The following is a 144,179-nucleotide window of genomic DNA, read 5'->3' on the forward strand; positions in this document are numbered from 1 at the left end:
ACTGAGGCAGCTAGTATTTTCCTCCTCAAAATTCTTTTCATAGCACCTGATAATTTTTAGTATCTTTCAATAAGAATAATTTGCCTAAAATTGAAGAATGGGTTAAATAGCCTTATCTAATGAAAAGAGAGACCAAGAGACAGACATACAACACAGAGGAAACTCTAGACTACAGAATGACGGAAATGGAGCTTACCTGTCATTTACCTGGTTGAAACAGTTCTTTTTTTAAACATTTACCTCCTACATAAACCTGCTGTTTTGCTTCTTGTTTTACTGTAATCTAATTTATATCAGAAGTCTTGTCTCTTAAAGATGGCTATTTTTAAAGCATGTAGGTAGCACATAAAATTTTTCCTAATTTTGAATGGCATATCAAAAGTATATATTTCAAACTGGGGACAAGGAGAGCAGGAAAAGAAAACAATATGAAATTATCAAATAAAGATAAATGCCATAATTGGTAATTCTTCTAAGTATATATTTAAGAAACACACATTTATGAACAGGACAGTGATGCCAGAAAGCTAAAAAATAAGCTTACAAATGAGAAATTCAGGGCAGCCATATCCCTGGTACCATTAGTATTTTCTTAGCGTAATTCTGAATAATTAGACCCAACTGGTTTACTCCTCAGGGCCTGCCTATAACCTCAGCCTATTTGGATTTTATAAATGTATTTTCTGAGGAAAACAAAAATTTCAGTGCCAAGGCAATTCCAATAAAAATCCCAAATAACACTTTTAGTAGAAATTGATAGGCAGATTCCAAAATTTATATGAAAAAAAAAGAAGCTAGAATAGCCAAAATTATTTTGAAAAAAAAAAAAAAAGTACAAAATAATTTACCTTGGTATTTATTACCATACTTCACCCCACTGTGTTGTGTTAACGATGGGCTACTAACTTGCATATTCAAGCACTGTTTTCTTTTGGAGTGATAATGAATTATAAAAGTCTACTTTATTTTCTTATTTTAGTAAGTTGTAGCCTTATGTATTTTTGTCAGGTTAATGAAGCATAATTTCCATTCATTAAAATTCACCCTTTTTGAGTATATAGTTTGATTAATTGTGCAACCAATCTTCTCCCACCAGATCTTAGTAACCAATGATCTGATTTCAGTTTCCCTAGTTCTATCTTTTCTAGAATATCATGTAAATGGAATCATACAATATGTAGCCTTTTGTGATGAGTTTCCTCACTTAGCATAATTCTTTTAAGACTCATCTATGTTATAGCATAGATCAGTAGTCTGTTCCTGTGCCAACTTGGGTAGGCTGTTTGTTTGTTTGTTTTTAAGGTTTTATTTGAGAGAGAGAATGAGAGAGAGAGAGAGAGCACATGAGAGGGGGGAGGGTCAGAGGGAGAAGCAGACTCCCCGCCGAGCAGGGAGCCCGATGCGGGACTCGATCCCGGGACTCCAGGATCATGACCCAAGCCGAAGGCAGTCGCTTAACCAACTGAGCCACCCAGGCACCCTGGGTAGGTTGTTTTATGTTTCCCAGAATTTTCTTCCTTATATACTTTCAGATAGGGTGAGCCACAAGACCCATTTTCGTGTGAAATTTGGAGGGCAGAACTGAAGCAGCGGCTTCATCTTCTATTTCAGGCAGGCACTTTTGTAGTTCCCACATGGTATGACTTACCCGCTGGCTCACATTTCGGGGTGGGGCAGCAGTCTGGCCTACATTGTTCTACCTTTCCTTGCATCCTCCTTCAGCGTCTTTGACTCCTGGGTCACGTGTATGTTTAGCAACCTGGCAAAAGGCAACTTTTCACATAGGATACTCCCATTATCAAAGTTGGAGACAGTGAGGAGTGACACGGGTCTCAGCCAGTCCTCACGGGTTCCAGCTTTGTCCTTGTTTCTTCCACTTTCCATCTCCTGTCCCTTTCTAACTGCCTCCCCCGTGAAGTCTAAGCTCTTAGGTGCAGGAACAACAGCCTCATAGAGACTGCTTAACCAACCCCAACTGTGTAACAGCAAATCCCTGTAAACAAATCACTATAAAAAACATACAGGTATGCCTGCAAATATCCTAGCAGTTCTGCTTCTCTGACTGAAGTCGGATACAATTTTGCATCACTGAGTAAATAAATATCCACTGTATGGATGTACAGTTTGTTTATCCATTCACCAGTTGATGGACATTTGGTTGTTCTCAGTGATCCAGTTGGGGATCATGAATAAAGCTGCTATAAATGTTCACATACAGGTCTTTGTGTGAATATATTATTTCAAAACATGGTATTTATAAATATAAGAAATAGCTAGAAGAGTTCAATGTGACTGCCACTGGAGGTGGAAAGGAGCACAAAGGGGGCTGATGTTGATGTTTTACATTTGAGACATTTCTTACCATGATTTTAAAAAAACAAAAACACTGAATTGTACACTTTAAAAGAGTGAATTTTATGCTAGGTGAATTATATTTCAGTAAAAATGTATAAAAGTATATGATAATACAATAAACAGACTACCAACTTATAATCTAATATCAAGTTTTATTTACCTTTTTTCTTACAATATGCTGTCATTCAAAATATACCTCATAAGTAACTCATGCATACAGTAGGCACTCTATAAATATTTTGATTTAATAATTAGTATTTTTTAGAATGACTAAAAATCCTGATGTAAAATCCCAATAGGGAAGTGCATAATCCCATTGTAGACAAAATATATAACTTTACAATAAACATTTTCGTAAGAATTTTCCCCAAAGAGGGAACACTTACAACTTGGAAATTAAAAAATAAAAAGTAAAAAGCAAGATGAAACACAATACTAGTATATTTAGCCAATGATCCCTGGATCGGTGGTGCTTAGAGACCAAGGGTTACCTGTACCCTATGGCCTTAAGACCATCTGAAATTCAGTTAAGAAGATAATCATCTACCTAATAACCTCTTAACTGGAAATGCTGCAAGAAAATATAAGCAATAGCCTGTGAAACTTTTTAAACTACATCCCTTATATGAACCCAGGAAAAAAATTTAAATACATATTTTATTCTCCAATTTAAAAAAAATCAAGGCTTTTCATCTTAAGCAGCAAGAATGATCCACAAATAAGCAAGAAGTCACTTTTATAGAAGCTATGTTAAATTCTGTGGAAAATACTGTGGGAGATTAGTTCAAGAACCTTAGTCCAAATATAAAATAAATCCTTGCATTAAAGGGTCTTCCAGTGTTTACAAAAACAAAACAGGCTGTGACCACATAAGATAAAGTATCTTCTAGCTCCTTATTTTGGTTTGGCTTTATAACTATGAACAGTCTCTCCAACCTGAAAAAAATTATAGCACTATTACGCTAAAGAAAAATTAAAAGCCACCAAATGCCTAACCTTAGTGAAGTACCTGTGCAAACCTTAGTGAAGTACCTGTGCAAATACTTAATTGCTATAAAATGAAAAGTCTACTAACTATATTTTTCAAAAACTATATATAATTTTATAAAAATTTAAATATGTGGACTATATCAATACATGGAAATGTATATATAAAATACTATTGAGAAAAACAAAATAAAAAATATAAAGTGATTACAACCATGTAAAAGTAAATATATTACAATAACAAAAACTGAAGTGAATTTAAATTTATAGAGACATAAATAGATTCAAACATCCATTAGGGCTTTTCTTTGTTACATAAGATTATAATAAAATTAAAAAAATAGACTATTATTTTATTTTATTTATTTATTTTTTTTAAAGATTTTATTTATTTATTTGAGAGAGAGAATGAGAGAGCATGAGAGGGGGAGGGTCAGAGGGAGAAGCAGACTCCCTGCCGAGCAGGGAGCCCGATGCGGGACTCGATCCCGGGACTCCAGGATCATGACCTGAGCCGAAGGCAGTTGCTTAACCAACTGAGCCACCCAGGCGCCCTAGACTATTATTTTAGATAAAACTATACTCCTGAACAATAAATACTGAACTACATGTGAACTCCTAAAACAGATTTTAAAAACCATGACTTACTACATTTCAGGTGTGTCCTATGGATGGAGATCAGCCCACAGCTGCTGATCTTCATTTTACAAAACCTTCTGGCAATGTGTACAATTATAACTGCCCTTCTTAAACATAAAAAAAAATTTAAAGCACTGTTCAAGTAAGAAAACCAAGCAGCATGCTAACAAAACCTATCTACTTAATCTGTTTTGCTCCTGCAAAAAGCTACTAACAGAGGATTTAAAAAAATTAATTCTATATACATATTTTACATAATGTATTTACGCTACAAATATTTTAAAGAATGGCTTTTACATAATTTTCCATTTTAATTTCAATAGATATCTTATTTAGTCACAAATTATGCAAATGCAGTCTTCTAGAATTATTATTGAAAATTATTCACCCATGGTTTAGAAAATGGTTAATTTCTTGGATAAAACATAGCATATTTAGAAGTCCGAAAGCCAAGTAAATCCCTTATTTCGTTTCGGAATTTTGACAGATCTTGGCGTAGTTCATTTAGGTTTTCCACGGTTGCCTGATCTGTACTTTGCATCTTCTGCCTCATGGACGTCAGGTAACGATGCACCAAGCAGCACATCACTTTTTGGTAGTTCTCATCCCTCTTTTGTTTCAGATTTCTCCATTCCTTCAAAACAAACAATTGCATGGTATTAACAATGGACATAAACCATATTTAAATGAGGTGGGTTTTTTTTTTTTAAGATTTATTTATTTATCTGTCAGAGAGAGAGAGAGCACAAGCAGGGGGAGGGGCAGGCAGAGGGAAAAGCAGGCTCCCCGCTGAGCAGGGAGCCCGACGGGGGACTTGATCCCAGGACTCCGGGATCATGACCTGAGCGGAAGGCAGACGCTTAACCAACTGAGCCACCCAGGCGTCCCTAAATGAGGTGGGTTTTTTTTTTTTTAAAGATTTTATTTATTTATTTGAGAGAGAGAGTATGAGAGAGAGCAAGCACATGAGAGGGGGGAGGGTCAGAGGGAGAAGCAGACTCCCCGCCGAGCAGGGAGCCCGATGCGGGACTCGATCCAGGGACTCCAGGATCATGACCTGAGCCGAAGGCAGTCGCTTAACCAAGTGAGCCACCCAGGCGCCCATGAGGTGGGTTTTTAAAAAATATTCACAGACACAGACACAGACACATGTTTTATTAGACTGTATTTTTGGCATTATGTGTTACAAAGTAATATCCAACACTTACTTAAAACAAATACAGCCTGCACATTTTGTTATTCATTCACCTGGATGCTTTTCTTGATTTAACAATAGTCTTAGGAATCTTCAGTTTATAGGAAAGATTAGCAAACCACAACCCACAGGCCAAACATGGCCCACTTACTATTTTTTTATGGCCTGTGTAAGCTAAGAATGGTTTTTACAGATGAATATTTGTAATTAATTTGATGATAGGGAACACTAATTTTGAACCCCAATTAAACAAAATGTTATTTCCCTCCCCGAAATGGAATTCCATTCTTTACATTAGATCTGTATTACAAAAAAATTATTACTCAATTAATATTATACTTTTGATTTCACCAATAAAAATTTTATGGATATTTGTATTCTTTCTTCTAATATTACTTGTTATATTCATATAACATCTTTGATTTTGTCTCAGTCTGCAAAGTCCAAAATATTTATTATCTGGCCCCTTACTGGAAAAGTCTGCCAAACTCTGGTTTATGGCAACATGTATTGAATTATTTATGTACTGAATAACTTTCAAGAAGAACTGAAAAATATGAGATGGCTCTAGTAGTCAATCTTTATCTATGCTGACAGAATAGGTATTCTAAATATTTTCCATGTTTTAAAGCTGTGAGATAAGAGTTCATGAAAAAAAATTACAGCTCTCTCCTCTCACATATCAAATCCTTACTTTATGTTAGATAATATGCCATTCATTAGGGATATACGAGTGAAAAAAAGTAGATAGTCCTAGGTCTTAAAGAGGCCTAGGACATATTTACACTTTAGTAAACATCTGATATTAGGAACTGTTAAAACTTCCAAGTTACAATTTTAATTTCTTTTTTTTTTTTTAAGATTTTATTTATTTATTTGACAGAGAGACACAGCGAGAGAGGGAACACAAGCAGGGGGAGTGGGAGAGGGAGAAGCAGGCTTCTCGCTGAGCAGGGAGCCCGATGAGGGGCTCGATCCCAGGACCCTGAGATCATGACCTGAGCAGAAGGCAGACGCTTAATGACTGAGCCACCCAGGCGCCCTACAATTTTAATTTCTTACCTTTAAACTGTTTTGCCGTTTAACCTTGCCTTTTGATGTATGAGAGCAAATCCACTTACTGAGGCTACTAATCATATAGCAAATAGTCTTTGGTGAAGGAATGATGTTGAAAGGTGGGGGTAATGTACATTTGTCATCAAAGTAGCTAAGCCATAACTTTGCTCGAGCGAACTTCCATTCTTTGTCTTCATGATTCTGTAAGAGGCAAATGAAAAAGCAATATAGAATATGAACACACACACACACACACACGGGGGAGGGGAGGGCAGAAGGAGCAAGGGAGAAAGGTGGGGGGGGAGGAGAGAAAGAGAGATATCATTTTAAGCTGTCCAAATGTTTGTTCACCTTGTACATAAAAGTTTGGTTCAAGATTTGAAGTTAATATACATTACTTACATTTTAAAAATCTATATTTAATTTAAAAATAATACTAATTCTTAATTCTTATAATCTTTGGTTGCCTTATCTACTGCATACATTTGGTATGATCTGAAAGAATATAAAGTTTTAAAAGAATGAACACTTACTGCTATCAACTGGAAGCTTTTATGAAGCATTGCCACCAGCAGCTTGGTAAGCACGATCACAACCACAACATTGTATGTCCCAACAATAACAGCTCCAACAAAGGACTGCAATTCTTCTCCGTAACTAAATCTTGTGACAAAGATTGCCACATGTGCTAAGGAGAAAATATACCAGAACAAAGCAAAGCAAGTGCCAATGAACCTGTAAAGACAATTACATTTCTGTTTAAAAGGAAATTAAAGAGATTAATTAGCAAAAATGAAGAATTCATTTATATCAACATTCCATAAAATATTGATAATCTAAGAATAATACTTTATAAAATGAATGAAGTTGAACCCAATGGTACAGATATGCCTTCCTTAAACAAAGAAACAGACTCAAAAGGAGGATAAACTATTTTTGTTTAACCTCTTACTGCTTTTCTGTCTATTCTCAACAAAGCAGCCGCTAAGACACTGTTAATGCCTAATTCAAGTTGCCACTTCTCTGCTCAAAAACTTCAAATGGCTCTCAATCTCAAGAGCCCAAAGTACTTACAGGTATCAACAAGGTTCTACATCTCCTACAACTTTCCCTCAGCTTCATATCTTTACTTGAATATCATCTCTGTGGGGCTTTCCCCAGTCTCCTATCTAAAACTGCACCCTCTCACACATAAATCCTCCCTGGCCCAAGCTTTGTCTCTTTAGCCCCTTTTATTGCATAATATACTATATATTTTATTTCTCTTTTTATTGCCTATATCATCTCACTCTAATAGAATATAAGCTCCATGAGGTAGTTTTGTTCACTAGTACTTCATTCACTCAGCACTTCGAACAGTGTCTGTTATGCAGAAGGTGTTAAATGAATACTTATTATTAACTTAATCTTATTCCTTAAATAAGATGACATGCGAGTACCTAAAGAATAGTTGGTACATAACAGCAACACAACAAATGAGTAATTCCACACCCCTTCTCCATTATGTTATTTTAAAATGAGGGGAGGTATTTTCTCTCCCTCACAACTGATTATTCAATTTCTTATGATACAGCAAATCAGAGAAAAAATTGTTGATGAAGCTCTAATGATTCTCAATTCTAGTGACCTCCTACTAAGTGTTGAAAATACAAGAGATTGTTTTGGCTGTAACAATGATGGACAGTTGCTACTGACATTTACTATGTGAAGGGCAGAGATGTTGAATGTCTTGCAATATACAGGACAGAAAACTGTCCTGCCCAAAATGCTAACAATGTGCAAAATGCCACGAGTTCCTCTGTTAAAACAGACTGCAGTGGGGGAAATAATGTACGATTTCATGCCTACTAATTACTTAAGATTCTACTTATAAAGATAACTATCAAATGATTCATGAAAAATAAGTATTTCTTATTAAAAAAGAATGTCTTAGAGAAAATTTGAAGTTCTATTTCTCTAGGTACTAATTCATATACAACACAATAGAAAGAGAGAAATATATTTACTAAAAATTTTAAAAGACACTCACGAATGGAAGGTATCATTGCTTTGCTGTTCACAGAAGATGCCGACACAGTCCTTCTGTTCTTTTGGGGTATAGCCTTTATCATACAGTTGTGTCAGTCCAATTGTGAAAGAAAACAAAACAAGAAGGAACATCCCAAGAAACTTTCCAAAATCTTGTAACATCTGTCCCATTGAAATCTGTGGAATATATTATATAGGTGTTGGTTAAAATTATCAGGAACAAAATAGTACATATTAAATGACTAGGCAATAAAAGTAAAACAAACATATGATCCACAGTCTACTCCTTTTATTCCATCTGGTTAAGATAGTTTCATACTTTTAAAACATCAAAAGTCTCTTTTCCAAGGTGATTCAGTAGAAAGCTATGATTGACTAAGAGGGAAATGTATTTCTTCTTAGCGTATTTCTTATCTATTGGCTAAATTCCAAGGGATAGAATTGCTGGGTCAAAAAGGTAATGTCAAATTATTCTTCAAATTTGTATGCTAACTTAAATACCAGGAATTTATGAAAAATGCTTATTTCCCAGATTTTTAAGGAGTATTGGAGGACAATGAAATTAGGCTTGAATAAAGCTTCCAGACGCACTTCACAAGTCTACATTACAATAGGTACCCATGTACTAAACCTACTCATCTGGCTTGTACACATAATATTTTCTTATAATTTATCTAAAATGAAAGAAAATTGACCACCTTGGCAAAAGAAATTAGGGCAATCCTGGAGGAGGAAATGCCATCTTATGGGACTCGGTCACAAAAATCAAATACTTTATGTCATATGATTTTATATTTGTAAATTTTAAGTTGGCATTTTTACTCAAGAAATAGGAAAATTAAGAAATGAAAAGAAAAAGGTAATTAAAATATCAATACTGAAGTTTACATAGAGTTAATACTGGTACACACAGAGAAAAATATATATACATCTTTCCCAGTAATCAGAAAAACGGAAATGAAGCAAACTACTAAGATAGTGTAACTTGGCACCAAATGCTATTCAATGTGGTGAAACAGTCTGCTTTTATACTGCTTGTGAGACCAAAAATTAACACATCCTTTTGTAGAAAAACAGAAATACTGAGGCACTATAAGGATCATATCTTCTGATATGTTAATGCTACTGGAGATTTAGCCTTAGGAAGTAATTTAAAAGAGGCAAAGTCCTCTACACAGAGTACTGTGTAGAACAGCAAAAACATGCCAAATGCCTGAGAGGGCAAAGACTGGTATCATTAGGGTTCACAGCAAGTGTTAAATTATAAAACTTGCTAATGAAGCAATAATAATGACGTCTAGGGCGCCTGGGTGGCTCAGTTGGTTAAGCGACTGCCTTCGGCTCAGGTCATGATCCTGGAGTCCCTGGATCGAGTCCCGCATCGGGCTCCCTGCTCAGCAGGGAGTCTGCTTCTCCCTCTGACCCTCCTCCCTCTCATGCTCTCTGTATCTCATTCTCTCTGTCTCAAATAAATAAATAAAATCTTTAAAAAAAAAAATAATGACGTCTAGTCATTCTCCTTCCAAATCTTTCTCCAGAAAAAGCCATAGTTACCTGTCTAAAAGCTCTTTAAAAAAAAAAAAAGATTTTTATTTATTTATTTATGAGAGAGAGAAAGAGAGAGCACCCACACGAGTGGGAAAGAGGAGCAGAGGGAGAGAGAATCCCAAGCTGATTCCTTGCTGAGCACCAGCCGGGCGTGAGAGGCTCGATCTCACGACCCTGAGATCACGACCTGAGCCAAGATCAAGAGTCGGACACTTAACCGACTGAGCCACCCAGGCACCCTACCTGTCTAAAAGTTCTATCTAATCAAGCATTCATGCTCAAAACCTCTTTTGCATGTATGATAATATTCAAATTCCTGGCACAGAGAACTTCAGAGTCCAGCCCAGTCTATTTTTTCAGCCTCATCTCCCCAGTGGCCACCCACTGTCTAAGTACAAAAGACATCCTGTCTTGTCTGAGCATGCCATGCTTTTAGGACTCCATGTTTTCACACATGTAACTCCCTGGTCTTTGCCAGGCAAGCTTCTCATCCCTTCAAGGCCCAGATCAAATGTCACCCTAAGAAGCTTTCCTGACTCTCTCCAAGCACTGCCTCATTTTCCTCCAAAGTGCTCTGTCCATAATCTCTAAAATACTATTTTTCACTTTATACCAATATGTATGTTTGTATCTTCTAGTAGTCTTTAAGAGCAGGCACAATGTCAGTAAGCTCCAGAGCCCAGCATATTAGTTAAAATGTTGAATACATAACTACTTTTTATATGCCTTTTTATACAACTCTACCATTTTCCAAGAGGTATCATGTACTCTTATTTACCTTGCAGTATGGGAAAGGCTAGTATTATCTCTATTTTACCAAGTGACAAACTGAAGCTCGGGGAGATTTAGTGAATTGCTCAGGGTAACAGAACTAATAGATGGCAGAGGTAGAATTCAATTCTCACTTCTTGCAAGAGATTTTGTGAAACATCACTTTGTGGTTTTTATCATAGCTCTCCCATTAAAAATTGGGGGCTGTGTACAATTTAGAAGGATTTCGTTCTCATGTAACAGTTCCCCCCCCACAGCAGGCTTATTGACTTAATGCATGAATAAATATCGGAAAAAAACCGTAATTGTTAATTAACATTTTGCACCAAGTCTTTTTTTCTAACACTATGAGCTGGGCCTTAGTTTCCTGAGCTATAAAATAAGGGATGGTCATGTGCTACATCAGACTCACTTACCTACATGCTATTAAAAATTTGCCAGACTTTACCCCAATCTATTTAATCAGTATCTCTGAGGCTAGGACTTAGAAATGAAGGTTGCATATGCTCCCCTGGTGATTCTGACTGAGCCTCACCAATTTGGTAATTCCTAGACTACAGGACCTCTAAGTTTCCCTCTAACTGTAACATTTATGCTTCTTAAAAGAAAAATATCTATCCCCAGTATACCCTAAAATGCAAGGTACCTGAAATCGCTCTTTACTCATTGCAAAGGACAACAGTATGCCATTTCTGTGTTACAGACCAGTAAATCAAATCTAATAATTATCCAGTAAAGCCAAATAATTCCCTAGGAATAAAGTATGTGCTCATGTGTCAGACACGACATTTACTTTCCAAGTTTCCTTGTACTATGTTTCAGGTCTGCCACAGTTAACTCTACTAACTATAAAGGGAATGGAGGAACGGATCTAATCATTCATGTAAAACTCATCATGTGTCAGGGACTCTGCTATGAGATGCATCTTCTACATACTGATCCATTTAATCCTCATGACAATGATACGGAACCTGAGACTCACAGAGATGAAGTAGCAGTAAGTTACTGAACAAGATTTTGAACCCAGCTGGTTGGTCCTGTCTTGTCCTTTCTGTCTTATGACCCAACTACAAGGGCTAAAGGTTGTTTAATTTATTTGAAACACATGGAAAAACCAGGAAGAATTTTTGAAATCTGTAAATTATTAAAGGCTACCCAAAGAAGTGTTGTACAATAAAAGTTAATGAGAGAATCATATTACTCTGTAGCATTGAAAGCAGAAGGGCAACTTAGCAGAGTGGGGAAGATCATTAGCTCTGGAGCTAAACCACCTGGGTTGGAATCCCAATTCAGCTACTTACCAGCTGTGTGACTTTGTGCAAGTTACTTAATGTCTCTATGCCTCAGTTTCTTCCTCTGTAAAATGGAAATAAAAGAGTCTGCCTCTTAGAACGGTTGTGAGGATTTAATGAGGTAATAAGTGTAAATAAAGATCTTAGAATAGTACCCACAGTAAGGGCTCAAATGTTAACTGTTATTATTACAATTGCCACCTTTATTTTTAGATTCTGTCTTCATGTCTTTTTTTGTTAAAATGTAAACATTACTGATTTAGGCCCAACCATGACTCATATCTGCTGAAGTGTATTAGCTGACATCCTTCATAAAAGCAGAAGAGCTAACTTCAAAGAGCAGGTTGGTCTGTGGATTCAGAGAGACTCAGGTTCAACTCTTGACTCTACCTCTGTCTAGTTCTGTGAACTACTGAAACTTTCTAAGCCTTAGATCCCTCATTTGTAAAATGGAAATAAAAAACAGCAAGGGTTGTGATGAGGATTAAGTAAGTGGAAAACAGCACAGTGCCTGGTCCACATGAAATGTCCAACAAATGTGGTTGCTGAACATATTTTGAACAAGCAGCTCCCGGGACAGCTAGGATATTGTCCTATTTCTCCATCAGCTTTTTTCTTTTCACATACCCATCAGCACTTGTCTCTACTGAAGCCCATTCTAACCAGTTTTTCAATTCAGTTTACAAACAGTAAGTAACTACTATGGCAAGGCAGTGAGTAAAGTGCAGATGAAAAAATAAAGATGTAGGGCGCCTGGGTGGCTCAGTTGGTTGGGCGACTGCCTTCGGCTCAGGTCATGATCCTGGAGTCCTGGAGTCCCGCATCGGGCTCCCTGCTCTCCAGGGAGCCTGCTCCTCCCTCTGATCCTCCCCCTCTCATGTGCTCTCTGTCTCTCTCATTCTCTCTGTCTCAAATAAATAAATAAAATCTTTAAAAAAAAAATTTAAAAAAATTAAAAAAAAATAAAAAAAAAAAATAAAGATGTATTCCCCATCCTCAAGGATTTTTTAATTTAGTAGAAATAACATCATCTAGAATCTAAGACAAGCTAAATTCTAATTGTCTCACATTTAAGACAAGCTTTACGAAATGCTCATTAGAGGTTCAAGGTATCAAGTTCACTGGATGGAGTTATTCATTAGCAGGAAGCAGGAGTGAAGGAATGGATTTTCCAGTGGCAAGAGCCCTGAAGCTAGCACATGTTACTTCTCCCTGGGACACCCTAACCCACCTCCTTTCAACTCATCTTTCAAGACTGACTTCCAGTGTCATCTCTTCTGGGAAGTGCCTTAAACTGAAGTGAGTGCCCCTTTTCTGAGCTATGACAACAATTACCACTGTAAATGTCATGCTTGCTGGTCACCCTCAATGCACTGTGAGCTCCTTAAGGAGATATTGGAGCTTACTCATTTTAGTGTTCTCAGTGTCCAGGACCTACCAGGCACTCAATAAATGTTTGTTGAATAAATAAATAAAATTTCAACAAGCAGAGGGATGGCTGGGACATTCTAAACAGGGTAATAACATAAACAATGACATGGAAGTGGAAGAGCATGGGACATGTGTAAGATTAGTGACTGGTCTTGGCCGAGATGGAGAAGAATTTCAGGAAGAGAAAGAGATGAGTACAGTGAGAGATGGCTACAAAGTAAGTAGGGCCAGACGTAGACGGTCACCTTCCAAAGTCTACCTATAACATAAGTTACAAATTTAATGAACATAATCATTTTAAAAATGTCAAGTACTAGAATAGAGAATTCAATCACTGCTGAATATAGAACCATTTTATACTCTACTATATGACATTCCTGTGACCTTCATTTGCCTAGGATAGTCCCAGTTTCCACTTGTTTTCCCAAGTTAGTATTCCCCAAAGTGTCTCTATTCAGATGATAAAATACGGTCATTCTAACCAAGGAAGAGATCTGTACCCCCAACACATGTTATATATCCAGTTAAAATAAAATTCTGTCAACTTCCAAATCTGCAGAAATTTGGAAGTAAAAAATGTTAGTACATGGAGATAAATCTAACAACCAACTGCAGTAATCACATAAAAACATTATCTGACATAGCAGGTTATATACATAAAGGAAAAAATGTTACACTTTTGCTAAAGTAATTAACTTACTGTCAATTTTCTTTTTGCATTTCTTTTAGTTTTACATTCATAACTGAATCATTCCATTTTAATTGAGTTCCTTATGATGAACAAAATGGAAAAATGTATTATAAATCTTCTAGTTTTTTCTAGAATATTTTGGCAGAATTATGCAATACAAATCTGTCATGTTAGTAAGACTACACTGGAAAACAAATGTCTTTATTTGAAAATTTCTTTAAGTAAAAGCCTGAAAATATGAATCTACAGATTCCTATTCAATATCTATTTTTTGCCCTCTTCCTAACTAACCAGACCTTGATTTCTTGGGGGCCAATATGCTCAATTAAAAGTACTCATCTCATCAGACTTCCTTGTAGCTACAAACAACCATGTGACCAAATTCTGGCCAATGAGTTATAAGTGGAAACATTTGGTAGGGCTCCAGGAAAAATTATTGCTCTCTTGATAAAAAGAGAAAGACAGCTGGCCCATGCTTTCTGCCTTTTGCCCTCTGCCTTTCCCCCTTCTTCCTGCAGGATATAGACTTGATATAAGACTTGGAGCTTCCTTTGTAATACCATACTAATTCTATTTGTATTTCCAAATCCTTCAGTTCTGAGACTAGCCTACCCCAGCAATGGCTGCCTGAGGAGAGGGCAAAGGGAGTACTAAATGAAAAAGGTACCAAGAAACTTTTTGGGGTGATGCACATGTTCTCTATCTTGATTATAGTGGTGATGAAACAAATTTACACATTTGCAAAACTCATCAAGTTAAGATGGGTGTGTTTTACTGTATGCAAAACTCATCAAGATGGGTGTGTTTTACTGTATGCAAAGTGTACCTTAATAAAGATAGTTTTTAAAAAATCACTTGCTGAACTAAATCATAATATTTAAGCATATATTATGATTAACCTGCAGACTTTCTTAAAAAATAGGAACACAATAAATATTTGTTGGCTTCACTTAAATTATGTGTAGTTCTATGGCTATTAGGATAGTATAAATTATCATGCTGGAGGAGAAAAACACACACAACATCTGAAATGACAAATACCCACTTACGCAGTATTTGTATACACAACTATAGTTCTTTTGGGAAGAGACTAAGTCAGAAGACCCGACTCAACATTTCTAAGAGAAACAAAGCGATAATTCACTAAGAATAGCATACTTTTTCTTTTTAACTCTCTGTAGAAATCTATAAAAAAATTTTTCCATATAGAAACTTGGTGATACCAACAGTTTTCAGCTAAAAAAAAAAAAATCAACATGCATGTAAAAAATACTGTTGAATCTTGACTAAAACATTCATAGAAGATATTAGTAGCAAAATTAAATCAAAATAACAAATAGTCTAAACCAGTGTTTCACATACTACTGCTTTGGAAAAAAACAGAGACTTGAGCATATCTAATGAAAATTGAGTATGACATTAAATGAGTTTATGTAATGATCCTTTGAACAAGGTTAAACAAGTTTCTTTACTTCTTTCTCATAAGCTTTAATGTGATAATGTGCACTGTGAATTCCCAAAAGAGTTATATGGAATGCAGTGTGTCTGACTTATTTCAGTCAGAGCACCTCATAGGACTTGGTTAAGGAAATCACACTTCAGGAAACACTGTTGCAGGATGATAGCACAAGCCAAATCAAATCAAGTTTTTCCTACATATTTTATTTTCATATCTCTATTTGGAGAAGGTAATTATGCCCTCTGTTTAAAACATCTCCTTTAAAAATGTTTTTAGGGCACCTGGGTGGCTCAGTTGGTTAAGCGACTGCCTTCGGCTCAGGTCATGATCCCAGGGTCCTGGGATGGAGTCCCGCATCGGGCTCCCTGCTCTGCGGGGAGCCTGCTTCTCCCTCTCCCACTCCCCCTGCTTGTGTTCCCTCTCTCGCTGTGTCTCTCTCTATCAAATAAATAAATAATAATAAAAAAAATCTTTAAAAAAAAAAATGTTTTTAAAAATCTACATTCTTGGGATGCCTGGGTGGCTCAGTCAGTTAAGTGTCTGCCTTCGGCTCAGGGCATGATCCCAGCATCCTGCAATAGAGCCCCACATGGGGCTCCCTGCTCGGTGGGAAGCCTGCTTCTTCCTCTCCTCCTTGCTTGTGCTCTTTGTCGCTCTGTCTCAATATCTCAAATAAATTAAAAAAAAAAATCTTAAAAATCTACATTCTTAGTAAATTTTAACTTATTGAGAAAAAATTAATATTTAGAGCTAGTCATGTAGCAAAGTTGATCCCCACCTCCTAAAAACAATCATTATTACAATCTATGGGGTAAATTCAACCAATTATGAGTCTTTTCTTTAATGTAAAGAGACCTAGAATTTAGTCCTGGACTCTCATGATAATAATCATACTACTCTGAACAAATCACATACCATCTCAAAAGCTCAATTTCTTGAGCTATAAACTACTATAAAGTATAAAGCTGGGCCATATGAACTCTATGAAACTTGTTAGTTCTAAATATGCTATTTTCCAACTTATTACATTTAATATTTACTAAACAAAGTGAAAGAGTATTTTAAAAATATAGCTTATTTATTTTCAAAATCATCATTAAATATGAATTCTTTTTGCACAACACCTTCCTCATATTTATCACGTAAAATTTTAAATATGAGATTCATTTTGGTAAAAGCAGATTTTCATGTTCCTCTATTGTCTGAAGTAAAACTATATTTTAAACAAATCTACGTCTGTTGGCTGCAGGACAATGGGCCAGAGCTTAATAAAGTTTGAATACTTGAAAGCAAAAGATTATCATTCAGCCAGAAGCAAAGCAGATGAAAATGCAGTGTCCTCTCAACTGTTAATTATTATCAAAAGCAAAGTTTAACATCATGAGAGAACAATGTTCCAGTGGACCAAGAGCAAAATATAATAATAATGACATTTAACAAATATTCTTTAATAAGAATTAATTATTTACCTGTAATGGACCCAATATGGAGCTTGTTGTATACATAAAAAAGAGACGAAGATAACTCAGAACATTTGCAAATGCAAAAAGCCCTTCTGCCACCAGAGTAGGATGGAATGCGTCCCAGTCCTTCCGGTCAGCAAAATCATGAAACTAAAGTTAGGAAGAAAAAGCCAAAGGTAAATAGCTCCTTCAGTTTAGGAAAATAAAAATAAATATTCTGACTATTGAAAGAAAACTAATTATTTATACCTCTTTCAGGGGTTCTCCTTTTATGTTTTGTAAAGTCCTCTTCTTTTAATACAAATAACATTATTTTAACTAAATAAAAGATCTTTACATATGTGAGGCAATATCACTTACTCTATATAAAGAGGTTTTCTCAGAAACTCTTAGGTTTTAAAAAATTAAGCAATTTTTTAAAAATGTTATTAAACTTTCTATGAATGAAATGTTTACTGGTTTTCCTTAACTTCTACAACACAAACTTTAAGTATTAAGTAAAATTTAAGTATGTTTGCTCTCAGTTAATTAGCTATCATATTAAATTAACCTAGCCCTTTAACTCAGGTTTCTAGAATGAACCCTAGAAGTTCTTCTCCCTTCTAAATACTAAGAAAGAGAGTTCATTATTATACCCAGACATAGAGTGGCCACATGTTCCAATTGCCTGGATAGTCTCAAATTGTATACCAGTTTTCCTTGCATAATCATTAATGCCCCATTTCACTCTCAAAGTGTCCTGGTTTGGATAAAAAATTATATGAGCACCCCACTTCTAGAACTAAAGAGACTGGTGTCAGACACCAATGACCCTCAACCATTTATCTATGTATGACCAATTTTTATTTTCTTAGTAATTGCACAACTCTGGTCACTGAAAATGCCTTACAAACATGTTCCAAACTACTGATCATTTAAAGGAACAGATTTTTTTAAAATAAAGTAAAATGACATAAGATAACCAGTTTTTTTTTTCTATAGTCTATAAATTAGTTAAAAACAAACAAACAAACAGAAAATATATCTCTCAGTTCTTTGACTGTGACGCCTTAGAAGAATTCTAAACTCAGGGCTTAAACAAAGATAGTTAACATAAAATCTGTTACCTTTTCTGGGCTTAGAAGAGCTTACATCTTCATAAAATTATAAGATGTGTATAAAACTAAATTTTTGTCAAATTCCAAATTTTAAAAATAGAGACATCAAAAAATTATCACACTTATGTCACTTTTTAAGCTATGGAAGACAATAATCATGATTTGGAATGTGGTAAAACACTATAGAATGAATTCTTAAAGATCAACTTTTTTCTAGCATGCATAAAGATAACTAACACTAATCAATTTCAGTAACTTTGTGTTCTCATTTTAAGTATATATACACATTAATGAGGTAAATGAACCTAGCTCAGATATAAGGAATCGGCATTTGGTAGAAAGAAAATGCCTAGACAGACCTGGATTTAAATCCAGTCTTGGTTTCTTACTGTGTGGTCTTGGATAAGTTATTTAATATCTCTGAGCTTCGTTTTCCTTATTTGCAAAATGGGGATAAGGACATCTGTCTCATAGAGTCCCTGTGAGGATAAAATGAGATAAAGTATAGCAAGTATCAGCCATGGTGCCTGGCACATAATAGGTAACCAACATTAAAAGGTAATTAACATCCTTCAAACTATCAGAAGGCAGGAAACAATGCACATTATTCCCCTACACTGGAATAGATTTAAAATGAAAACACATCAGATACAGATTTGGGCCAATGTAACTCTGAGTTATACAGATACCATATCTCAGGTTTTTCCTAACAAACCTTCATTTATATCTCTAGTTAACATAGCTAATAGTCACCTTGTTGTGAGCAACCACTTTGAGAGCAAAAGTTGCCAAATAAAGTGAATTCATGACAAAACTGAGTTGATTACGGGATTCTTCCAAAAAGTCTTCCAACCCTTCATACCAGAGTCTTTTAATGTCTGACCAAATCATCCCTAAAAAAAAGGAAGGAAAAAAAATCAAATAATGCTCTTAACTCAATAATAAACTAAAGACTACTTTAAAACTCAAGATATTAAATAAATAACACTCGTATCAGCTATAGCTTCATTCAGAAGAAAAAATAACTTTTTAGTAAAAAGTTCTCAAAATTTGAAAGAAAATAACTATAAGTTTTATATGACAATATCTTTCTCATAAAAGAATTTTAATAAATGTGAAACCAGCATAAGAAAACAAATAAAGTGATGCTAAACACCCACACACACCCACACACACCCACAAAGGCTCAGTTCCTGATTCTTTTCTTTTCTCTATTATGCTCACTCCTACAGTGACCTCATCCAGTCTAATCTAATGGCTTTAAATACCATCTATGGGCAGATTTTCAAATTTATCTCTCTAAACTCAATCTGTATTTATAGAATTAATATCTCTAACCCTCTCTCCTAAACTCAACTTGTATACGAACTTGACTACTCTACATCCCCAATGGGATGTCCTAACATACCAAACTGAACTCTTAATCTCTACCCCCAAATTCACTGTACCTTGAAGTCTTCCCCTCTCAGTTGATAGAAACTTCATCATTCTAGTGGCTCAATCCAAATTTCCTTGAATCATCCTTGACTCTTATTTCTTTTAATCCACACATTCAATGCAACAGCAAATCCTGTTGGCTCTACTTTCAAAATATATTTAGAATCTAACCCTTGTCACTAATCTCTTCAACTTCAAGCAACCATCCTGTCTAGCCTGGATTACTGAAATAGCCTACCTGGTCTCCCTGCTTTTATCCTGGTCTCCTTAAAATCTATTCTCAACTCAGCAACCAGAGTAGTCCTTGTAAAAAATGCAAGCGTTGAGGCTGAGGTTGAAGAGGTTGCTGCCTGTGTTCTCCTCTAGGATTTTCATGGATTCCTGTCTCACATTTAGGTCTTTCACCAGTTTTAACTATTGGGACTTAATCAAGATAAAAAGCTTTTGCACAGCAAGGGAAACACTCGACAAAACCAAAAGACAACCAACAGAATGGGAGAAGATATTTGCAAATGTCTTATCAGATAAAGGGCTAGTATCCAAAATCTATAAAGAACTAATCAAACTCAACACCCAAAGAACAAGTAATCTAATCAAGAAATGGGCAGAAGACATGAGCAGACATTTTTCCAAAGAAGACATCCAAATGGCCAACAAACACGAAAAAGTGCTCAATATCGCTCGGCATCAGCGAAATCCAAATCAAAACCTCAATGAGATACCACGTCACATCAGTCAGAATGGCTAAAATTAACAAGTCAGGAAATGACAGATATTGGCGAGGATGCGGAGAAAGGGGAACCCTCCTACACTGTTGGTGGGTATACAAGGTGGTGTGGCCACTCTGGAAACCAGTATGGAGGTTCCTCAGAAAGTTGAAAATAGAGCTACCCTATCACCCAGCAATTGCACTACTAGGTACGTATCCAAAGATACAAATGTAGTGATCTGAAGAGGAACCTGTACCCCAATGTTTGTAACAGCAATATCCACAATGGCCAAACTATGGGGAGAGCCCAGATATCCATCGATAGATGACTGGATAAAAAAGATGTGGTAGGGACGCCTGGGTGGCTCAGATGGTTAAGCATTTGCCTTCGGCTCAGGTCATGATCTCAGTGTCCTGGGATAGAGTCCCGCATCAGGCTCCCTGCTCAGTGGGGAGCCTGCTTCTCCCTCTCCCTCTGCCTGCGGCTCCCTCTGCTTGTGCTCTCTCTCTATATATCTCTGACAAATAAATAAAATCTTAAAAAAAAAACATGTGGTGTAAATATACAATGGAATATTACAGCCATCAAAAAATGAAATCTTGCCATTTGCAATGGCATGGATGGAACTAGAGGGTATTATGCTAAGTGAAATAAGTCAATCAGAGAAAGACAATTATCATATGATCTCACTGATATGTGGAATTTAAGAAACAAAACAGAAGATCATAGGGGAAGAGAGGAAAAAATAAAACAAGATGAAACCAGAGAGGGAGACAAACCATAAGAGATTCTTAATCATAGGAAATAAACTGAGGGTTGCTGGAGGGGAGGTGGAAGGATGGGGTAACTGGGTGATGGACATTAAGGAGGGCATGTGATGTAATAAGCACTGGGTATTATAAAGACTGATGAATCACAAACCTGTACCTCTGAAACCAATAATACATTCTATGTTAATCAAAAAAAATTATAGAGAACTGAAATATCTAAAAAAATAAATAAATAAAATTAACAATAAATAAAGTTCACTTAATAGCTCTCATCAAAACATCAAACAGTGGCGTCTGGGTGGCTCAGTAGGTTAAACGTCTGCCTTCAGCTCAGGTCATGATCCCAGGGTTCTGGAATTGAGCCCTGCATCGGGCTCCCCGCTGAGCTTCTCCCTCTCTCTGCCTGCCACTCCCCCTGCTTGTGCGCTCATGCTCTCTATCAAATAAATAAATAAAATCTTAAAAAAAAATCAAATAAAGATAACACCTCATAATGGTGCTTAACTGCCCCGCCCCCCCAAAAAAAGAAACATAGGATTCAGTTGTGTGGTCCTTCCACTCCATCCTAAGTGTAAACTTACCCCAGATCTCTTTTCCCTTGCTACTGGGTATATGTTTTATAGTGATCCAATAAACCATGTGATTTGAGCATCAAAAAAAATTGCAAGTGTTACTTCCCTTCTCAAAACTCTGAAGTAACTCCCAGAGGAGATAGGATTAACTACAGGTCTGAACTCAACCTATGTTACTGTCTACTAAAGGATTTCCTTGGAAACATACTACATTAAGAAAAATATGGAAGGTCAGCTGTGTTCAACATTGTTATAAAACAACATTGATTGTGGAATTGCATCTGGACTGGGAGGACTCTAAGTGGCCTCACAAACCCTGAAGGTATACACAGCCAAGCCTATATAAAAAGACATGTTGAAACTGATGAATCACTGAACTCTACCTCTGAAACTAATAATACACTATATGTTAATTAATTGAATTTAAAGAAATTTTAAAAAATAATTCATAACTGAAGTATATAATAATATAATATCATATATATAAAATCTAGTTTCTCTATGGGCTGCTTGACTACTTATTTGTCCATTCCCCAACAGTATTTTTTGTTACATTAGTGTTATGATTAATATGAGTGTTCCAATTTTGCTATTAAAAAAAAATCATTGTCTATATGATTTCCTGGAGTACTTTGAATATGGTAGCTTCTAATATACCTAGTAAGTTTACAGGATGGTGAATCTTTACAATGTCAACTCATCAGTCAACAGTGTGTGTTTCTTTATTGACTTTAACTCTATTTGTGACATTTAAAAATTTTTTATCTATAATCTGCTTAACAAATTTAAAAAAAAAAAGACATGTTGAGAAACACAGGTCTCGGCTTCTCTGTGTGATGTCTCTCTTCACTCAAGAATGTGCTTGCAGTGGGAGGAGCTACACTCTTGGGCTTTATGAGGTAGAGCTGCTGCTAGATTTGAGGCTTCTGTAGTTGGGGTAGCCCACGTCCATCCCGTACAACTGAATATGCCCACAATGGGGCTGGAAAACAGCCCCAGACTTTTGTAAGAACTGCCAATAAAGGGCGCCTGGGTGGCTCAGTTGGTTAAGCGACTGCCTTCGGCTCAGGTCATGATCCTGGAGTCCCGGGATCGAGTCCCGCATCGGGCTCCCTGCTCGGCGGGGGGTCTGCTTCTCCCTCTGACCCTCCCCCCTCTCATGTACTTGCTCTCTCTCATTCTCTCTCTCTCTCAAATAAATAAATAAAAAAATCTTTAAAAAAAAAAAAAAAGAACTGCCAATAAAGATATATTTGAAGCTGTAATGTTGACATGTTGTACTTTCCTGTCTTGTACCCTTCTACAAAGCTAATAAGTAAACCAGGGCCAGGTTCCCACCTATTGTGTACTGCAAGTGTGAATGTCAACGAGGACCCAAGATCACTGCTATTGATTGTGCAGAGTGGGTGCCACACCTTCCCTTTTATCTCATGTCACTCAGAGTCAAAAGTAATTTCTTTACCATGACCGGCAAGGCCCTATATCACTTCTCCCCTCTGGCATTCTCTCCTATCCATCTTTCCTTTCACTACTTGTCACACTGGCCTCTTTGCTTCCTTTTTTTTTTTTTTTTTTTAAAGATTTTATTTATTTATTTGAGACAGAGAGAATGAGAGAGAGAGAGCACATGAGAGGGGGGAGGGTCAGAGGCAGAAGCAGGCTCCCTGCCGAGCAGGGAGCCCGATGCGGGACTCGATCCCGGGACTCCAGGATCATGACCTGAGCCGAAGGCAGTCACTTAACCAACTGAGCCACCCAGGCGCCCGCCTCTTTGCTTCCTTGCCATCCTCTGAACACACAAGGCTTCTGCATTAGGGTGTTTACATCAGCTCTTCCCTCTGACTGGAAGCTCCTCACCCAGATATCCATTTGATTAACTCCTTTACTTCACGTCTTTGCTTACCACCTACTCTGATCATCCTATTAATAAATTGCAAACCCCATGTCCTCCACTCCCAACTCCCTAACTCTGCTTCTATCTTTCTTTTCCCTTAGTACTTAACACTTTTAAACATTGGGTATAGTGTACTTATTATGTCTATTATTAACTGACTTTATTCACTCCACTTAGAGGAAATTCTTCAAGAGTAAGAATTTTTGTTTTTATTAACCAATGTCCTAAATGTCCTGGATGGCTCCTAATACATAGTGGGCGCTCAAAAAATGTGCTAAATGAATAAATATACACAAATAAAACCCAAACAAACAAACAAAAATCCCTTCCCCTTTTTTGACCAGAAATTCTTCCATAATTAATATATTCCTAGGAGTACCAGAGAACAATATTATATTCTAGGATAGTTTTATGATAAATTCTTTCATAAGATCTTTTTAAGGAGAATATACAGTAATAAAAAAATAGAGTGCTGCAACATAACATATGGGCGGAGATCAAGTTAAGCCAGTCAGAATCATCCTCTGGCTTACCAGTAGGCAGAATAATTCCCCTAGGAAGCACATGAAGCATTCTTGAAAAACTGTTTATAACATCTTAATTACACAGTACCCGTATTTTATGCAGAAAACCATTTTTAAATATTTGCAGATCTGACAGGGAAAATACTTTTAAAAATTCCACTTAGATGAGCTTCTATTTAAAATGAATACATAAAAACTATCTGAAAATGTTAAACCATTCTTTTTTTTAACTCAAATACTGTACCACTGAAACATTAAACCAAAACAGATGCTTACAGAAATAAGTGTTTTATTTCTGTAAAATGCAATATTATAACTAAAAGGAACTCTTGACAACAATTACAAAAGGAATTGGACAAGATTTTTGATTAAAAAAAAAAAAAGGCAGGGGGGCCTGGGTGGCTCAGTCGTTAAGCATCTGCCTTCAGCTCAGGTCATGGTCCCAGGGTCCTGGGATCGAGCCCCACATGGGGCTCCCTGCTCTGCGGGAAGCCTGCTTCTCCCTCTCCCACTCCCTCTGCTTGTGTTCCCTCTCTCGCTGTGTCTCTCTCTGTCAAATAAATAAATAAAATCTTGAAAAAAACAAAAAAAGGCAGACATGTGAAAGAACAGTGAGTACCACTGTCAGGTGGTTTCCCATCTTCTGCACAACACCTCACAACAAAATGAAGCTAATACACTTGACATATTTGATATTTCTGAATTGAATTAAGAGAACAAAATAATTTTAGACTATTATAATCAGTACATTCACTAGCCAATGTACTATATTTTAGGGTCTTTTTTGTTTTGATTTTTTTTAGAATTAGTAACCAACACTATAAGCTGTAATCCCATCATTTTGGGATTCCTCAAGGCCTGCTCCTACATCCTCTATTCTCATTTTATACTTTCTCAAGTGTCTCATTCATGCCCATAATTTCATATACAACCTATATGCAGATTATTCACACATTGCTAACTCAAGCTTAGACTTCCTCTTGAGTTCCAGACGATGATGTCTAATTGTCTTTTAGATATCTTGAAGTCTTTTTAATTTCAACGTAACCAAAGCCACAGTCAGGATCTACTCTCTCACAAATCCCAAAACCAAGTACTCTTCCAAAATACCTACACTGCTTAATAAACTCACTTTTCCTCACCTCCTATATACTGTGTATTTCCATGTCCTATTGACTTTACTTTGTAAGTATCTCTCACATCTGTTCCCTACTCTCTTTTTCTATCATAACCACTGTAAGTCCAAGGTACCATCAGCTTTCATCTGCAACAGCCTCCTTCTGGTCTCCCTCCACCCACTCTTGCCACAGCCCTATCCTCCTAACCATTCTCTACTATAGCCAGAATAATCTTTTCAAAAGCAAATCTGAAATACAGAAACAAAAAAACAAAAGGCAAATCTGATCATGTCACTCAAATACTTAAAAATTTCAATGGTTTTCCATTGTTCTTAGCATTAAAGTCAAAATTACTTAACATGGCCCACAAGCCTGTCTATGGTCTGAAGTACCATCCCTTTCTACAGTTTCATCTCGGATTTTGCTTCTCTTGTTCTCTCTGCTCCAGCCTTTACTCAGTACCTTCTTTGTGCCACACTCCTTCTTGCCATAGTGCCTCTGAACGTAACTTTTATATCAGCCTAGAATACTCTTCTCTCCTAATTGTCTTAGTTGACTCTTTTATTTTTTAGATCTAGCTCATTTATCAGTTCCTCAAGAAAGCCTTTTTCTAACTTTTCTGACTCAGTAGGATGCCCTTATAATATGCTTGCTCTCCTAGCTCTATGACCTTTACTTAGCAGCACTTAACTCATTTGTGCTTTTTCATTTATCTGTGCAATTTTCAAGTTATTGGGGTTTTGCCTTAATTAGACCATAAGCTCCACGAGTGTTATACCATATCTCAATTTTGCCTGTGCTTGGACAAAGTAGATATACAAAATTTTTAAAAATACTTTAGGGGCACCTGGGTGGCTCAGTCAGTTAAGCATCTGCCTTCGGCTTAGGTCATGATCCCAGGGTCCTGGGATCGAGTCCCACAACTGGCCTCCCTGCTCAGCAGGAAGCCTGCTTCTCCCTCTCCCTCTGCCTGCTTTTCTCCCTGCTTGTGCTCTCTCTCTCTGTCAAATAAATAAATAAATAAAATCTTTAAATATATATATATTTTATACTAGCTGTTCTATTATAGTCTAACAGTAAAAAATTAAGTAAAAGGATACCACTAATATTCTGTGCATTCATCAACACGTTATTTCCATTTACCTATGTGTTTTTTATAATTTAACCCTACTTTTCCTGGAAAGCTAAGGAAAAGAACAAGAAACAAATGTACAAAAGTCAGCCATCGTGAGTCAAAAGTCACTGCGTTCACTGCGTGAAATAATACATTGAATGAGGAAGTGCCTTTAGATAAGCAGGCCAATGATTCCTACATGTTTCCTTAGAGCAAGTTCAGATCTACATATCTAAGGAAACCCAGAGTGATCTAATTACATAACAGGCTTAGAAGATGTCCTTGGCAAGGTTTATTCAGATCTATTGGTTTCAAAGCAGAAGCTGTGCTGAGAAAAGTAAAACACTTCCAGGAATTTTACTAGCTTAATGCACATTACACTCTTCTACTGAAGCAGAATATGGTTAAAAATTAATCATATTGTATGTGCATGATTATTCAATAATGTCATTGAAAATAGGGCCATCATGATTAAAAAGAAGTAGCAATAGTTTTACCATTATTATGAAATTCCATTACAGCAGCAATATTTACACTATCCAAACAATGGTATAACTCTGATTTCAATGAGTTTTTACTCACTGCTAAGAAATATAAATTTTAACTTGATCCTTACACAGACTTAGGAAACCTGAATCTTACTTACAAAACAAAGTAAAGGTTCTTTCTTTCTCATGACTATTTAAACAATAGTTTACAGATAAATGATATAAAATTTCCTTTCTTTATTACTAAGATATATATAACAATCTTTCAGAAGTAGTTTAAATGAATAGAGGGAAAAAGTGCTTCTTAGAGATTCCATTCAGTATAATATATTTTAACCCATTCAAAAAACAATATAAACAAGTTTCACACTAGAAAGCTCTATAATGATGCAATTTGGAATTACATATGATAAAATATAAATTACTTCCTAAATTAAAATATTAAATTTTAGATAAAATAGCAGAAATACAGGAGAGAAAAATATTAAAAAGAAGAAATTATTTAATTCCCTTTAACCTAGAATTCAGATGTGTTATTTTTACTTTATCTACCTAATTTTAAATTAATGCACAATGGATTGAATACTGCTAAAAGTAAAACTCTGATTTAAATCAAGTTGCTTGAAATGAACTAACTTCCAAATAAAAATAAAAATTCCAAAACATGCAAATTATTTTTATAGCTGAAGGAGAACTAAAAGTGAAAATGATACATTAATTTTCTCAAATTATTTAATGGTTAAATCAATAAAGAACATATTGATCAATCAGTGTTTTATACCATAGAAAATACTAAATTTTAATATCCCTTTATTCTATAGCAAAGAGGAAAAAGACAGGTGAGAAATACTGAGTTGAAAAATAAGGCTAAAAAAGGAAACAATCAACAAAACTAAAAGGCAACCTAAGGAATGGGAGAAGATATTCACAAATGACATATCAGACAGATAAAGGGCTAGTATCCAAAATCTATAAAGAATTTATCAAACTCAACAGCCCCCCAAAAAAATCCAGTCAAGAAATGGGCAGGGGGCGCCTGGGTGGCTCAGATGGTTAAGCGTCTGCCTTCGGCTCAGGTCACGATCCTGGAGTCCTGGGATTGAGTCCCGCATCAGGCTCCCTGCTCCGCGGGGAGTCTGCTTCTCCTCCCTCTGACCCTCCTCCCTCTCCTGCTCTCTGTCTCTCGTTCTCTCTCTCTCAAATAAATAAATAAAATCTTAAAAAAAAAAAAAAAAGAAATGGGCAGAAGACATGAACAGACATTTCTCCAAAGAAGACATACAAATGGCTAACAGACACATGAAAAAATGGTCAACATCATTCAACATCAGGGAAATACAAATCAAAACCACAATGAGATACAACCTCACACTGGTCAGAATAGCTAAAATTAACAGCATGGAGGTTCCTTAAAAAGTTAAAAATAGAACTACCCTACAACCCAGCAACTGCACTACTAGGTATTTATCTAAAGGATACAAACATAGTGATTGGAAGGGGCACATGCACCCCAATGTTTATAGCAGCAATGTCCACAATAGCCAAAATATGGAAAGAGCCCAGATACCCATCAACAGATGAATGGATAAAGAAGATGTGATATATAGATATAGATATAGATAGATAATGAAATATTACTCAGCCATCAAAAATAATGAAACTTTGCCATTTGCAATGACATGAATGGAACTAGAGGGTATTATGCTAAATGAAATAAGTCAGTTAGAGAAAGACAAATGCCATATGATTTCAGTCATATGTAAAATATTTTTAAAGATTTATTTATTTATTTGAGAGAGAGCATGCAAGCAAGTGTGGGGAGGGGCAGAGGGAGAGGGAGAGAGAAACCTTAGCATACTTCTTGATGAGCTCAGAGCCCCATGTGGGGCTCGATCTCATGACCCTGAGAACATGACCTGAGCTGAAACCAAGAGTCAGTCGTTTAAACGACTGCGCCATCCAGGGTCCCCTCACTCATATGTGGAATGTAAGAAACAAAACAGATGAACATAGGGGAAGGGAAGGAAAAATAAAATAAGATAAAAACAGAGAAAGAGGCAAACCATAAGAGACTCTTAACTATAGGAAACAAACAGGGTTGCTGGAGGGGTGGTGGGTGGGGGGATGGGGAAATTGGGTGATGGGTATTAAGGAGGGCACTTGATATAATGAGCACTGGGTGTTATATGCAACTGATGAATCACTAAATTCTACCCCTGAAACTAATAATACATTATGTGTTAACTAAATTGAATTTAAAAGAAATAAGACTGAAGATACAGAGGGAAATAAAGGAGATGTCATTAAAAGACCATAAATAGACAAATGTGATTGTATCTCAACCCTCCTCCATCCCCCACAAAAAAGGGCAAGAGCTGTAAAAACTGCAGAAGGTCATTTAAAATATTTATCATACAGCATAATACTTATAAAAAACAATTTTCAGAAAATAAAGTATCTTATATTTAAAAACCCTGTCATGGGCGCCTGGGTGGCTCAGTCATTAAGCGTCTGTCTTCGGCTCGGGTCATGATCTCAGGGTCCTGGGATCGAGCCCCACATCAGGCTCCCTGCTCGGTGGGAGGCCTGCTTCTCCCTCTCCCACTCCCCCTGCTTGTGTTCCCTCTCTCCCTGTGTCTCTGTCAAATAAATAAAATCTTAAAAAAAAAAAAACAACCTTGTCATATCTAAAGAGATCGGGGTATCATTACAAAGAACTGATTCATATTGAATGAGTCACCAGGGAATCCTTTAAATCTAAATTTAAATAATGTTTCTATAATAAAGATAAAGATGTAACCTCGTAAGTTCATAAGTTCTTAAAAGGAAAACTAATGGTATAATAAAACAAAATAGTTAACTCTTCAAATGCGAGAAAGTATAATATATATCACATTTCAAAGTACCTAAGAAAAGATTCATACTCTTATACCAAAAAAGCATTCACCAGAACAATTTTCCTGTTTTAATGATAACAAAAAATTTTAGAGACTGAGAATAAAGAATTTCTCACTTCCATGTAATTAAGTAATATTAAATAAGAGATCTGCTGCCTTATCAAGTTCAGGATCATTTATCGTTACAAAAATGTTAGTTAAGTCTTCCATGATCATGAAAGTGTTCAAATTCTTGCTGTGTAAACAGTTTAAAATTATAAACTGAACACAGATGTTTGTAATACCACCAAGCAAGGGAGAATTAATGGGCTATATAAAAGCAGAATCTTTTGAATAAACTTGACACTTACCAATAATCCACAGTATAAGTAGATAGTCTATTCTTTCAAGGGCTGGCCCCATTGTGTTTTTCTTATCCTCATTGTAGACAAGAGAGTAGAGGTTTAATAACAGCAGGAATGTGAAATATGATGCTCCATGAATAATAAATTTCATAAAAGGAGTGTGAATGATTCTGCCAAACTGAGATTTGGGAGCTATCAAATAACAAAGTGACAACACTGGCCAAAAGATGCCAACTGTCAAAACAGTCATTATCTTCTTACAGGTGGGCTTACGTCGGTAACCTGACATCTGCCCAAACCAAACAGTGTTCAGGAACTGCTGGCAGTTAGACTGTGAGACAAACTGGAAAGAACACACACATCCACAAAAATAAATAAATAATAATAATTATTAATGAATAATTATTCTGTTAATAATTATTAATAAATACTTAATACCTATAAACATAATTTGATAATACCATTATTTAACTGATATTCAAAGTGTTACTATTTCAAAATCAATTCTATACAGTCCACACAATTTTTTGTTTTTTGTTTTTCTTACATGTAATAAAAGAGTGTAGAGGTTGAGAGCATAGACTCTGGAGCCAGATTACCTGGATTCAAATCCAGGCTCTGCCACTTAATAATTGACCTTGAGCAAGTCTTTAAACCTCTTTAAACCTCAAATTTCCCATCTATAAAATGGGGATAATAATAGTCTCTACTCATAAACTTGTGACGAGGATTAAATGTAAAACTCTTAGAACAGTGCCTGATTCATAGCATGTAGTATATAAGTATTAATATTAATAGCCTACTTAGCCATTTTGCAAAATAAAGACTCTCATAACGTTTGTGAAATTTCAAAGTTAACAACCACAAACCAAAGAAAAAAACTTTTGTCTAGAAGAACTACTGATTTCAGTTATAAGAAACCAAGATACTAAGATAGCAAATCAATCCAAGTCTAAACATCAGATATATTTATGCTCCATGAAAACATTGAGAATTTCTTAAAATGTATTATACTCTTAAATCTGCTTAAAACTAAATTCTGTGTAAGAAAAAAAAGGAAATATATTACCAAATAAGAGGGAAATTCTAGTTCAAGTATAGGAATCAATTTATCAAAGTTTACAAAGCTTCTTTGTTTACTGATTTCAGAAGCAGTATTTTCCCAATATAATGCTCATGTTGTGAAGCATAACTTAAGGATTCTGGTAACTGTGGATATAATAATGTGATCAGGTTTGAAATTACCATAGCACAAGTGATCATAATGTCATTCAGATATTAAATACTAATTGGTCAATCTTCTGTTTTTAAAATGATTTATCCTGGGCACTAGGTGGCTCAATCCAGTAGGCGTCTGACTCATGATCTCAGGGTCCTGGGATCGAGCCCCGCGTTGGGCTCCCTGCTCAGCTTGGAGTCTGCTTCTCTCCCTTTCCCTCTGCCCTTTCCCACCGCTCATGCTCTCTCTCTCTCTCTCTCTCAAATAAATAAATAAAATCTTAAAAAAAAAAAAAAGAAAGAAAGAAATTTCCTAATATACTATACTTGTTTTTGGCAGTTAAGTCTTAACTTCATTCTTCATTCTTCTGCTCAGATTCCAGTGCTCTTAGGGGATCTTAATTTGTCTCTCAAGATGAAATACTGGGAAGAGAAATAGCTTTTCCTCCTACCAACTACCCAGTTTAGTGGCATCCCAAACTTAGTGGTTTCTCCCTTCCCGCCAATATCAAAGGACTGACTGCTGTCCTTGCCATCCCTCTATATAATGATGATTTAATTAACAGTAATGTTAAATATGTAATTTGAAGAACAAAATTTCAACTAGAAATGTTTTAAGTCTGTGGTGGTTTTAAAACATTGATACAAATTCTTTGCTTCTCTTCTCATCAAGAGGTGGCTTATCAATGTTTCATACCCTTCAATTCAACAAAGCTGTGATTGCTTTAATCAGTAAATTCTGGAAGAAGTGATACTATGTGACTTCTGAGGGTAGGTTTTAAAAGGCCATGCAGCTTCTACCTTGTTTGAGGAACACTTGCTCTTGGTGCCACTAACTGCCATATAAAGCATCTTACTACCCGAAGTTACCATGCTGTGAGGAAGCCCAGGCTACATGTAGGCACTCTGGGCAGCCCTCAGAGGCTTCTTAGACTATCTCCTCATAGTCAACCCACCATGATGACCATGCCCCTCCGTGATTCCAGTAGTATGTGCTCAGGAGGCCCACCCTCTATGGATCCAGCCGGCCCACTCAAGAGCTCCCTGTTGGAGTTCTCAGCGGCTGCTCAGGCACCAGACATTTGAGTGAAAAAGCCTCCAGATGATTGTAGCCCCCAGTCATCTGAGCTATCTCCAGCTGAGACTCTAGACATAGTGAAGCAAGGACAAATTATCCATCCTTGCTGTGCCCTTTCCTAATTCCTGGCCTACACAATCCAAGAGCATAATAAAATGATTATAAAATTATTATAAATGATTATGAAATACTGTTTTATGCCACTAAGTATCAGGAGTTTGCTATTCAGGACAGATTACCTAAACAAAGTCTACCGACTATTTGGGAAGATATTATCCTCCCCTTTGATCATATCTAGAAATCTAGTTTAAAAAACTATATTTTCATTCATCCTTAAAATTACAGAGTATTTTCCTTTCAAATAAAAATATTATTACTACTTCTTGTTTCCTTGCATCTTCTTTAGAATGGAACATTTGGTTACATCTGTGAGTCCTCAGGTGATATATATATATATATATATATCTCAATCATTAGGAAACTGGCTCTTAGTTTTTCCTTCCCTAACCAGGATAATCTCAGGTCTTTCCACCTTTCTTTGAGGTTCTTTTTCCAATCCCTTAAGTTGATTTTATATCTTGTTATCTCTTTATTCTATCATTTTCTAGTATTTCATGTCTATTTTAGGTTGTGGAACACAGAAGTAAATAAATTAACCTAAGATCTAGTCAAAATGTATATTAGAGGATGATTACATCAGGGGTTCTATATTGTTTCTATTTATACAGATTAGTGTCGTATTTCCTTTTTAAGTACACAGGTATGTTGTTGATTTATAATCTTACAGTTACACTGGTCCAAAATCTTGTGTTTAATTTTTTCCTATAAATGTTTTATCTTAATCAAGAACCTTAGAGTACTAGAAAAAGCATAGGATTTGAAATCAGAAATCTGGATAAGTGACATACTATGTAGGTAATGTTAAACACCTTAAAATTCCTGTACCAATTTCCTGAGTCACAAAACCATTATGAGGCTCAAATTTTCAACCAAAATAATACAAAATTCTGCTCCAGCACCAAGGGTCCTATATCTTGCCTTCCACAATTATCTGTCTCAAGTCCCATTTTTATATTAATACAAATCTGATAAGCAAGTTTTATTCCAACATCTATATTAATAATAAAAATAATGTGCCTTAAGGGTGTCTGGGTGGCTCAGTTGGCTGAATGTCCAATGAGTTTGGCTCAGGTCATGATCTCAGGGTCGGGAGACTGAGCCCTGTGATGGTTCTGCACTAAGTGCAGAGTCTGTTTGTCCCTCTCCCTCTGCCCTTTCCCCTGCTTGTGCTCTCACTCTCTCATGCTCTCTCTCTCAAATAAATAAATCAAATCTTTAAAAAAAAAAATAATGGGTCTTAGAAAAAATATCTTAAAAGTATCATTTACCAATACCTCATACTATCAACTGGATATCATTACCTACATAGAAACACCCATATTTAGTAAATTATCTCAAAAAATGAAATTTAAAATGCATACCTTCCTTCTTCAAGTTCCTGAATCGTGTATCGTGTGTGTGTGTGTGTGTATGTGTGTGGGGGGGGGGTGAGGGGATTAGAAACAGGTATTTCCCTTAATAAGAAGAGATGATGCCAGGAGAGCCAGATTCAACTTAGTTATCATATCATGTGCTTCTCCACCTTTGGGTTTCAATGAATTAACAAATAAGAACCAGGAAACACACTATCTGATACTTTACTTTTAAATAGAAAGGAACTATTACTATAGAAAGCACTATTTATAACCAAATCAACAAAACAAACCTATGACTGACAAAACACAAGATGGAAACATCATTGTGAAAGTACTTACTATACAAAATCTTACCTCAATAGCTACTACTTGGCAAAAATATTAAATTAATATCCATATTATTATTATAATTAATATTGTTAAAAGCAACTTGTGTCAACAATACTTCAATTTTTTTAAAAAAAGGAAAGTAGTAAAACTGTCCTTGAACCAAAAAATAATAATAGCAACTGCCATTTATTGAGTATTTGCTTAATGCCATACTCATTGTACTAAACTTTTAAAGTACATATCCTTGGGGTGCCTGGGTGGCTCAGTCGGGTAAGCATCTGCCTTTGGCTCAGGTCATGATCCCAGGGTTCTGGAACTGAGCCCCACATTGGGCTCCCCACTCAGCAGGGGGTCTGCTTCTCCCTCTCCCTCTGACCCTCATCCCAGTTCATGCTCTCACTCCCTCTCTTAAATAAATAAATAAAAATCTTTTTAAAAAAGTGATAGTAGAGTACATATCTTTAATTCTTAATTAATTGCTCTGAACCACTGGGGAGGAAATAATTCTTTTTTAAGAGATTTATTTATTTATTTTATATATAGAGAGAGGCCTAGCAGGAGGGGCAGAGGGAGAGAGAACCCCAAGTACACTCCACACTGAGCGAGGAGGCTGGCTCTATCTCACGACCCTGAGATCATGACCTGAGCAGAAACCAAGAGTCAGACACTTAACTGACTGTGCCACCCAGGCACCCTGAAAATAATGTATATATATCACAGAAAACCTCATACCTCCTTTTGGTTATATTTGATAGCAAGTTTTAGACGACTTAAATTCATTCTTTCTTCTAGTAATCCCCGTTTGTCAAGAGGCTCATCACTAGATGTATGGTTTAGGATAACTTCCAATTCTCGTGAATTCCGGGCTTGTGCAAGCAAATCTTTAGCAAACATTTTACATTGTCGGGCTAGCTCCTCATAATCATTCCTGCAAAATACAACAGTTTATTATTAGAAATGTCACTTCCGACTTCTAATTATTTACTCAGTAACATTTTAATTCTGATAGGGCTATACAAAATCTGAAGTCATTTTGTGCTGATGGTCAAAAGAACCTATTGATACATAAATTCTCTACAGCTTTGGGGAAAACTCTAACACAATTATGTACTCTGTGTTTCACACTGATAATTTTAGATGAGTACAGTATTTCCTTATATATACTGATATTCCTAGAAATTCTGATTATAGTTGTCAACCAGTTATTAACTCATTTGCCCTTATTCTCTGTAAGCTTGATATAAAACTTCCTTTTATATGACTTATCTAAACAATAGATAATAATAATGCTATCCAATAAATATTACTATGTAACTTTTAATGAGAGGTGTTTTCAATAATAGTCTACAACATGTTGTATGCTACTTCTGATATTAAAATAATATTCTGATTCACTTTAAAGTGTTCATTTGAGCAAAAGTCAAGTTGGACAGAAAAGACAATGAAATACTCCTAGTAAAGAATTTCCTTTCATAATCACTACTCCTTGAAACTTAGGATTTTAACTGCTGGTTAAAGATAGGCCTAAATTAACCAACTTGTGAGAAATTAAGAAGTTTTAACAGATAATCCTCTTTAAGAACATCAATTATGTTAAAATTACATCTGAGTATAATAACTTGAAAATAAAGTTAGGAATAAATATGAGTCAACTGGGGTCATATTTCAGAAAATAATTTTTATTCAGTTTTTTTCTCCTTACTGGGAAAGGAAGGGAAAACAGAAAAATTTCCCAATGATTAATCATCTATACAATGGGATTTTCCATAAACAGAAAATTATCACTCAAAGAGTTAAAAACTCTTCCTTAGAGGCTAACATTTTTCTCATCTACTCTTTGCATTTACTATATAACCAAAACTACCTAAGAAAAAGTAACTGGATTTCTTTAACAAATGAAGTATTACTGCTTCTTAGTCTAGGAATCTAATTACAGATGAGAATATTCATCAAAAGTGTGTATTATTACAAAGAGGTCTCATCTTTAGGTAAACACTGACAGACCACTAAATTCAGTAAAATTAATATATTCTATTAATCTAATTTTCTTAATCTTTAACAAATTATTAGAAGACTAATAAGTGGCTATATAGTTTAGATGGAAATATAGTAGACTAGAAGCCAGGAGTCCCATGTTCCAGTTATAACTTTTGCTAACTCTGTTCCTAATTAGATGCTGCTATCAGTAAGATATCTAACCTATATAGATCACCTTCCTTGTCTACAAAAACAAGGGGATTGAAGTAAATGGATTCTATGATCTATGTTCAAAATCTAACTTTATTATCCTATGATTACAGAATAATCATAGCAGTTGCTTCAAATCCTTTTTGGAAGGAGCTGAATGAATTCTATTTTATAAGGTAACTCAGAACTCCAATTATAAGATTATAATAGGAAGTTCTTCAGATTTAAAAGGAATAATTTATTAACAGCCTCATATGCTAATAAGTTAAAAGTAGCAACAAGTTACGTTTTAACCATGTCTTATGTGTTTCTCAAAGTATATACTTTATGTCATACCAAGTTTAAATAAATTTTAACTTCTCCAAATTGAAATACAGGAGCTCCATACTTGAAAACTTATAAACAGGTGTATTTAAAAAGTTTCTAGACCTCAGCTATCAAGAACACACTATAAACTGCTGTTAAGGCATAAGAAAACTTCAAGCTTCTTATCGGCCTTCCAGGAAGAAGTCTGAATCTTTCCATCTTGTCAAGTCACGAGAGGAGTGTAATGCAAAGACATGAGGCTCCCACAGCAGCTAGACTTAAAAGGGAAGGTAGAGATAGGTATTATCTGCCCCCCAGAAACCTCACAGCAGGAACTGGCAAGAAATGATCAATTTCTCCTCCTTCGGGGGCCACCAGGGATACTTTAACATAAGGGAAAATCTCAAAGCTTTTCCTCAAGTCTACGAAATGTAGTTTTCTAAGGACTTTTATTTTTTTAATGTTTAAATTAGTAGTTTAATAGGCTGCTTTTTCCAGAGCCTTTTTTTTTTGTCCCCCCAACTTAACTCTCCAAGGGAAATTGATAACAATGATTCTTTGTGTCAAAATTACATTTAACTCTTCATTTCAGAAGAAAACTCAGAATGGGATTCATCCCTCTTAACCAGTAGTATTTTATTTTTTATGTCTACATGTTATGTGTCTCCTAATAGAAAATCTGACCAAACAGTGAAAAGGGACTATGTCTGTGTGTGTGAAAGGTCCCTGACACACAGAAAGCATTTTATATGCTTCTGAAAGTTATGAAGGATCAGGCTCTCAGGATGATTATAGTATCTAGGAATGAGGGGAGGTAGAATAGAGAGCAGTTACAAATTTCCTCTTGCGTAAGGCTGCCACACCCCCTACTCTTCACTCTCAGAACTCCTTTGGCAACATTAAACAAAGGGGGAATTTAAGGATGGTGCAAGAATGGCAAAGGGCAGGTGGGGAAAGAGTGACCTAAGTAACATCAAAGTCTATTCCATTGAGCCTGAAGGAAAATCCCAAGTAGGTGGCAGCAAGGTCTGGTCATCTTGGATCAAAAGAAAATAAATATAAACATGAATTTGGTTCATGAAAAAAAAACTCGGGTTGAAGGGATTCTGGAAAAAAAGGATATAATTTACAATTTCCACTCATTCCCACCTGAATTCCACCTCCACAAGGCTTAATTCTTTTAAATCAGCACTAAGTTCAAATGCTCTCAGAATTGGATCCTCCTCTGTTAACATTATTAGAGCTGGACTGGCCAAACAGCGATATATATCAAGACGAAACCTGTGATAAAATTTGATTCCATAATGTAAAATAAATGGATTGTACACATATAATTAGTATTTTCAACCTACAATTTTCATAAATTTAAAATTAAAATACTATAAAATTAAAAGAAAATAAAACAACTATAATATACTTAGGATAACTACATAAAAAGACTTAAAAAATAAGTCTTTGCATTTTTCAATCCAATTTAATTAAAAAATTTCTATTCCTGAACCCAATAGTATTTTAAATGAAATAGGCTAGTAACTAATACATTTTGAATATGATGTGAATGGTTATTAAATTTTTCCTTCCTCAGTGATAAGACTACATTAATATGCTAGATATGTATAACACATGACTCACTCAACCAGGTTGTTTTTTAAAGATGTTTCAAATCTTAAGAATGAAATCATTCATTTATGCATAATCTCTAGCTAACAGAAAAGCACATTCCTTTACCTTCTGTAAACTAGTTAAGGTTCACATTCAATACCTAAATAGGAAGCAAACCAGGAAATTTTTGCTATAATTCTTTCATTTATAAATATATAATTCTTAATTTATAAATTTGATAGATATTATATATTTTCTCCCAAACATAAATACATGCTTGTTATTAAAAAAAGCAAGCAGTTTAGGGGCGCCTGGGTGCTCAGTCGGTTAAGCATCTGCCTTCAGCTTAGATCATGATCCTGGGGTCTGGGATAGAGGCCCACATCAGGCTCCCTGCTCAGTGGGAAGCCTGCTTCTCCCTCTCCCTCTGCCTGCTGTTCCCCCTTCTTGTGTTCTTACTCTCTCTCTGTTAAATAATTAAGTAAATAAACAAATAAATAAAGCAAGCAATTTAGAAACTTGATGGTCCCCAGTTCTCCTCCTTCCACCAACTCTACTCCTCAAAGAATGGTCACTTACAGAGAATTGTGAATATCCTTGACATTTTTGATTCACACACAAACACAATCAGACATACTATATAAAGGAACAACTCCTTCTGTATCACTACATATAGAGTCATGTCATTTTTTCCCAAAACTGGATGGTTTCCCATTTGATGGCATCTCATCAGATCTCCAAAAATGGAAATTTCAGTTGCTTCTAATTTTTTACTTCTATAAATAACACAGCAATGAATATTCTTTAATTCATATATTCTTTGCACACTTAGAATTGCTGGATAAAATGGCATGTGTATTTTAAATTCTAATAGCTGCTTCCAAAGCACTAACAATAAGGAGAGCTCATTTTCCCCTACATCATCATTAGTATTTTGCCACTCTAACAGATGAAAAATGGAATTTTATCCGAATTTCTTTAGAAGCTTAAGTGTCCTTCCCTGTTTACTATTCATTTATACTATTTCTGTAAACTCCTGTTCATTTTCATTAGCCTATTTTTCTGATAGTTATTTTTTAAAATCAATTTGTAAGATCTACATATCAAAGAAATTAGCCCTTTGTCTAGTCAAAGTATTTTAAATACTTTTTTCCCAATTTATTGTTTGTCTGTATTCCCCAACTAACCCAGAGATTCATCAGGAAACAGTAGAACTCTTAAAGGCTCAGAGTGTATTAGCATAAACTTTACCCAAATCAGTGGCTCACCTATACAGACCCTGAAATGACCCTTAGGAATCAAGGCTAAAGAATAAAAATAATCAGGGGCACCTGGGTGGCTCAGTAGGTTAAGCATCCAACTCTTGGTTTCAGCTCAGGTCATGATCTCATGGGTTGTGGGATTGAGCCCTGCACCCAGCTCTGTGCTCAACAGGGAGTCTGCTTGAAGATTCTCTCCCTCTGCCCCACCCCCCCATCACATGTGCACTCTCTCTCTAAAATAAATAAATTTTTAAAAAAATAAGAATCAAAAACTAAATTAGGCACAGAGATCTACAATTGTACATTACAGGAAGACAGATTTTGCAGGCCAGAAAAATAATAATAAAAAAACAATCTTAGAAAAGTAAAACAGTATTCATAGTTGCTATAATATATACTAGACTGTCCAGATTTCAAACAAAGAAATACTAGATGTGCAAGAAAAAGTCAAGCTGTGCCTCACTGAGGAGCAACATCAGAGGGAGAAAACAGACTTCACAAAAATAATCCAGCCAGGGGCGCCTGGGTGGCTCAGTTGGTTGAGCGACTGCCTTCGGCTCAGGTCATGATCCTGGAGTCCCCAGATCGAGTCCCGCATCGGGCTCCCTGCTCGGCGGGGAGTCTGCTTCTCCCTCTCCCGCTCCCCCCCTCTTGTGCTCTCTCTCTCTCACTCTCTCTCTCAAATAAATAAATAAAATCTTTAAAAAAAAAAAAAATAATCCAGCCAGATGCTAAAAAAAAAAAAAAAAGTAAATAACAATAACAAGGCCCAGAAAATGGATGGAACCAGCACACAGAGTTGCTACAATATATTATCTAAAATGTCCAGTTTCCAGTGAAAAATTAGGAGGCATGCAAAGAAATAAGAAAACATGTTTCATACCCAAGCAGGAGAAAAAAAAAACCAAACAGGTAACAGAAACTGCCTCTGAGAGTGACCAGAAGTCAGATTTAACAGAAAAAGATTTCAAAGTAGCCATTATAAATATATACACAAAACTAAAGAAAGTATGATTAAAGAAGTAAAAGAGGGCATGATGACAATCATGCAGATTCTCAAGCAGAGACTATCAATACAGAAACATAAATTATGAAAAAGAACAAAATGGAAATTATGAAATTGAAAAGTACCACAACTAAAATTTACGATTCACTAGAGGGGCTTGTAATAGGTTGGGCTGCGTCCCCCTAGAGTTCACATGTTGAAGTCTTATCCACTAGTACCTCAAAATGTGAACTTATTTGAAGACAGGGTCTTTAAAGAAGTAATCAAGTAACAATGAGGACATTAAGGTGGAACTAAATCCAGTATGATTAGTGTCCTTATAAAAAATTCGGGGTATTGTGAAGACAGGAATACATACAGAGAGAATACCATCTGAACATGAAGATGGCCATCTACAAGCCGATGACAAGAGGCCTGGAACAGAATCTTCCTTCACAGCCCTCAGAATAAACCAACCCTGCCAACACCTTGATTGTGGATTCCTAGGCCCCAGAATTGTAAGACAATAAATTTCTGTTGTTTAAGTCACCCAGTGTGGTATCTTATTATGTTAGCCTTAGCAAAATAATGCAGGGCTCAACAGTAGATCTGAACTTGCAGAAGAAAGAACTACCAATCTTAAAGATATATCGATAGAGATTATGGAAGCCAAAGAATAAAGAGAAGAAAAAGAATGAGGAAAAATGAACAGAAATTCACAGAGATATGTAATACTATTAAATACAACGACATACTCATAATGGGTATATACCAGGAGAGAAGAGAAGAAGAAAAAATATTTGCAAAAATAATGGCTAACAACTTACCATATTTATTGAAAAACAATAACCTGCACATCCAAGAAACTCAACAAATTCCAAGTAGGATGAATGCAAATAGACTCAAAAACCAAATCATGGTAAATATGCTGAAAATCAAAGGCAGGGAAAAAATCTTGAAAGCATCAAGAGGAAAGTGATGAGTCACTTACAAGGGAACCCCAATAAGACTAACAGCAGACTTCTCAGTAGAAACAATAGAGGGATAAAATATTCAAAGCACTCAAAGAAAAAAAAAAACTATCAAAAATCCTATAACCAGCAAACCTATTATTCAAAAGTAAAAAATAAGAACTTTACCTGATAAACAAAGACTAATTGAATACATTCCTAGCAGATCTGCCTTACAAGAAATACTAAAGGAAGTTCTTCAAGCTGAGAGCAAGTGATCCAAGATGGTAATTCAAATCCACATGAACGAAGAGCACAGGTAAAAGTAGTTATGTAATTATAAAAGACACTATAAATGTACATTTCTCTCTGCCTCTTAACTGATTTAAAAAGCAATTATATAGGGGTGTCTGGGTGGCTCAGTCAGTTAAGCATCAGACTCTTGATTTTAGCTCTGGTCATGATCTCAGAGTCATAAGATCCAGCCCCACATCAGGCTCCATGCTCATCAGGCTCCATGCTGTGGAATCTGCTTGAGATTCTCTCTCTCCCTCTCCCTTAAATAAATAAATAATTATGGGGTGCCTGGGTGGCTCAGTCAGTTGAGTGTCTGTATTTGGTTCAGGTCAGATCCCAGGGTTCTGGGATCAAGCCCCGCGTTGGACTCCCTGCTCTGCTCCCTCTCCCTCTGCCTACCACTCTGCCTACTTGTGCTCTCTCTCTTTCTCTCTCTGTGTCAAGTAAATAAATAAAATCTTTTTTAAAATAATAATAAAAATAAATAAATAATCTTTAAAAAGCAATTATATAAAATAATATGTGTACAATGTATCATTTGGACTATAATAACACAGAGAAATGTAATACATATATAATGTATTCACCAATAACAGCACAAAATAAGTGGACAGGACTACAGCTGTAATAGACTAAAGAAATGATGACAGTAAAATAATAATTACAACAATATGTTGTTGGGTTTGTAATATTAATAGATGAAATATGTATAACAATTACCATTAAAAGAATGGAAAAGAGAATAGAGCTATATAGAAGTAACATTCTACATATTATTAGAATTAAGCTAGTATTAATCTGAAGCTGAAAATTTTTAAAAAACCCTGAAAACATATAAGTAATTCATTAATGATATTAAAATGCTAATTAGAAAATATACACTCAATGCAAAAGAAAGCACTAATGAAGGAACAGAGAACAAGAAAGAAAGACATAAAGGAAACAAAAGAAGAGACGTACAGAAACCAGAAAGCAAAATGACATATGTGAATACAACTATGTTAATAACATTAAATGTGAATGGTTTAAACAATCCAATTAAAAGGCAGAAGTTGTCAGACTAGATTTTAAAAAAGCATAATCTAACTATATGTTGTCTACAGGAGATACAATTTAGATTCAAAGATACAAATAGATTGAAAGTAAAAGTCTGGAAAAAGATATATCATGCAAACAGCAACCACAGGAAAGCTGTAGTAGCTATACTAATATCAGACTTTAAAACAAACAAACAAAAAAATGTTACTAGCAATAAAGAGGGACATTTTATAATGATAAAAGGTCAAAGAAGATATAACATTTATAAACATATTTGTAAATAACAACAGAGCACCAAAATCATGAAGAAAAAATTAATAGAAATGGAAAAATAGACAACTGAACAATAACAGAGACTTTAATACCCCACTTTCAATAATGGATAGAACAACCAGACAAAAGTCAACAAGGGAAGAAAAGAATTAAGCAACACCATTAACCAACTAGACACTGACAGAACACTCCATCTGCCAAGGATAAGTTATATATTCTGAAACATTCTGAGATCTAATATTTCTCTCCCAGAAATTGGTAAAATAGATGGAGAGAAAACCAGGAGGGATAAGGAAGACTCAAATACTATGAAAGAATATATGATTGAACTGAAATTTACTGAATGCTCACCCCAAGAGTACATAGAATATTCAAGAGTATTATTTCAAGAGTACAAAGAATATTCTCCATGTCAAACTACATGGTAGGTCATAGAACTAGTCTTAATATACATCTTTTTAAAGAATGAAATCATAAAAAGTACTTTCTCCAAATTAAGCAATGGTTTCTTAGCTGTAATACCAAAAAGAGGTCAACTGGACACCACCAAAATTTAAAACTTCTATGCTTCAAAGTACATCATCAAAAAAAGTGAAAAGATAACTGACAGAATGTGAAAAAAGATTTGCAAATCATATCTGATGAGGGACTTGTATCCAGAATTAAAAAAACAAAACAAAACAAAACTCTTACAATTCAGCAATAAAAAAGCAGATAACCAATTAAAACACTGGGAAGCGGATTTGAATAGAAATCTCCAAAAAAGATAAGCAAATGACCGATAAGAACTTGAAAGATGTGATTTATATGAAATATCCAGAAAAGGCAAACCCATAAGAACAGAAAGTAAATTTAGTGGTTTCTAGCAGCTGGGAGAGTGACTGTTAATGAGTATAGTGTTTCTTCTGGATGTGATAAAATGTTCTGGAATTAGATAATGATGGTCAATGTATAACTACATGAATATTGTAAAAGGGTGAATTTTAAAATATATGAATTATATCTCAATAAAGTTATTTTTTAAAGATTTTATTTATTTATTTGAGAGGGAGAGAGAGAGAAAGAGCACAAGAGCAGAGGAAGGGAGAATCAGACTCCCCACTGAACAGGGAGCCTGACACGGGGCTCCATCCCAGGACGCTGGGATCATGACCTGAGCCAGAAGGCAGACGCTCAACTGACTGAGCCACCCAGGTGCTCCTCAATAAAGTTATTTTAAAAATACAGTATATTCTCCAATCAATTAATTTAGAAATTAAATTAGAAATCACCAGTAGAAAGAAATCTGGGAAATCCCAAAATATGTGAAAGTACAACAGCACATTTTTAAATAAACCATGAATTAAGAGAATGAAAAGACAAGCCACAGCCTGGGAAAAAATATTTGCAAAAAACATATCTGATAAAGGACCCTGTATATAAAGTATACAAAGAACCCTTAAAACTCAACAATAAGAAAACAAACAATCCAATTAAAAAGTAGGCAAGAGATCTGAACAGACATCTCACAAAAGAAGATATACAGATGGCAAATAAGCATATAGAGATGTACAACATGATACATCACTAGGGGATGGCAATTAAAGCAACAGTGAGATACTATACCATTACACACCCATTAGAAAGGCCAAAATCCAAACCCTGACAATATCAAATGCTGGTCAGGATGTGGAGCAACATGAACTTCATTCATTGTTGGTAGGAATGCTGAATGGTGCAGGCAATTTGCAAGATAGTTTGGCAGTTTCTTAAAAAAGTACACATATTCTTGGGGCGCCTGGGTGGCTCAGTCATTAAGCGTCTGCCTTCGGCTCGGGTCGTGATCCCAGGGTCCTGGGATCGAGTCCCGCATCGGGCTCCCTGCTTGGCGGGAGGCCTGCTTCTCCCTTTCCCACTCCCCCTGCTTGTGTTCCCTCTTTCTGTGTGTCTCTCTCTGTCAATAAATGAATAAAATCTTTAAAAAAAAAAAGTATATTCTTACCATATGATCCAGCAATCACACTTCTTGGTATTTATCTAATGAGTTGAAAACCTATGTCCACACAAAAACCTTTACATTAATGTTTATAACAGCTTTATTTATAACTTCCAAAACTTGGAAGCAATCAAGATGTCTTTCAGTAAATGAATGGATAAACTGTAGTACCTTCATACAATGGAATATTATTCAGTGTTAAAAAGAATCATACTGTCAAGCCATGAAAAACATGAAGGAAACTTAAATGCATATTACTAAGTGAAAGAAGCCAATATGAAAAGGCTACATACTATATGATTCCAATTATATGACATTACAGAGAAAAGTTAAAACCATGGAGACAGTAAAAAAAAAAAAAAAAAAATCAATGGTTGCCAGGGGTTTGGGGTGAGGGAGGGCTAAATAAGTGTAATGTAGGGGATCTTTAGGGCAGTAAAACTATTTCCTATGATACTATAAATAGAAAATCCCAAATAGAAAATTCAGAACCAAGAATCCAAGGCAAGGATATTCACTCTTACTAACTTACATTCAACATCACACTGGAGGTTCTAGCCAGTGCAATAAGGCAAGAAAAATGAAGTCCTAAAGATTGGAAAAGAAGTAAAACTGTCTCTATTTACAGATGATATAATCTTATATATAAAAATCTTTAGGAATCTAAAAAGCAAACAAACAAAAAGCTCTATTAGAATAAATGCGTTTAGCAAGATCACAAGATACAAAATCAGTTTTATTTCTATATACTAGCAATGAACCATCTATGAATGAAATTAAGAAAGCAATTCATGTGCAATATTATCAAAACAAATAAAATACTTAGGAATAAATTGTAAAATAAATTGTAAAAATGAAGCACAAGACCTATACACTGAAGACTAGAAAACATTGCTGAAAGTAATTAGGAAGATCTAATAAAATGGAGAGATATACCATGTTCACAGATTGAAAGATTTAATATTATTAAAATGGCAATCCTCTCCAAATTGGTTTAATGCAACTCCTCTTAAAAATCCAAGCAGGTATTTTCGTAAAAATTGATAACTCATTCTAAACTTTATTTGCAAATGCAAAGAACACAGCCTAGCCAAAAATTTTAAAAAAAGGATGAAAGATGAAAGACTTACATTTTGTTTCAAGTTTTGCTTTATTTCAAGTTTTTATTTAAATTCCAGTTAGTTAACATATGGTGTAATATTAGTTTCAGAAGTAGAATTTAGTGATTCATTGTTTACATATAACACCCAGTGCTCTGGGCGCCTGGGTGGTTCAGTTGGTTGGGTGTCTGCCTTTGGCTCGGGTCATGATCCCAGGGTCCTGGGATTGAGTCCCACATCGGGTTCCCTGCTCAACGGGGAGTCTACTTCTCCCTCTGCCCTTCCCCCCACTTCTCTCTCTCGAAAAAAAGTAAATAAAAATCTTAAAAAAAATAACACCCAGTGCTCATCACAAGTGCCTCCTTAATACCCATCACCCATTTAACCCATTCCCCTGCCCACCTCCTCTTCAGCAACCCTCAGTTTGTTCTCTATAGTTAAGGGTCTGTTTTATGGTTTGTCTCTCTCTTTTTTTTTCCTTACGGTCATCTGTTTCTGAAATTCCACATATGAGTGAAATCATATACATTATCTGATTTAAAAGTTGACTATAAAATTACAGTAATCAGGACACAGTGATATTGGTGTAAGGACAGACTTATAGATTAATGGAACAAATTAGAGTCTAGAAATAAAATCATACATATATGCTCAAATGATTTCTGAGGTGTAAAGATAATTTACTGGGGAAAACAATACTCTTCAACAAATGGTAGTAGAACAAATGATTGGATATTGCAAAAAAATTTAAAAAAAGAACTTAGATCTTTATCTCACACACATACAAAAGTTTACTCAAAATAGATTATAGACTTAAATGTAAATCATACAACTATAAAACTTCTAGAAGAAAACAGATTTTCTAGGAGAAAATCTTTGTGACCTTGGGTTAAGTAAATATTTCATATATATGACACAAGAAATAATCTACAAAAGATAAAAGTGATAAAATGGGCCTCATCAAAATTAAAAGTTTTGCTCTTCAAAAGACACCAAGAAGAAAATGAAAAGACAAGTCACAGACTGGGAGAATTCATTTGCAAAACATATATCTGATAAAGGACTTGTGTCCAGAACATACAAAGAACTTTTACAACTTAATAAGACAAACAACCCAATTTTTAAAAATGGGAAAAAATCTGAATAGATACTTCATCAAAGAAGATATATTAATGACATATAAACACATGATAAGATGGTTGATATTATAAGGCGTAAGGGAAATGCAAATTAAAACCACAATGAGATACTACTACACTTCTGCTAAAATGGCTAAGATCAAAAAAACTGACAATATAAAGTGTTGGTGACCATGTGGAGGAATTGAAACCATCATATATCACTGATGAGAATGTAAAATGATACAATCACTTTGGAAAACAGTTCGGCAGTTACTTAAAAAGTTAAACATACACTTACCATACAACCCAGTAATTCCACTCCTAGGTATCTACCCAACAGAAATAAAAAAAATATTTCTACACAAAAACTTATATGTGAATGTTCACTGCCAAAAACTAGAAACATCTCAAATGTCCATCATCTAGTGAATGTATAAACAAAAGATTCATCCTTCATCCTTAAAATGATATACTACTCAACAATAAAAAGGAATAAACTACTGATACATGCAATATGAATGAACCTCAAAATATTATGCTAAGTAAGAGAAGCTAGAGACATAAGTCAATATATTGTATGATTCTATTTATATGAAATTTCTAGAAAAGAAAAAAACTATAGGTTATAGACAGAAAAAAGATCTGTGGTTGCTTGGAGCTAGGAATGGGAGCAGGGACTGACTAAAAAGGGGCATGACAGAACTTCTTCCAGTGATGGAAATGACAGAATATTGGATTCTGGTGATAGTATACACCTGTATACATTTACTGCACCTGTATACATTTACTGCATATCATCAATCTCCATATTTAAAAAAAACTTTTTGGGGGTGCCTGGGTGGCTCAGTTGGTTAAGTAGCCGACTCTGGCTTTCGGCTCAGATCATCATCCCAGTGTCCTGGCTCGGCTCCACGATCAGCGGGGAGTCTGCTTGAAGATTCTCTCTTCCTCTTTCTCTGCCTCTCCACCCCCTCAACCCCACTCATGTGCACATGCTCTCTCTCTCTAAAATAAACAAACAAATAAATCTTTAAAAAAAAACAAACACGAACTTTTTTGAGGCCTGTAGAGTTATGAGATTATATTCTACATAACTTTCTGGTGTTCATCCACGCCAAGAAGAATATGGGAATATGAAATGCTACATTGTCCAAAATACTTTTAAGACAGTGAGTAATTTCATATGGTTCAACCTAAATATTTGGACAACAATAAGAATGGAGTAGATGAGACAAGATTAATATCAGATAGGCAAAATTAATGAAATAGGAGAGGAAATTTTAATGGAATCTGCATAGACAGAAATCAGGAGAGGAAATTTCTAACTTCAACATGTAACAGATGGTCATTGATGGAGACTAGCTTCCAATCTAACACCACAGTTAAGAGTCAAATTTCTAACCAGTTAGAATTCTAGTCATTGAGCAGAATATAGAACCTCAAGCTGATCATACTAGTTAGATCCAGAGACAGGAGGAGAATTGAGATTGGTCAAAGGACATCTGCTCAAAATTAAAGTTAGAATTTTTACACAGATTTGAGGATTTGTTCACATATTACTTCTGTAGTTAAAATAAATAGTTTTCAAACTAGTATTACTAGAGCCTCATAGTTCACTGATTTTCTCAATGCCAAATCCTACTCTTTTAGCCAAGTTGTACAAATTCAATTGCTTTCAAGGGTGAAGTGGGTAATAAAAGGAGTAAAGTTGAACATACTTTAGGCTTATAGGCATTCAAACTCAAAACTATAAAAATCACTGTGCAGTTTAAACAAAGCATTTCTCAACTTTTAAAAAACTTTGCCTTTCCTTGATAGATAATAAAGATTGCAAACATTTCTTTAAAGTTATTTGAAATTTCACAACGCATCAAATAATTGAGACTAAAACCAAATCACAGCAATTACATTACTGAAAATGTTTTTCTAAACTGCAATGGTCCATTACCCTTCCCTACCCCATTTAAAATTATCCCCCCCTAAGGGATGCCTGGGTGGCTCAGTCAAACATCTGCCTTTGATGTTTGGGATCAAGTCCCACATTGGGCCCCTGCTCAGCAAAGAGTCTGCTTCTCCCTCTTCCTCTCTCCCCCCTCTACCTGCTGCTTGTGCTCTCTCTCTCAAATAAATAAAATCTTTAAAAATAAATAAAAAATAATGATAATAAAATAAAATTATTGCCCCTAGACCTTATCATCACCTGGAACTTCAGCATCTCTAAAATTTAAAAACCAGTAACTTTGTAAATACAGATTGCCTCATTTTCTTATTGCCAGTATATTGGCCCTTCAACTTCACCAAAACCTTTACCCGTATCTCTTTTTACTCATTTTGTTAGCCTCCTTTTCTTCAGCAACTCTACTTAGCAATTCCTAGAAATGACTTGTAGTCAGGGCATTTTGACACTCGCTATAACTGTTTTCCCAAATATCAATAACAAACTCTCTCAAACTTTTCTGTAAATACACCACATCATTCGGAGTTCCCTAAATAAACCACAATCACATACTATACTTTCTGCATAAAACGTTTTTATTTTTTTTAAAGATTTTATTTATTAATTTATTTGAGGAGGAGTGGGGGAGAGGGGGAGGAAAAGAGAGAATTTCAAACAGACTCCCCACTGAGCACAGAGCCAACAAGGGGCTCAATCTCATGACCCTGAAATCATGACCTGCACCAAAATCAAGAGTCAGAGCTTAACCAACTGAGCCACCCAGGGCCCCTCTTTTTATTGTTATTCATACCTAAAGACCAAGCTCAAGCCACAGCTCTTCTAAAAGCTTTCAGAACAAAGCTTTTTCCCCCACCTGAAACCAAGCCAGGCTTAGTGTTCTCTCCAGCCCCAATTCCTACAACCTCAGCTGTTTCAACTACACACATATTTAATAAGCATACAATTTGGAAATATTTATATTTAATATTAATAAAGGATTTTAAAACTAGAAGAAGCCTTAAAGATCATTTCTGCTAGTCATTATATGATATAGTCATAGCTATCAACCAAATCTTATTAAAAAAAAAATAGATCTCACTGTAAATAAACCTGAAAATAGAAAAACTTTCCAGTTCAACCTCTACAAATAAACATTAAACTGATTCCCAGGAGACTTTCTCAATTTATGGATCTGTGACTATCTGTCAATCCACCAAAGATCTGTCCTTAAGAAAAGGAAGGAGTGAGGGTGACTAGCTTGCAGCTGTAAGGCTAATTTCACATACTATAAAAACAATTTGTCAATGGGCTGCTTAGGACTTCCAGACCATATTTCCCATAGTAAATGTTATATTGATATAATCTCAACTGTATTTGATTACTACATAGATAATATATATATATATAAAGACTTATGCTGAAAATTAGATTCTCAAGTGTAGCCCAGAACCTTATACAACATGCCCATATGTGTGCTCTTGCTCAACCCATCCAAGATGGGATACTTTCTCATTCATTTTCTCCTCAGTTGTTGTTAATATTTGGACTGGGGAGAAAGGGAAGAGAAAAAGATTTAAATATTGTGTGAAAGGGGAAGTAAGAGGCATAACAAGTTAAGTATTCAGTGAGACAGAAAACACATTTTATTTCCTTATAAATAAGATAAGAAGGGGTATCTCCACCCCTTCTACTATTTGGAAATTCTCTTAGGCTAATAAACTCTGCTTTTAAAAAGTAAATAATGTCTCTAAGCCCCACCAGCAGAAGCATGAGGTAAACCCTATTCATAATTTGAAGGCTTTTCCTATGCATCATTTATAAACATTTCTAAAAGATGTAAAACTCATATTAAGCAAAGGAACTAGATGTTTAGCTTTCATAAGCCATTCCAGTACCATATTTCTTAAAAGCTGCATAGAAAGAAAAACAACAAAAATTTCACTGACATATACCTTACTAAATCGCACACCTATTTATCAAAACCTTAATTTTCTAACCTGGAATGTCGGAGACTGTCCTTTTTGTTCTTTGCAGAACACAATGTGCATTCACAGCCAACTGCATGGGGCTTGGGTAGAGATACATCCTGTTTTAACAGCATTGTAAGAATTTCATAGTTGTTACGATGAGCAGCTAAAATGACAGGTGCAACATCCATAGTTGTTGAATACTCAGGATTCTGAATTCGCTCCATTAGTTTCTGAAAAATATTTATATAAATGTCCAAAATTATTATTTGTGACTTCAAAACAACATATTTATCTGAAAATGAAATGAAAAAAAATCAGAAGGCACAAAGAACACAATAATTATTTTTAAAAATATGATAAACATTTTACCAGGACTAAATTTTTTTTGAAACCTGAAACTCAATTTTAATTAATAAATGCAATATAATCATGACAGACAAAAATCTTCAATAGAACATATTCATACAACTAGAGTTCTGTTTTCCTAACAAAGAAGAAGTGAGGATACCTAGAAAAATACTTTAGAAAAAAGTGTTTAATTTTCACAAGATTATGGAAACATGCATGACAAGGATAAAGAACAAGAATCTTAGAAAAAGAATATAAAGGGAAAAACAGAAATGTTAAAAATAGGCAGAGTACAAATGCATGAGAAAAACTTAAAAATTCCACCTTTATGGCAAACCTTGCCACATTAATAGCAATGAAGTTGCCTGAAAGGGGTAAGTAAATAGGAAGCACTCTTCATTTTATGTAATTCTTTACATATTCTCAATCATTACCTATACTATTTCCTGTTACAAATGCACAAGAACACTAACAATGGTAACTATTATTAATGAGTCCTGGGACTGTTAGACACCTTACATTTATCATTTCATTTAATCCCCACAATAGTCTGCAAAATTGAGCATTATAATCCCCATGAAGAAACTGAGGCTCAGAGAAGTTAATGTGCCCAAGCTACACAACAGAGTGGCAAAATGCAAATCAGAACTCAGGTCCGTATTACACCAGAGCCTGAGCTGCTTTCCCTACATGGACTCATGGGCCTGGTGATGGCATGACATGAGGAAAGAAACATTAGTAAATAAAGAGTCAGGGTTAAATAAAAAGGTTGATTATTGTATGACTATTGCATATTCTTCCCAATACTTCTCACTTTTTCACACAGGTTTTCCTGACAGCTGTTTGATTCCATTGTATAAGCTTATCAAGTTCACAGGGTTTTTTGGGTAATTTTTATTAACATTATAAAAGTAGTATACACATACTATAAAATATCTGAAAAATACAGAAAAGCAGATAGAAGAATAAAAATTCCCATATTCCTACTATGCAAAATACATTTTACAGTATCTCCTTCTAGTCCTTTTTCTATTACACCACCCTTTAAGGACATCTTTGGCATAAGTGATTTGGCATCAATGATTAAAAACAATGGTCCTTAATATTTTGAAATTCAAGGATCCTTCTAATAATTTCATAAAACTATAGCCCAGAATTTCTGGGAAATAAAATTCATGTATAGAACTAGCATGTAATTTAAGAAAATTCACAGACCTATGTTCAAGATATTTTGTTTTGCTTATTTAAATAACACTACCACAAACATCTTTATGAATACAGCTTTTTTGAAATTTAGGATAAACTCCTTAACCACAGAACCCCTGAAGTGCAATAATAGGTCTAAAGGCCATGAACAGTTTTGAAGCTTTTGATATATATTACTAAAGTTCTTTCCATAGTTTATATTTCCAATAATACAGGAATGTACCCATTTCACACTCAAGGTTTACTCACCAGCACTAGGCATGATCATTCCCAATTTATGAGTGAAAAAAACTATCATGAAATATTACTTTCCTTTCCTTTGATTACTAGCTAAGTTTTAATATTTTCTGACATACTTAGCTTTTTTCCCCTTCTTTTATGAATAGTTTCTTTATATACTTCCCATTTATTTATTGGAAACTTCAAATTAATGAATTTATTTAAAAATAACAAAGAAATCTAAAAATTTAGCCCTCTCTCCCCTTATTACTGGTTATAAAGAGAAGAAAATTGTATTTAAATAATGTCTTCATTTTTCCTATAAAACATACTTGACTACATGAAAAACATCATTAGAAGATTGAAATGCATTATTTCATTGCTCATATAATCTACATACTATCAAAAAAAACCCATCTGTATTTAAAAAATCAATATTTATCAAAAGACAATTTTGATAAGCTAAGAATACAGAATAAATTCACTGAAATGGTAAAAAAAAAAGTATATAAAAATATTTGACATTGCCTGTCAAGAAGTATTAGGGCTGTTAAAATGTGATCTTACTGTCACTAGAAATACTCAAGCAAAGGATGATAACCCTTTTTGTTAGAGATGAAGTACAAAGTGTTCTTTGGCTGAGGGATGAAGACTGCCAGAGCCTTACAACACAAGAGTTGACTGGTGGTGCTAATGGTGATGAAATAATGTCAGTCGGTTGCTCCGATACCCTGGCATACCACACCCCACCCTCCCTGCCAAGAAAGTAAACGGGTAAAAAGGGGCTACAAGGTGGAATAAGTATACCGAAATATAACAGTGACTGCAAGACAGATGACAGAAAATCGAATAGGATTCTACACATTTCTGATCATTTGGACAGGCGCTATATTCTTAGCCTTTTTTTCCTCTGTTCTTTTTGGTTTCTTATCACCACTTAAACTAGTTGGTACTATCCTCTGGAGAAAGTCATGCTTACAGAAACTTTGTAATACCTAAATGAAAGTAAAAGATTTCAGTTAATATATGGTAAAGTATGCAATTTAGCAGAGCTTCTCATTGTTCTCAGATAATGGCACAACCAATTTATAATTCTATCTTAAAACAATATTTTTCTTCAGAGGATAGCCAGTTTACACTACCAGCAATTATTTAAAAACTGCTTGTTTCACTACATCCTCACCAATAATGAATGTTATAATTTTTAAATTTTGATATGTAACAAATATCTCATTTTAAAGTAGAATTTATTTGGGGCGCCTGGGTGGCTCAGTCATTAAGCATCTGCCTTCGGCTCAGGTCATGATCCCAGGGTCCTGGGATCGAGCCCTGCATAGGGCTCCCTGCTCAGCGGGAAGCCTGCTTCTCCCTCTCCCACTCCCCCTGCTTGTGTTCCCTCTCTCGCTGTGTCTCTCTCTGTCAAATAAATAAAATCTTTAAAAAAAAAATTTTAAGTAGAATTTATTTGATCATTAGTGACTGTCTTCTTAATTACAAAAGCAATAAAGAAAAATAAAAAGAGTAAGAAAAAAATATCCTTAATTTAGCAATGAGATGACTGCTGTTAGGTAACATTTTGCTACATTTCCATAGAGTTCTTTGTCTGTGCATCTTTTTAACCTTGGATCATATTATATGTCCAGTTTACTATTCCCATTTTTTTCACTTCCTATGTCATATTTATTCAGGTTCCTAAATATTCTTTTAAAAATACCATTTTAATATGTATGTAATTTTTATTATTTCCAATCTTTTATTTGGGGATGTTTAAATTGGGTCACATGGTTTTTTCATTGCTACAAGTAAGATCACAATTAACATTCTTCTCCCTATTTCTGACCAGTTCCTAGAAGGGGAAACACTAGATTAAAGAATATGAACATCTTTCTTATTTATGATATACTCTGCTGAACTACTTTCCAAAATACCCTCCCCACCAATTTGTATTAGACTGTACCACTCCCTTGCCATCAATGATAATTATTTTTAAAAATCTCTACTAATTTGCATTATCAACAATAGCCAAACTATGGAGAGCCCAAATGTCCATCGACTAATGAATGGATAAAGAAGATACATATATATAATGGAATATTACTCAGCCATCAAAAAGAATGAAATCTTGCCATTTGCAATGATATGGATGGAGCTAGAGTATATTATTTTAATATATTATATTAAGTGAAATTAGTCAGTCAGAAAAAGACAAATACCATATGATTTCACTCATATATGGAATTTAAAAACAGATGAAAGTATGGGAAGTGGGGGAAGAAAAGGAGAGAGGGAAATGAATCATAAGAGACTCTTAATGACAGAGAACAAACTAAGGGTTGATGGAAAGAGGTGGCTGGGGGTGGGCTAAATGGGTGATGGGTATTAAGGAGGGCACTTGTGATGAACACTGGGTGTAAGTGATGAGTTACTGAATTCTACTCCTGAAACCAAATTGCACTGTAGGTTAACTAAAATTTAAACAAAGAAATAAAATAATCTTTGCTAATTTGATAAGCAAAAATTAGTATTTCATATCTTATTAGTAGTAAGTTTTAATATCTTATATTTTCTGTTCTGAGATTTTTTTCATGTCCTTTTCTGATCTTGGTGTTTTTCATCAATTTGTCAATTATTAAGATTATGAATTTGTGATATATTTTGAAAATATCTTTGCCAGTTATCCAACTGCTTTCTAAATTTTGCTCTATATCTGAATTCCAGAAATTTAACTTCTATACAGCGAAAGGCTGTGCCATTGCTTTTTATGATTAGAAAGTCTTTCCACTCATAATCAGTTAAATATTCACCTACATTTTCTTCCAGTTTTATGGTTTCACTGTTTATATTTAATTGTTAAATCCATCTGGAAACTAATCTGTATTTTCAACCTAATCTATAGAATGTCCAAAACTAAAAATATTGGTCCACACTGACAAGATTATGGAAATACCACTAATTTTAAAAAGGCTTCCTGAAAGCAAAATTAATTATTCCTGCAAGTATCTACTTACTTTAAGGCAATATTTTACAGAGTAAAAAAAATCCATTTCTTTAAAACAAAATAAATTTGGGGGAAGAAAAAAGTGGGAATGGGGCAGGAGATCTATTTTGGTTTAAAAATCCAAATTAATAAATGTTTAAGAGTACTAACTACTATAGTTGGTCTTGATGATCGTTTTGGTCGATGATTAAGTAGTATATCAACAGCTCCCACTACTTCAGAGTCGATTGCCACCAAAAGTGCATCTGCGGACTTTAAAAAAAAAAAAAGGTTAAAAATGAAAATGGAGGATAAAAAGGTAAACTATTTATTTTTAGTAATTCTTAAATAAAACTATCTTTAAATTTAAGCTGTATTATGTACAGTAATACTAAATTTTTAAAAATTTACTGTCCAAAGAGTACATTTGCTTGCCTTAGCAGTACTTTTGTGTACCATAACACACACAAATTTCTGTGCTGATTTCACTGCATAAGCTGGTAAAAAAAAAAAAAATGCTTGCTAGAAGAGTTTATTAATGGAACAGTGCTGATCCATCGAGTATTCAAAGTTGAAATTTTTTTTCAAGACCTTTACTTGTGAACTTTGAACCAAAAAGAATCTTAACATTCCAGATCTATTAAAGAAATTGCCAAGAACTATTACTACTGGTAAAGGATTATGTTCATTCTAGTAAAAATGATCATCAATGCAACCATGAGGATAAGGGGAGCCCTCTGGTATCAACTTTAAAACCTATATGGCTAACTGAAGTGTTACAAATTTGACATTAATATTAGCAATCTTATCAAGTAAAAGCTGCAAAAAACTAGGCTGCCAATGTTCTTGGAGAAAAGAGGGAGAAGTGACTTTATAGTTTTACTCCCAAACTACTGTTCATTTTGAAACTCCAACTTTGATGGGAGGAAAAAGTAAACAGAAGCTGAGCATTCGGGACTTTCCAACACTCTGTAACAAAGTCTACAGTCCATACTTGGCAACTGTGACATCGGGTTTTTGGGTTTCTTTTTGTTTTGTTCTATTCTGTTCTGTTTTAAGGAAAACCATAAAGGCAGAAGGGAAACATGGGGATAAATAATGATTTAATCTAAGAAAGTGCCCTTATTATTTTCAATCTGTACATTTTAAAAACTGTTATAATCTTTAACAATCATTTACATCAACATTCTCTCTCTTGAAAATGAAACTATATCAGATCTTTAGTATTCTTGGAGCTGAAAAGAATAAACCTTCCATAAACTTTATCTAGATGTCAAAAATAGGACTAAAAACGACAGACTTTACCTGGATACCTAAAAATAGGAATATATCACCCCAAAGAACTGGGGGCCACATTCAACCATTAGGAACTGCCTATGTATTTCCACAGGAAAAACTCCCCATCCCAATGAGAAATTTAATTTTTTATTCCTTAAAACTTTCAAGGTTCACTGGGTTGTATCCTATTCTTTAAATCTAGCATCATTATCCTTCTGCTTTGCAAACATTTTTACTCAATTTTTACCATACTTGGTCAAGTGAAGCAAACAAAAAGAATTATGTGTTCATTACTACTAAACATTTCATTTATGATAAATTTTAACCTATAAAGCTAACTATATAGTAATGCTACTGCTCTCTAAGTCAAAACACCAATCAGCTCCAACCATCTGAAACACAGCCATGGATCCAACTGCAAATTTCCAAAAAAACTATATTGAGCTGTCACAAACTAACTTCACGGGCATTATTTCCCAGAAGGAATTGTCTCAATGACACTAAGAGTTGTCTACAAATGAAGGCTAACTTGCTTTCCCCAAGTATTCTTCAGATCTTTACTGAATAAGGAAACAGCTAGATAAAAACTAACAAAAATAGAAAGAAATGAAGAAAAAATTGCTAAAAGCTGACTACTGAAAAGATAATATACCACTGTAGGAAAACAACTATCAATACAGAGTAGTCAGAAGCCATTTAATATAAGGACAAACATGTTAATAGTTTCAGATTATACAAAGCAAAGTAAAACAATTATATTTTCAATGATTCCCACTTATGATGATAAAGTTAAATTATATTCAGATACACTATTTAGTGAAGAATAAAGAAAGATTCATGTTAAATCTCTCAATGCTTAAAAGGATAAGCTTCAGGTATAAAAATATTTGTGTAAAAAAGTCATGTAAATAAGGAGTTACCATTAACTTATTCTGCACAAATCGTATATTATTTGATAAATCAAAGGAAGTTCTGAATGAAAAAAGTTTAAAAATATTTTTAAAATATCTATAGGACAAAATGTCCTCATTAGTTTTGTTTCCCAATTTCTCACAAATATTTGACCATCCCTTATTAAAATTTATTCAATATGTATACTTATTATGTATTAATGAGGTTGCTTACTATATTCCTTCCCACCTCAGAAAATGTCTTTTCAAAAAATCTCATACTCTTTTCTCTAGACTCAGAGTAAGAAGCTTCTTATTTCCTTTCCAAAGCTAAGTTTTCCACCTTGGTATTCTATTTAATGCTTTTCTGTCTTCTACAGGAACTTGGGTCCTTTGTTTACAGAAATACCAGTCCTAGCCTCTATCTCCCAAAATATGAAATACTTCCTCAATCTTTGCTACCTTGACTTGATCCTGTCTTTCTCTTACCACTCAAGTTTTCTTCCTCTCACTTTGTCAAACTTCTCAAATCATGCATATCATTTTCTCTAACTCTATTGATGCCAGTTTCAAAATCCAATGGCCCTTCCTACCCCTTCACTTTCTTTGATTTCTAAGCAACACATCAAAACTGCTCCTTTGGTTTTAACAATGCTGCACTATCCTAACTCCTTTAATGGAACATTTTCCTTCTATTGCCTTTATTAATGTAGATGCTCCCTGAGAAAGAATCAGCACCAGCCATTCGCTCTCCTCTGTAATTTCATCCACTTTCATGATGCAGGTGATCATCCCATGTCCATGACTGCTGTATCTCTGCAGCCTGACCTCTCTCTACAGATGTAATTTCCATCTGTAACTGTCCATTGGAGACTGCTTGATATGCCCAAAATAAACAAGGCTAAAATCCAAATTCACATTTCTCTGCCCCAATCTTGACTTCTTAACTTCCTGTGTTTCTTTTATCCTTCTCCCAGCCACCTATGTTTAACATTTCCAAATCATCTTGGTCTCCTTTTCAATTCTCCCCTCCAAATTTAAATACTAAGTTCTATCAATTCTTCCTTTATAACATCTTTCACATCTGCCATTTTTTCTCCTACCCTTACAGCTAGTATCTAGTTCAGGCTTCAACTTCTTCAGACCTGGATTACTATAAAAACTGTTCACCCAAGCTATAGCCTTCTCCACTTTCCATTTTTCAATCTATACTGAACACAGCCACTAAAATACTTTTCCCAAAATACCACTGGACACAACACATCCTTTCTCAAAAATCATTTAATGAGCCCATTTTCTATAAACCCAAATTCCTTAGCCTGGCATTCTGACCCTTTTCATTTGTTTTGTTTGTTATTTTTCCAGATATTTCCCACTACTATCCAACCCAAATATTTTGTTCAAAAGGCTAAGTCAATTCATTTTCTCAAAAATATGTAGATTGCTCCAGAACAGGGGATGTGGGGAAAGATGTTAACAAAGACATGTGCAATGTATATTTTTGAGAGTAGTTTTGGGTAGTAGGTAAAAACATGGACTCTGGAGCCAGAACCTGAGTTCTAATTCCAGCTGGGCCATTTGTGGAGTGTCTTTGGGCAAGTTACCTAAACTTTTTGTACCTTGATTTCCTCCTCCATAATATGGAAATAATAATAGTACCTATCTCATAGGTTGTGAGGACTAAGGAAGTGAATATATTTAAGGTACCTGGCACACAGTATCACTATAAAAATATTGACAATTATTAATGGTTGAAGGCTGAGCTCAACTGACACTGTTCCACAAAACCTTGATTAGCTCAATCCACAGTGACCTTCTCTTTTCTGTTTCCAAAATATCTATTGTAAAGCACAAAAGTTTAAGTATAAAACATGGTTTCTCAACAGTGACATTATTGACATTTGGGGCCAGGTAATTCTTTGTTGTAGAGGTCGTCTAGGGCACTGTAGGATGTTTAAGCAGCATACCTAGCTTCTACTCACTAGATGCCAGTAGTGATCCATCCCTCAATTGTGAAACCAAAAATGTTTCCAGACATTATCAAATGTCCCCTGGGGAGCAAAATTGTCCAGTCAAGAACCACTAGTATAATATAAGATAAAGCACATGAAAGCACTTTGTAACCTCAAAGTAACATACAAGGGTCAAGTATTATTACCACTCAGCACTTATCAAATACACGTCTGCATTATTTAATTGATTTGAAACTTGTATGTACACAGTTGACCCTTAAACAATGCAAGAGTTAGAGGTGCTCACCCCCCCCACATAATTGAAAATCTGCACATAATTTTTAACTCCCCCCAAACTCAACTACTAATAGCCTCCTATTGACCAAAGCCTTACCTATAACATAGTCAATTAACACATATTTTGTATGTTACATGTATTATATACTACATTCTAAAAATAATCTGGAGAAAAGAATATTAAGAAAATCATTAAGGAAGAGAAAATATTTACAGTCCTATACTGTAAAAAATCCATATATACGTAGATCCATGCAGTTCAAATCTGTATTGTTAAAGGGTCAACTATACTTTCATTATCCAATTAGTTTTAATATCCTTTAGTATGGAATTCATGTTTTACTCATTCATTTCCACAATCACACCCAATGGAAGGCCTTGGACATCTGTTGATTGATAGGTAAGACAGAGGTAACCTGAGACAGAACACAGTGACCTGGAAAGAGCATGGGATTTGCAGTCAGAAGACCAGGTTCATATCTTAGCTCTGCCCTCACTTATTTCAGAACTTTGAGCAATTCATTAAAGTCTATGAGCCTCAGTTTTCTGATCTATAAAATGTAATATCTATATAGGTTGGCTATGATGTTCAAATACGATCAGGAACCATGTGAAAGAACCATGTATATTGCAGAATTATTATATACATAGGATCATATACGTAAAAAGACAAAAATGACAATTATACCATAATACTTCATTTATCCAGAATCATCAGGGTCTTTCTTTATAACCTTATTTTCTAGGTAACTGAAGCTTATGCCTTTAAGTGTTTAACTTTGAAATTTAAACTATTTTGATGGAAGTTTTCTACTTTTAGAAGTACTATACATATTCTTCTATCTTCTAAAAAAATAGGTACTGAATATAATTTAACTTTTACTTACTTACTCTGGTCATTGTTGTAAACATTAATTACCATTCTAACATACAACTCCTTAGAGATTATCAGATATGTAATGCTGTTGAACTCTTTATTAAAGAGAGTCAGAGGTACTGTGCCCCATTTTGTTTCCCTGCAGCCCTCATGCCCCTTCTGTTGCCCCTCTAATTCTCTATGCATTAAAAACTAACTACTGAAGTTTGTTAAAGTTGAAGGAGGGCTCTCATACTCCTATGACTAAAGTTTATAAATGGAAAACTTCATGGCAGCTACTGCTCAGAGATGTTTTTTGTTACTTTCTGATTCTCAGTGGTGTTCTGGGTAACTGAAATTGCTGGGAAGGCAATTTCTTTTTCTACTCTATGTACACATACAGACAGTACCATATATTGCAATGCATATATATGTACATACAATAAAAATGCACATAGAACTAACCTACTTATATTTTAAAAATCTTCTGTGAGTGCTTCCTGATGCCACCCCCCCCCAAAAAAAAGTCTCATTAATTTGAAGCTACAACAGAGTAATCATACTATTTGAAAGAAAAAAAAAAAGTGCCAGGAGTCATGTGCTCCCATCATAAGCAAACCCAAAAGAAAAGGAAAATAGTATTATTAAATTTCCTTTCAGAATCTCTTGACTGAATTCTTTTAAGACTTATATGCATGCCTGCTTTTCTATCTGAACAGATATAAAGACAAACAGAAAGGTCTATATTTTCCAGTTAAAAAAAGAAATTTGTTCATCTTCAGTTATAAACACTAAACTTCAGACAAAAGGAAAACTTAATAAAATTTAACAGGAGAAAATCAAAATCAAATTGAAAATTGCATTGTGAGTCAGGAGCATTTTGTTCTTATGTTTGTAAATTACATGAGCCACAGAACAACCTGTTCCCCTGACACTTCAGAACACTTGTACTATTTTTAGATATATAACATAAATAGTAATAACATAAGTAATAAAAACAAAGTCATCTTTAATAAATCATGATAATTTACCTCTGTGAAATGTTATAAAACATATAAGGGGGGGGAAGTAAAAATTTGGAGGGAAAAGATAATCAAGTCAAAATATACTTTTAAAAAAGGTTTTTTTGTTTTGTTTTTAAAACTTTTAGTGGTTCAAGACAAAATAAAGGGTGAAAGAAAGATAAGAATGAAAAAAACAAAGGAAGGAAAGAAGGAAGAAAGGGGGGATGAAAGGAAATTAGAAAGAAAGAAGAAAACATGGCATATCTAACAGTATTTAGAAGCTACTGGTAGAATTATCTAGCCTTGTACCTGACAACCGTAGTCCAAAAGAAGCTGCAGTATATCCAAGTTTTCGTTTTCAATAGTTATGGTAACAGCATTTCTCCCAAGCACATCTACGCAATTTATGTTCAAGTCACCTGAACTGTTTTCCTCCAAAATCTTTTTAACCATATAATAGTCACCTAAATAACAATATACAAACATAATTAAATATCCAAGACATATTAGATAAGAATAACTGTAAAAACTTAGCCTGTTGATTTAAAATTTAAAAACCTAAACTCATTTTTGTATATGGAAATGTGCAAAGAAAATGTGAACATTTCCTTGCTGAAAACCTTATCCTGATAAAACAGTATGTACATCAGCTGCAAGCAAAAAGAAAAAATTTTAAATGTGCAGTTGAAATAAAAGTTGTTAGTTTAAAATTCACAACTGACTGATTATAAGGAGAGAAACTTTTAGAAGATATTTAAAGCAATAATGTCCATAAGTACAGACTGGAAACTAGAAAAACCTAAGAAGCATAAAGGATTTAAGTTTTACACCTCAAATACATAAACACATTTACTGGCACATAATAATGGTTAAAAATAAGATCTAAAAACAAGCAGAGGATATTAAGAAGTGGTTTTACAGGGGAAAAGCTAGTTTGGAAAAGCAGTATGAATGTATATATGCTAGTGGATATGCATAGTAAATGGGAAGGATGCCAGAAATTCCTTTCCTCCCCACTCTCCCAACACACACACACACACACACACACACACACACACACACACACGCACCCCTTATCTCATTAATGAACCTGTTTACATGGCCAGGGAATATTCAGCTAATAAAACTCTAAGGCAGAACTAGGATTAATGATGGTAAAGGCTTAAGTGAGAATATTTCAAAGTGAAGTTTCACCTCTCAGGAGCATGCAGATTACCTTCTGCCTAACTCCATTCTGTCTACATCGAAACAACTGACCCTTAGGGGAAAATGAGAATAACTACGGAGGTCATCATTATAGTGCCCATTATATTTGTCTGTTCACCAGCTAGTGCAGTAATTTGGCGGAATAAATCAAAAGAGAAGTGCTTCATTCTGCATGGAGCACTGGGTGTTATGCACAAACAATGAATCATGGAACACTACATCTAAAACTAATGATGTAATGTATGGGGATTAACATAAGAATAAAAAAAAAAAATCTAAAAAAAAAAATTACTCAAAAGAGAAGTGCTAAATAAATAAAGCCAGGTGGGTTTTGTTTGTTTTATTTCATCTAACTTTTGAAACATAGGATGAATAAACCATTTTAAATGACTTGCAAATATAGTTGTCCTTAAAAGTCTATGAATAATAAACAGGAAAAGAACAATCAGAGTGGAAACCACAAGGAAAAAGAAATGAATAATTTCATGATACAGAATGAAAAAACCCTAAAACTGAACTAACTGGGTGAATAAGAAGGAGAAGTAACAGATTTTTGTTAAAACTTCTAACAAATTTGCTATTTTTAGCCAGTGACTTTAAAGTCCCCACACATTTTGGAAGAAGTAGAATAGTAGTTTTTTTGATGGTATATTTCCTTAGTTCCCTCAAGAAGAAAACTAGTCACAAAAAGAAATATTTTCCTCGGGCGCCTGGGTGGCGCAGTTGATTAAGCGACTGCTTTCGGCTCAGGTCATGATCCTGGAGTCCCTGGATCAAGTCCTGCATCGGGCTCCCTGCTCGGCAGGGAGCCTGCTTCTCCCTCTGACCCTCCCCCCTCTCATGTGCTCTCTCTCTCTCTTTCTCTGTCTCAAATAAATAAATAAAATCTTTAAAAAAAAAAAAAAGAAATATTTTCCTCATAGCACTACTAATTAATATTTAAACACTTTTGTTCCATGACAAAAACTTACCAAACACTTCACAAAGTGAAGCTCTTAGTCACAAGCTGAACTAAGAGTGAACATACAGATAGACCAGTGAAAATTTAGCACTATTACTGGAAAACAATGTTTAAAACCTTATTTCAGGTGATTTCAATATATAAGTGGTCAGAGAATGCCTCCCATAAAAGCTCTGCATTTTCTTTGGTTTCATGATGTGTCTAGGTGAGGACTAATTTATCTAGGGACTCATTAGGCTTTCTGAATCTAAGGACTTCTGCCCTTCATAAATTCTGCAATAATTTCAGCCATTCTCTCTTCAAATACTGCTTCATCCTCATATTACTCTTTTTTCTATTGGAACTTCTATTAAACATTATGTTGGATCATCTCATTCCAACTTCTGTGTCTCTAAAGATTTATTGTTCCTCTTTCTCTCTTCTATATTCTTGATAATTTCTTCAAATCTTTCAGTTACTTATTATTTTTTATTAACCCATTCATTTTTTTAAAAGATTTTATTTATTTATTTGAGAGAGAGAGAATGAGAGAGAGCATATGAGAGGGGTTAGGGTGAGAGGGAGAAGCAGACTCTCCACCAAGCAGGGAGCCCGATGCGGGACTCAATCCAGGGACTCCAGGATCATGACCCGAGCCGAAGGCAGTCGCCTAACCAACTGAGCCACCCAGGCGCCCTAACCCATTCATTTTTAGTGACTATTTTTTTACTTAAGTTTTATTGGATTCCTTTCCAAATCTTTTGATTTACCTTCTTACGTTTTCATTTCCTTAAGATTTTAGTTATTTTATTTATTTTTATTTTTTTAAGATTTTATTTACTTATTTGACAGACAGGGAGATAGCGAGAGCGGGAACACAAGCAGGTGGAGTGGGAAAGGGAGAAGCAGGGAGAAGCAGGCTTCCCGCTCAGTGGGACATGGGGCTCAATCCCAGGACCCTGGCATCATGACCTGAGCCTAAGGCTTAACTACTTAGCCACCCAGGGGCCCCAGATTTTAGTCATTTTAAACATACTTATTTTATGATTTCTATATGGTAATTATCTAAGGCCTCAGGGATTTAATCCTATGTGTTGTGTCTACTGACTCATTCTTGAGAATGGGTGACTGTCTTCTGAATTTTTTAATTGGGTGTTGCAAACTCTTCATGCAGATTAACTGTGGGAATCCTGGCAGCCTAGTTTGAAAGGTTGTAACATCAAGGATGTTTTGTTTCCTTCTTCTGGATAACTCAGAGGTTTTGCTATCCTATCAATCTTTTTTATATTTATTTCTCAGTTTAGGTTTTCACAGACCAAGTAGGTAATATTAAACTCCAAGCCCTGGGGGCACCTGGATGGCTCAGTCGGTTGAGTGTCTGTCTTCAGCTCAGGTCATGATCCTGGAGTCCCAGGATCAAGCCCCATGTTGGGCTCCCTGCTCGGTGGGCAGTCTGCTTCCCCCTCTCCCCCTGCCCCTTCTCTCACTCTCTCTCTCTCAAATAAATAAAATCTTTTTTAAAAATTAAAAACAAATAAACAAACAAGCAAACAAACTCCAAACCAACAAGAGTGAGGACTACAGCTGCAAATTCTTACTTACAAGCTTCTCTGTAGTCTCCCAGTGTTGGTGGGTGGGTTCTTTTCTTCATCTACCCCTTTGCTACAGGTACCGTGCTTTAAGGATCCTGATTTTATGCATGGATGTTGTGCTAATTTCCCACTTTGTACAAACACAAGGCCTTATAACCTGTTTCCATATGGGCATTGAAATTCAAATCCCTATAATGCCTGGACCAATAACTAACTCTTGCCCCATCCACAGAGCAGCTAAAATGTTAGCTCACACACTCCTCTGTTTTTCAGTCTTTTCCTCATTTTTGGATCATGAGTGTTTCCTTAATTTCCTGAAAGCTCAGCTGTTCACTTAAATGGACATTTGTTATATTTTAACTGGCATTTCTAGGTGATTTGAAGCAGAAGGGTTTTCAGATTATCTAGTCAGCCATTTGTCAGAGACAGAAAAGTATAAAGAATTGTGTAAGTACAATTCTTATAAAATTTTATAAATTTCAGGTATAGCAAATGGAAAGAAACAACTGCTACCTGTTTTAAAACTTCAGATTGCTGTTTCAAGAGTAATTGTATTGCAGATGTCAGATACTCTAGCTTTAGGTTTCAGAGATTATATCCATCACAGTCAGGGGACTATACAAGAAAATAAAACTTAAAAAATCAAACCAAGTAAGTAATTTTCATCCCTAAAAATAAAAAGGTCCACCCTGCGACAGCTGACATACTCATGCAAATGAAAAATTACATGCTATAGTCACAGAACCTATAGGAAAGTAGAGTGGTTTCAAAGTATTCCACCTAAGTTTACATTTGCAAGCCATTTAAAACAATGTGCTACATTGTTTTAGAACAGTCTTAATATTTAGGATGAGTGTATATGTACAAAGAAGTTAGTAAATTTAAAATACATAGCAAGAAGCTAGTTATAGAGCAAGGATTACAATTTAAATGCCTTTTTATGTCAAATATATGAATGCTTTTCATTTTATATTGAAGTTGCTTTTAAGAGTTACATAAATCATTTGTCTTTTAAAATGTAATATATACAAGGAAATGCAACATAATCTGTTTACCTCTTGGCTAGATGGTTCTTTTTTTCGGTGAAGGAAAAATAAACGTTTCAATCAATTCCACTAGTACACCAATTTAATAGCAAGCCTTCTCAGCTCCCTCTCCAAAATAGTTCCCATACTCATCCACTTGTATCCATGTATACTGCTACCCACAGTCAAAGCCACTATCATCTCTTTCCTGGACTCTGCAATAGACTCTTTACTGAAATAGCTGCCAATACTCTAATATAAAGCTCAACACACTTTTTCTATAAAGAGCCATATAGTAAATATTTCAGGCATTATGGGCGATATTATCTCAAGTTGCAAATATTCAAGTCTGACCTTACAGCACAAAGGCGGCCAGACTACATATACACAAATGAATTCCAATGTTTTCCAATAAAACTTTTACTTGTGAACACTAAAGTTCAAATTTCATATAATTTTCCTATTATAAAATATTATTCTTCTCTTGACTTATTCCCAACCATTTGAAATGTAAAATGTAAACTATTTTTAGCTCACAGGCCTTAGAAAAACAGGTGGTAAGGATTTGGCCTGTGGGCCATAGTTTGCCCACCTTGCTCTAGCCCCTGCTCTAGTCCCACCCCTTTAATCCACTGTCCACCTAGCAGCCAGAGTGATCTTTTTTAAATTAAAATCACTCAATTCCCAAAAATCTTGAGATTTCCCATCACACCTAAAATAAGTGCCAAAATTTTCATTGTGGCTTACTAAGCCCTATGGCACTTGAGCTTTGCTACCATTCCCTATTAACCTCGTGCAACTCTCCTGTTTACTCACTATGATCTTTCTAGACCAATGTTTTCCAAAATGCAGGTTGCAACCCACCAGGAGTCATGAAATCAATGTAATGAGTACTAAACAATTTTTAAAAATAAAATAATATATAAAACACCAGGGTAATCTCATGGATCTTTAGCAATCAGTTCACCCTGGCCAACTGTGATAAACCCTTAAGAAATACAGTGGAGAGGGGCGCCTGGGTGGCTCAGAAGTTAAGCGTCTGCCTTTGGCTCGGGTCATGATCCCAGGATCCTGGGATCAAGCCCCACATCGGGCTGCTCCGCGGGAAGCCTGCTTCTCCCTCTCCCGCTCCTGCTCCCCTGCTTGTGTTCCCTCTCTCACTGTGTCTCTCTCTGTCAAATAAATAAATAAAATCTTTTAAAAAAAAATACAGTGGAGAAATGTTACAATATCAATTAAGAATAGATGATTCCATCTCTTCTTCATTGGCATCTCACTTTATTTTCTGGCATATGATGGTAAATTTTAGTGTCACTAAAATGGGAGCATTAATGTTGATCAGTTCAGTTTAATTTTATAGTATCCAAATTTTCAGTTAGTTGTGAAGTATGGGAAAATTTATGTCAAAAAAATCTGTAAAGCTTTTCAAACTAAGTTTGTGTAACAAACTTTCTGAGTGTGTCAACTGCAACATTCTAATTGAACTATTACTAAAGACACTTAAAAAAAGATTTTATTATTAAAAGGAAAAAGAATAACAAAGTAAAAAAAATACAAAGACATGATCAAATTTAATTGCTGGATTTGTAAATACAAATCGTGACAATAATGATTAAAATGTTAACTCTACAGCAAACTTCAAATTAGTTTGAACCAAATTCTAAAAAGAAAAAAAAAACAAGACTTTTACAGTGAAGGTGACTTAAAAATGTAGTTTTACCCAAATGTGCAAAACCCAGTATTTCTCATAAGCCCCAATGTTTTATAATCATAGTTATAAATGAAACCTTAAAACTTAAAGATACTCAAAAACATGGTATGTTTGAATATTTTTGAAAAAAGACAATTATTACTGTAAGTTCTTAGCCATTTATGACTGTTAATGAAGACTATTAATGATAATGAATATCATCTGGCAAAGGAGCAAAGATTCACTCTGCTGTAGGAAAAAAATTATACTTACAGCATAGAAGGTGATGCTTTTTTTATAGTAAGTTAGTTGACAAATTAAAAATTATTAACAGTATACTCTTGTATCTATTAGAAAAACAATTAGAAGCAATGTTTATTTTGTAATTAGAGTCTGGTATATGACTGGTATATGATGCAATTCAGTGATGTTGCAAGTTGTATAAAATTTTAGTTTACATCAATTAGCTAAAAAAGTCCCATCAAATATATTAAGTAAGGTCTTATTAAAATGGCAGTTTAGTATTACTTCTCCCAGAAATGCTGCCCACTTTAATAGCATGCTTAGTCCGAAGTTATGCAAATTCATCAAGGCACCCTTCCACACAACGCAGCAAATCCTACTACAAAGGTGATGTAAGACCTCAGACTAGATTGAGCCCAAGGACAGCTCTCTCCATACCTCCTGTGCCCTCATGCTGAAATTTCAAGAAGGGCATCCTGACTCATTAATTGCAAACAGAAATTTCCTGAAAATGCCCTTCATGGGGAATTGGAAGGTCCTAAATCCGGACTAAGTCCTTTCATTATTTCCTTTCTCTGCACAAGAACTGATCATTAGCAAATTAAAGGGTTAATATAGGTTTAGCTCGTGAACATATACTAAAAGCTACCATCTACTCAAGTTACATTAAAAGAGGTAAATTAACATGAACTATTCTTAGTTAGGCATTCCCTAAACCAATGTAGTAACCCTTTCTCCAGCCATCAGGCCTGAGTAAACCACAGGCTCCCACAAATAAAAGTGGCTCATTATCACATTAACTCTCAATGAGAGAGGAAAGAGGTGGTCATAAGAATCCTGCTTAATATTTCATCAAATAGCCAGCTCTTGTTTCAATTATCTTTCACCTCTGAGTTGCAGCGTTCTATGTCTATAAAGAATATGAATGTGCTTTCTGAGAATATTACTGGGGGCGGGGAACATACTTAACTTGATTGTCACTAGTACAGGAACTTTGACTTCTTCTTCTAAATTTTATACAAAGAACCAATGATACATGATTCTGACCTACTTTCAAGATAAATAAGAGCCACTATTAAGCAGCCACTACCTGGAGATCAGCACTTACCTAGATATATTGAGCTCATTTTTCATAAAGCCAGCTATACAAACAATAAGATCAAACAAAATCTTTTTTTTCCTATTTTTTTCCTTTACTCATTAATCTGTACACACCCATCCACTAACATCCACTAACATCCACATAACCAAAATCCCCATAATTTTTGCTTTAGGAAATCTCCCTAAATGGACTATATGATAAACATTTTGTACACATAGAGTAGGATTGCTAAATGAAAAGGATGAGAAACATAGATACGATAGTGTGGATTTGTTCTAGTGCTATTAAATCTTTTCACTTTTATTGGATAAATATAATCCACAGAATCAAGGTTTATAAAACATTCATAGAGAGCAAGTTTAATCTCCAGCTAGTAAATCCAAATTTGGATATGTCTTTTCTAACACAAATGATTTTCATTCATTCAACTATAACTAGATCAATATAACATAATGTCTAAGAGTGCAGGCTCAAGCAGATCTGAGTTCTACCACTTCCTAGCTAATGTAACCTTGGGCAAAGTGATTTTAAAATTTTGCTAAGCCTCATTTTCCTCATTTGTAAAATAGGTATAACAACAGATCTGGCTCATGGGGTTGTCAGGATAAAATGAAATAATCTACGAAAAGCATATACACTCTACCCTAATGGCTGTTTTAGCAAATGTTTGCCATTTGCCAGTTTGATGAAAGCTCCAATGTAATAGTGGAAGCTATCACTACTTCAAGAAATTTCTTACTTTTAGATTAAAAGTAAAATACACTAAAAAAGGCTTAACAGTATTAGTGAATATAAACATATAAGCAAATAAAAATATGGCTATAACTCAAATTTATTTTTTCAATGTAAATTGTATACCATACACATATGTAATTTAAACCATTTTTCCAAATCTAAGCCAAGAATTCATTTCAACATACCTGAAAGAGAAAATACCTATTTAATCTCACTCATTTAAAAAAATGTTTAATTTGTAGAAGGGTAAAAAAAAAAAACATGCATATTTACCTTCCACCCCACCCCCAAAAGCTAAATCTCTCCAAGGATCTTAATGTTATAAAATGGGAAATTGGCAAAGAATAGGAAGCTATTTCAATAACACTACTGGATACGCTACAAAACTATCATATATGAAAACTTTCATTTGAGGTATACCATGCAATAATTCTAAATATACATACCATATACGTACTTTCTCCAACCACATTCCATTATGACATTCCTCTGTCCTCAGTTGACAGCAATATTAAATTCCCTTTCTTGACATACTTTGTTTGCTTTAAAATAACCACAGCTCAGTAAGCTGGGGTAGATGCAGCAGCCACTTACTCATTCTAGTACAACACAATCTTGTCCCTTCCCCTCTCAGAGAATTTTTGAGGGAAGAGAACTCAGATAATCCACGTCAGTAATACTAAGTAATTTTACATAATCCACAGACAGTGACTTTTGTGAGGTTATAAACATATATTCTGTTTCTTTACATTTCCAAGACTACTCAAAGTTGTGTCCATGGTGGACTTTAACAAAAGCTTTCATAATGTAATTTAATACTATTACATAAGAACATAAAAGTGTCTGACAAGAGACATAGGTGGACTCTGTTTATATGTTAATGTGTTTTCAAAAAGTTGTGTAAATAAAATCCTATTTCAAAAACAGTAAGAGAGGTGAGAAAGGCTGTGATTTATTAAAAACACACTCACACATACAAACAAAAAGTCCTCTGTAGTTAAGCTTTTCACAGGGTAAGTTGCCCTTTGAGTTTCTGTTTGGAAGTTTGCAGGATCCTAAACAGAGTATTTCTAAATTAGCATGGCCATTGTAAGGCAACTTAATAAATTCAGAAAGAGAAAAATTACAGCATTTTCTTACATGTGGGAAATAAAAGCCCTCTTAGGGCAATCAATTTCCCATTCCTTTTATTATATGCATCAATATAAAGCATGCTTAAGTGAAGAGATTTTATTATTGCCATAAAAGTGATTGATTTCTAGTTGGTTTTTTTTTTTTGAAAGAAAAACACACTAAATATATTCCACAATTTTGCCTGTAATTGTTTTGCACGACCATTTTTTCCCGAAGGTTCAAGGGCAATAAACCTTCTTCTCCAATGAAAAACACGAACAAAGTTCCATAAATTAAAAAAAAAAAAAGTTTGGCACTAAGGCATAATTTCTCCAGTCCTATCTTCATCTCTACCCAGGATACTGACATACCTAAATCCCATTCAACAGTCATTGAACACCAAGGCAATGGGTGGCTGAAGCTAGTAATACCCGTACGGGTTTAAAGAAAAACAAAAACAAAAACCAGGTGAGAGCCCATAAACACGAGGAACCTTAAGCAAGGTCATGGAATTTTCTAACCAGAAGGTCCCAAACTAGACAAACCCTGTGGGATTCCAGAAAGAAAGAACAGAAGCTCGGAGAGGGAGACCAGGTCATTCAGGGGGTTAGTAGCAGAGGCGGAGGTCTGGGACCGCAAGTCGCTACCTAAACACCGGACCCAACAAAGGGAGGCCACGGCCAGAACCGCCCCAGGTGCGGTGCTCCGAGGGCTGCACCCCGGCTGCTCCCGCCCGCCAGCTCCACACTCACAGGGCAGAGGCGGTGCCGGGTGGCCCGGGAGAGGCAGCGGGCGAGGCGGTACAGAAGCTCCGCGCGTGAGCAAAGAATGACCCAAGGTGAGGCTGGGGAAAGGGTGAAGGGTGTGGAGGGCAGGGGCGCCCAGAAGTGGAGAAAGGGGCCTAGCTCTCACCCTTGTCGCACGCCAGCAAGAAAAGCTTCTCATTCAGGGTGTTCTCCTCCTTCACCTCCCGCACATCCTTCAGCGCCATCACCTCGTTCGGCGACGAAGAGGAGGATGGGGAGGAAGGTAGGGAGGAGGAGGAGGCGCCCGAGAGATCCGTGCTCGGGTACAGAGCCGCCATCATCGCGGCCCATGAAGGGGGCAGGCCAGGAGATGGGGGCGGGGCCCCCACCAGCCCTGACCCCGACCCCAGCCCCGCCGCAGGGCTGGAAAAGGGATGAGTCGTTCCCACGGCCGCCTCAGCGCGCGGCCCGTTGGCCCCAAAGGGCGTAGTCTCCCCTCGGAGCCAGCACTCGCCCTCCACTGACAGCCCCAGACTGGTGGCGGCGCATGCGCGGCCCCGGGGCCAGCGCCCCCTCCCCAGTCGCCGGCGCCCGGGCCGAGCCGGTCCGCGCCCCTCCGGGGACGACAGAGTGGCGCGCGCCAGGGCGGCAGCTGAGCGCGGGGCCGTGCCAGGAGGCGCAGGGGCCGCGCTGGGGGCGGCCCGGCCCGGGAGGAGGATTAAAGATCTTTGGGAAAGGAGCTCCGAGAGCGATTCTGCGCACGTCGGGCTCCCGGGCTGTGGGAACCGCCAACCCAGCTGCGCCCGGAGATGTTCGCGACTCTCCTCACGTCATCTTCCGCTCTGCTATAGCAACGACAACGGGGCGGGCTCGGGGGGCGTGGCCGTTGCGGGGGGCGGGGCCGACGTGCGCCACGCCCCCGGTCCTCGCCGGTCCTCGCCAGTCCGCTGCAGCTTCCAAAGGTTTCCAGTTGGTGAGGGCTAAGTGAACAGCCCAGTGCGACCTTTCCCCACCCGGGTTGTTGAGGTAATTTCCCTGCGGTCCCCTGCTGCATGTAAACATGCAGCGGTATGGTTACTGAACCTTTGACGACTTAATGTTTTAGTCGAACCCCCCTTGTGGAGTTGTCTAATTATTTCGTGTTGGTCACGCCGCTAGACTTGTGCTTGTGTGTGTGTGTGTGTGTGTGTGTGTTTGAACTAGCTATACTCATTTCTAGACTATTTTTTCAACAACTTGTTTGTGATATAAAATTGGCATAACATTCTTGATGTCATACATTTATTCGCATGTAATTCAAGTGTACCAACATGTAGCTATTGGATAAGCATTTTTAGCATCTACAGTCATTCCAGTGGTTTCTTCACATTTATAAATTTGATTTTAAAAAATGTGTGTGAGGGCGCCTGGGTGGCTCAGTTGGTTAAGCGACTGCTTTCGGCTCAGGTCATGATCCTGGAGTCCCGGGTTTCGAGTCCCGCATCAGGCTCCCTGCTCGGCAGGGAGCCTGCTTCTCCCTCTGACCTTCCCCCCTCTCATGTGCTCTCTGTCTCTCTCATTCTCTCTGTCTCAGATAAATAAATAAAATCTTTAAAAATAAAATAAAATAAAAAATGTGTGTGAGGCAAAAGCTACGTGAAGCACACACAGTAAGTACTACTTTCTTGAATAATTTTTTTAAAAGATTTTATTTATTTATTTGAGAGAGAGAATGAGATAGAGCATGAGAGAGGGGGCAGGGGGAGAAGCAGACTCCCTGCTGAGCAGGGAGCCCGATGTCGGACCCCATCCTGCGACTCCAGGATCATGACCTGAGCTGAAGGCAGTCGCTTAACCAACTGAGCCATCCAGGCGCCCTCGAATAATTTTTTTTTAAAGCAAGCTTTTATTTAAGGCAGATTCTTGCACCTTTAAAAGCTAGGGGGTAAAACTACAACTCACGTCTTTAATAATTCTTACTGCTTCCCACAACTATACAAAAATCAAATTTGTGCCCTCACTGCTTTAGGTTTTTAAAGGCAATAAACTTACATCAGAATATCTTGTATTTGAGGGAAATACTTCCTATTCAGGTTGATTTATTCCATCTCTGTTCTTGCCATCACTAACTCCCAAATTTCCCAAATATATCTTTCTCACAATTCAAAGTACTCTTTATATCTTCTCTTATAGGAGTCCTTAGGTAGATGACAAGATTGCCCACCTTTCCATTGTCATGTGTTTACTTCAAAATAGTCAATTATCTATTGAATCCTTTTAGCTTTTTCTTATCTCTAATGTATCATAAATCTTCCCCATTCTATATTGTTTCCAAGTTTGCATATTTGGTGGAATGTCAAAATTGTTCATTGCTAATTTGTAGCCATTGAACACAGAGGTACATATGTGGGTTTATATGTGTGCTTACTTACACACTCTCCATAGTCTAGTAAAATTTTAACTCTAATGCTGACCCATCCAAAAGTTCCAGAGTATTGAAAGGTAAAAATTCAGGTAGCTCCAAGTATAAAAACCACTTTACTCTGAAGTCTTTTCAAGCTTCTGGGCTTGTGATTTCTCATCCATAAGGACACCCCCAGGGCTGGATTAATTTCTTAGATTCAGGGGAATTCCAACCTACTTTATTTAGTAGATTATCCTAGGAGGCAAAGTTATTAGAGGTCTATCCTTTTTCATAATAAGCCAATGTTGCAACTGCATCCTGTTTTTTAGAAGTTGTTTTTGAATCATCTCAGATGCAGCATATTCTCTCTTGCCTCTGGTACATATTTTATCCAGCATAAATGGGGGTATTTTAGCATCCCCTATATAATGGGTTTATTGTACATCTGTGATAGTAAGACTAATGAGAGAATTATGATGAACAATGGCATGCAAGATTCAGAAGCAGCACATTACTCAAAACAACTCACCAACCTGTAGGTACAAAGAGAAGAGCCATCAACTTCAACTGGAGAAGAGAAGAATCCAGATTCAGGTCTAGTCTTAAAAATAGAACAGATTCCCCCCCCCAAAAAAAGTAGAACAGGGGCACCTGGCTGGCTTAGTCAACAGAGCATGTAACTCTTGTCCCACACTGGGTATAGAGCCTACTTAAAAAAGAAAAAAAGTAGAACAGATCCTCTCTCCAAACTCTATGCCTCTCCCTCATTACTTAGGCCACATTTGCCTATTTCTTTTACTGAAATGTCTGTAAGACTTTTCCTGCCTCAGAGCCTTTGTACTTGTTCCCTCTGCTGCACATTTATCACCTATCTCATCATTCTTATTTCAGTCTAAATGGTCTTAGAGAGACCATTCCTGAGCACCCAAACTAAAATCTTTACCCCAGTTCCCAAGTCGGTCTCTATTACATTACCGTTTTATTTCCCCTATTACATTTTATCACTATCTAAAATTCCTATTTATTATCTCTCTCTACTAGGATAAAAGATTCATGAAGTTAGAGAACTCTGTCTATATTTTTTTCAATGAATCCCCATGTTTCTAGCATCATACCTGAATCATAACAAATTTATGTTAATCAACTGATTCCCTCAAATTATTTCAGCACAAACTAAATCGTAGTAATAATGCAGTTGGTCTTTACTAAAATTCTTCATATTAAAGAACCACAGAACCACCTTCATTCCCCAAAAAATAATCTAATAAATTTGTTTTACTAATTAAAACAAAATTATTTTTTCTGGAAAATAAACTTAATTTTCAAGGCTGTATATTCTTTAAATGAAATGACCACTGACACATTTGGACATACAGAGTTTTTATTAAATATATTTTGTGAGAAAAAGAACACCCTAAAGTGCCAAATTTCATGTAAATCAGATAACTTAGTAAATATAATGGTGAAAAAAATTAAAAGGGGAAACATTAATCTCTTAGAGCAAGAACATATCTTAATCTTTGTATAAGAAAACAATCATCAAAATATAAAAGGAAAGGAAATCACTTTTGTAGAAGAATATATTTCAAAGTTCCACCTATTGATGATTTCATTTAAAAAATCTGAAACACATGAGTGATCTCACTCTTACCAATCTGTTTTAATCAATGGTAGAAGAGGGGTTTAAACTACTCATTCACATGGAGATAAAGTGACAGCATTTTTGTTGCATAGCAGTATTGCTCACTCTCACTCACAGTGGATGATGGAGGAAACAGATTTCTCAATTCATTTTTTAGCAGCAGAATCTGTCTACTGATAGAAATTCACACAAAAATAGGTCTGATGGTTAGCTATTCCCAAGTAACACAAGCATTAACCAAACACTGCCAATTTGTAGGAGGCTGTGGAAAAAACATGTGAAAATATTCTATGTTGAATATTAGCTTTGTGTTATTTTCTGCTAAAGATATTCAGTGGGCAATTTCTAAATTAGGGCTTCAGTATAGGTCAAAATTAACGTGTTTTGAGATGCTGTAGTCAATGTTTTGCTATAAATATGTGGAAGAAGTCAGCTGAAAAATAGCTATAGGCACATCCAAAATGAGTATTTTCTAAAAGAAATCTTCATGTACCAAATATCTACAAACTGAAAAGTTATACACGTAGTGGGACCACAATAAACACTTAATGGTTGCCTGACTGACCAGTTATACACACCATTTAAGAAGACCTGGGTAATTCCGATGCAAAATATATATATATATACACACACATATTTCTCTAATAACAGCCTACCAACATATATGCTGCATAGTTAAAGCTGTATTAGAAACTAGCATACATAAAGTATCAGTACAGTTAAAATTAAGTTTTAAGTAAAAAGTTCCTGCTACTTATACAAGAGAATGTATTTTGTTGTTTATTCAAGAGTTAATTCTCATATATAAAAAAGTTTAATGTTAATGAACAATACTTGTCACTTAAAAATTTGAGACAACATAGAAATTTACAGAAAAGTTGAAGCTCACATAGTTGGAGGAAAAAATAAAAGAACCTGGATAATGACTTTGAATACATTTGTGATCAAACTTAACACATGCACACACACACACAAATCAAAGCACAGCAGGACATGCAAAAAAATTTTTACACTGATCTGTTTCGAACCATAAAAAGAATGAATTAGTTTTGTTTTAATAAGACTTTCAGAAAATGAAAATAATTTAATTATGAAATATCAGCTTGATAATGAGCATATTATTATCAGTATTGACTGGTAAATTGTGTTATCCAAAAATGTTGACAGAGTCTAACTAGTGTGAACAAGATATTGAATTCATTAATGAATTATACAACTAGTCTAAGCATACAAATAATGTCTGGTTTTATACCCACTACATTTCAGAATTCTGTAAACTGTGAGACATTCAATGTGTTTAATGTGGCAGAAAATCATATTAAATGTTTCATTATTTTATTCTGTTCAGTCCTTTTCCCATTAAGCATGCAAACACGGTCATAACCATCTTTGGTTTCACTTCTACGAGGTCATCAGGTAAGGCATATATCCGGGCACCGATCTTTCGAGCAACTGAAATGGCATATCTTGAAAAGACAAGAAAAATATCTTATTAGTTGTTATCTACTGTGTTTTCACTTAATATATGTTAAGAATGAAATATTTTGATTAGATTAGCTTTACAAGAAAGTTAAGTTTGAAAGTCTTTAAATCATAGTCCCCATGTAAGTTGTACTTAAAAATGTTAAAGACATAGTAACCTTACCTGTAAGGACTTATGAAATTAAAGAGCTACTGTGTTCTAATTTAAACCATCAAAAGCTTACTTAGCATTGTTCAGCTTGTCCTCCTCAGATAAGTTGTCTCTCTTGATCATTTCTTGACGAACTGCATTTGGTGCAATGGCATCTATTAAGTCTAGGACAGGTAAACTAGTGCTAATAGATTTGTCCTAGAAAATAAAGAATGGATGAACATTCATAAACATCTTACTTTTAATTTTCATAAATGGCAATTTGGGTCATCACCATATAACTGAAAGCAACTTATAAATTTTCTTTGTACTGAACATTCAGCTTTTCTGCAACCAGCACACATCACAAACCATTTACAATAAGCTTTTCCTTCAATCTTTACAGAGCTTACAGTGTGGAGTTGTCACCATACCCAAATAGGCTTTGCAGATGTGACAATTCCTAAAGTATGCTAACTACAGTATCCATTCTGTAAAAAATAACTTTTGAAAGGGAATAGGAGATGAATTTTCAATTAATAGTTTTGTAAATTCTAGTAATATATTTCTTAAACCATCAATTCCTAAGCCTTCACTTAAAATTTTTCAGAAAGAAAAATGAAAATATTAGTGGAAAGGAACTAACATTTACAAGGGCATTATTCTTGTTGCTTTACATGTCCAGCTTGTTTAATTCTCCTTACAACCTGGTAATAAAGAAATTATGATCTCTCTTTCAAAGAGGAAGAACATGAAGTTCATAGAGCTCAAGTGACATGTTCACACAACCAGTAAGTACAAAACCAATAACTGGACCCATAACTGTCTGATTATAATGCCCAAGATTCTCTCCATATTTGAAGTCTCTTCCAAGCTGAACTAAAAATGAACCACCAAATTCTAGTGGATAGTGCATTGCAGTTAAAGCCAGAAATCCTGGTCTGAATTGTTTTACCACTTACCACTACTTGGAAAAAAAAAAAAAAATCATTCTGTCTCTCAGCTTGGATAGTGGCCACTGCTGCTTGCCTACCCAGAATCTACTCTTTCCTTACTACTTTCTCCACCCTAACAGAACCCACATTTTTGCTCTGTGTCCATACCTCCCTCACATGGACATGTGCTTCAAGGAAAGCTGAACCCGTCCACAGCTCCAGGGGTGATCGTGAACTAGTCTAGGCCATGAATTCTGGGCGTAGGGTCATAAACTTATTCTTTTTTATGTATAAAGCACAGAGTATATAAACATACAGTAATATCTATGGCATTAAAATTTCAGAGGGGGGCATTTAGGAAGAAAACGTCTGAAACGACTCCTTCGATGAACAAAAATTAACTAGTCTGAACCAAACAAGAATAATCCCATCTGATTCCCACAGTGATTTAATTTGGGCCTAATTTAATTTAATGTGAGGCCCTTGCTATTCTCTGGAAGAGCCATGAAAAACCAGCAACCCTCCTCCTGTATGTGAATGAGAGGATGAAACCTTTATCCCAACTAGCAGCTATCCTATAACCAAGAGGAAAACCAGCTATAGGGTGAAGTTGGCACTGTAGATGGCAAAGCAGAGATGGATAAAAACCTCAGTCCTGAATGACATTCTTCAATTACTGTTCAACCAACCCTGAAATCTACCCTACCTCTGGATTTCTGCTATTGTGTACCTTTCCTTTTGGTTTAAACCACTTTAAATTGGGTTTCTGTTACCTGAAGCCAAAAGCAAGCACCCTTTCCTAATCGCTACTATGAGAATGTCACAGGACTCGTGGGAATATTAATATAAGTGAAAGCATCTACTACAGTTCCTAGCCAAATTAATAAATTTTTGAAAAAACAATTTGAAGCCATGTGAAGAAAAGTAACAGTCTACTTTTTTGGGCCATGATCTGTAAACCACTACATTTATTAATTTTAGAAAAATGTATATTCTTTACTTTCAGGCATGTTCATTTTATGAAACAGATTTTTGGGGAGAAGTAGAAGTAGAGGAGTAAAAGTAACTAGGGTCTTTAAGTCTTTTTGACGCTGGTAATCTGGATCTGGGTGGGGGTTTCTTTGGCATCTTCCTTATTTCTGAAAAATTCTCGTATTTGTTTTCTCAATGTGTAGTCTGCAGACCACCTACATGAAAACCACCTGACATGCTTGTTAAAAGCATAAATTTATCCCTATAAATGAATGAGTCAGGTTATCTGTGGATAGGGCTAGGAATCTGCATTTTTAAAAAGCTTCCTAAATGACTCTAATGTACACCATTATTCTTTCTAAAAAAAAAAACTTAACATTCATGCCATTCTATAACAAATTTAAAATTTCTGTGTGCTTTTCACTTTTCTATGATGATTCAAAAACATACAAGTGGCTTAATTGTGCTATATTTTGATTACTTATTTACATATTTGTGAGGGTTTTTTTTAAGATTGAGGAAAATTATTTTGTTCATTTGTTTTTTCCAGCTTTATTGAATTATAATTACACATTAAATTGTAAGACATTTAAAGTGTACATCTTGAATATTTGATATATTTATATGTTGTGAAAGGATTACTCTTCTCATCTAATTAACACATCCATCACCTACCTACCTACATACATTATATATATATATATATATATATAAACATTTAAGTTCTATTCTAGCAAATTTTAATTATATAGTGTTAACTATAGTCATTATGTTATATATAAGGTCCTCAGTTCTTATAGCTGAAAGTTTATGCCCTTTTGTGGTATTTTAAATATTTCTTCACTTAGATGTAGGAAAGAATGATGTTTTCACCTATTTCCTTATGATTTACCTTGGGAAAAACTTTTACTGAGTTGAATAAAAGATTTAAGTTTCAAGGCCTATATTGGATCCCTTATCTTCCTATTTCCAAGAAAACAGGCCTATCTTCCAACTCCTGATTTGTATATTATCAGTAAAAGACATTTTTCTTTTGGAAAGAGGGTAGGACTTACAGTAAAACCATCAGTTTAGTATGTAAGTACATTTTCATCATTTTTCCTTTCACTTTCCTCAAGTTAATTATAAAGAAATTACTTAAACAAAAAGAATGTCTGGACTCTCAAAGACAATTAGCCTAGTGTTTGGCTTGATTTTCAAGGTAATGAATTATACCATCCCTTTCTTTTAATTTGATACACATTACTATTAGAACATTCCATGCCATTGTTCTGTCATTATTGAAAATAGAAGTGGGAACGCAGTGATGTGGCAGCCAGAGTTCTCTAAAAAGCTCAACAGGAACCTCTCCCATATGATGCCCTTTATATATTGCCATACCAGTAGTGTAGTAAGCCCCTTGTACCGAGCCCTTAAGACGTACCAGGTACTACTGACCTCTTTACATTTGTTAACTTAGTTTGATAACAAACTCAGATGATAGGTATTATTAATATCTCCATCTTAAATATGGGGAAACTGAGGCATAGAGAAATAACTTGCCCAAGGTCACACAGATACTGAATGTATGAGCCAGAAGTAAATTCAATTTTATTTATCAAGAGGTGTAGTCCAGTTGTTAGTATAAACTGCTAAGGTTTCTATAAAACACACCCTTTTCATGTGCCTCCTACTCCCCTTAGCTGATTTTTATAGTATGCTGACACCCCACATACTGATTCCTGTCTTCTTATTTGCTTCCTTTCCTGAACAGTGAGCATTCTGAGGGCATTATGTAGCCCGAGTGACACAAAGCATCTGATATAGAGAAAGCTTTGAATATTTATGAGATGAATGAGCAGTATGTCACACAACTAATAAGTGTCTGAGCTGAAGTCAAATCCAGGGTCACACAACTACAGTTTGGCTTTCAACCTGCAGTTAGACCTGCATGGGAAATCCAGCTATTCTGCTTAATAGTTAAATGTGTAACAGTGGACAAGTTGTTTAACTTTTCTAATGCTCTCCTTTTTGCTTATAGAGTTATTGAGAGAATTAAAAGAAACTGTGTAAAGTGCTTATCATGGTGGCACATAGAACTCAATAAAGGGTAATTACGATTATTGTTATGGCTTATATACCACTTCCTTATCTTCTTTTAATCTCAGTGTTGTTAACACAGAGTGTTCTATTAGTTTCAGGTGTACAATATAGTGATTCAACAATTCCATTTATTACTCAGTGCTCATACACTTCCTTATCTTGATGAGGGAAAATTACTTTGCAACTAAAAAGGTAAACTTGTCTTTTCTAAAATTTCTCAGTATAGCACTGCCTTGATTATAATTAATAGATTCTTACTAGTACCATTTATTATAGCCTTCAAAAATAATGCCTTCTACAGTTGGAAAAAAAAGCCTCCCCACCCCAACTATTTTTTAGCATTTGCTGCCACATTTCTTAAGTATAGTCTCTTTAAAGATTTTATTACTGAGCATCTGCTAAATAAATGCCAAGCACTTTTGCATTATGTTTCTGCTACCTCTGTTCTAAGTAAAACACTCAAGTCTGCTTTTCTCTGTGAGCTCCCTCCCTTAAAGGGTTTGTGTACTCCTATTTTCAACTATCTCTTCTATTCAACTGATCAAGTCTATATTCCCAGTTTTAATATTTCCTTTCATCCAGTTCATTTCCTGAACATCACCTCAAATCCAACAAGCTTAAAACTGAATTCATCACCTTTTCCAGAAAGCAACTATACCTCCTGACATTCCCATTTGTTAGTGTTATCTGTTTTCCAATTACCCAGGCCTAAAATATCAAGTTTTAATTCCTCTTTCTCCTCTTGTGCTTCCCTAAATCAAGAAGCCAAATCCTACCTGTTCTTTTGCAATAGCAAATTAACTATCCATTCTTAACATTCCCAGTGCCCACCCCCAACTCCATTCAGATCCTTATCATTTCACACCTTGAGTTCTGCCTCAGCTTCTTAGGCACTGTCCTTGAATTTACACCTTTCTTCCTCCAATCCATCCTGCTCACCACATTCAGAAGAGTATTCCTAGGGGCACCTGGGTGGCTCAGTTGGTTAAGCATCTGACTCTTGATTTTGGCACAAGTTATGATCTTGGTGGGGAGTCTGCTTCTCTCCCTCTCTTTCCGCCCACCCCCCCACACACGCGTGCCCACACTTGTATGCTCTCTCTCTCTAAAATAAATCTTAAAGAAAAAAAGAAAAGTATTCCTAAAATAGTTACTTATTTTTACATTACTTCCAATATCGATAAACTTTTATTAAGGCCAGATTCCTCCACAATCTTGACCCCAGACTATATCTAGCACTACACCCTTAGGAACTATCCTCTCTAGCCAAACTATGTTCTCCTAACCTTCTCAGACTTGCCTTTATTCAAGATGGACCCTCTTGTAGCTTGTTATGAAAATTCCAGTTATGAAAACTTTGTCTTTCAAATAAATGGTGAACACTATGAGGGCCAAATTAATTTCTTATATTCTATATCTTTACCTATAAGTGTTACTTAATAGTAAGAGCTCAATAAATATGTTTCTAAATATTTTCTCATTGTATTTGATTTAAATATATACATGCTTATTATTTTCCATCAACTAATGTACAAATGCATAAAATTTCATTACAACAGTTTTAATGAGTAACTATCAGTTAGAGAATTTCATATGTCCCCTTTCCTGTTTTACGTTTTTAAATTGTGTTTTATGTCTAAAATATATAAAAACAAATCATGGACTGAAAATTGTTTCTTTCTTTCTTTTTTTTTTTTAATAAGCAACAGCAAAAACTCAAAATCATTAGTTCCTTCCAAGATGGCAAAAAGAGAAACACACTTGAACTAGGACTCAGGCAACATCTCTTCTGTATTCCAACTGTCCTGTTAAAACCACTCTGGGGCTCAGTATTTAGTAAAGATTTAATTTATCAATTTCTGACATTTCTCCTTCTCTAAAATGTTGTCAAACATATAGAACAAAGGAAAAGAAAAGACTAAAGATGGATAGATAACTCTTAGGAGAGCTTAGGGTTTCATCTGTTTGCACTCTTATTCACTAAAAACAAAACCACCAAATTGCGGATTTTTCACATATAATAAAATCACAAACACAAGGCTCACTGAATTCATGTGTACAAGCAGACATGCTTATTTGTAGTTAACATCACCTTGCATGCAAAAGCGAAACACAATGGAAATGAATGAAAATTAGTGGGTATGCATGTGCAGATTACATTTTTGAGTGCTTTATGAATCAGCCACAAATGCTCGGAAGTGAGTGTTAGGTGCCATTATGAAGCCAGATGACAAGATTTTTTTTTTCCTACCAGTTTTCTCAATTCCCACTTGAATCGGTTTGGCTGGCTCTGTTATGCCTTGGAAATGATGTCAATACAGTTCTGAGACTGATGCTAGGGAGCACAAAACATTATAGGTCCTATATATACAATGGCTTTTTTTTATCTTTCTTTTTCATTTGACAATTGGGTTTTTTGGCTCTATTCTATTTCTTTTTTAAGATTAGATGACCAAAGTCTGATAATATTAACCTGCATTTACACTCAATAGGACAACCAATCAAAACTATAAGAATTCAAACATTTATTTTTGCTTTACAGATGCCAAATAACTAGTAAGCCTAAGTTCATAAATTATGTTTCTGATATATAATGTGACTGTAACTCTGAACCTAAACCAATGTAATTTCCAATAAAAATTCCTTCCTAAACCTAATTTCTTACGAAAACAAAATTTTAAATAGCTTTTGATTACCTTGAAGTTGGATATAGAAGTATTTTTTTTTGCACTTTTAAGAGTCTGATTGACCCATTTAATAATAATTTCATCATTTACTTTTTCACCCTCTCCAAGATCTGATAACACATTCAATGTGTACCTGTAACAGAAAAGATGTATATTTGAGAGTGAAAGGGGAGAGAGAAGGGGTGAAATTTGCTTTCACATCATTTATATCAATATTTAGATAAGTATTTAAATATTTTGGCTCTAATAAATATTTCTAATGTTAGGTATTTGAACTTAGTCACATTCCAAAGTTGCAAAGCTCAGTAATCAAAGACAAAAACTACTATATGGTATTTTATAAAAACAACTCCTTACAAAGCAGTTTTTAAGAGGCATTAATAGGGCGCCTGGGTGGCTCAGTTGGTTAAGCGACTGCCTTCGGCTCAGGTCATGATCCTGGAGTCCCTGGATCGAGTCCCGCATCGGGCTCCCTGCTTGGCGGGGAGTCTGCTTCTCCCTCTGACCCTCCCCCCTCTCATGTGCTCTCTCTCTCAAATAAATAAATAAAATCTTTAAAAAAAAAAAAAAGAGGCATTAATAAAAGTGATTATTTCCAGAGACTGACCCACTTTTAAAGAAAATATATTATCAATGGTAAATCATTTAAAAATACATTTTACATTGTATATTTCTTCTGTTTGTTATTCTCAAACAGAGCTAAAATTTTAGCTCATACCACTTGCTGAAGGAAGCAGTATTGCTATAAACTTATCAGCCTTTACCTTCTCATCAGCTGCCATACCAATGCCAGAGTAAGTGTTGGATTCCCTTCATTTAGGTCCTGCCCAGCAATGCCAACCAAGGAGAATTTAGCCTTATTCTTCCCAAGTTCCACTGCATAGTTACAGTTTTCAATCTATGAATAATAAGTAAAAGTTTTGGTATAAAAACATGTTTTTAAAAATATATCTCTTGAGTACATCAGCTTTGTTCAGTCATTTGAAAAACAATTGAGGATACTTCAATTTAGATGACAGAATATCATTTCATAATTAACACTGAAATTAAGGAAATAATAATTATTCCCATTTTATAGCTGAAGATATCAAAGCACTGAAGGGTTAACCTTGATAGAGAAACAACTGGCTAGAAAGTTTTAAGATCTTACCCTAAAAGTCTTGACTGTCCAAGATTACATAGTTTATTAGTGGCAAATCTGTGACTAAAAACCTAGGTTTCCTGCATTCCATTAATAGAGTTAAAAAATACTCCTTTGTCTAAATTTAAAACTAAGGAATAAAGAAGTTGTTTCATTAAGAATCTAAAACCTCAGGGTGCCTGCGTGGCTCAGTCGCTAAGCGTCTGCCTTTGGCTCAGGTCATGATCCCAGGATCCTGGGACCGAGCCCTGTTCGGCGGGAAGCCTGCTTCTCCCTCTCCCACTCCTGCTTGTGTTCCTGCTCTCGCTGTCTCTCTATCAAATAAATAAATTAAAAATCTTTAAAAAAAAAAAAAAAGAATCTAAAACTTCATCTCCCATTTCTTCATCCAGATATTACTCATCTTCCAAAATTTAGCTTTTAGCTCACGTTCTTGAACAAAGGCTTATTAACCTTAACTATACCAGCTGATAACAATCTATCCCTTAATGAACTTCCAATAATGCTTATTTTGTATTGCTTATGCACCATCTTCTACTTAGCAATTTATGTTCTTTCTTTTGTCAACCACAGGACAGGCTCCTTTAAAAAAAAAAAAAAGATTGTATTTATTTATTTGTCAGAGACAGAGAGAGAGGGAGCACAAGGACAAGCAGGGAGAATGGCAGGCAGAGGGAGAAGCAGGCCCCCTGTTCAGCAAGGAGCCAGATGCGGGATTCAATCCCAGGACCCTGGGATCATGACCGGAGCCATAGGCAGATGCTTAACTGACTGAGCCACGGAGGCATCTTTGGACAGGCTCCTTTTAAAGGGCAAAAATTATAACATGTACAAGTCTATATCATACTCTTCTCCATCCCCAGCCCAGAACCCATCACTGTGCCCTGCCTACAGTAAAAATCTGAGGAATGACCACCAAGTAAATTATTTACCTACCTAACTACTTCTTTCCAGTGTTAAGTCCAGTTAAGTTCTTTCTCTAGTAACTTTTTTGTCTACCTGGCCGCTATAGATGTTTATTATCTCCAGTCTTATCTCAGGGTTGTGTGTGTGTGTGTGTGTGTATGTATAAATTCTTAGGTATTAGAATCTTTTTCTCCAGTGAAATTGTAAGCTCTCATAATCTTATAATACCACAAGTAGTAAAAAGTGCTTACTAAATACTTTTTGGAAAAAACATTTAATTAAGAAAAATGATGTAACTGGTTTCTTCTGATTTTCTTTCCCAAGTTAGTTAAGACCTCATTAGAAAACAATTCAATGTGAGATACACAGATACATTTCTCTTCCTAAGAAAGTATTTCTAGGAAAGGTGAGAAAGGGACCACACAATAGAATTTGCACAAATAAATGGGTATTGTTCTTTAAAAAAGAAAAACCAAATTCCCAAAGATCAGTTTGTTACAAATAAAAATGCATAAAGATCCTTTGATTCTGCTGTAGCATCTGCCTGGTTCTCTCAATAAGTTTCATAAAATCTTTGATAGGTATGCATTTTTTTAAAATATAAGGAGATAATATTTTAAAATTCTTTTTTCTGGTAATCATATTATACTATAGATTTAGACTGCCTAATAAAAATATATGCTATAGAAATGCACAGAATTGAAAAACAACCAGATACCTAATTTATAGAAAATAGCATCAGAGTTCTGATTATGTCACAGTGTGAACAGGAGAGAGAAAAACCAGCATATTTTCCACTGACACCTGTTTCAATGGGAGAATTTTCTAGCAAATGTAGTAATAATCACTTTTGTGCAAAATGTGTTTCAATGAAGGGCCATCTATTTTACAGTTAGATAAAAATTCCTAAGAGTAATGATAGTGAGAAGGGTGCTCAGGGTTACTAGAGGTCGAAGATGTTGATATGACCAGCAACAAAAGGGTACCTGGAAATGGATGCTAACATAAGGAAATAGATGTGTTCTGTTTTTTTTGGCAACAGCTGATTCCAAATTTGGCAAAACTTCTAAGATCTGGAGAGGTACCAAACTAGAGAAAGAATAAGAAATTCAGCTCTAGAGATAAGCCATGTTTATGGTACTACTTAACACTCTAAAAATGGATCTGCTCTCTGAGGATGTAAATATAGAAAGTTAAGAGCAGTGGGCCAAGAACTGAGCCTTGGAAATTTCTAGAGGTGTCAGGCTAAAAAACAAAGAATAGGTAAGAATAAAGGTAAGAACAAAGCAAGCAAGAAAAAAAATTGGAGAATGCAGTTTCATATAGTTAATGGGAGAAATGATTATCAAGCACTTCAAATGCTTTGGGAAAAGTGAAGCTTAGATCATTTGGAAAATGAGAAAAATTACATAAAAGGATACAGGGTTCCAAGTGAGAAGAATTACTGAAGAAATAATGAAGAAAGACTATTTAAGTGGTGCAACTTTATGAACTTCACAAATGAAGCAAAGTGATGTCTGCTGATGAATGCCCAAAGTCTATAAAATAAGCCTCTATGATACTTTGTCATGAAAGTACTGTTTCATTTTTTAAACATCTTGAATTTATTACAGGCCTTATGCTTCATTCTATAAACAGCTGGTATTTGTTGAAAGGAAGCATTTTACGTATGATTCACTTGTGACATCTCATAATTAAAATTCCAGATAAAATGAGTGGTTTAGTTTTTGTTTTCCTGTTACATTTTGCATCTGCTTACTCCTAAAGGAACTAGAAAAAGAACAAAGCCCATAGTAGAAGGAAGGAAAATAAGATGAAAGCAGAAATAAATGAAATAACGACTTAAAAAAAAACAATAGAAAAGATTAAAGAAACCAAGAGTCAGTCTTTGAAAAGATAAACAAAATTGATAAACTTTTATCCAGACTCATCAAAAAAAAAGAGGACTCAAATAAAATCAGAAATGAAAGAGAAGTAATAACTGACACCACAGAGAGACAAAGGATTATAAGAGACTACTATGTAAATTATATGCCAACAAATTATACAACCTAGAAAAAATGGATAAATTCCTAGAAATATACAATCTTCTAAAACTGAATTGGGAAAAAATCTAACAGACCAGTAAGTAGTAATTAAATTGAATAATTAATCAAAAATCCCCCAGCACTTGAAGTAATGAGCACTAGGTGTTGTACGCAACTGATGAATCACTAAATTCTACTTCTGAAACTAATAATACAGTATATGTTAATTAAATTGAATTTAAATTAAAAAAATTTTAAATCCCCCAACAAAAGTCCAGGACCAGATGGATTCACAGGTGAATTTTACCAAAGATTTAAAGAAAAAAGAAGGGAGGAAGGAAGGAAGAAAAGAAGGAAGGAAGAAAGAAAAGAGTTAATACCTATTCTTCTCAAACTATTCCAAAAAATAGAAAAAGACAAGAACAAGTTTTGGTAAGGGTGTGGAGAAAAAGGAATGCTTGTACACTGTTGGTGGGAATGTAAATTGGTGCAGCCACTGTGGAAAACAGTATGGAGGTTCTTCAAAATATTAAAAATAGAAACACTATACAATCCAGTAATTCCAGTACTGGTATTTACCCAAAGAAAATGGAAACACCAATTCAAAAAGATCCATGCACTCCTATGTTTATTGCAACATTATTTACAATAGCCAAGAAACAGAAGCAACCCAGTGTCCATTGATAGATGAATGGATAAAGATGTGTGATATGTATGTATACACACACACACACACACACATATACACAGACACACACACTGGAATATTACTCAGCCATAAAGAAGAATGAGATCTTGCCATTTGTGACAATATGGATGGATCCAGAGGGTATTATGCTAAGTGAAATAAATCAGCCTGAAAAGACAAATACCCTATGATTTCACATATATGTGGAATTTAGGGAAAAAAATGAGCAAAAAAAAAAAAAAAAAAACAGAAACAGACCCATAAATACAGAGAACTGGTGGTTGCAGAGGGGAGGAGGGGGGAATGGATAAAATGGATTAAAGAGAGTGGGAGGTACAGGCTTCCAGTTATGGAATCATCATCATTCATTTGCCAGATAGTCTCCCATTGACTGTAATCAAGTCACTGCCCTGCTCAAAAATGTTTAATGTCTTCCCATTACTTCTAGTTTAAAATGCAAGCTCTTTAATCTGACAGTCAAGGTTCTCAACATTTGGCTCCACTTGAAATTTTTAGGGTCTTCTTACCTATTGGAATCCTCTGCTATAGCCAACATATTCCCTCCAATTCCCAGAAATGCATTTTATATTTTCCCATCACTATCCCTTTTCCTGATCCTTAGCCCCCTCTCCACCCTCCTTTCTCAAACTCTAACTCAAATACCGTCTCCTGCATGAAGCATCTCATGGTAAGTGCAGCCTGTGGCCTTTTCTTCCTTAGAACTTATAATATTAACTTCTATAGGGGTGCATGGGTGGCTCAGTCAGTTAAGCGTCTGCCTTCGTCTCAGGTCATGATCCCAGGGTCCTGGGATCGAGGCCCACATCGGGATCCCTGCTCAGCGGGGAGCCTGCTTCTCCCTCTCTCTCTCTGCCTGCCGCTCCCCCTGCTTGTGCTCTCTCTCTGTCAAATAAATGAATAAAATCTTTAAAAAATATATTCACTTCTATATATGTTGCACTACATTAGTTTGTACACATATCTCTAATTTTTTTAGGCTTCTTGAGGACCAACTCCATGCCTTGTATTATTTTATATCTTGAATTGCACTGTACAGGTAGTAGGTAATCAGTAAATATCTGTCAAAAGGTACTAACAAATAACCAGTAAAGATTTGGCAAGTTCTGGGGATTATAATATAGGAAAGCATTTATGATGCACCTCAAAGAAAATTAAGTACTACAACTTGTTAAAGACAAAAACAGTTACATAAAGTGTCTGACTGAGCGAACCGTCTTCATCTTTCCAAAAATTTATTAAAATACATTTATAAAAGGACTATTAAACTTAACACATTTTGGGTTAAATCAGAATCATGGGAACAGGGGCGCCTGGGTGACTCAGTCATTAAGCGTCTGTCTTCAGCTCAGGTCATGGTCCCAGGGTCCTAGGATCGAGCCCCACATTGGGCTCCCTGCTCGGCGGGAAGCCTGCTTCTCCCTCTCCCACTCCCCCGCTTGTGTTCCCTCTGTCACTGTGTCTCTCTGTCAAATAAATAAATAAAATTAAAAAAAAAAAGAATCATGGGAACAGACCACACGTTACTAAGCTTTATGAAACTCCAAATCCTTTGTTTCATATTAGAACAATAACAACATATCCTTGGTGATTATCTCATTCACCTTCTTCATGTTCCCTCCAAGAGCAGGATAAGGAGGTTTGTTGACCTGGCTCCAGTTGACTGGCACGCGGATCATTTCATAGAGCTGAAAGACCACTAAAGCATCTGCAAGGTCACTAAAACAAGAGGAAAAGATGATGAAGGAGGAGGAAATTTTATTAAGCACAATGGACATAGGCTTAAGTCTTCAAAAACACAACTGGGTCATTTAATGCTTAAAAAAATGACATGACAAGGGCAGCTGGGTGGCTCAGTCAGTTAAGTGACCAACTCGTGATTTAGGCTCAGGTCATAATCTCATGGGTCATGAGATCAAGCCCTCTGTCTGACTCCAGTTTCAGCAGGGAATCTACTTGAGCTTCTCTCCCTCTGCCCCTCCCCCCACTCGCTCGTGCGCTCTAAAATAAATAAAGCTTAAAAAAACGACAAGATGTATCATTTGACCCAGAACTTCTTTTTTTTTCTTTTCTCAAATTATTATTTAAATTCTAGTTAGGTAACATACAGTGTAATATTGGTCTCAGGAGCAGAATTCAGTGGTCGACCCAGAATCTGTCCAAAACTTTTTTATAAATGTTTCCAAAGACATAAGTAAAAAGACATTCATTGCCACATTATTCATAAATTTGGAAGCAACTTAAATGCCTGGCAGTAGGGGGCTGTTGAATAAACCATCCATACCATGGACTCCTGGTCCACCATAAGAAATAAGGTAGATCTCTATGTACTGACATGAAAAGCCTTACAAGATATATTATGTTTAAAAAAGCAAGTGGCAGAACACTGCATACAGTTCACCATGTATAAAATTTATTTTCAAAATTGAGAGTATTTAAATACCTATATGCGCTATGGACTGTTAACAGCAATACCTCTGGGCAGGAAAAAAGGTATATGGGAGATGTAAGAGAAGTATTATCATGTTTTAATTCATTCTACTTACTTACATACTTCCTGAAATTTGTGCAGTGAGAATAAGTTCATGTATTGCTACATATGATTTTTTAAACCTTTAAAAATATACAAAAATCACAATAGCTACAAAGTAGGCAGATGTTCATGTTAAATAATGAGGGTTAAGAGGAAGGAATTTATGAGCAAGTAGGCGTTACTGAAGTAAGAATAGTACTACTTTGAATTCAGAAAAACATATTCTTCTGAGATGCTCAAAGTATATCCCTTGAGTCTGTTTTCAATTTTGTATGCTAAGGACATAAAGCAACATCAACTGATTTTTAAAATTGCTGGCTTTGTGATGTATTATATGGTTTTTCTCTTTCAATAGCTTGTTCACAGAGTTGTTTTGCTAAGATTCATATGAAAGTTACTTTGCAACTCTGGATACACACCCTGTGGCAGTGAAGGGTACTGGGCCCTGTGCTGAGTGATGGAAAGATAAAATCTATTATGAAGGCAATTAAGAGCTGACCAGGTTATCTATAAAAGCACATGGAGAATTTTATATCAAAAAATTACTAAAGGATTTGTATTGGTTCTGAATTTTTCTTTTTTACTTTAGGTGAATTCATTCTTATTTCTATTTAGAAGGTATTATTATTCATGTTTTGCAAATAGGGAAACTGAAGCCCAGAGAGTTGAAATGATTTCCAGAGAATTCAAGATGTATTCCTGAACCAACCTGTCATAGAAAAATTCTAGGACTAACAGTTCTTCAAATATATTTAATAACTTGTGTAGGGGAGAGAATTTTCATTTAAAATCAATCTAAATTATGCTAATGCTTTGGTTTGCTTTAGATTTGGTGTACTGCAGGAGAGGAGTTAAAATAACTTAGGGTTTAGGAATATGATCCAGACACAAATTCATGGACACATGGTTCTGGTGCCAACTAGACCTCTGGCTACTGTTTTTCTATATATGATAGTTCTCTTGAGGGTTATGTTACCTTTGAGAATTTTCTGAATTCCCTTTTCCAAAATAAAACTACATATGCCTAGAAGTCCTATGCTAGCACTTCAGGACTTTGACTAAAAAATGTGGTCAATTCTCTCCTCCACTGTCAACCATAGAGAACTCTAGTGATCGTGACATTTATGAAAAAGTTACCATGAGTCTCACTCAACAAATCTTAGTCCCCTAGTATTAAATTTACTTTGTAATTTAAAAAGAAGTTTACTTTAAAATTTACATGCTCATTGTAAAAAAAAAAAAAAAAAAGCATAGTTAAGTCACTAAGATTAAAAATAAGTCTTCTCACTACTCTCCATCCTACAACCCAGGATGCATACAGTTTGGTATTTATCCCTCTGGGGTTTTAAAAAATTCATATACAAATGTGTATACACACAATTTTTCTGCAAGAAAGCAGTTTAATCCAACATTTTTTATGCTATAAATGCTCATATTAAGAAAAGTTCAAATAAACAACTTACTGTGACACTACAAAGAACTAGAAAAAGAAGAAACTTATCTGAAATTTAGTAGAGGAAAGAAATAATAAAAATCAGAAATAAATAAGAGACCAGAATAAACAATAACTTAACACTGAAAGTAATGACCAGTTTAAAAAAAAAATGGCAATGTTTTGTATATACTCAATTTTAAAATAAAAATGGAATCATACTAGACCTATTATTTTCTTCTTTTTTAAAAAAAAATTTATTTATTTATTTTAGAGAGGCAGAGAGGGGATAGGGGTGGCAGAGGGAGAGAGAATCTTAAGCAGACTCCCTGCTGAGTGTGGAGCCCCACACAGGGCTCGATCTCACAACCCCGAGATCACGACTCTGAGATCAGTCATTAAGCGTCTGCCTTCGGCTCAGGTCGTGATCCCAGGGTCCTGGGATCGAGCCCCGCATCGGGCTCCCCGCTCAGCGGGAAGCCTGCTTCTCCCTCTCCCACTCCCCCTGCTTGTGTTCCCTCTCTCGCTGTGTCTCTCTGTCAAATAAATAAAATCTTAAAAAAAAAAAAAGATACTCTGATATAAAAATAAATAAATAAAATGACAACACATTATCAACATTGATAGGACTAAGAAAATATTTTACTGAACATTTTCTGTGCTGGCTGGTAGTGATAACAATGTTGTCTTTCTAGGTTTGTGTAAGAAGAAACCTTCCTTCTCTCTTTATTATAGGATCTACCAGGCTGCATTCATTCATTCATTCATTCATTTGTTTATTTATTTTATTATGTTATGTTAGTCACCATACATCATTGGTTTTTGATGTGGTGATCCACAATCCATTGTTTGCGTATAACACCCAGTGCTCCATGCAGTACGTGCCCTCCTTAATACCCATCACCGGGCTAACCAATCCCCCCCTCCCCTCTAAAACCCCTTTTGTTTCTCAGAGTCCATAGTCTCTCATGGTTCATCTCTCCCTCCAATTCCCCTGCCCATTTTTCCCTTCCTTCCCTAATGTCCTCCATGCTATTCCTTATGTTCCACAAATAAGTGAAACCATATGATAATTGACTTTCTCTGCTTGACTTATTGCACTTAGCATAATCTCCTCCAGTCTCATCCATGTTGATGTAAAAGTTGGGTATTCATCCTTTCTGATGGCTGAGTAATATTCCATTGTATATATGGACCACATCTTTATCCATTTGTCTGTTGAAAGGCATCTCGGCTCTTTCCACAGTTTGGCTATTTGTGGACATTGCTGCTATGAACATTGGGGTGCATATGGCCCTTCTTTTCACTACATCTGTGTCTTTGGGGTAAATACCCAGTAGTGCAATTGCTGGGTCATAGGGTAGCTTTATTTTTAAATTTTTGAGGAACCTCCACACTGTTTTCCAAAGTGGCTGTACCAACTTGCATTCCCACCAACAATGTAAGAGGGTTCCCCTTTCTCCACAACCTCTCCAACATTTGTTGTGTCTTTCCCTGTCCATTTTTACCAGCCTGCATTTAAAAATGGAAAAGAACTCAACTTTTCCTAATTGTATATTAATAATATACACACCAAGGAAACTCCTTGATGAACAATAACTAAATTATTATTTATTTATTTAATTTTTTTTAAAGATTTTATTTATTTATTTGACAGAGAGAGAGAGACAGCGAGAGAGGGAACACAAGCAGGGGGAGTAGGAGAGGGAGAAGCAGGCTTCCCGCCGAGCAGGGAGCCCGATGTGGGGCTTGATCCCAGGACCCCGGGACCATGACCTGAGCCGAAGGCAGATGCCCAACAACTGAGCCACCAAGGCTCCCCCTAAATTATTATTTAAATATGAACTTAAGTCCAATGCCACAAAAGACCAATTCACTGGCCAATTGAGGATTTATGATACAGTAATTTCTGCTTCTTGGTGTATATACAAAATTTTGTTTAAAACCTAAAACCAGAGCACCTGGGTGGCTCAGTCGGTTAAGCGTTTGCCTTCGGCTCAGGTCATGATCCCAAGGGCCTGGGATCAAGTCCCTTGTTGGGCTCCCTGCTCTTCAGGGAGTTTGCTTCTCCCTCTGCCCCTCCCCCCACTTGTGTTTTTTCTCTCTCTCTCTCAAATAAATAAAATCTTTAAAAAGATTAAAAAAATAAAATCTAAAACCAGTACTACCTTATGGTAACTGGCTTTGATGTGATGGACTGATATTTGATGAACTCTGAAAGTGTGTAAATTCCAGCTAGATGACAGAGATATATATCATTTAGACTGGAACTCTCATTATAGTAGCAAGGCAGTAAAGGAATCAAATCCTAGGGGTGAGGAGGGAGGGGGTGAGGAGGGATAAGATCTTTATAGAATAATGTGAAAGAATGTCTATAATATATATTTAAGAGAAAACAATAATACATCAGGGGTACCTGGGTGGCACAGTCGGTTAAGCGCCCGACTCTTGGTTTCAGCCACCCAGGTGTTCCTGTGTTGTCATTTTAAACAAGAAAGAATAAGATAAATCACAATTACTGATGGAAAGCAAGTTATTTCTACAAATTAGAAACAAATATCTGCAACATATAACGGGAAAATCGAGGCAGATTTTGGCAAAAAAAGAAAGTGTGAATTATAATTTAAAATATTGATATAGGGGCGCCTGGGTGGCTCAGTTGTTAAGCGTCTGCCTTCGGCTCAGGTCACGATCCCAGGGTCCTGGGATCAAGCCCTGCATCGGGCTCCCTGCTCAGCGGGGAGCCTGCTTCTCCCTCTCCCCCTCCCCCTGCTTGTGTTCCCTCTCTTGCTGTCTCTCTCTCTAATAAATAAATTCTTTAAAAAATAAATAAATAAAATATTGATATAATGATAAGAACAATTTATAAAATATTACTATTGTAATCTGTTACAGTTGAAATATTTTATTTTTCTGATCAATAATTATAAAAAAGTAAGATGAATTATCTTTACCAAATTGTTTATAATGATTATCATATTCTGATCTTTTTAAATAATACTTTACTTTTCTTTAAAAATCCATTGTATTGCCAATCTCCAGCATTCTGAAATTCTAAATGTTGGTTACAATTCTTGTGATTTTTAGAAAATGTACTAATGTAAACATACCTATGGTTTGAAACTAGAAAAGTTGGATTTTGGCCATAAAACTAAAACACAATAAAATATTTACCTGTACAAATGATTAATGTATGGGTTGACCCCCAAGGAATTCATCCAGTTCCGAAATGTTCTCTCCTCCTTGCTCTCTCCTAGAGTAGATACAAGTTCATACTGATGATTCAGGACAAAAGGCATCAAGAAATATGTTTTAAATCATCCTGGCAGGTGCAAACCAACCATACATACTTTGCTGTGGTTTCTGCGATACTACAATCTTTTGGGGAAAAGTAAGTCTTACTGTCAAAGTCCCTTCCCGCCCCCTCCGCCCCTCTGTTTAGAAGGCCTCCATTTGCTCTAAATTTCTCTCTCTAGAGTCCTTTCTTTGATGTCTGTGAACTACTGAGTCATAGGTTTCTCTGTCCAGAAAGTGACAAAGAAACTTATATGGTCATATCTGTAGTTATGATTACATGCAAAAGGGACTGGCTAAAAATTAATGAAACAAAATCTTTTAGCAGTCAGGGTAACATTAGCACAGTAAACACAAAAGAAAAGCTGTGCTTTTCCCAATGCAGTGTTTCTAAATTTGTACAGATTTTGGTTTTACACGGGAAGTTTCTGGGCACACAAACTTACATTTTAATTACACCAAACAGCAATGAAGGGGAGAGGGAGATTACAGGTAATATAAAAATAAGCAATGAAGGGACAGAACTATTTTACAGGCTTCCTGAGTTATTTTAGGTTGTCACTACTGAAAATACATGAGGGACACAGCCCCCACACAGGGTGCTAAGAGAAAGACATCTTATCCTAGTCAGTCCCTAGACCTCAGAGATCACCTCAGTAAGAAACTCCTTGCAGGCACTTTTAACCTGTGATTACCTAGCCTCCCTGAGCGTTCCCTTCATAGCATCTATAAGAAAACATGGGCTATCATGTACCACAAAGTAGGCAGAGAGCGAGAGGGACTCTCCTTGCCATGTCTGCTTCTAGTCATCTCCCAGACTGCAAATAATCCTAAGTGACTATCTGTAGTATTATTTGTTTTCAGCAAAGGTAGGGGGCAATAGAATATCCTAACCTACATCTCATCACCAGACTCGTGAAAAACGGAAACATTTACGCCTCTCATCACTTCTAAACTGCAGGCAAGTTCAGGTTACTCTCTAGACTTTGACTCATGTGGGATTCCCAGAACAATGAATCATCTAAATCTATAACCATCTGGGCCCCAGGAACCCATTTCTATAGAGCCGTCCCTGCAATCATCTTCAGAATAAGTGCCACAGGTAATATAACCTTGCACACCTTGCACATTTTAGTAAAATCTAAAGGATTCTGTTACTTTGTGCAGCTGTTCGGGAAATAATCTGTCCACTATATTTTCATTTGATTTTCTATGCTAATACCTAATGGCATTCCCAGAATCTACTTTAATTCTTGCTCTATTAAATTGTGTAGCCATATAATTTCTTAAATTGCATTCCCTCTGGCCTGCATAAAAGGTAACTGACCAGGCTGTTGTATCTGCCACTATCACTTTATGATAAATAACCTATTTGAAAACCCTTTAAAAAAGAACCAAGTTAAACTAAATATTCCTAGGAACCGTGCTTCCTTGTTTGTAGGAGTTATTAAACAAATATAAATTAAATATCTGAATTTTCCCCAAAGCAACATAAATATAAGCATTCTATCATCAACAATTTGATGCATGTGATTTGGGTTTACCTTTTAGCTGTTTCTATATTAAAATCTGTAACAGATTTTTCACTAGTAATTAGAGAAATTTTACATTATTTCCTTCTGGGAAAATCCAAGTTATGTTTTAAAATTACAAACATTGATAGTATAACAATAGTTTAATCTTTAACTGAAATAATATCCAAATTCTGCTGAACCTGATGATACAGCAAATAATACTTAAAAAGATACTAGTATTTTGACTGAGTTCCGAAACTGTTATAAGCTTCAGGGGTTCGTATTTCTTCCCATTGTTCTCAACTGATTATATTGTTATTATTTTCATTTTTGATGCCTGGAAAGTAAAATAGATTATGTAAGTGAGCATTTATTTATCTAATGCCATTTCAAATTGTCTTGGTAAATAAATGCTCAAAGCCAGAAGCACTATGCATTTGTGCAAGAGCCATGGTAAAGCATTACAAAAACATATGTATTCCAGATTGTAAATGTTGTCTGTATTGCAGACAACTAAAGCAATCTTAGAAGTTAAATGTTCACTGCTGATATAAAAGATAGAAAAAACTACAAAACATTTCATTTTCAGGGCCAAACTGATACCTGCAATTGACAAAAGTTTCAGAAAAAAATAACAAATATACTACAAGTAGACTACTAAGAGGAAAGAAAAGGAACTAACATATATTTAACACTCACTAAATGTGCGAAGTGATGTTTTCCTCTTTCCAACCTATTACTGAACACATACTGTATGCTAAACTCTTTCATTCATGAAAGGTCATTTTAACTTGCTCTGTAATTCTTCAAAATTAGTATTATTAATCTTGGCTTATAGATGAGAAAACCAAAGCTCATGGAAGTCACTCAGATACTAAATGGTGGACCCATAATTTGAACAAAGTGTAATACCACAGACTATTTATTTTCTATCACCACAAATGAATTCTGAGATGGCCTCTCTATACATAGCCCACATATTTGGCTCAATTTAATATGAAGGTTTTTTTATTTAGTTGGGCTTTTAATTTTCTCTAATTCCATTCAGATAAAATTCTTTGCCAGTGAGAACACCAATGTGGGATGTGATAAGGTCAAGCTTCAAATTTCGTAAGGATCTATAAAACCAAATTTACAGAGGAGAAATTCCAATGACAGTTGAAGTCAAATACCTTTTTGGCAGACGTATCAGGATATACATATGTTCTAAATAAAGATGATTGATAAATATTTCCCATAGTATCTTCTTATATAGAGTAAATACTAATGGAAATGCTTAGCAATCCTATTCACACTGAAAAATTCCAAAAGCATGCTCAACACTAGCAAAAGAATTCAAACATGACAAAAGAGCGAGCAAGTTGGAAAAGACACCTAGCAAGAACTCAGTGACTATAAAAAGCAGATCATTTTTAATATGCCACTCTAAACAATGCCTTCTATTGTAAGATACAGAGGGATTTTGAAATTTTCCAGACTGATGAAAACTTAGCAGTCTTCCATTTTAATTTTTTTAAAGTTCTAATCCCTCACCCTCAATTGCTCTGCTGAAAAATCTATACTTTTATCTATCTTCCCACTCAATTACATACCTATGCAGAGAACATAGTCTTTTTTTGTTTTGAGAATACAGTCTTTACCTTTCCTCTCAATTACATATCTGTGTAGAGAATATAGTCTTTATTTTACTGGACCTCAGGAAGAGTGAATTGAATTAATCATATTCCTCAAAGAACATACTTCTTAAATCTGAAACTTCTTTCATTAATCAAGAAGATGCAATTATAAAGTGTCAAGGACACTGGAACTCTGGTTGTGGCAGTCAAAGAGAAGATCATGAAACTGATTTCTCATTCTATCCCCCTCCCCGGGGAAGGAAGGGAGTAAGGCAGGAGATGTGAGAGAAAGGACACTGCAACATCAAATTCTCCCTGCCAACAAGAATCTTACTTGAAGACTGCCTTCTCCAAACCAGGGCAACTAGTGAGAATATTTTAGGATGGGCCCCTCCCTCTGACTGCTGCCACTGTTTCCACCTTTAGTTCTGATTCTAATGTGGGTTTGGGTATGCGTGTCAGAGTATGAGAACCAAAAAGAAGACAGGCCAGGAAACAAAGATATGGAGAAAGAACTAGATAGCAAGAATGTTTTTGTTGTCATGACAATTCATCATAAGCTTCAATGACAGTAAAGAAACGTAACATAACTAAGTAATACAAAATAGAACCTAAACAGATCCTTCCAAAGATTACTAGTGATAAAAGGTAAGTGTGTTTATTCACAGGAGAGGGATAAAGGCTTTACAACATGAAATCCAATTGTCAAAACTGATTTTTACTGTGTTTACAACTATAGTATCCCACCATTATAGAAGGCAAATTCAGGGGAGAGTTTACATAATCAAGCCTTGCTGTGCTATTCTAATTCAGTTTCATTTGTGTTTCTTCCTTGTTGTCATTCTTTAGGCATATTAAGACAGAAAAAACACAGCATGAACAATGCAAAAAATAAATATCAACCCAGATAGAAAGAATAAATGGTACTAATAAAAAGGATGTTCAGAATGAATATATTTATAGAGTATAGAAAAGTACTAAATACAGTACCTACATTAGGAGGGGTCAAATCTGCATTTCACGAAGCAAAACAGGAAAGTATTATAAATTATGAGACAGATAACAATAGCCCACACACAACAAGACAAGTAATGAATATTTAAAATTTTTTCATGTACATTAAAAACATTAAAAAGAGAACAATACTGGAGTCCAACTGTAGCTTTCAAAGGAGAACAAAAGCTACAAAATGATTATTTTTTCCAATAGATAATTCATTGTCCATATTGGTGGTGGAGTTATGTTATGTGGCCATTTAAGAGACTACTTTAAATGTATGATAGTTTTCACTAAACTCTGATGGAGAAATGACAGACAAGTAAAGATTTACCCCAGCATTCTCTTTTAACAAAACCAACAACCACTTTCCTTAATACGAGCTTTTTAATGGATGCACATGCCTACACACAGTAAACTGCATCTCCCACCACAATCCCCTACCTCTGACAGTGAAGTAGGTCAATACCACAAGATACATAGAGTGAAGCAATTAAAGGCAGAAAGAACATACCTTCCAATAAATTCATATCGATGTCATTATCAGGCTTGTGTAGGCACGGGTATGTGTTAAACAGATTAGCTACAAAAGCTAAATTAAGTTTAGGATTGCCTGAAACCACATCTGCAGGAGTAACAAACTGTTTGCAGCCCAGTTTATCTGCTTCTTGAAGCATGAATCCAGCACGCTTCAGGTCATTTTTCTCCTGAACAACAAAATAAAACAAAAATGGTCAACATTAAACTTTTTTTTTTAAAGATTTTATTTATTTATTTGAGAGAGAGAGAATGAGAGAGAGAGAGAGCATGAGGGGGGAGGGTCAGAGGGAGAAGCAGACTTCCCGCTGAGCAAGGAGCCCGATGCGGGACTCGATCCCGGGACTCCAGGATCATGACCTGAGCTGAAGGCAGTCGCTTAACCGACTGAGCTGCCCAGGCGCCCAACATTAAACTTTTGATTGGCATAATTTTTTTATTGATACACATATTTAAAACTAATCACTTTTCTAGAAATATATTAAATGATAGATCAAAATAAACTCTCAAATTTTGTATCAGTCAGCTCCTACTGGTCAAATTATAGATAATTTGGTCAAGATCATGTATTAGAATATCTTTTGGCTAAGAGGCTTAGTTATCTCACCCATTCTACTCTGAATAATATTTCCAGTAGACTCTTTTCGCAATGAAAAACAAGTTGGGATACAAATAAAAAATTATTAAAATCAGAACAACAGCACTTTTCACAAGTGCGAAATCCTAGAAACAAACCAAATGCTTGTTAACAGGAAAGGAGACAAACTGTGTCATATTTACACAGTAACATTGAACAATGTGAGTGACTCTTAGCAATATATGTTCAAAATAAGCATTTAAGTACAAGGTAATAAGCTTTATGTGAAGTTAAAAAGTAAAATAAAAAATTTAATTTTGTAAGGGATATATTTGGTTGAAAGAAAACTATATAAAAAGAGAAGCAAAAGAACAATGAGCGTTAAGACTGAAGATGGTGATTATCACATTAAGGTGAGGCAGAAAGATGGAATAGGGAAGAAGAGAGCTAAACATAAATTACTATCAAGGTCTTAGCTTTCTTGTTGGATTGACGGTTCATACGGACTTGTTAAAATTTTAAAACAACTACAAACAAAAATAAATAAAAAGAGATGAGACATGCATGGACCCATGATGAGAGTATATCATGACCAAGAATTATGACTTATCTCATTTTGTGCATCAGTTACAAAAAAGTAAAAATGTAAATGAAATCAGAGAAAGCAATAGGTTGAACGCTATTAAACAATAAAAAGTTCCTAACGTAGACATGAGCAAATAATAGTATGTGGACCTTATTCAGATCTTAATTCAAATAAACTATAGAAAGAAAATCTGACATTTAAGACGCAATTGGAAATGCCAATGTTGACTAAATATTTTGATGATATTATAGAGTATTGCTAATTTTTTTAGATCTGATAAGGTATTACGGTTATATTTTTAAAGTTTATCTTCTAGAAATACATATTGAAATACTTTTCGATGAAATGTTATGATGTCTAGGATTTGCTTCAAAATAACATGGGGGAGGAAGTACAGGTGATAAATGAATAAAGACTAATCATGAGTTGATAGTTGTTGAACCTGGGGGATGAGCACAGGGTAGTTCATTATACTGAGTTTGTTCATTTTTTTACTATGTTTGAAATTTTCTGTACGTTCAAGTTCTTAATTTTTTGACTCACACTAATTTGCTAATTTTGCAGTTTTGCAATACTTTCTCAAATGTTTCATTGTAATAATGTAAAATATAATTCATTTGTAATGTCTCAATTTGCCTTTAAAACCATTATGGATGTTGCACTTTAAGTACTTAATAGATTTTCATACAAACTATATCTGATCAGATTTTAATGTTTAGACAGAACTATCCCCAGTATTTACAACTTATGCTAAAAAACGGGCTTCCTAGGAAATGCATTAGCTAGGCCAGGATCTGCGTCAGTCCTTCCTACACCATAAACACTAGGAATTGCCATCTTTTATTTTGTATATTTCTGAATATAAGTTGGAAGAACTGATCATCAGTTGCTTAGCAATGGTTTGTTACTCCCTTTCCTAGTATACAGTGATAGTCACCAAAGCACCCTTGTGAGTTCCAGTTATATTGCACCAGGAAGAAGTGGATGGAGGGTTGATTCCACACATACTCAACATTAGAATTCTGTAATTCCCTTTCTTCAGTTATGACAGCCAGATGGCTTAGTATGGAGATCTGAAGCCTAGGGCATGAAAAACTTCTGAAGAACAAAGGGCCCAGGTTTAATGAAGAGCTGAGGACTCCATCAGGGAATGCTGCCTGTAGAGAACTGCACTCTAAATTTGACTGTTCTCACTAGTCAAATTCACAGAGATAGAAAGTACAACAGCGGTTACCAGGGGCTTGGGGGAGAAGGGAATAGGGCGTTATTGTCTAATGGGTATAGATTTCACTTTGGGATGATGAAAAGTTCTGGAGATGGATAGTGGTGATGGTTGCACTCACTGCAAATGTACTTAATGCCAAAGAACCATACACTTAAACATGGTTAAAATGGTAAATTTTGTCAATGTATATTTTACTGAAACATAAAAACCTTTAATTAAAAACTGTACTTACATTAAATCCTGAAAGGTCAATGGTAATGGCAGGTTCATCACCCCGGTCACCTTTTGGTGCAATCTGATTAAGCAGATGAAAATAGGCTCTTGAATCCTTTAAGGAAAGACATGAAATAGAATTTTTTTAAGTGAATAAAATCATCATTTGATTTAGGAAAATAGTACTCAAACTGAAGAAATTGTCCTCATCTTAAAGAACGGAATAACTTAGTAACTTTACTTGTTACAGGCTCCTGAATGCACTATGCTGGTTTCACACCTCACAGCTTCTAGCGACACTGTTCCCTATACCTAGAATACCTTTCCTCACCTTTTCATTTATTTACACCCCCAAGCATCAGTTAAGATTAGGGTCAAGTATTATCTTCTGGAAGCCTTCCCCCCTTTAACGCGGACTGGCCTTGTGACTTGCTCTGAACCACAGAATGCAATAAAAGTGATGTACTGAGGCTTCCAGGCCCAAGCTGTAAGAGCTTTTGCTTCCTCCCTCTTGAAGTTAGCTTCCACAGAGGAAGTCCAACTATTTGAGACTATCACGCTGTGAGGAAGCACAAGCTAGCCTTATGGAAAGGCCTCATGGAGACGCTGTGAGGCACTAGACATGTGAGTGGTGCCCTTGTGCACCCCCCAGGCTAGCCCAACTGACAGCTGCATACAAATGAGTTTGATCCCAAACAAAAGCATCTGAAGCAGAACTACTTAACCAAGCCGCATTAACCCAAAGAATCATGAGAAACGATAGGGTTATTTTAAGCTATTAAGTTCTGAGTGGCTTGTTAATAGCAATATGTAACAAATATCCATCCACTAAATGTCTATCTCCCTGTGTAACTGGTGAGCTTCTCAAGAGCTAAATCTTTGCAACCCTATGCCTGGCATAATACCCCACAGGAAGGATTTAATAAAAATCTGATGAACTGAATTTTAAAATAAGAGAGCTCCCCAAAATAAATTTTTAAATGAGCATATAATAGATGAAAGCAGAGAAATACAATGTCACTTCAAAGAAAGATTGTCATCTAAGCCCATTATGACAAGAACATAATCTGACTGAAGGTGTTAATATATCTAGAGATAAAATACGAATAAATGCCAATGCTGATTAGTCTGGTGGGGAAAAAAAGCATAGAGAAGGGGTCACAGGGACCCAATCTGGCACTGCATGTCTAGGGAGTGACCATGGGAGAACTGTTAGGCACACTGACTGTTACAGTTTCATTGATAAGCTCTCCCGATAGGGAGAGAAGCATTTCAAGCTATTTTGGTTGAGAAACATACCTGAAGAATTCTTTTTGTCTACTGATTCCCTGTGCCCTCGGATATTTGGTCTCCTATTAGCTGGTTATTGGCAAAGTGGGAGTAAGAATGTTGAACTGGTCAGGCCCACAAGGGCCGCTAGTCCAGTGAACAGATGAAGTCTCAGTCCAAATTAATAGACTGACATCCTCATTATGACTTAGTCTCTCTGTGGCATATAAAATGGGAAAGAATGCTTTAATCTGCTAGGGCTAGCATCTCCTTCTCACAGCCAGTTGTAGTTCTTCTTAAATACCAATAAACCAGTTTTTCTTTATTGCAAAAGAAAATTTTGTCCTTTTTATATTTTTAAGTCCTTATTTAAATTCCAGTTAGCTAATATACAATGTAATAGTAGTTTCAGATGTCCAATACAGTGATTCAACACTTCCATACAACACCTGGTGCTCATCACAAATGCACTCCTTAATCCCCATCACCTATTTCACCCATTCCCCTATCCACTTCCCTTCTGGTAACCATCAGTTTAAACCAGTTCTTTTTTAAATAAAAGGATTTTGCAATTATAATTGGGAGATCCACCAGACAGAAAAATGCAAAATTTCATTTTCTACACTGTGTCCTTATGAATTAAACTTCAATTCGAAATTAATTCTGAACACTTTTTGTTTTTTTGCATTCTACATCCTTATTTTATATCACAGTTATGAACATTAAGATATAAACCTTAATGTCTTGGCTGAAGTTTTTGATGGTGCGCCATCCTGCATTGGTCAGGTGGTAGTTCACCCATCGCAGCAGTAATTCCTCTGGAGAAAGCTTCATCAGCTCTTCTAGATCCTCACCTTCATTTAGCAATGCAATTAGAGCTGAAAAGAAAACAATGAAATATAAATTCTTCCCACAGTAAGTACACGTCAATGAAAAGTAAATATTTTTGATGATCTTACCATCATTCCTGGAAATCTCAATATCAGCCAAAAGACCAACTTTGATGATCTGCCAGAGAAGTCCCAAGACCAAGTGAGGTTTTCCTTCTTTAAGATCCTGTGCACCAATGTTGACCACTGTGCAACCGATGGCTGAGGCAGAATTCAGGGCTAGGTTTAAGTTTTCCTGAATTGCCACAAAGAAAATTACGTGTGAGAAAGTACTTTCCAAAGTCTTACTGACAAGTTGTGAAGGCAAATAAAAAGCAAAAGACTGTGAAAATTCAGATTTTGAAACATAAGTAATATCTATACAAGCAAAACACTACTATTCAAAAAAAAATCCCACGGTTTTAACCAGCACTTTACTACTTGATCTCTTTCCCTTGCTTTCATAGTTACTATGTCATTTTCATCCCTTCGTATTTCTCTTCTTTCATACATCATGATACTACATAAACCCATCATCATGAGGTAAAAAACTATGTTATCAAACTTTACAGTCTTTTACAAGTAAATGAGGCTTCTTTTGGATAAAGTTTCATGGGAAACTGGTAGTATTCTAGTTGATCTATTCCCAGAGCTTTAAAATGACTAAAAAAAAAAAAAAAAAAGACAGATTTAATATCCCCAGTAACACTTTGCTCCTTCCCAGAGATCTTTTTTTATTCTACATTAGTATGCTCTTTCAAGCCTCCTAAAGATCTAGACTATGACCCCCTACTCATATTGGAAGAATGTCATCTCTAAAAATAAAACTGTAAAAGACTTAGCCCCTCAGGCCTATCCTGTAGTTATTGCAAAATAGCTATAGAATTTTTTTCTTTTTCTTTAATGCACTGCGTACAAATGTTAAAAGTAAAACCAGACAATAAATTTGTACAACACTGAGAAATGCTGTATTTCAGAGCCAGTGTCATACAAAATTATGCGACACGTGTATCCTAAAAATAAGATGTATGAATATTTTCAACAATCATAGATATTAAACAAAGCATCCTGACACAAGATGTGAAAGAAAATAAACTTCTGGCAATTGCAATCAGAAATGAGCTTCTTCAAGAATGGTAGTTTCTGCTAGGAATATGCATTATTATTGCTTACTGGAAAGTGGGAGACAAGAAAGCCATGTTAGTCAACATCCAATTCACACTCCTCAATGAGGATACAGGAAATAGGAGTACCCCTTGGTACTCCAAGACTAACCATGTGCCACTGCCCTAAGGTTGTAGCTTCCCTGTAAGAGAGGCTTAACAACTTCAGCCAAATCAAGGATGGTATTTGCCAAGAGAAATGAGGGAAATAGCTTAGCATTAGCTCACTTGTAATAGCTGCAGCTCTGACGAGTATATGCCCTAGTTGCTATTACTACCACCACACAAGAGTGGCAGTACACAGTGATATAAGGTGGGCCCTAGAGCTAGACCACTGGGATCATATCCTGGTTCTGCCACTGGGTAACCTCTCAGTGCCTCGGTCTTCTCATCTGTAAAATCGTAGTATCTACCTTTTTTTAAGGGTGCCGGGAAGAGTCAAAGAGATAACTCATGCAGTTTGTTTGGAATAGTGGTTGGTACCCAGTAAGTACTTAGTAACTGTTGATATCCAGCACTGCTCTAGAGATTTTGAGGGGAAAAGTGTGGTGACTATAAATTCTTGGACTTTAACAAGACCTGAATGGGGAAGCTGACTACAGAACAATATATATCAAAAAAGAATAGCTCAAATTCTGTGAAATAGTAAAACATGGAGTAAAACTATATAGTACTCTTATTTCAACCAAGAACAACAGCATCAAGCAAATATTCATTAATAAAAGCAACTCAATTGTTACAATAATATAACCTGAATACTATTATCTTAAGTAAAGTTCATCTAAAGCCTTTGAACAATGTTTGTCTGCTTGTTTGTTTGTTTTAGGTGAGCTCCACACTGGGGCTTGAAGCCACAACCCCACAATTAAGACCTGAGCTGAGATCAAGATTCGGATGTTTACCCAACAGAGCCACCCAGGCGCCCCCCCCATCCAAAGCTCTTTGAATCTTTATTTCATTCAGTACAAAATTAAGCTGAATTTTTATTTAATAAAACCTAGTTTTTATAGGAAACTAAAATTATGTTAAATCCAACGTTTACATGAATGGACCCTTGAAGGCATTATGCTAAGTGAAATAAGTCAGACAAAGACAAATACTATATGATCTCACTTCTATGTGGAATCTAAAACAAAACAAAGCAAAAATTACCAAACTCATAGAAAAAGAGATCAGACTTGTGGTTACCAGAGGCAAAGGGTTGTGGGGCGGGGGGTGGCGAGGAAAAACTGGAGGAAGGTGGTCAAAAGGTACAAACTTGCAGTTTTAAGATAATTAAGTACTAGGGGTGTCATGTACAACAAGATGACTACAGCTAACACTGTTGTATGGTATGTAGCAAAGTTGTTAAGAGAGTAGATCCTATGAGTTCTCATCACAAGGAGAAAATTTTTGTCCTTTTTTTCCTTCTTTCTCTCTTTTTCTTTTATTGTATCTATATAAGAAGATGCATGTTAGCTGAACCTATTGTGGTAATCATTTCACAATATAATATAAATCAAACCATCACACTGTATGCCTTAAACTTACACTGTGAAATATGTCAATTATTTCTCAATAAAACTGGAGTAAAAAAAGTTTTGCCTGGGCCTAAGCACCCATTAATAAAGGCCTTACATTTTACAACACAGTACATGATTATTAGCAAAGGGCAAATACTTACAGAAATAGTGAAAGGGGTGAGCTTTTTCTTATTAATGGCTCTTTCATCAATTGTGTCTGGTTCAGATAAGTTGATCATTTTGCTATAGAGAAAATGGCAGTAATTAAGCTTACGACTCCCAGTTTAAGATAATTTAAGTTAAATTATTTAAGACTTTTTAGTTTGTTTTTGCAAGTAGACAAAATAGTTAAATTTTGAAAAGTAATAACAATCCGTTTCTTTAAAATATACTGTGATTCATGTCAGGGACTTACTTTTTAAAATCTAAGAAATATTCTGTAACCTAAAACAAATCCTTCACTCACTGCAATAGTAATCTTAGCACTTCCTCCTAATTTTTTTTTTAAATTGTCTTGCATTTTCTTTATGTGAGTCTCTATTTCATTTACTGATCATCAACATTCAGCAGTCTGAAATGTAAAACAAATTCTTAAGAAGCCAAGTTTCATAAAGTGGTATCAACAGTGTCAAAATTACTGTTGTTGCAGAAAGAGCCAGAGACATGGCCTAAAATTTCAGTAACTCAAACATTTTAAGAGAAATTAATATAAAATTTATCTCTAGATTTTAGAATATATTTTATATTTTAAAATAAAGATAGAAAAATACCCATTCAATTCATAATAGGAATTTACTCTGAAGGTCAGAGAAAGAGATTAGAACTGTAGGTAGAAGTCAAGGTATATTTTATATGTTACTTAAAAACTAATATCCTGTACTTGTGCGTAGGTTGGAGTGGTTTTTTTTTTCTTTTTAAGTAAAAACACAGAAGAAAAAGACTGAAAGAAACATGCCAGAATATTAATAATAGCTAACTATGGGTGATAAGAATATCTGTGATACTTACTCTTCTTTGTAAGTTTTCTGTATTTTTATAAACTTAAAAAAAAAAAAACACCTGCTTTGTACAAAGAAGTATGCTGGGACTATAGTACACACAACAAAGATATGCCCCTAGAGAGTTTACAGACTAGTGAGCAGAAACATACTGCAAAGAGCCAAGGACATGACAAGACTGACTTAAAACATTAATTTCATTTAACCAAAATGAGATCTATCTTTCTTTTACATTTCCTCGTGTCCCTGTCCCAGGCAATAATTCTTTACTAAAAATGAAAAAAAAGAAACCTTGTGAACATTTTTAAATACATCAAAGGAATAACTCAAAACTATCCTGGCCTCAGTAAGGAAATAGAAAAGGCATCAGAAAACTAAGAAATTGCATTTGAAGAAAAATTTTGAAAAGCATCTGGTACTTAATTTTCCATGCGATATAAATTCTTCAATATCTACATAGCTACTTGTTCGCTGAGTTGTAGTTTTTACTGAATGCTCATCAATGGGGAAAGGAAGAACATATCTCCCTTAACCTAATGTTCAACTCACCAAAGAAGGATGCCATCTGCAAGTGATTTGAAAAGGCTGCCATCATTGGGATTCATGGGTAGGAGATGCTTACAATCAGGGTCATCCTCCAGGGCTTTGTTGATCCAGTTAACAAAAGCCACTTTTTCTTCCTCTGAAAACAGAAAATCTTAGTCAGCAAACCAAATTTCACAAATTTTACAAATGAATGGCATCTTAGACTTGATGAAATATCAGTCTTAGTGAATGAATCGATGACTGAAAGATCAAATTTAGATTGGCAGGTTACCTGCATAAGAATGCTGTGTGCCCTCACTGGAAATGGATGAAGTTCCTCCAATAGCAGTAATTCCTTCTCTCTTGTTAATTGTTTTGCGGAATGTCCTGCTGATGTCTTTGCTTTTTAACTCTTGCATCAGCTGGAATGGAATATAAGTAAAATTGAGCCTTGATCAGACAATCAAAAAACCTTGCAGTGTGAAGGATAATTGTTTAGACTTCTTTATTTATTTGGAATGACATCAAAATAAATCCCAATCAGGTATTCTCACCCTTATTGGTTGTGTACACAGATACCTCTCATATCATCTTACCCAGAGCACAAAATGTATAAACGTCTGCACCCCAAACACTAGAAGAAATTTTGTTATAATTAAGCTTAAATTGAATACTAAATTGAATACACTGAAATTATTCTCCTGTGCTTGCCACAGCCTTTTGTTGTGTCTTTTGAAAACTAAAGAATAACTAACTACATGATAAAGATTTTTAAATGCTTTAATGAAGATATTTGCCTGTCTGAACATTGCGAAGTTAAAATCAGTAAGTCAGATACTGTAGGAAATTAGAGAGGCTTGGAGAAATGCCCTCTCCCAATCACTCTCATGATTGGCTAGACTGAATTTAATCAGTACTCCAAGCAGCAGCCAGAGTGAGATTTTAAAAAATCTGAATCTGATCATGTCACTTCACACTCTCTTCTTCCTACATCACTGGCTTCCTATTGCTCTTATGATAAAAATGAAAATCCTACAAGATCCTGCATGACCTGACCCCAACTTCCTTCCCTAGCTGCATTCCATTCCCTTACCATCTTGCCCTACCCACACTCAGCTTTTTTCCAAGTGCTTGAGAGTATCTACCATCCCTAAAGCCACACAGAGCCTCCACACAGGCTGTCACGTCCCCGGCCTCGCACATCATTCATTTTCCCCACTCAGCCCCTTAGATCTGTTTAACATCTTTCTTCGGATCTCAGCTCAGTCTTCATAGCTCCCAGGACACATTCCCTGAGTCCCTGGGTTCTCCGGCCTCACCACCAAGTCCTATTTCCATATGACACATACAGTCCTGGTGGCGGCGTAGGAAGAAGTGCTCAGCCGGCAATGGCAATGTGGTCAAGTCATCTCTCTTGGCCCAAGAGTTTGAAATACATGATATTCAAGATTCAGTTCTACAAGCTATTTTTCTTCTGTTGGTTGAGTCATGTATTACTTTTCATCTTGTTCAGTTCCCTGAGCCTTGAGGTACTTTAGTAATGACAATGCTATCATAGCTAGCACCAACAGCTACCTGGTGGCATTTGCTGAAATTAAAGGTATAACTTATCACAAGGAAATAACCAGCTTCTAGAAGTACAGCTTCCATACCTTAGCTATGTCAGTCACAAAAAATATTCCATTTCTCAAGACCAAGTACTGAGACATTAAAACATTCTGTATACGGATAGTCAATAAGCACCAAACTCAACTCTAGTTTTACCAGCACGTGAGCTATTACTGTCAAAACCTGACTTTTAACAATTTGAGAATGATTTTTCCCTTTCTTTTATGAATTATTTGTAGACACTATGTTGTTACCATCATCATCATCATCATCACCATCATCACCATCATTACAAAGCAGTGCTTTTTTCTGGTCTCTGCAGCCAGATTTAACCAAAGAGAGCAATGACAGTACTAAAATTCTGCTCAAAGCTAAAAGATCAGTAACCAGGAGAGGATGGGATTACTTACTGACACAAACTCTTGAAAACTGATTTTGCCATCTTTGTTGTTGTCAGTAACTGCTATAATTTTCTCCACAATCTCGCGCACCTTGTATCCAGGCAGAGGAAGGCTCGCTTCCTTAAACAGGTCCTGAAGTTCATAGTCACTAACATACCCACTGTTGTCAATATCTGTAAAGATAAATTATGAGCTGTCAAATATCATTCGCACTCTTCATTAGAGGTGTGCACCCAGAAGGCCTAGTGGGAGATTCACAGGCAGGTAGAACCTTTCAGGTTTGTTCCGCAAGTTGCAGTCACCTCTTCTCCTGTATCTGAACTGTACAAGGCAGTCTATACACTTTGTCAAAAAACTCATATTTAAATGGACTTTATCCACACAGATTTAGGACTCCATGCGTATTTTAAGTACATAGTATGAACACTGCTCTGACAGATGAAAAACCCAGGCTTAGCACACAACTAAATTTCAAAGAACTAAACATGGACAGGTCTCAGATAGCTAGAGGCTACACAACACAGTCAACACAAAACAAGGCAACACAAAACAGTCCTGCCCAGAGTTGGCAACAGAACTTTGGATTGTTTGGTTAGTTGCCTGGATCCACCTTGTTATATAGGCTTTCTTGGCTCATCTGCTAATAGTTGCTTTGTTTCCTCTATTTCACTTTTTCCTCTTGATGAAAGAGCCATCCTCACTATAACTCAATTAATGATAAAGACAGAAACTTTTCTTTTAAACTCTCATACACAAGTTTTAGAATTAACACTGTTTAGAATAATTAAAAGTTTCTCAACTAGAATCTACCAATAACTAAAATATTGCTATAATCTCAAAAGTCAGCTAGGAACCTTGATATTGCAATAATAATATTATTTTCTTTGAACTTAGAGCAAAATATCATTATTTAATATATCACAAGTTCAGAACTGTTTCCTATAATTCTGAAATAGGCAAATAAACTAGCTGGCTTACTTCTTTACCAGCACCGTGGCAGAGGGTATTTAAAAATAAACAAGATTGAGGGGTGCCTGGGTGGCTCAGTTGGTTAAGTGTCCAACTCTTGATTCTGGCTCAGGTCATAATCTCTAGGTCATGAGACTGAGCCCCGAATCTGGCTCCTCGCTGAGCGTGGAGCTTGCTTAAGATGCTCTCTCTCCCTCTCCCTCTGTCCATCTCCCCCACCCTCGCATGCAAGATTGAGGAAAGTTGTTTACCTGCTAACCGTCATGCTATACTAACAAGAATACTTAGGAGCTGGGAGTCTGAAGATGGATAGGTCTGTGTGCTTAAATCCCAGCTCCATCCCTATGGCCTCTGTGGTTTGGGTATGATGTGACAAGAAATAATAGATACCATTTAATAAGCACATATTCTGTGCCACATGATTTGTTAAGAACTTATCTAGTGAAATCCTATAACAACCTTGAGGTAGTAGATAATATTATTCTAATTTTAAAGATGAGGAAATCAAGGCTTAGGTTAAATTATCATAAAGACTAGAGTTTAAAAAGAAATAAGACTTTCCTATAATTCAACAACATCAAAAACAAACAACTTATGATTAAAAAGTGGGCAGAAGAAATAGACACTGAACAGTCATAAATGAAGAGACACTTTTCCAAAGAAGTTATCCAACTGTCCAATACACATATGAAAAGATGCTCAACATCACAAAACATTAGGGAAATGCGGATCAAAACCACAATGAGATACCACTTCACACTCATGAGGATGGCTATTACAAAAAAAATTTTTTTTAACAGAAAATAGCAAGTGTTGACAAGGATTTGAAGAAATTGAAACCCTTATGCACTGCTGATGGGACTGTAAAATGTGCAGCCACCACAGAAAAGAGCACGATGGTTCCTCAAAAGATTAAACACAGAATTACCATATTATCCAGCAATACCACTTCTGAATATATACACAAAATAACTGAAAGCAGAAATGTGAAAAGATATTTGTACACTCATGTTCACAGCAACATTATTCACAATAGCAAAAAGGTAGAAACAACTTAGGTGTCCTTTGACAGATGAATGGATAAACAAAATGTGATGTAGACATAAAACAGAATGTTATAAAAGATGAGGAGTTGGTATTTAATGGGTTTGGGAAGATGAAAAAGTTCTAGAGATAGTGGTATGGTTGCATAACAACATGACTGTAAGTAACACCACTGAACTGTATACTTAAAAGTTATTAAAATGGTAAGTTTTGTTACGCCTATTTTACCAAAATTTATAAAGAAATAAAAAAGAAAGAAGACAAATATTCTAACCTGCCATGTCTCCCTTGAGACCCAAAAAAACATCTCATGTAGTAAGGTTGGATGGGCATGTCCCTCTGCCCCTTAGAAAAGTTGTTTGGTAGAAATTATCAGAGAGAAAACTGAGTTCATAAGTAGCAATTTATCTTGTCAGTAAAGCTAGTACATATTGTGCTCGTGTTAGCACTGTCCTCACAGAGAGCAAATTATCCGGCTGTCAGATTTGTTCCATCGATGAATTATTTATTCAAAATATCATTAAATAAATATTGCAGGATTATATGTCCGTGAGTCATAAAGAGTAAAGCTACACAAAGAAAAGGGATTACTAATTCATTCACATTTCACTAAGACTTAGGTAGCACTACTGTTCAAGCTACCAAACTGCACTATAAAATAAGAGCAATAGCAAACTCAGAGATAACATTTTTATTACTTCCTCTGTTTCAATGCTCAAAATGAGCAGACCAGTCCAATAATTGCCCAATTGGTGTCTTGAAGAGACTCTGGGCACTGCATACAATACTCCATGAAATTTATTATTAATAATAATCTTCTAGAAATCGTATCATATTCATGCAATGCTCTACTGACAAACATACCATCCTCAAAATAATGAAAAGATCAGAATTAAGGCCTTCACTATGAGCCTAATTCAGCCACCCTGTAGACTGTATTTGGAAGGTTTGAGTTACTCTGGGGATGGCTGTGCAGGGAGAGGTGGAAGGGCCCAGGGATTTGTACACCTCACTTTACTTCACAGCAATATTTGTAAGTTATGAGCTTCCTGGCAGCTTTACTTTTTTTTTTTTTGGAGAGCTTTCTTTTTTAAACAAAAATCTTTCTTTTTTCCCCCCCCCTCGGTCTCTAAAATTCATTCTGCACTACATTTCATCTACATGAATTTTAGTGATTATTCACGAGGTTTGTGAGAAATCTAGGCCCGGGACCAACTGTGATCATTACATATCCTCCCTGGTCTACCATCTGACTGTTTCTCATGGACTGCTCTTCTGTACCAGAGAAGGAGCCTACTGTGGGAGGGGCAGGGGTGGTGGTGTCACCATCCCAGTGTCCTTTCACTGTGCTCACCTTTCACTTGCATGCTTTTGCAGACTAGAGCAAAAGACATTATTTATATTCCTGTTTGCCACAGGTTTCCTAGGAACAAAGTACGGAAGAATCGCAATCCAACAGAGTATGAGGGGATGTTTTGGGAAGAAAAATACAAAGCTGTCAAATGATAATGTCATAAAGACAAAATACCATTCAGCTTTAAAAAGTGAAAGAAGAAAAATAGGATATGCAGCCTTTAAAAACAACCCCAACATTTTTTAAAATTATGCATGAGGGAGAAGGAAATTAAGACATATGGCCTTTAAAAACAATATTCAGATTTTAAAATATTCTGCATGAAATAAAGTGTTATTGTTAGTGACAAACACATGAAGTCCAGAGTTCAGTTTATAAACAAGGAAGTGTTTCTGTATTTTCTCTCTGTAATGAGGATATCATGTTAAGCATATGCAGTTACACTGTCATTCATTAACCTGCATTACTCTTGGCAAAGAAATTATCAAAGAATTCAAAGTCCAATTCTCCTAGAAATTTAAGCCAGCCTTAGTTTATCTTTCAGAAAGAAAGAAAGAATCCAGGGAAACCTAGGGGGGGGGGGGGGGGGGGGGGAAGGAGGGGGAATAAAGCTAGGGGTAAATGGGTGGTAGTAAAACCAATAAAAGTTATTGTTCCATTCCTGGAAGTCTGATATCGAGCAGAATAGCAATGTCGTATTTAGGTTTTCTCGAGCATACCTATTTTATTAAATGCTTCTTGTAGCTCTTCCAGTTCCTCCCGTGAAATGACAGTGGTACTCTTTTCCATCTTTGGAGAAAAGACTACCTTCAGGTCTTTATATCTAGAAAAAGTAAAGTTATAAAAAGAACATTAGCCCTTTGGAAACATTTATCTAAGCAATACAGAGTACACAGGCAGTACACTATCTAGAAGAAAACACCTGAGAGGTCTGGATGACAAGGAACAAAGAGGAACAGACCCCCCTGGGAACACCACTTCCCAGCATAGGTGGGCCAGACAATAACAGAGTCAGGACAGGGAAGACACACCTATCTTCTACACCTTGTGCTTCTACAGGGCACAGACGTTTCTCAATAGCCTGTACAATTTTCATTTACATTTCACCCCACTATTTCAGTAAAATAAACATTTCGAGTTTGAGAGAAGTGTAGCATTTATAAATGTAAAGGAAGTGGTCAGAAAGTAAAATTTTAAGACATGACTAATGTCCAAAAAAGCAGCACATAATTTTTGAAATATAATTTATTCATTAAAATTTTTCACTGATCATTTAAAGATAACATACTAAATTGTGTGAAGCCCTCGAAGAGTGTTATGGCTCATGTGTCACTTGTGATCTGTATACCAACTTGCTTAGGAATTTTTGGTGTTTTTTCAAAATGACAGATTTCTGAATCTTACAGTTATTCTGGGGCCTGGTTCTAATCAAAGTATAATTAAATCTTTGGGGTTTTGGGGGGGGGTTTAATTTGTTTTTTAAAGATTTTATTTATTTATTTGACAGCGACATAGAGAGCACAAGTAGGCAGAGTGGCAGGGAGAGGGAGAAGCAGACTCCCCACTGAGCAAGGAGCCCAATGTGGGACTCGATTCCAGGACCCTGGGATTATAACCTGAGCCGAAGGCAGATGCTTAACCGACCAAGCCACTCAGGTGCCCCTAAATCTTTGGGTTTTAAAAAATATACCACTGCCCACTATTTAATCCTACTCTGTTCAAAAAAAGAATCTTAAGAGCTCAAGTAATAGAGCTGATAAAGGGGTAAATGGAATTCATCTTACTCTCCAGATGCAGTTTCTTCCATCTTAGCATTAAATAATAAAATTTTATCGAATTCTCACTTTTAGAATGTTTCACTATAGTTTAAACTATAGGCATACTTATTTTGTGTTGAAAGAGATTAAACAGATCTTTTAGAATTTTTAAGCATAATCCCCTAGTTCTGCAAAATGCTAATTCTGTCACAGCTGGCTTTGAATCTCTGTGGTTTTGGTCATCCTGCATATCCTTCCCATTATTCAAAATGGTTTCTACCACTTGCCTCAAGTTCTAAAAATAGTGATCCAAGGCTGCACCGGGGTGGTGGCTCAATTGGTTAAATAACTGCCTTAGGTTCAGGTCGTGTCCTGGGATCTCACTCTCACTTTCACTCTCAAATAAATAAATAAAATCCTTAAAAAAAAAAAAAAAAAACCACAATGATCCAACTTTCCCAACTGCAGTCCACAGAAAGGCTGCAAATTAATAGTCCTTGTGTTGACCTCATATTTGAAAGGGTAAATACACCTGGGGTTCTATTCTTTTTGCTCATGCTTATTTGAATTTATGTGATTAGTTAACTATATAAACTATTGTTATTTTCCCAGACAAAACCAGCAGTTAAACTTATTGAAAAACCAATTACCCATACAATATGTTTCTTATTTTTAAAGCTTTATTTTTTAAGTAATAAAGTTGCTTCAAGTCCTTTGGTATTTAAATGAAAGAAATAGAAAAATAAAGAGCTATCTTCAAGATACACTCTTAAGTGCTTGTTTCGCCAGCACTAAAATTGGAACCATACAGAGAAAATTAGTATGGACACTGTGCAAGGAACACACAAATTCATGAAGCATTCCATATTTTTTTTAAAAGAAAGATATAATCTTTTTTTTTTTTTTTTTTTTTTTTTTTTTTTTTTTTAAAGATTTTTTTTATTTATTTGAGACAGAGAGAATGAGATACAGAGAGCATGAGAGGGAGGAGGGTCAGAGGGAGAAGCAGACTCCCTGCCGAGCAGGGAGCCCGATGCGGGACTCGATCCAGGGACTCCAGGATCATGACCTGAGCCGAAGGCAGTCGCTTAACCGACTGAGCCACCCAGGCGCCCTATAATCTTTTTTTTTTTAAAGATTTTATTTATTTACTTGACAGAGAGAGAGAGAACAAGCAGAGGGAGCAGCAGAGGGAGAGGGAGAAGCAGGCTTCCTGCTGAGCAGGGAGCCCGATGCGGGGCTCTATCCCAGGACCCTGGGATCATGACCTGAACCGAAGGCAGACGCCCAACCAACCAAGCCATCTAGGCGTCCAGAAAGATATACTCTTAAAAGAACAAAGCAAGGTGCAGAAGAGTAAATATGGTGGGGGGATAGGAAGCTATATCAGTTATATGGTTATAAAACATTTCCAGAAGGATACCAAAAAAAGGTAACAGTGACTGACACTCTAGGGGAAATGGGAGATTGGCTGCAGAGTGGGAAAGGGGACTACTTTTCCTTATACATGTTTCCATTCATTTTTGTAGACTATAAGCCTGCCAAAACCAAAATAACTGAAAACAAGACAGGCAATTGTGATAAAACATTGGAAAAAATAAAATAAATACTAGTAGTCTGAAGGCACACATTATTGAATACTGATAATGCTAAGATTGATATGAACAGTATCTATATGTTACAATTTCAAATAAGAGCACCTATTTCCTTACAAAGCAAATACTATAATTAAAATAGTTAATTAAATGGGGCACCTGGGTGGCTTGGTCCATACAGCATGCAACCCTTTATTTCAGGGTTGTGGATTCAAGTAGAGATTACTTTGAAAATATATATATATATTTTTAAAGATTTTATTTATTTATTTGACAGAGAGAGACACAGCGAGAGAGGGAACACAAGCAGGGGGAGTGGGAGAGGGAGAAGCAGGCTCCCCGCAGAGCAGGGAGCCCGATGCGGGACTCGATCCCAGGACCCTGGGATCATGACCTGAGCTGAAGGCAGTCACTTAACCAACTGAGCCACCCAGGCACCCGAAAATTTATTTTTTTTACACAGATTTTATTTATTTGAGACAGAGAGAGGGAGTGAGAGCACAAGCAGGACAGAGGGAAAGGGAGAAGCTGACTCCCTGCCGAGTAGGGAGCCTGACACGGGGCACTATCCCAGGACCCTGGGATCATGACCTGAGCTGAAGGCAGACACTTAATGGACTGGGCCACCCAGGTGCCCCAATATATACATTTTAAAAGACATCTGCCTCGGGCGCCTGGGTGGCTCAGTTGGTTAAGCAACTGCCTTCGGCTCAGGTCATGATCCTGGAGTCCCGGGATCGAGTCCCGCATCGGGCTCCCTGCTCGGCGGGGAGCCTGCTTCTCCCTCTGACCCTCCCCCCTCTCGTGTACTCTCTCCCATTCTCGCTCTCGCAAATAAATAAATAAAATCTTTAAAAAAAAAGACATCTGCCTCTGTAAAATTCTTTGTAAAGTTTCGGGGGGGAAAATTCTAGCTAGATCAACTCATATTTATCAAGCACATAACTTGGCAGTCCTGAAACACTGCAGAATGCAGTTATTAGAATTCACTTTGTAATTTTAGAAATGAAGAACCCATCACTTAACCAGTATCCAACACCTGGCATTGAAGCATTCCTACCTGGATGCCTGAGATGGCTCGGAACAGCATAGTTTTTCAAAGTCAGTCCTGAAAAATGCAGCCTAGAGGGCAGCCAGGATCAGACCAGAGACCCACCAATGGGGCAGATTATGTTGAATTCTGTAGATAGATATACCTTCCCATAGATTTTGACGTGTACCATGTATTTCTTCAGTAATTCCAACACTGCTTTCCTCCTCTGCTTTTTTTTAGTCCATATAATTTTAAAAACTTTCTTTTACCAATTAAAACCTTTTTTATCCCCTCCCCTAATCCTCAAGGGTATCCTTTAGAAGGATCCCTTAGAAGGATTAGACATTTAGAAACTTGAGTATATTCTAAGGATGAACTCAATTTAGATGAAATTTGATCTGATCTTTTATCCTTCCTCAAATTTCTAACCTCCCTGAACCTTTAAAAGCTTTACCAGAATTAGTCTAAGCAGCCATTTACAATTTACAGGATCTAAAACTCCAGGATCTAGAACAGTTTCAGAGAAAAGGCATTAGGAACAACCCTGAGACCAACCAGCTTCTGATGCCTTTCAATCAACTGTAAAGCTTCCAAATGTGAGGGACCAAAGCTGTTTACATGGGCACCTTTGGCTTCTTAGCTATTCTGTTTTCTTTCCTCCCACTGTGGCCCTAGCCCTGGTCACCTGATATTCTGAGTTCTTTAGCCACTGACCCACTGAGGCAGCCGTCCCCTAGCTAGTCTATCCTCCAAAATTCCCTTCTTCCTTTACTTCCCCCTTCTCTAGTAATATAAAAAATAATGGCAAATATTTACTGAGGGCTTTCAATGGGCCCGGAACTATGCTAACCTCCTCACCCACAAGCTTACTATGTATTTATCTGTTCTACTGATGGAACAAGCATCCTCTCTTAAATGTAAATTAGAGGGCTGCAGAGATTACCTGCCTAAGGAAGGCAGACAAAATAAGGGATTCAAAATCAAATCTGTTTTAGTGCCTCCAAGCTCTTAAATTCTACGTGTAGTTAATTAACATCCCTATTCTCTGGCTGCAAGCATCACAGGTAGTTTTAAAGAAAAGTATGAGTGATTGATAAATCCTTACAGTGCTCAACAAATTTATATTTTAAGGGCATATTTATATTTTATTTTTTTAAAGATATACTTATTTATTCAGATAGAGAGTGTCCATGTGCGTGCAGAGAGGGAGGGGGAGAGGGAGAGGGAGAAACAGTCTTAAACAGACTCCACACTGAGTACAGAGCCTGACAGGGGCCTCGATCTCACGACCCTGAGATCACAACCTGAGCCAAAACCGAGAGTCCCATGCTTAACTGACTGCACAACCCAGGTAGCCTATAGGGCAAATTTATATTTTAAAGCAAATGCGGTGTTTTCTTTAGAATAACGGATGAATACATTATTATTTAATCAATAGAATATACATCATTAAATAAATGAACCACATCTGTTTCTTAAAAACACAGTAACTGGAAAAAGCAAAGTACTAGAGGATACATAGAGTATATGTACCAATTATTGTTAAGTTTTAAAAACACAAAATATTGTATATGTTGTATTTCTTGTGTATGTTGCCAAACATAGGTGCTAAAACTTAAAAACATACAGGAATGACATACAAATTCAGAATATTGGTTGTCCTATGGAGAGGGAGGCAAGGGGCACAGCTGGGGGCTGAAGCTCAATCTATTACATTTTTTAAGAGAAATTTGAAGCAATTATGGCAATTTTTTTTAAAGATTTTATTTATTTGAGAGAGAGAGAGAAACAGCATGAGAGGGGAGAGGGTCAGAAGGAGAAGCAGGCCCCCTGCTGAGCCGGGAGCCCGATGCGGGACTCGATCCCAGGACTCTGGGCCGAAGGCAGTCGCTTAACCAACTGAGCCACCCAGGCACCCCATGGCAAAATTTTTAACATCTGTTCAATCTGAGCATTAAGTATATGGATATTGGTTAAATTGTTCCTGTACTTTTCAGTATTTTTTGTTTTAAATATTTCATAATACAACTGTTTAAGTTTTAAACTCAGACAGTAAAAAATAATAAGTAAATAAAATAATAGAGCTAACATAAGAATATGTTTTGAACAGGAGAAAATTTCCCAAAGCCCCTCAGGATATAGGGAAAAATTTTTTTAAGTACTTCGATGTTGAACAATCAAATAGTTAATATTATTGTGGCAGAATAATTTATTGAAATATCAAATTGTGTTTATTTTCCACCTTCCCCCCTCCCCAGTCCCACTCCTCAACTAAAGTAATAACTACCTCTTGTTTTAGGAATGCTGGCAGCACAGAAAGCAAAACCAGCCTGGAATCTGTGGTTCCTTGAGTCCTTGGGTTGAAGTACAAACTTCCTTAGGGTTTACTTAGGCTGGGTGTGCTGCAAATGGGGCAGGAGCAGTAGGCCATCTCTGGGAAGCCACTAGATGAGGAAGACAGAGAGACAGAGAAATTATCCCGGTGCAGAAGGAGGAAAGTCTGGGATGCCATCAAGGAAGACTGCAGCCATAAGGGTGGCAAAGAGAGGGACAGACAAGGTGCAGCAGAATCTCTGCCAAAGGGATACACAGGGTAAGCAATGGGTGCTTCCCAGGTCAACACTGAGGACTAATGACCAAGGACAGAAGAGCTTCCTCCAAGCCTGTGGTCTGTTTAAGACCTCATACAGGGGCGCCTGGGTGGCTCAGTTCGTTGGGCGGCTGCCTTCGGCTCAGGTATGCATCCCGGAGTCCCTGGATCGAGTCCCGCATCAGGCTCCCTGCTCGGTGGGGAGTCTGCTTCTCCCTCTGACCCTACCCCCTCTTGTGCTCTCTCTTTCACTCTCTCTCTCTCTCAAATAAAATAAAATTTAAAAAAAAGACCTCATACAACAGAGCCTGAGGGGCAGATTCCAGATACCTGAGAAAGACCCGACTGCTCAGGCAGGATGAGGCATCACAGTCAAAATAAATTTGCCTTAAAGAACATAAATAGGGGCACCTGGGTGGCTCAGTCCTTAAGTGTCTGCTTTTGGCTCAGGTCATGATCCCGGGGTCCTGGGATCGAGCCCCGCATCGGGCTCCCTGCTCAGCAGGAAGCCTGCTTCTTCCTCTCTCACTCCCCCTGCCATGTTCCCTCTCTCGCTGTGTCTTTGTCAAACAAATAAATAAAATCTTAAAAAAAAAAATATATCTGACTTTTATGGGAAAAGCCTTGATAGTGTTTCTCTGGAGAACTGCCTAGGATCAGAGGTTCCAGAGCACCGCAGTATCTCTGGGAGTGGCGACTCTATGGTATCCTCTATCCTCCTCCCCTTCTTCATAAACTATTCTCTTATCTACCACCACAACTCTCCTCTTTTCCCGTTATGTCCTATTTTTAGCTCCCAATTACAAGCTTAAAGAACACAAGGTCACTGGAATAAAATCACTATGTGAAAAAATAAACAGCTAAGAAATATGAATTAAAGGGTTTTCTTTTTAGTTTAAAGGAAACCTAGAGAAAACTTTCATTTTTCTGTATTTTCAGCAATCTCTTTTCTCAACCATATTTCACAATAGGGAGTGGCATCACTCATTTTCCAAAAAGCAAACATTCACATTCCATATCAGCCTGTTACTTTATCAGATTTTCTCTAGTTAATTGGACTGTCTACAGATTCCCTAATATAAATATGAACTGGAAGACCACTGACTTTGTTAAATGTTAGACTCCTACTCTACATACCAGACTGACCCCTCTTTGGACAAAGCAGCTATTAAATGGGGACAACATAACTCAGATTTCTCCTGAGCATCCTTCTGCAAAGTAAAGTCAGAGGGGAGCTTGACCCACACCAGAATACCAGTGTAAAAGCATGTGGTGAGTCAACAAGTATTTTGAATTCAGAAATGGATTCAGACCAAAAAAAAAAAAAAAAGATTATATAGAAGGACTTAGAATAACTTTCTCAAGGAAAGACACCTTATTGAAATGGAAGCTGTGGGCACCAAAACTGACCTTCACTACTTAGTGTATGGGATTTGGTCACCCAAGCACAGAGGTTCAAATGTTACTTGATTTGTGCAACTGAATGAATGGCTGTGAAGAGTTAGAGTTGCTCACTGAATGGTTAATCAGCATGTAGGAAAAAACCTGGTCTCTTCTCACAAGGCCTTACACCAGACTTCTCTGCATCGACCCTAACCCCAAACAGTGCCAACTCTGGAAACCCCAACACATAAAGCTGTAGTAAGTGCAAAAAAAATCATTGCCCCTTTGTCAGCATGGCCACACTTGGTAATTTTTTAGTTGAGAAATAGGAAATTGCATTAAATGTATACATAAAAGATAGAAAGTAGAGTTTACTGATCCAAGTTTAGGTCAAGAGTATCCATAGAAGACTGATTGGGACCATTCAGGATGTGAAAGAAAGGGGAAGACTTAGTCCCTAGTATCTTCCTGAAGCCTCAAGCTCTCTCTAAATTCAACATCAAGTGAATACAACTAACTTGTAAGCGGAGGAAATTACAGTCTATCAAGTGGGAATCAGTTCTTCTTGGGACCTGCTAACCAATGATGCCCCATGGGCCCAAGCTCGGCACCACTTCTACCCAGCAGCCCATGAAAATTTTTCCTGGTCCCTGAAGTCCAGGAGGAGGAAGGAGGCTCTTACAGCTGACTTCCTAGCCTTTAGCCTTTTCCTGATGTGTCCAGGATGCCTGCCTGGTTCTGAAAGGGGAAGCTACTGCTGAGCTCCAGTGGGCTGTTGCCCACAGGAATCAGGCCAAAGGTTGCCAAATGTTCTGATTTTTAAAGAGAAACCAGAAACCCATATTTTTTTAAAAGATTTTATTTATTTATTTGAGAGAGAGCAAGCACAAGCAGGGGGAGAAGCAGAAGGAGAGAGAAAGGGAAAAGCAGTCTCTCCACTGAGCAGGGAGCCCAATGCAGGACTATTTCCCAGGCCCCCGAGATCACGACCTGAGAGCTGAAGGCAGACGTTTAATCAACTGAGCCACCCAGGCGCCCCAGAAATCCATATTTTTATGTGAAATTTTATTTTCAAATTTTGCATACAATTTGAATTCTTACAAAGCACCATGTGTGTCAGACTAGAACTCTGGTCTATTAATTTTGCTTCTACACCTCTCTAATTCCACATCACTTCACTTGGCCTTTCAAGGGAACTTGGAAACACTCTGTTTCTCTAGAAACACTCCCATCAAATTAGCTCATCCTAAGGGCCAGATGAGAACATTTTATCTCTTAACATGTCAAAACCCAACCTCACTTATGCACCACTCACCACATCCCTGATCCCAGTAAGGGATATTTCCAAGTGACAGCTCCTCTGAGAGAAGAGGAGCCAGCAGGTCAGAAGACCACTAATCACAGATTCCTAGCTCAGGTAAGTGGATCTGCCTATTATCCCAGGATCTTTTCCTTCTCACTTATTATTTATATCCCCTCTACTCTCTCTCACTCCCACGCCCCCACTTTAGGACTTCTCTGGCTCTCTGAGAAAATTCAACACACCAGTGTTACCAAAGTTGCTATGCTATAATGTTTTAATATCATCAATACTTCAAGTATCATTTCCTGAACATGTTTCTTCTCCAGTAACTATTTCCCTTCTTCTGGTAACCGCACCAATTTTCGTTTTGGGGTTCCACTCATTCCATATAATCCATGCATAACATTTGAGCGAAGCTCTAGGTCCAAGCCAATCAGCACATCACATTCTCTGGCCAAAGGGATTTGGTTTAGGGATAGGCATATAATCCAGTTGGAGCCAGTGAGACATAAGAAAGCTTTTGTGGAACTTCCTGTAATAAGAGTCCCACAAACTCCCCTGGATCAGTTTTTCATGAAGAAGTAGAGCCAGAGCAGCTGCATGCATCTTGCCTCCAGGAGGGGAGGACCTGGGGGCTGAGAATGAAGCCAAAACCAACACAGTAGAAAGGAGAGCCAGTGGATGAAGAGAAAACGTGACCCGGCAGGGTTAAATGCAAAATCCCACTGTGCTAAAACCTTGACACTTTTAGTTACTTGAAACAAATTTTTTTAAAGCCAGTTAAACTGGGTTTCTGTTGCTTGCAACAAAGAGTCCAAACTGATATACAGACATAGTTTACAAAAATAAAATAAAAGGGCAGGGGGTCAGTTCCTCAAATGTCAGAAAATATTTGAACATTCTGAATTAGGAAAGAAAATTAATCATAATTATATTTTCTAAGTTTACATCTAAGTAAGAAGCATTATTTTTGTCATAATTTTTTAGGTTTTGGGGGGGCAGGGTAGAGAGGGAGAGAATCTTAAGCAGGCTCCACACCCAGCACGGATCCCAACAAGGGGCTCAATCTCACGACCGTGACATCATGACCTGAGCTGAAATCTAGAGTCAGATGCTTAACCAACTAGGCCACACAGGCCCCCATTTTTAGTTTTTTTTTTTTGAGTATGGTTGACACACAATGTTACATTAGTTTCAGATGTACATCATGACTCAGCATCTCTATATGTTATGCTGTGCTCACCACAAGAGTAGCTACCATCTGTCACCATACAGTGCTATTATAGTACCATTGATTTTTGCCATAATTGGTATTTTACTACCACCACCACACCTAATCCCAGAAATTCAGTGCATCAGTGAAGCATAGAAGTCAGTTTATGGTTGCTCCCACAGCACTGAAGACTATATTCATAGCCTAAAGGCCTCTAGACTTACAGCTTCTTTGTACCTTTTTTCCCTTCTCTATTAGCCAGAAAGATCCTTCCCATTTCTCCTAACTCATTTCTTGTTAAATGGCAAACTGAGTAGTAATATATTATGAGGAATGGCAGGTCTTTCTGTTGTGAGGCAGAGCAGGCAATCTATCTGCAATAAGAAATATTCAGAGTCAACAAATCGTTAAAATCAGGAAATTACTAACGCATTGCAGATAGAGGGGAAAAAAAAAATTTACCTAACACATGATAGTAAAAATAACAAACACCCAAGATGTTTGTAACTTTATCCAGTAGCTCACCAAAAGCAGGTCTCCCCAAGTATCAAAGTCCCTATAAGTTAGTTCAATTTTCAAAGCGGGGCTTGACCTAGACCTCCACGGGACCCTCAATAATTTGCTGTGTGGAACAATAATGTGCTTCCGAAGTACAAAGGGAATAAAAAAGATGTATGGCAGACAGGAATTCAGGAATGAATGAGGCTGAAAAAACAAAACTCCCTATCTAGTCTCTTTTTTTTTTAGTTTATTTATTTAGTTAGTTATTTTTAAGTAATCTCTACATGCAGTATGGGGCTCAAACTCATGAGATCAAGTCGCATGCTCTTCTGACTGCCCCAGCCAGGCACCCCTCCATCTAGTCTTTAATAGCATTTTTATACATGATTAGATACCTGATGTAGTTATGGCTTCTCAAAGAAATTGGCCTGAAATAAACTTTAAGTAGGAATATTAGAAACAACAGGTTTATCAAATCTATTTGCTGCTTTTATTATTGTTTTGGCTTCCCAGTTTATAGTAATTCCATGAGATGTCACTATATTGCTATTCAAAATTATACAAGCTGCTTAATTATTCTCTATTTTTAAATTCTAGAGGAAGAAAACATTCCAAAAGATAATGTATTCCATAACAAAATTTTCTTTTTTTTTTTTTTTGGTTGTTATTCCTTTAAACTAGACTTCAATTTCCTTCATCAGATTATAGCCTCAATAATTTTTAGCTGTAAACCTATTGGTCTAGACTCTAATCCTTCCCTGTTAACAATTCTTCTTTCCCACTCTGCCCTTAGAAAGACCTCTTTCTCCCAAGTTCTCTTCCTGATTGTCCCTTAACTTTCCTTCATGTCATTTCCTGTCCTGAGAAACTCTATTCTCCCACATCCAATTTTTCACATGCCCTCCAAATGGAGCTCAAATTCCACCATGAATCTCCTCATTGGCCTCATTTTGTCTCAGCATATGTTTACTGAGAACATCTAAGGTGCTAGGTGTTGTTCCAAGCTTTGGAGGCAATCTAATGGTGACTAACACACAGAATCAGCTCTAAAAGAATTTACAATCTAGTAAGGGAGTCAATAAACCACAGATTACAGCAATGGCAAACACATGAGACTCCCTCACCCACTGCAAATGTCACTCACTAATTCCAGCTCTTTCCCACAGGGCCTTGAGTTGCCTCTGGGTGCCCTTCCCAACATGGCCCCTGACAGAGCCCCTACCGAAGAGTCAGCCCTCAAAATGAACTAGGATGCCACCTCCAGAACTATAATGCAAGCTAGAATGAAATCAGTAGGAAAGGAAGAATCTTCTGCCTGCTTCCAGTCTTCCAAGAAGACTTTACAGAGGAGGTACTATTTGAGCTGGGCCTTGAAAAATGAATAGTCAGAGAAAGATGCAAATCCCAGCTAAGGGAGAAAATTCTTAGTGATCTCCCCAGACAGTACTCACTCTGACAAAATGGAGTTGTTTTCTAAGTATCTGTATTGAATAACAAACAGTACCTTATCTAATTTTTAAGTTTTTTGAGAGCAATGGAATATCTTGTATTTCTTCTGTAATTAAAAATATCATGGTGATAAGATGATGCAATACAACATAAATACTCAAAAACTCCACTTTTAACCTCTTGGTGACAATAATGATGAGTGATCTTATTCAAAAGATGTCACTCCTCTGAAAGCCTTTTTTAAAAAATAACTTTAATATCTTTAGTAATTGTTTCTAAATCCTTCCACAAAAGAGCATTATAGTTCTCCAGTTTATTGCAAATGTCTTTCTTTTTTTAAAATCAGCCCTAATGTTGAGGCTATAATACAAATTTTTAGTTATTGGCACACATAAAGCACAATGAAGAATATCTTCTTTAAATAAAACGAGTTTGTGTTTTTGCCTACTGGTAAGTTCAACTTCTGACATGAAAAATAACCCCTGCCATCTCCAAAGATGCCTGCCTGCTATACCTTCTATTTGGAGCAGGCCGATCCTGGCCAGCCTAAAGACTCTTCCTTTTTCCATTCAAATAGGTCAACAATTCACTCCTTATGCACCTCAGAAAACAAGTGATCTCACTGTAAGCCATACTCTCTAAAAAGGAATTTTCTGTGATTTCCAAGACTCGTAGCTTCATCTGTATCCCCTTACATACTGACAATGGACACATTTAATCTGCCTACTTGGTATTTATGCCCATTAAGGTATTTTCATTGTAAGCAACCAAAACTGATTCTGGCAAAATTTGCCAAAAAAGGAACACACTGGAACACGCTGGCTCAAAGAGTCAGGGAGGACTGAACAAGCAGGCTCTGGAAGGACAGGCGCCAGGCAGTTCTAAGGAGCTTCACAGTGGAAACTTTTAGAGCTTTTAGAGCTCTGTCTTCAGATGCTTCAACCACCACCAGCTGTGGATGACAGTCTAATCCCCAGGATGTTAGTCTGATTGGCAGAGCTCAGGCCACATGCCCAACCCTGTGGTTCAGAGGATACCAAGAAGACCGACAGCTATAGAGAATCTCTTTGTCCTAGGTTCATTTGCCTTCTGCACAATCTCTATGTTTGCATGAAGCAAAAACCAAGGCTTAAATCTGACTCCCAAGCAAATGCAAGCATGCCATTAATAGTTTTGTCCTGAACTGAACCCATCCCACCCAGTTAAGAACACCTGAAGGTCATAGAAACAGGACTCATAAAATCACCTCCAAACTCTCCATCCAAAGAAACACAAAACACAGCACTCATACACAACAGCAGTCCAAAAAGGCAAGGGAGACTTCCCTTACCTCTCTGACAGTAATAAACATTCATGGGTGCTCACCACAGGCCAAGCACTGTTCTAAGTAGTACATATATTGTCTCAATCTACACAGAAACTCCCTGAGGCTGGTAATACTACAATTCTCATTTTACAATAAAGGAATTGAGGCCCAAGGCTTCACAATAAGTGGCAGAGCTGGGATCCATGCCCAGGGAGTTTTCCAAGTCCAGACCCTTAATTATACTTCATAGTGGTGGTCTCCATACATCCCCTTCCACTCCTCTATCTCAAATTATACACCCTGTGACGATTGCCTATTAGAAGCTGCCCTAGAACCTGGCTTTCCAGCATACAGTTAGGGTGAAGTGCGGATAGTTAATAAAGAGGGTCAGAGTTGCTTTTTGCAGGTTGTAAAATAAAGTGCCTCAGAGTTTCAACTCCTGAAAACGCCATTTTAATTTATCTATGTGTGATCTGTCTTACTAGAAACTCAGAGAATGAATGGAAGGATTTCAATGAGCTTTGTGAGAACTATATGAATTCTTTTACATTACCTTTTTTTCTGTCTCTACAAAAGTACCTTGCTCCTATTTTCTATGTATTATTTAGTCACTGGAAATTATACATTAGAGAGGTAACTTCCCAGACTGTAACTATCTATATTGCCAAATATTTCATTCAGAATAAAAGCCTCAACACAAACACCAAAGAGCTGTCAGAGAACAGGAAGCAGTGAGTCACTTCCAGGGGCTCTGGAATAATCTGGGCATTACTTCCTAGTTTATAATCCTTTCCCCCCTTTTCCACCCAAGAATTTCCATGTATATGATTCACAGCAATACAGACATTCTTGTCCAACTTGTGTCCAAGTGAGCAGAGGAGTCCTATCCAGGGTGTTTCCTGGTCAGGGTTTGAACTTTAACCTCCAAAGCACACATTGGTTTAAATTTGAAATGTCTCACTTTGTACATAAATTAAAACAGTGTTTTTAGGAGTTGAAACCCTGAGGCACTTTATTTTACAACCTGTAGAAATCAACTCTGACCCTCTTTATTAACTGACAAAGGAAGAAGGAATTATCATATATATGTGTGTGTGTTTTCAATGACCCATAAAATCCTAAATTTCTATCAATTATGGATAAAAATCATTAGTACCAAAAAATTATATTTTCCAACAAATGCAAAGGATGCCATATTACAAAGAATCACCACTATCACCACAGTTTTCTTAAAGAGTACAATAGTTAACAAGTCTATGGTTTTATCATTCTTTTAATAGCCTGCATGCTACCACAGAAGGATTCTACTAGCCAAACATAACAGGTCAGAGACGTTCCTACTCACAGGAGAGGGACACCTCCACAGTACAACTAGACATCTGCCCAAGCACTATGAGGTATCTGCACCTCTTGCTGTGGAGAATGGAAGGAGGCAGTGCCCACTACCAGCTCTGGAAATTCCCTCACACCAGAATCTTGGCATTAGAAAAATTAAATAGCACTTTATATTTATCGAGTATTTTATACTTTCCAAGCATCCATTTTACCTCTTTAACCCCTTATTAGACATAGGTCTCCCAACAAAGAAACTGAGACCCAGTGAAGTTTAAAGATTTATCACATTTATAAAATCAGTCCACACTTCTCCAGAGATGACAGACCGGGCATCTAGACAGGAGTAAAATGCTGTGCTCAGAGTTCTAGAACAAATCTTTGACAATGCTGGGTAAGAGTATTTACATCAAAAAAGGACTCAGAGTAAACACCACTAAAGACAAATACAGTTAAAATTAAGACACACTGGCATTAATGTTTATATGCCCCGGGTTGTATAGCTTTAGAAACAAGGAAGAAATTAACAAGAGCACAACTACTGTAGGAGATGTTAACTGCTGATAGTTTAATGAGTCAAAAGCAAACAAGGATACAGAAAATCTGAATAATAAATTGTAAAGCTATAAAATTTTCTACAACTCTCAAATTATAATCCTTATTTTCCTGAATTAAAGTTAGCTCAAAGGCCTACTCAATATGATCACTTGAGAAGACCAACACTAGTTGTTAGATAAATCCCTCTCCATTCTCTGAGCTATACCAGGACTCCAGAGCTTATAGGAGAACAGGAAAAATGGGGAAGACACTTTCTGACACCACCACCTTCTGGGCCCACGTCATCCATTCAAAAGCACTAGCATCCACACCCCCAATTATAAGCCTGGAAAGAGTGAACTTTCTTCTCAAAGTCGGTCCCAGTCATCGGAGACATCTCCTATGTATGCAGTCTCCCAAACCGTAAGCCTCAAAGTCATCTTGACTCCATTCCCCTCTCCCTACAAAAAAACCGTAACTTACCACCAAATCCTACCTCCAAATTCTGGAATACCCCCTCCTCTCCGTCTTCACTTGACACTACCTTAGCCCAGCACTCTGGTGTCTTGTGAGGGCTACTTCAGCAGGTTCTGTTCTCCCTGACTCTTCCCATCCAGTACTTGGCTCTTACTCTGTGCCCATCAGCTTCAACCCATACCCTCAGACAGAGCCAACCTAGCAATGCATTTAATGAAAAATATTTTACTTTAGATTTTGTGGAGAGGTGGAGAAGAAAATTTACATTGCCCACCACTGGACAAAATTCCGCACATTTTCCTTTAATTACCCCCGTCTTTCCCCCAAACTCCTCTCTGGGATAGTGCCTCCTCCCTGCCACAATTCCCAGACCACCCTCTTTAGGTTTCAGCCTCCCATTCTCCAGGGTATTTCTTTCCTTAACCTCCATCCCAACCACTTTTCTTATGTTGAGCAATTCAACTCTTTGCTCACCTTCTGCAGTTAACACTCTTTCACCCACTGCCCTGTCACCAAACACACTTTCCACCTAAGGATCCAACTTCCTTAGAAGACAGTAGGGGAATAGCAAATAACAAAAAAGGACAAGTTGGTAGCCACTCTGGCCCCATATGACTAAGAAAATTTTCTAAACTGAAAAATCACTGACCTACTGAAAACATCCTTTTAAAATGGCCACTAGGGGCGCCTGGGTGGCGCAGTCCGTTAAGCCTCTGCCTCTTGGTTTTGGCTCAGGTCCTGAGTTCAGGGTCTTGAGATGGAGCCCCGCATCAGGCTCCATGCTCAGTGCAGTGTCTGCTTGAGATTCTATCTCCCTCTTCCTCTGCCCTTCCCGCTCATGCTCTCTCTAAAATAGATAAATAAATCTTTAAAAAAATAAAAATAAAACAGCCACTAAACCAAGTGGAAATTAAAATAATAATGAAATACCATTTTTTTTTGCCCAGAAAATTAGCATCCATCCTTTTAAAGGGTAAGAACCAGTTGGAGCAATAGTTCCAGGAAATATACAAACCCACTGTACTGGGTGCAAACTGAAACAAATTTTCTGCAGGATAATTTAGTCTCAAAGTCTCAAAAATGTTGATGAAGGAATTCCACTTGTAGGAATTATTCTACAGAAACAAGCTGAAATCAGTGGAGAGATATTAGTATAAAGATGTTCATTTCATCATTACTTATAATAATGGAAAAACAAAACCTAAATTTCCAAAAATAGAGGATTTGCTTAATAAAATACAGGACACTTACAAAAGTCAGGTAGTCATTAAAACTAATCTTCTCAAAGAACATGAGGAAAAACTCACAATATATTATCAGGTTAAAATAAAGGGGATAACATGTGTAATATATTTCCAACTTTGTTTAAAGTATATATCTGCACAAGGAGTTGTTAGCCAAGATGATAGAGGCAATAGGTAAATTCCTCCACCTGTTTCAAACACATAGAAATGTTGGATAAGGGGCACCTGGGTGGCTCAGTTGGTCAAGTGTCTGACTTTTGAATTCAGCTCAGGTCATGATCTCAGGGATGTGAAACTGAGCCCTGCATTGGGCTCCGTGCTGGGCATGGAGCCTACTTAAGATTCCCTTTCTTCCTCTCCCTCTGCCTCTCCCCCACCCTTTCCCTCTAAAAAAAAAAAAGTTGAATAAAATATAAATCTTTAAATGTTTTCAATATGTATCTAAACCTAAGCAAGCAAAAGAAATCTCCTGGTACCAAAAATGAAGTGGGAAATCAAGTAAGAGCAGGTCCACATTCACATCTCAAGGGACAGGAGTTGAAACCTCAGGCTGTGAACACAGCAGAAACCTGGAAGTGAACATACAGGTGGAAACCGGGAAGGGGCCATCCTCTCTGTAAAGACGGATGCTCAATATAGACTCTACATAGAAAAAAGGTACCCATGAGAAATCAGAACCCCAAATCTGCCCCGCATGAGTGTGAGATCTGAATTTTACATTACCTTACTGCAGGAACCTAAGAAACCAATGAAACCATATGGATCTGGCAGGCAGAAGCAAAACTGCCCCATAGGCATAACTCCACCACCTGGAGCAGACATTGAACTCCACTAAAGAAAACAAAATGTCCTGAAGAAAACAAAATGTCCTCACAGACAAACATTACAAATCATGTAAGAACCCATCACACGATGGAAGACAGTAAAAACTTCCAAACTGGAAATCATGAAAGAAACTTTAAAATAAGTATGCCTGAAATATTCAGAGATAAGGAATTCATTTATAAGTAAAAAACAGGACAGTTTTTTTATTTTTTTTATTTTTAAAGATTTATTTATTTGAGAGAGCGTAAGCGGAAAGGAGGGGCAAAGGGAGAAGCAGACTCCCCACTGAGCAGGGACCCTGATGCAGGACTCGATCCCAGTACCCTGGGATCATGACCTGAGCCAAAGGCAAACGCTAACTGACAAAGCCACCCAGGCACCCCAGGACATAATTTTTTAAAAAAAATACATTTAAAAGTATTTTAAAAATGAACAGCAGATACTATACATAAAACTGATAACAGGAGCTATTTGGGGGTTGAGGGTGGTGAGATAATGGATGATTTAATTTTTTTCTATATAGTTGCCTATTTTCCACAATGGTCATATATTACTTTTACAAGAGACAAGAAGTGAAGGAATGGAAAAAGTGAAGATTCACATTTAACCATTCCTACATGACAGTTAAAAATAATTTTGAAGGGGCACCCACATGACTCAGTTCAGAATCCAACTCTTGGTTTCAGCTCATGTCTTAATCCCATGGCTCCTGGGATCAAGCTCTGTGTCAGGCTCCGAGCTCAGCAGGAGTCTGCTTGGATATTCTCTCCCTCTGCCCTTTCCCCCATGCACACTCTCTCTCTCAAATAAATAAATCTTTAAATAATAATAATTAATGGGCGCCTGGGTGGCTCAGTTGGTTAAGCGACTGCCTTCACCTCAGGTCATGATCTCAGGGTCCTGGGATCGAGCCCCACATCGGGCTCCCTGCTCAGCGGGAAGCCTGCTTCTCCCTTCCCACTCCCCCTGCTTGTGTTCCCTCTCTCACTGTCTGTCTCTGTGTCAAATAAATAAAATCTTTAATAAATAAATAAATAAATAAATAAATAATTTTGAAAACTGGAGGAGATAAACTTTATGTTCTACTAGAATAAATCCAAGCTGGTATCTACCGGAATGCCCCTTTATCATGAGGTACCACTCCTGCCCGAACCACATGCTCTAGTCATACTGAGCACACCAGCAGATCCTGTACATGTTACTTCCTCCTTAATACCAACCCTCTGCACATGCCCTTTTCCTAGAATTCCTGGTCCAGGTAAATACCATTTCCCTATGGAGTCTTCCTCAACCCCCTCAGACCAAGCAGCTACATCCCTCAGCAATGCCAAAGAAAGTCAATCAACACTCTGGTGAATGCCAGTGTGCACACTGTATCTTCTGTCCTCCATCAAGGACTACACATTTGGGGATGTAAGAAACACCTTTTCTCAGATCATTTCTGAATACTGAGTATCCAACACATTGGACTTACCCATAGGTGGAACTCAATAAAAATTTGTTATTTGAATGCACGTGTAGAAAATCATTAAAATCCTACCAAGTGTAAGCTCAGGGGAATCATCTGCTCAGTATAGTTTTTCTCCCTTAGCCTCAGAAAAAGTGAATTAGAGTCATCTGCCCACTGTTGCTAACATCCTCTTGAACGAAATACTGCCAGGTCTTTGATTTTTCTGGCCTTGTATTATATCCTATCCCTGACATGCCATGCATGTAATTATACTCATTTTATCTTTCCTATTCTATAAAATTCTCCCAACTAATTTTAATTTTTTAAAGCTTTATTTTTTCTTTATTATTTATTTTTTAAGTAATCTCTATGCCCAACATGGCGCTCAAACTCATGACCCCCAAGATCAAGAGTCCCATGTTCTTCCAACAGAGCCAGCCAGGCACCCCTCCAGCTGACTGTAATCAAACCTTTAGTCATTTGCATGTAGGAGACATGGATGTTCTAGGCTTCCTTGGACACTGGAAATACGTGTAGAAAGAATAACATAAAGTGACTCTCAATTCAATCAAATGAAGTAAATAGTTTATGACTACTCAGGATTCAACACTATGTTGAGATATAAAAGGTAACAGATTTGGGCGCCTGGGTGGCTCAGTTGGTTGAGCGACTGCCTTCGGCTCAGGTCATGATCCTGGAGTCCCGGGATCGAGTCCCACATCGGGCTCCCGGATCAGCAGGGAGCCTGCTTCTCCCTCTGACCCTCTCCCCTCTCATGCTGTTTCTCTCTCGCTCGCTCTCTAAAAAATAAATAAAATCTTAAAAAAAAAAAAGACATTTAATATCTGATCTGGGCATTCCAAGAGCTTACAAACTAGTGTGGGGGGGGAATGTGTGAGAAACACAAATAGTTAAATAACAATGTTAATATTATGTGTGTAATCAATAAAATTCAGGAAAAAATGTTAAAAGATGTTAAAATGATGTTGAGATCATTTTTTTTTTAAAGATTTTATTTATCTGACAGAGAGACACAGAGAGAGAGGGAACACAAGCAGGGGGAGTGGGAGAGGGAGAAGCAGGCTTTCCGCTGAGCAGGGAGCCCGATGCGGGGCTCGATCCCAGGACCCTGGGATCATGACCCGAGCCGAAGGCAGACACTTAACGACCGAGCCACCCAGGCGCCCCAAGATCATTTTTAAGATGTTATAAGAGGTGTCACAGGATAGATGGTGCAGTCTGGACACAAAGAATTAAAAGAGAAGAGAGAGGCTTCTATATACCCAAGTGATCCAGAAAGTGTTCCATGGAGGAATGGGAAGTGGGGAGAGACAGGTGATCTCATGTATAATGGGGAAAAATAGCTCATTAGTGACTGTTTTACAATCCCCCACCACATACCCTCCACCATTCCACTACTAAGCCAGGTGGATTTGAAGGGGATTCAGGATCTTTTTTTTTTTTTTTAAGATTTTATTTTTAAGTAACCTCTACACCCAAGGTAGAGCTTGAACTCACATCCTGAGATCAAGGGTTGCATGCTCTATCGACTGAGCCAGCAAGGAACCCTCAGGATTCAGGATCTTAATGAAGGGACACCACATGGGCTACAGACCAACTGGGAATTCAGACACTTCTGCAGATATCAGCAGGGAGGACATCCATGCCCGGGACTACACAGGAACCTAAGTCTCACCAGAAGCCAGTGTCAGAGAAACAACAGTCCTGAACTAAACTCTCTATCCTCAAACCTATGCCATGAGATGATGAAATTTCTGAAAGCTTAAATACCACCCAGGGAAGAAGACAACTGAATTCAGCTTTAAATGACTGTTTTACCCTGTATGACTAGAAAAGTCTTCCACTATATGGCTACTAATAATAGAAACTATGCTGTTGTAGAAAAATAAAGATATTTTTATACACACCTAAATTTTGAGGCCTGAGAGTTCATCCTTGCTACAGAGGTTTAAAAAATCAAACCTATTTGACAAAGCAGGAAAGAATATCTCATGGGAAAAAAAGTCTCTCCAACAAATGGTGTTGGGAAAATTGGACAGCAACATGCAAAGAAGGAAACTGGACCACTTTCTTATACCATACACAAAAATAAACTCAAAATGGATTAAAGACCTCAGCATAAAAATTTTTAGCATAAAAATCCTAAGTAGTGGGGGGCGGAGCAAGATGGCGGAGGAGTAGGAGACCTGGATTTCGTCTCCTCTCAGGAATTCAGCTGGATAGGGATCAAACCATTCTGAACACCTACAAACTCAACAGGAGGTCGAAGAAAAGAAGAGCAACAACTCTCTCATCAGAAAAGCGACCACTTTCTGGAAGCAGGGACCCAACAAGCGGCAGATCCGGGGAGACTCACCTTCCTCCCCCGGGAGGAGCCGCGCGGGAGTGCCCCGCAGGGATCTGCTGGGTTTGGAGACTCCACCCGGGGTCGGGTGCCAGAGATAGAAACGCGCGGTCACAGGCCGGGTGAGCACGGAGTGCGGCCGGAGACCGGGGAGACGGGAGTGGTGGCTTTTCTCTGGGGGCTCACTGAGAAGTGGGGCCCCGAATTCTCGGCTCCTCCGCGGCGGAGATTGGGAGGCCGCCATTTTCACTCTCCACCTCCAAAGCTGTACGGAAAGCTCGAAGGGAACAAAAGCCCCGGAGAGCAAACCCGAGCAGATTACTTAGCCGGGAGGGGGCAAGGGCGGGGCAATTCCGCCTCCGGCAGAGACATTTGGAAACCACGGCAACAGGCCCCTCCCCAGAAGATCAGCGAGAACAGCCAGCCAAGACCAAGTTTACCCATCAATGAGAACGGCAGAACTCCAGCTCTAGGGGACTACTGCACATAGAATTCATGGCTTTTTTACCATGATTCTGTAGTCTTTCAAAGTTAATTTTTTTTTAACTGTCTTTTTTTCTTTTTTTATTCTTTTTGAATTTTTCTTTTTCCCTTTTTCAACCAACATCTTATCAATCCCTTTTTTTTTTAAAAAAAACATTTTTATTTTTCATTTTTAGAGTCATATTCTATCCCTTCATAGTAGTTACCCATATTTTTGGCTTATATATATAAGTTGTTCTCTCTTTAAAATTTTGAGATAGTTTCTTCTAACAGATCAAAATATACCCTAAATCTCTAGTATATGGTGTTTTCTGTTCCCCTGCCTGATCACATCCTCTCCCTTTTTTTTTTCTTTTTTTAAATCCTCTTCTTTCTTTTTTCAAACAACTTCTTATCAATTCCTTTTATAAAATTTTTTATAATTTCCATCTTTACAGTCATATTCCATCCCTTCATCATATCAACCCTTATTTTTGTACATATATAAGTTTTTCTTTCTTTAAAATTTTGGGAGGCACTTTCTTCTAAAAGACCAAAATACACCCAAAATCTAGTGTGTGGCACTGATCATATTTGATCACATTCTGGTTTTTTTGTTGTTGTTTTGTATTGTTTGTTTTTGTTTTTATCTTTATCTTTTTCTTTTTTTTCTTTTTCTTTTTTCTCTCTTTCCCTTTCTTTTCCCACTGCTTCAGGTTTTTTCTGATTTGTTTAGAGTATATTTTCTGGGGACGTTGTTACTCTGCTAGCATTTTGTTCTCTCATTAATCTATTCTCCTCTGCACAAAATGACAAGACGGAAAAAATCACCTCAACAAAAAGAACAAGAGGTAGTACCGACTGCCAGGGACCTACTCAATACGGACATTAGTACAATGTCAGATCTAGAGTTCAGAATCATCACTTTAAAGATACTAGCTGGGCTTGAAAAAAATATGGAAGTTATTAGAGAAACCCTTTCTGGAGAAGTAAAAGAACTAAAATCCAACCAAGTAGAAATCAAAAAGGCTATTAATGAGGTGCAATCAAAAATGGGGGCGCTAACTGCTAGAATAAATGAGGCAGAAGAGAGAATCAGTAATATAGAAGATGAAATGATGGAAAATAAAGAAGCTGAGAAAAAGAGAGATAAACAACTACTGGATCACGAGGGCAGAATTCGAGAGATAAGCGATACCATAAGACGAAACAACATTAGAATAATTGGGATCCCAGAAGAAGAAGAAAGAGAGAGAGGGGCAGAAGGTATAATGGAGCAAATTATAGCAGAGAACTTCCCTAATTTGGGGAAGGAAACAGGCATGAAAATCCAGGAAGCACAGAGAACCCCTCTCAAAATCAATAAAAATAGGTCAACACCCCGACATCTAATAGTAAAACTTACGAGTCTCATAGACAAAGAGAAAATCCTGAAAGCAGCTCGGGAGAAGAGATATGTAACCTACAAGGGTAGAAACATTAGATTGGCAACAGACCTATCCACAGAGACCTGGCAGGCCAGAAAGGACTGGCAGGATATATTCAGAGCACTAAACGAGAAAAATATGCAGCCAAGAATACTATATCCAGCTAGGCTGTCATTGAAAATTGAAGGAGAGATAAAAAGCTTCCAGGACAAACAAAAACTAAAGGAATTTGCAAACACAAAACCAGCCCTACAGGAAATCTTGAAAGGAGTCCTCTAAGCAAAGAGAGACCCCAAAAGCAACATAGACCAGAAAGGAACACAGACAATATACGGTAACAGTCACCTTACAGGCAATACAATGGCACTAAATTCCTATCTTTCAATAGTTACCCTGAATGTAAATGGGCTCAATGCCCCAATCAAAAGACACAGGCTATCAGACTGGATTAAAAAACAAGACCCATCGATATGCTGTCTGCAAGAGACTCATTTTCGACCCAAAGACAGCCCCAGATTGAAAGTGAGGGGGTGGAAAACCATTTACCATGCTAATGGACACCAAAAGAAAGCTGGGGTGGCAATCCTTATATCAGACAAATTAGATTTTAAACCAAAGACTGTAATAAGAGATGAGAAAGGACACTATATCATACTTAAAGGATCTATCCAACAAGAAGATCTAACAATTGTAAATATCTATGCCCCTAACATGGGAGCAGCCAATTATATAAGCCAATTAATAACAAAAGCAAAGAAACACATCGACAACAATACAATAATAGTGGGGGACTTTAACACCCCCCCTCACTGAAATGGACAGATCATCTAAGCAAAAGATCAACAAGGAAATAAAGACTTTAAATGACACACTGGACCAAATGGACTTTACAGACATATTCAGAACATTCCACCCCAAAGCAACGGAATACACATTCTTCTCTAGTGCCCATGGAACATTCTCCAGAATAGATCACATCCTAGGTCATAAATCAGGTCTCAACCGGTACCAAAAGATTGGAATCATTCCCTGCCTATTTTCAGACCACAACGCTTTGAAACTAGAGCTCAATCACAAGACAAAAGTCAGAAAGAACTCAAATACATGGAGGCTAAAGAGCATCCTACTAAAGAACGAATGGGTCAACCAGGAAATTAAAGAAGAATTAAAAAAATACATGGAAACCAATGAAAATGAAAACACAACTATTCAAAATCTTTGGGATGCAGCAAAGGCAGTCCTAAGAGGAAAGTATATAGCAATACAAGCCTTTCTCAAGAAGCAAGAAAGGTCTCAAGTACACAACCTAACCCTACACCTAAAGGAGCTGGAGAAAGAACAGCAAATAAAGCCTAAACCCAGCAGGAGAAGAGAAATAATCAAGATCAGAGCAGAAATCAATGAAATAGAAACTAAAAGAACAGTAGAACAGATCAACGAAACTAGGAGCTGGTTCTTTGAAAGAATTAACAAGATTGATAAACCCCTGGCCAGACTTATCAAAAAGAGAAGAGAAATGACCCACATCAACAAAATCATGAATGAAAGAGGAGAGATCACAACCAACACCAAAGAAATACAAACAATTATAAGAACATATTATGAGCAACTCTATGCCAGCAAATTAAATAACCTGGAAGAAATGGATGCATTTCTAGAGATGTACCAACTACCAAAACTGAACCAGGATGAAATAGAAAACCTGAACAGACCTATAACCACTAAGGAAATTGAAGCAGTCATCAAAAATCTCCCAAAAAACAAAAGCCCAGGGCCAGATGGCTTCCCAGGGGAATTCTACCAAACATTTCAAGAAGAATTAATACCTATTCTTCTGAAACTGTTCCAAAAAATAGAAATGGAAGGAAAACTTCCCAACTCATTTTATGAGGCCAGCATTACCTTGATCCCCAAACCAGACAAAGACCCCATCAAAAAGGAGAATTACAGACCAATATCCCTGATGAACATGGATGCAAAAATTCTCACCAAAATACTAGCCAATAGGATCCAACAGTACATTAAAAGGATTATTCACCATGACCAAGTGGGATTTATCCCTGGGCTGCAAGGTTGGTTCAACATCCGCAAATCAATCAATGTGATACAATACATTAACAAAAGAAAGAACAAGAATCATATGATCCTCTCAATAGATGCAGAAAAAGCTTTTGACAAAGTACAGCATCCTTTCTTGATCAAAACTCTTCAGAGTATAGGCATAGAGGGTACATACCTCAATATCATAAAAGCCATCTATGAAAAACCTACAGCGAATATCATTCTCAATGGGGAAAAACTGAGAGCTTTCCCCCTAAGGTCAGGAACGCGGCAGGGATGTCCACTATCACCACTGCTATTCAACATAGTATTGGAAGTCCTAGCCACAGCAATCAGACAACAAAAAGAAATCAAAGGCATCCAAATTGGCAAGGAAGAAGTCAAACTCTCACTCTTTGCAGATGATATGATACTTTATGTGGAAAACCCAAAAGACTCCACCCCAAAACTGCTAGAACTCATACAGGAATTCAGTCAAGTGGCAGGATATAAAATCAATGCACAGAAGTCAGTGGCATTCCTATACACCAACAACAAGACAGAAGAAAGAGAAATTAAGGAGTCGATCCCATTTACAATTGCACCCAAAACCATAAGATACCTAGGAATAAATCTAACCAAAGAGACAAAGGATCTGTACTCAGAAAACTATAAAATACTCATGAAAGAAATTGAGGAACACACAAAGAAATGGAAAAACATTCCATGCTCATGGATTGGAAGAACAAATATTGTGAAGATGTCAATGCTACCTAGAGCAATCTACACATTCAATGCAATCCCTATCAAAATACCATCCACTTTTTTCAAAGAAATGGAACAAATAATCCTAAAATTTGTATGGAACCAGAAAAGACCCGGCATAGCCAGAGGAATGTTGAAAAAGAAAAGCAAAGCCGGCGGCATCACAATTCCGGACTTCCAGCTCTATTACAAAGCTGTCATCATCAAGACAGCATGGTACTGGCACAAAAACAGACACATAGATCAATGGAACAGAATAGAGAGCCCAGAAATGGACCCTCAACTCTATGGTCAACTCATCTTTGACAAAGCAGGAAAGAATGTCCAATGGAACAAAGACAGTCTCTTCAACAAATGGTGTTGGGAAAATTGGATAGCCACATGCAGAAGAATGAAACTGGACCATTTCCTTACACCACACACAAAAATAGACTCCAAATGGTTGAAAGACCTCAATGTGAGACAGGAGTCCATCAAAATCCTAAAGGAGAACACAGGCAGCAACCTCTTTGACCTCAGCCGAAGCAACTTCTTCCTAGAAACATCGCCAAAGGCAAGGGAGGCAAGGGCAAAAATGAACTATTGGGACTTCATCAAGATAAAAAGCTTTTGCAAAGCAAAGGAAACAGTCAACAAAACCAAAAGACAACCAACAGAATGGGAGAAGATATTTGCAAATGACATATCAGATAAAGGGCTAGTATCCAAAATCTATAAAGAACTAATCAAACTCAACACCCAAAGAACAAAGAATCCAATCAAGAAATGGGCAGAAGACATGAACAGACATTTTTCCAAAGAAGACATCCAAATGGCCAACAGACACATGAAAAAGTGCTCAGTATCGCTCGGCATCAGGGAAATCCAAATCAAAACCTCAATGAGATACCACCTCACACCTGTCAGAATGGCTAAAATTAACAAGTCAGGAAATGACAGATGTTGGCGGGGATGCGGAGAAAGGGGAACCCTCCTACACTGTTGGTGGGAATGCAAGCTGGTGCAGCCACTCTGGAAAACTGTATGGAGGTTCCTCAAAAAGTTGAAAATAGAGCTACCATATGATCCAGCAATTGCACTACTGGGTATTTACCCCAAAGATACAAAAGTAGGGATCCGAAGGGGTACGTGCACCCCGATGTTTATAGCAGCAATGTCCACAATAGCCAAACTGTGGAAAGAGCCAAGATGTCCATCAACAGATGAATGGATAAAGAAGATCTGGTATATATATACAATGGAATATTATGCAGCCATCAAAAGGAACGAGATCTTGCCATTTGCAACGACGTGGATGGAACTGGAGGGTATTTTGTTGAGTGAAATAAGTCAAACAGAGAAAGACATGTATCATATGATCTCACTGATATGAGGAATTCTTAATCTCAGGAAACAAACTGAGGGT

At 36.5% G+C, this 144,179-nt stretch overlaps 2 protein-coding genes and 1 pseudogene across 3 annotated transcripts in view; 1 reads left to right on the forward strand and 2 right to left on the reverse strand.

Annotated features, from left to right (window-relative positions):
* Window positions 1-4,387: 4,387 nt before the first annotated feature.
* Window positions 4,388-72,758, reverse strand: TRPC1 (transient receptor potential cation channel subfamily C member 1). Of its 2 annotated transcripts, XM_021678727.1 has the most exons (13): window positions 72,569-72,758; window positions 62,320-62,474; window positions 55,905-56,006; window positions 51,011-51,213; window positions 37,624-37,755; window positions 34,714-34,909; window positions 29,887-30,223; window positions 18,766-18,905; window positions 16,922-17,065; window positions 8,262-8,437; window positions 6,766-6,967; window positions 6,239-6,433; window positions 4,388-4,615 (listed from the first exon to the last, which is right to left on the reverse strand). In XM_021678727.1, the coding sequence occupies exons 1-13, from the start codon at window positions 72,741-72,743 to the stop codon at window positions 4,388-4,390; spliced, it is 2,385 nt and encodes a 794-aa protein (XP_021534402.1). In that variant the 5' UTR covers window positions 72,744-72,758. The 2 variants fall into 2 exon arrangements, with proteins under 2 accessions (XP_021534402.1, XP_021534403.1); XM_021678728.1 differs by lacking the exon at window positions 55,905-56,006.
* A 4,782-nt stretch (window positions 72,759-77,540) lies between these two features.
* The window catches only part of PLS1 (plastin 1), a 107,794-nt gene continuing 41,155 nt past the window's right edge, over window positions 77,541-144,179 (reverse strand). The window contains exons 2-16 of the mRNA XM_021678729.1: window positions 116,440-116,543; window positions 112,363-112,526; window positions 110,637-110,766; window positions 110,369-110,501; window positions 108,983-109,064; window positions 106,247-106,412; window positions 106,023-106,165; window positions 104,038-104,133; window positions 101,395-101,587; window positions 96,635-96,713; window positions 91,100-91,214; window positions 85,480-85,613; window positions 84,725-84,848; window positions 78,134-78,258; window positions 77,541-77,893 (exon numbers count right to left, since the gene is read on the reverse strand). Coding sequence (XP_021534404.1) covers window positions 77,758-77,893; window positions 78,134-78,258; window positions 84,725-84,848; window positions 85,480-85,613; window positions 91,100-91,214; window positions 96,635-96,713; window positions 101,395-101,587; window positions 104,038-104,133; window positions 106,023-106,165; window positions 106,247-106,412; window positions 108,983-109,064; window positions 110,369-110,501; window positions 110,637-110,766; window positions 112,363-112,526; window positions 116,440-116,509 — 1,890 coding nt within the window. The 5' untranslated portion in view covers window positions 116,510-116,543 and the 3' untranslated portion in view covers window positions 77,541-77,757. The remainder of the gene's footprint in view (window positions 77,894-78,133; window positions 78,259-84,724; window positions 84,849-85,479; window positions 85,614-91,099; window positions 91,215-96,634; window positions 96,714-101,394; window positions 101,588-104,037; window positions 104,134-106,022; window positions 106,166-106,246; window positions 106,413-108,982; window positions 109,065-110,368; window positions 110,502-110,636; window positions 110,767-112,362; window positions 112,527-116,439; window positions 116,544-144,179) is intronic.
* Window positions 118,253-118,349, forward strand: LOC123326971 (annotated as a pseudogene).

The sequence above is a fragment of the Neomonachus schauinslandi genome, chromosome 1 (genome assembly GCF_002201575.2).
Source record: "Neomonachus schauinslandi chromosome 1, ASM220157v2, whole genome shotgun sequence".
Taxonomy (NCBI): domain Eukaryota; kingdom Metazoa; phylum Chordata; class Mammalia; order Carnivora; family Phocidae; genus Neomonachus; species Neomonachus schauinslandi.

Excerpts from the sequence above, each read along its gene's own strand:
- TRPC1 (XM_021678727.1), bottom strand. The coding sequence starts at position 72,743 with ATGATGGCGGCTCTGTACCCGAGCACGGATCTCTCGGGCGCCTCCTCC. Across the intron at positions 37,756-51,010 it reads GACAGTCTCCGACATTCCAG|GTTTCGTCTTGATATATATC; the intron begins GTTAGAAAATTA and ends ATTTTATCACAG. Across the intron at positions 17,066-18,765 it reads AAGTGGTTGCTCACAACAAG|TTTCATGATTTTGCTGACCG; the intron begins GTGACTATTAGC and ends TCCTAACTTTAG.